The following is a 112187-nucleotide window of genomic DNA, read 5'->3' as shown; positions in this document are numbered from 1 at the left end:
TTGCGTGGTTTCGAATCCACGGTTGTATATGACAAGGAGTAGGGTCGCCTGTCCAACCTCGTGGGTTTTCTCTGGGTCCTCCGGTTTCCTCCCACTGCTAAAGACCCCTACGCGCAAGCGAATTGTTGAAATAAAATTGAACCATGTGTTAGTCTCGAAATGACCTAGTTTGTGTTGAGTGGACGTTATAAACCCCATCCTTCTCTCTCTGAATTGTTTGAGAGGAGAATAAAGGGTTCTAGGAGTCTTCCACTCTGTTTTATTCACCGAACCATATCTGTGAATTCTCGTTTAAAGGCTCAATACCACTCTTGTTGTAACTGAATAATATGTCCCAATCTTTATTCTGGTCAACAAATTGTAGGCTACTATTTTACAATATTTCAATTAATTGATGATACAAATGTCATCTTAACACACCTTATTTAAAAATTTTGAAAAATTCAACATAATGGTTTGAAACATCTAACGTAAACCTTTTCAAATGAAACTTCAATTTAAAAATATTTTCGAACCCTCTGGACAAGTAAAATTGGATGTAATGGGTAATTTACACAACAGGTAGGACACTTGAACATCTAATACTTAGAATAATGCTATTATTTATTTTCTGGAGCTTTCAAGCCAGCAAGAGTGTTATTGTCCCTTTAAAGTCTCTGCTCGTCCTTGGGTCTATTTTCAATCCCTTATAAAATATACCGTGGCCGTGTTGAATCCCTAGAAGGAGTACATCTGTCCACAAATGGTTCCAATCGGGATCCACCGCAGATCATATCTAATATGATGTGCACGTAAATTTAAGAAGTTTCGACGATACGTAACCATAGAAGGTAGTTTGTTGACCAGACGTTAAACCCTATTAACATAAATTAACCGTTCAAATTAAACAAAATCAAACTGAGGCCATCTTTCTAACAGACGCAGATCTGTAATGTGCGCAACTGAAATTGTTGAAATCGGGGAAATTATTAAAGTTACTGAAATATTTTATTTAACAATAGGATTATTATTGTTGTATAATACGGTCATATTTACACAAACAAATAAACAAATAAAAACAATGGTGATGAGGCGGTGTATTTTTGGTATGTCAATACTGTTGTTTACAGATGCGGTAGGTGTAATGTCTATACAACACAACTGGGCCATTTGTTTAGAAAAATAGGGTTTTATTATTCAACCGTTTAGCACTTCTTTCATTTCAACATCCCTAGTTCAAAGAATCTGTTAGGCAGACTGACTAAAACATCTGTATTTTATAAAGTGGTGATTGGGACCCACAAAAATAAAACAGATGTTTTTTTGTAAAGCAGTGATCAGGGTGTCAGAATATTTTAATATGAGTTTAATAAAGGCCTAGCTGGAGATAATGTGAGTTTAATAAAGGCCTAGCTGGAGATAATGTGAGTTTAATAAAGGCCTAGACTGGTGAGAATGATAACAAATCTGTTACCAAAACACTTGACAATATCTACCTATATAATTAACCACGTGCAAATATCTATATATATAATTAAACTCTACAAAATCTATAATTATTTCACCTGTAATTAGTTTAGACAGGTAAACAAACCCTCTATTATAATCATCTTAACCTGATAATCACGACTACATCCATCTATAATTATAACACGATCAACCAGTATGATATTACAGAATCTATATAAATATGAGATAAGAGAGGATACCTATTAGAGGTTTACAACCAGAGAGTTTTATTGTTAAAGTCGACATTCAGACTCTTCATATACTTCAGTGATGGTTAAATGATGCGAGTAATGTTCTTCCCTCCTATACATACAACAACAACCTGTTTTATTACAAGACATATTGTCCACGTTTTGTTAAATTTCATATAAAATAAGTTAAATGACCAGTGTTCAGGCAGTAAAACACCTGTAATTATTATTTACCTGAGGTATCTAGACAGGTTAATTGATGTGTGACGTAATACAATGAATCAAGGAACCAGATGTTAACATGTAAAACTGACCAATACCATCTTTTTCTTGGTCAATTCTCATCAAGTTTTAGTTTTATTCTGATCAGGTCTGTGTGGAATGAGGGAGAGAGAGAGAGAGAGAGAGAGATGGGGTTTAACGTCCACTCGACACAAACTAGGGCATTTCGGGACTAACACATGTTTCAATTTTATTTCAATTATTCGCTTGCGCGTATGGGTTTTTAGCAGTGGGAGGAAACCGGAGGACCCTAGGTTGGACATGTGACCCTACTCCTCGTCACGTACAACCGTGGAGTCGAAACCACGCCAGTTGATTCAATGACAGACCTTATGATGCAGCACGCACGTGTTAACCATTCGGCCATCCAGCCCTCCGTTTGAAATGAGGTATTTTTGACATTTGTTACTGGATGAAATGACTAAATTAAAATAAAACTGAACTGTGAATACATATTATGATGTTCAGGTTATTATTAATAAAATATTCAACAATCTGATTAAAAAGATGACACCTGCACAATATTGCACCCATGGGTCACATTATTAAATTCTACAGAAAAGAATTACAATTTTATACACAGTCGGAGCCACGGTGGCTATGTGAGTAAGACGCCGGCTCGCTAGCCTGAAAGTCGCGGGTTCCATCCCAGTGTTGGCCGTGAAAGTTCATCGAAAGTTCACCCTTGTCAGTGGTCTGCTGTTCAGTCGTTCCGATGGGACGACAAACCGAGGTCCTGTGTACATATTGGCGTGCACGTAAAGGATCCATTGACAGTTGGAATTCGATATAAGAGTAGGCCGTAGCGCCGTTGTCAGGACAAAATTTCCCTCATAGCACAGCGTATTGAATATGTCCGTCTTCATTAGCCCGGTCGGAACAGAATAGTAGGACGTTAAACCCCATTTTATTTCATTTATACACAGTCTGGACACCATTAAATAAACTCTGTAATCAAGTCATTTAGGGGTAAAAAATTTGATCGATCGTCTACATAATATGACTTATCATATCTCTGGTGAGACCTATGTTCAGATCAGTCTACATATGATCATATCACCAGTGAGCCCTGTGTTCTAATATGTCTGGGAACGAACGGAACATAAAAATATTTGACGTGATTTTTCGTGCAATCTGGGGCCATAATCCCCGAAGTTAAGGTCCGATACATGTCAATGTCTTTTGGAGATAAACCTATATTTCAAGTTTCGTCAAAAAAGGATAAAAATTGTGACCTGTAGAGTGTACATAAACAAATTTTGGACGGAATCGAGACGGACCGGGACGACGACAATTTACGTTCACATGAAAATGAATAAAAAATGTAAACCGTTTCATAAAATTTCATTTGTTTTTATTTAAATAAAACAAATATAAAATACAAACAATTTTAGTGATAAATAATGAATTATATTTACATACTTAGTTTGAATTCAAATCAATTAATTATAAAACAAAATTATTTCTTTACCGTGGTATTCCCACTTTATAACTGATATTTTAGAAGAAAGAAAACCAAGTCGGTACTAAAACCGAAGCCGGTACCGAAACTCAAGTCGGTACTAAAACCCAAGTCGGTACTAAATAATATATATTCACTGAAAGGAAATATAATTTATTTTTTAGTGATGAGTTAAAAATCGAAAATCCTGTTTAAAATGAACATTTTTCGTATAGGATTTATCACACTTTCACTTCCAAGTCTGTTTACTAAGCTCCTAGTATAATATTACAATATGACCCGTCCTATTATTGTCCTATATTAGACATCCCATGGTGTATTATTGTCCCATATTACACATCCCATGGCGATATTATAACGTTGATTTGAATAGAAATACAATAAGAATGTCGATAATTAAGTTGAATACACGTACACCACTTTTATATCTTATCTGGAAACATGTCCACTCAACGGTCTTCTATAATCCTTGAGTGGCATTTAGTGATTGAGCAGATTAAAAAACACAACACAATTTATATGGAATACAATCACTCTTTTATACACATATAGCACAACACAATTTATATGGAATACAATCACTGGTTTATACACATATAGCACGACGATTGTACTTGATAACGATAAGAGAATACTTGTTGAAACGTCCGTGGTATGTGTCTATAAACCAGTGATTATATTCCATATAAATTGTGTTGTATTTCAATAATATTTAATACTAACATGTATTACAATTATATATACATATTATCACAGTAAAATTATTTATTATTCCAGTATTCACATTATTATTACGTCATATTCTAATTATAGCCCGGACATAATGAAGCTATATATATTAAAAGACCACCTGAACCTAATGTTGGGACCAGCTCAAATTCGCCTACTCCCACGTTAGCCTTAACGGGTAAGCTGGCTAAATTTTTACCTTTTGGACGCCCCGACTTAAAATTACTAGATTATCTGCTTTCTGGAAAGCGTGTTTCGTTTCCTTCTGGTAAACAATTATAACATCATTGGTCAGACAGAATAGTTGGCTGGTAATCTGTGTAGAACCTATATTCTCCTCAGGAATTTTAAACTAGCTCACCTTTAACCATCAGAACAGCGTGCATACTATTCAACAGACGTTTCTATATATAACAGGCATTGTGCCGAGGCCAACGCGATACAATAATATTAGGCATTGCACCGAGGTCGACGCGATATTAATAGATAACAGGCATTGTACCGAGGTCGACGAGTGGATGGTTTGAATTCTTCACACCAAGCACTTACTATGTTGTATAACAGAGTCATCGCGTGTTCTGCTAGGTCATTTCCGCATCTACGACTGGTTGACGGTACCACAATAGACAGTGGATGCTATCCATCTACTGGTATCAGGTCGACGATACTGGAGAAACTAAGAACAAGCTCTCGGTGTGAGATACGTATATATCGCGATCAGATACATATACTTCCAATTCACACATACACATCTTGTGGATTGTGACCAAGGTGTGTCACGTGATAGCTGTCGTCGGGAAATATAGATAAATCATCCACAAATTGATCATTGTCCACGGTGTAACTACCCGATGTTGTCGTGGAATGTCCATCGTCCACGGTGTCTATACTGTACATGTCTATATCGTGGTTATACACGTCACTATTTCTATAATTTATTCTATGATGACGTAATTCCGTCCTTCCACCATATCGTGTATTTATATTGTCATTATATTGATGAAAACCGTCGCCACTCTGTGTAAATATTAAATTATTTTGTTTATTAAAACTTTGAGTCGTTTGTTTATTATTTCGATTATCATATTTATATTTTGAATTGTCTAAATATTGATAATTTTCTGACACATGTTTTAAACAAGGGTCTCGATTGTCATATTTCTCACTATTTGGTGTTAAATTTTCTTTATTTAAACCCGATGGTCTATTTCCGCTAGCCTTGATTTTTAAACTATCCGTGGCATTCACGTTATGTCTGGTATGATGGTGACTAGGCGGTGTCCCGGTTTTAACAGATCTCATCTGTTCGAGTCTAAAATAAGCTGGCGGTTGAATGGAACCTTTAAATGTCATCATCTGTTTTCTCGGACTGTTTGGAACACTTGTGGCACCATCGTCTGGAAAAAAACATTAATAAGGTAACTATTAATAAGGGAGTAAGGAACTGACTCACTAATAACCCCTAACCCCGGTGTTGGTCTTGAGAGTTTCCCCCATTCCATTTCCTGTTATTTTCATTTATTTATAATAACTTTAGATTAATCTCATATTGCTATCTGGAACACCTGTTGTTGTAACGACACGTTCCAGTGATCAAGTCATACATTTGCCATCTTGTATGCATGGACTTTGAGTTTGATCCCGGTTTAAAATTGATGATAGTATCAGGCCCCCCTGTGAAAAAATTTTCGACCATAAATATACATTGTCCGTCAATATTACAGCACCCCTGTGAACACTTATCGCCCCCCCCCACCCCCTCGTTGTTCTGAGCTAGTTAATTGGTACTATATTATGTACACATAACTTGGACCCCTTAAGATCAATCGTAGTATAATATACATATAACTTGGACCCTTTAAATCGATGGTATTAAACGCGGAACCATTCCAGTGTCCATGGCACCGCCCACAACCTATTGTACAAAATCCATATCTACCTTGACCTTCACCTTCACTGGCACCACGTCCACTGTCACACCCATTTGTCTCCCCTGATACACTACTCAACACATCACTCATCTCGGTTTCCTGAACAAAATACAAAAAAATAAAATAAAATAAAATAAATTATCACATGGGATTGGATAATACATCTTATTTCATGAATTCCTCAAGAAATGGCCATGGGACTGGATAATGCATGTTTAAATATAACCCACAGAATTCTAATATCATAAATACCACAAGGAATGGCCAATTTGGTATTCATCATTTTAAATCACGATACATTAACCCACATGATTAAGACAATCATCCTATTAGCTGATGAACCAGAAAGATTTTCCCCTGTAAAAATTACAGACTTAAACCAAGAAATTCGTTTTTATTGATTCAATTAACTGAACCCTGAAACGGTGTTTAGCAGACTATAAAATAACACTTTACAAACAAAGGAATAAAATTCTCAAAGTTTCTGGAAATAATTAATTATACTCGGGATTAAAAGGCGGTTAGTGAATCTATTATAATTATTAGCCGAAATTAAACTGTATATACCAGCATCTTATGTATTCCTTAATCTTTCTGTATCAACTAATTCAATTTAATTAAAACTTGGTGATCAAACGATCGTAGTGTGAATAAGACGGGTTTCTATTCATTTAATAAAACGAACCGACAGTAGATCTAAATTAAACCAATTATTTTTATATAAAAAGGTAAACTCTCTGATTAAACGATGAGTTGATGAAGTAGAAAGCGTACCCCAACAATAACCTTGAACATAACACCACGACAAACAAAAGATTGGTTCGAAACCTTGAAGATAATACACTCGTAGGACAAAAGATTAGAATGGATAAATTAAAAGTACAAACGATGAAAGCATCCCGTAGGTAACAAAACCATTTAGAATAGGCCATTGTCAATAATACGTATTAAATACATGATATAAACAGCAAGAATTGAATCGTATTAGATGCATGAAGTAAAGAACACAGGAATTGAAACGCATGACGTAGTAAACAACACAAGAATTGAATCGTATTACACGCATGACGTAAACAACATAAGAATTGAATAACAAGAAATTTAAATGACCAACCTTTGAAAAGCTACAGTCACCGCCATCCACTTGATATTTCTCTGCTAGTTTCATTTTAAAGACGATTAGCTCGTCATTAGAGGGTGGGGGAGCCTTTAAAGATTCTCTCTTGAGGTGTAAAGTTGTCTCGTCACTGTCGTAAACATGTACACCCTCCTTGTACATCGTATCACCAAGATTCTTCATATCGTATTGAGAATGTTGTTGTAAATGTTTTTGTTTATCAGTGCGTTTTAATAATAAAACAACTGTAAGAACTAATATAGCAACTACTAGAGTTATACTAACTATTATTATAACTATCAACATATTGTGTTCAGTGTGATTTATATAAGCTAAAGAAGTAGAATTTCCTTCTACTATAACCATGGTAAAATTAACAATAACAGATTTCGACTGTAAACCTCGATCAGACACCTTCACTGATACACTAACATTACCACAATCTTCTAAACTTAATTGTTTATTTAAAAATATAACTCCAGAATTCTCGTCGATTATAAAATATTCGGGTTTTTCTGAATATTTTAGTTCATAAATTAATCTAGAATTATCTCCTTCGTCCTCATCCACGGCTTCTACATGGAGAAGTTCGGTTCCCGGAACAGTCTGGTAAAAGACGTTGATGGAATCGACAGAAGAATTTGGGAAGCTAATAAAAGGTTTATTGTCGTTTTCATCCAAGATATAGACATTAATTTGAACATCACCAGATTGTTGTGGAACTCCCAGATCGTAAGCTGTAATGATAAAACTATAAACGGCTTGTTTTTCTCTGTCCAGAGTTTGTTGAGTTGATAAATAACCGGCTTTTGATAAAATAAAAGGTGAAGTAGAATTAGTTTTAATCCTGTAATTAAGGCGGCCATTATTTCCGCTATCTACATCATGAGCTAGTAATTTACCCACAAAAGCCCCAGGGGCTGAATTCTCTTTGACGTTAAATATATAAACAGGTTCATTGAAGTAAGGTGAATTGTCATTTTCATCAGTTATTGTTAAATATACGTTTACAATAGCAGAAAGAGGCGGGATTCCCTCGTCTACTGCTATTATAGATATATTCACGTGCTTCTCAGCCTCGTAATCAAAGGAACCTAACACAATGACGTCACCTGTTGTTTCATTCACTTCAATTGTTGGCGTCATCTCAGAAACATGACCAAGTTTGTACATCACGTGTCCATTTTCTCCGACATCTTTATCCGTCGCCCGAACTTGCAATAATTTTAATCCATTTTCATTATTTTCTGATATGTTGATAGAATATTCAGATTGTTCCAAAACTGGTGGATTGTCATTGACGTCATACAGCAGAACTGTTAAACTGACTTTTGATTGTAATGGCGGCTGTCCGCCATCTTGACACACCAAAGTTAGTTGATAATCAGATTTAACTTCGCGATCTAAAACCTGATTCAGTATTATTTTGTATTGATCAGGTTTGATTTGTCGGACACTAAATTCAGTAGAATTTGGCACTTGGCACGAAACGTCTCCATTTATTCCAGAATCCACATCTTCTGTGACGAAATGTGCGACTAAGGAGCCGACACTGGTCGCTTCACTGAGATCAACGGTATGATTAGTTGATACTAGATTCAGTCGAATGACAGGTGGAGTGTTAACATTATCTAATACTGTAACATGGACGATACATTGCGATATTTTAGATTCAATCCCTCCATCCTTTGCTTCCACGATAACACTTTTGGTTTGACCTTGAAGTGGCGTCAATGATGCAATAGGATAAACATCGCCATTTCTTGAGTTTACAGAGAAATAATTCACCACATTAAAGTCAGTTTGTCTGGAACTAAATCTATAAGTAATTTGTCCATTTTGATGAAAGTCTCGGTCTGTAGCAGAAACTGTAACTATGGTAACATTTACAGGAGCTGTTTCATTAATGCTGACGTTATAGACGGTGTTTAGAAAACGAGGCTTGTTGTCATTGACGTCCGTTACGTTAATATAAAGTTTCATTTCGCCTGATCGTCTCGGTTGGCCGCCATCTTGTGACATAACTGTTAATTCGTATCGAGAAACAGTTTCTCTATCTAAAGGTGATTGTAAAACAATGCTTACTTCCATACTACCGTCCAGTTTTCTTTGTGTTTGTATACTAAATACATCACTAGCTGGCACCAGTGAATAAGATTGAACGGAGTTATTCGCCCCTGTATCTAAATCTGTGGCGCCATCTATTAAAAATGACGTGCCTGGCGGCGATGATTCTAAGAACGATAACTCAGACGATGATCGGAGAAATATCGGAGAATTGTCATTAATGTCCACTATCCGGACAGATACTGTTAACGTTTGGAAAAAAGATGATCCGGCCAACAAAGACTGTATTCCTACATTCAGTGTTAATATACACAAAACTTGAAACCGACAAACCGTTTCTCTGTTTATCCTTTCCCTTGAAGAAAGAATCCCTGTTGAATTGTCTAAATGGAACTTGGTACTTCCGGTGGATGAAAATAACCGGAAACTGAGTAACGGAAGTTCCCCAGATGATATGACAGATGAAACGTTAGAGTCGGTAGATAGATCAGCGATACGAACTGGCGGTTCCTTCTCCTCCTGTACATCATAATACAGTTCTTCAACGATCTGTCCTGCCACATTGGTTATCGACATCATGGCACCGGCTGCTATAATTAGTAAAGACACACAAGCCATTGTTGAAATTATATGAATACAGTTATTCGATCAGAGTCTGTCAAGGTTTGACGAACTAGATTCTGACGGTTCTCAACTTCTCATGACGTCGATCTTTATGACGTCTCTATCAAATGAAACACGTGGTATAATATAACTCCTATGAATACTAACACCGTGGGATATTAACTCTAACTATAAATCCTCGGGTTTATCATGAATACAAGCACCAGGGGATATTAACCAACTATAAAAACTAGATTTTATCACGAGTTGAAATCTGATGCAGTATTTTACTTTCTAAATGTAACTTGAATCAGTTACCTGATCACACCTGTACTTGATGTCCACAGGTAAAATTTACCTTAATAAATATCCTATTCTATTTTATTGTTCACCGATCGTCTTTCATTAAACCTACCACAGTTGCCACAAATGAATCCACTTTCAAATCTACATTTATAATCGTTTGTCGCTTCACTTTCTTGTATTAAACTGTAATTTTAATTTAGGAGAACTTGTCGTGTAATATTGATAAACACTTGATGGAAGAATTTAATCTAATTTAAATACCACAACCCAATAAAACGCTGCAGAACATCCAACATAATATAATACAGTTTCCTCCTTGTTAAATATCACATTATTTGTCCAATAAAAACTAATTATTGTTTTTGAAAATATTCTCAGATATCACGATATTTATAAACTGTAACATTTGTCGAGCTGACTGTTCAATATAATCTAATTTAATATCTTGTTACTCGAAGATCAATTGTTTGTTGATATATTATTATCGTACAGTAAGTAGACTTCAAGTTACAGTTAGTACAGGGTATCACGTGTTATTTAATGTTTTGTTGGCTGACTGTTTTTAAAGTTCACTTGATTATGTTGAAAAGGTTGCAGTGGTGTTCGTGTTTTAGATTTAAACTTCAGTAATTAAAACAAATACACATGTAGACAGTCGAGATAGATATACAATGTATTATCTTATTTTACATCTAGTTATAAAACTCCACTGACTGTCAAACTGTCCAGTATATTCTTGTTTATCCTTAAAGATTCTGTTATTAAGGAACAACACAACAGTGTCCTCTGTATCTGGTTTTAATAAATCCAGCTACATCGTTTCTACACGTAACTCTGTATCTTCTTAAACACCATCATAAGATACCCCAACATCTGTATAAACAGGTATTCAATAACTTACGTATAATTCACATGCAACGTTTCAGTACGTGTATTTAAATCACAGCTGTGTTTCTCTAATTAAGTTTTTCGTTACTTGGATGTTATGACCTGGCTCTTAAATTGTTTTTCCTCCAGTAAAACGGTTAATGGTGAATCTTTCTTATACTCGGTTTAATCTGTCGCTGTAACTATTTCACGGTTACTGGTCTGTTTAACGACGGATTATACAGCCAATCTGACACATTGTTACAAATATATCTGTTAAGACACGCCCACAGTCACTCATCTCCACCAATCATCGAACAGGATACTTGATCTCTGTACCGCGTGAAGTATTAAGGTTCATCATGACAATCGGATATCTGTACGTTTGGGTTAATCCTAAAATTCAAACAAACTCGCTCAGTTAAGCCGCTTGTAATACTTGTAAAGAGAAATATTTTTCAAGATTACTTCATGGTGTTCAATAGAGTTTTTATAAAATATACAAGGTGTATTTTCTGGTGATTTAGTTGAGTTAGAGAGATTGTATTTATTACGAGTTCTCTAGCTGATCCTAGTTTAATATCAAATTACAAGGGATATATTGGTACGTCCTCTGTAAATTATTCTTGCTGGCTCTAACTTATAGAAGCTTATTGTTACAATCTGTTTATATTATACAAGACATGTATAAAAGTATTGCCAACATCTGAAATAGTTCCAGGTGACTAATATCGTTTAGCATAGGAATAACGCGTACCGATTTGCATATAGCTATTTAGTGGGGCTTTGATTATATTAGAAACTTTAAAAAATATTGTTCGGCCCTTGCATTTGTTACATGGTTCGTGAAAAGTTTTCAATATGAATTTTATTATTACCAACACTTTGTAAAATAGGAAAAATAACAAAATAACAAATTTCATTTGTGTATAATTCTGTGATATTTATTTATACATCTGAAGGCGATAATGAAAGAAAGTTCATAGAATCAGAAGTTAATTCTGAATTTGATTTTGAAAACTGGTTGAGATTTGATTTTATTTTATTTTAGGTGTCGCTAAAATAATGAAAATCCTCAGAACGGGTAGTTGTTTAAGTGAGAATATAGTACATTAATAAAGTTGTTAAGATTTAGTTTTAATTTATGCGAACAGATAGTTGTTTAAGTGAGAATATAACACATTAATAAAGTTAATATTGTACAACATTAATTCTATAAATTATGTACTCTCATGTTCATCTAACGACAAGGAGAACTATATGACATTTATCAATGATAACACGTGAGCGCGAGACCTAGCAAGCACGAGACAGGATTAAAGGGCAAACAAATAGGTGAAGTTTGTCTTCAAATTCTTCCTACAAAATTTAGTCAATCAGTTGAACAAGGATTATAACACGAAACGAAAACAAACTCACAGATATGTGAATTAGAAGGAAGAGGGTTGATGCTGGATTTGTCTGCTGTATAAATACAAGTCAACAGTTTGTCAATATGAACTGTTAAACATAGCGTACAGGTTGATCTAAAATAACTTCTACTGACTCATAGGTTGGGATGAACCGTTATATAATCATAGTAAAAACTTCAGTAACCCTGAGGGAAAACTTCCTAAAATTAATTTAATAATTTTCTTTCAAAATGTCTCCGTTAAAATCTAATACAGACTTGAAGGAAATTATAACGTCTTTGTTAATAAATTCATTTAATATTTTAGCATTTAGGCTTATTGTCATTCATTTAATATTTTAATTACATTTATTGATAAATATTTTTTTTTATTTGTTATTTGAGATTATTTCTTACAGTCCATACCTTTATGATTATTTACTGCCTAAGAGTACAACTAACTATATAAACTCTACCATGGAGAAGTGGTATCAGATGTTCTGAACACATTCTACTTCGCGAGTGATATTAAAGATATTAACGTAAACTATACCAGGTTGTGGAGAGACTCGTGTTGTTTTATAGTAAACTATACCAGGTTGTGGAGAGACTCATGTTGTTCTATATTATCATGTGGACGAGAATGAACATTTCTCATCTTTATTATTCCAATTGATACAGAAAAGTAGTGCATTAGCCCCATATTAACAGATTCCTAAAGATATTTGCCATTTCCGATTTATGCGCTTATTTCTAGATTGTGTATTTCTAGATTGTGTATTTCTTGATTGTGTATTTCGTTTTAATCTGATATTGATAGATTCATGAAGTTTTATTGATCATTTCCATATTTTATGCTAATTTCTAGATTGGGTATTTTTTTAAAAAAAAGAAAACATATATCTGTGCCGCCATGATAGTTTGGTTAATAATATTTCCATTGTTGTAATTCCCCCTACCTATGAAATTTAAAAATTAGACAATATAGAATTATCGGACGTTTTTTTTATTTGATTATTTACGAATGTCATTTCATGACTGTTACAACGTGGTGTTGGAATTAAGATGATGATGTAATAATTCCTTTCAGTTGACGCTGTAACCATGAAACATATTTGAGCACAGCATGATAAGAAGGACTACATGGTGTTTACTTTCTACCCATATGTAGCAAGCTGGACGACGAAGACTACATGCTATTTAATTTTCTCTCCATAATGTAACAAGCTGGGCCTACTATTAATCAAACCTTGTGGGGAGATAGAACAACATTTCCTGGGGTGAAAATGGCCTTTTAGCTAAATCAAAATAAACACAGTTCTAACGATTGTTAGTTTGTGTTGACTAAACTATAAATAAATAAATAAATAAACTCGGTTATTAACGTAACCAGAGAGTCTAGTATCAATGATGAAGGTGGATTTTCATACAATAATAAAAAGATATAAATTTGAGTTATGTTCATTAAAATCTGAATACTAATTTGGTTTTAATTTGCTTTTTCGACAATTTATAACTCGTCCATGAACGGGATTCGGCAAGGCGCACTACTCAAAACTATGCTATTTGACATCGTCATCAATGAATGTGAAATAAAGCAAGATTTTCTGTTTACAAAATTCCGCAAGGCGCATTACTGAGACCTGTGTATTTTTATATATTCATCAATGAATTTAATATAAAGAAAGGTTGCTGGTGTGTAAAATCTCAACCGATTCTATATGTTTAATTCCGTCATTTCGGAATGAACACGATAACGGCCGTGGTAGATCTGTACCCAATACAAACTGGTTAAAAGGATGGAAGTTGTATATTTCCCTATAATTTCACAAATATTTAAAAATAAATTCCCAGGGTAAATCGTACAGATAACTAAAGCGGATTGAAAATGTCATAGTATTTAACGCCAATTTTCGTACAATAGATTATGGGTGGCACTCCTGGGAAAATCAACCCAACGAAAACAAATTCTATCATTAAAATCAACTCTCTAAAGAACCTGTACATGGTTAAAGAAAACGTGTTATAAACCCTTGGATAATTCAAACATTTCTTGTGTTCTAAAACCAGAATCTAACGAGTTAGATATCTGAAGTTGTTTTTAGACCCGAGGGTAGCTTACAAGTTTATAGCGTGACTGTTTGTAGGGATTTTACACGTTCTTTTGGTAGTAAAACAATTTGAAGTAGTTGATGGCGTGAATGTTACAACAAACTTGTGAAGGTTTTTATCCCCCTTGCTAGGTTATAAATACAATCTGTAACTCAACACTCGGTGTGTTAAAAGACAGTGGTTTAATGCTGTGGGGAAGAGTCAAGTGATTTGTAAATGTGTTAGGTGAAAAGTGTGACCTTCGATAAGACAGAGAGATGTTCAATTATATTCCCTTGAGATATTGGTCTTATGTTGGTTGTAAACAGAAGGAAATCCTCGCACCTTGAAAACAAAAACAATCAAACTAAAACCCCTTGAGAAATTCTGCATTTGTAAGATTTCTTTATTTGCTTCGAGATGGTCAAAAAGTCAAAACCCCCGTTCTTTGTTTTGGAAAATTGTTTTATAAAAGCCCTGAATGGAGAGTAAAAGTTCAGAGGAAATTACCGCGAATCATAGATTTTATCAGTGAAATTAGACGATTCTCTTGAATTAACACTGTAGTCTAGTGTTAACAATTACCAATTAAACAGTTTACCATTTAGTGTTTCCTATACACGACATCTTATCGTTAATCAGAGATGAAAGTTTGGAGGCAGGGGATTAAAGTAAATTATTTCACATTGTCGTACGGTGGAGAAGAGAACTAATTAAAAAGTTTACCATTTTGTGTTTCATATACACGATTTCTTCTCGTTAATCAGGGAGGAAAGGGGATAAAAGGGGGTATCAAAGTGAAAAGTCTATAGTTATTTGTGTTTTATCGTTTATCAGATCAAGGCGAGTTTAAAGTACAATTTCTCATTATATATAGTACGCTGGAGGGAAGAACTAATTAAAAGGTCTACAGTTTCAATGTGTTACTTCTGATATAGTGCGGTTGAGGACAGACCTAATCAAATAGTCTACAGACTTTCCGTGTTAATTCTGATATTTGAGGACAGAAGGGGACAAAGTGATGCTATGAGTAAGAATAATTAGTTTTAACAGAGTTAGGTTATTAATTAGCCAGTCTGTTGTATTATAATATCTCAGGTACAGAAATTGGTAGAGGGAAACATAACGCGCACGTGTAATTAAAGAAAACACAAGAAAGATATAGATCTAAATAATACGAATTTACAGAGAGAAAACATGAAAACTTCTGTTAAATTTCCAACCTTGTAATTAGCCGTCTAACTCGGTAAGAACAGATTGATATATTACATACACCAGTTGAAGCAACCCAAATACAGGTACAGAAGGTGATAAACGGCGCACCTGTAATTAAAGATAACAGGAGAAAGATATACAATATAGATCTAAAAAAACATCTAAGGTTGTGTTAAATTTGTAGAATTAATTGAGATATACACCCAGTTAGAGCAACCCAGAATTTGTAGGCTTGTAATTACAGGTTTAACTTGATATATGTACACGCCAGTTGGAAAACCCCAGATGCGGCTATCATTTTTTTCAAAGATTAAATAATGTTTGTTCTGTCAATATATTGGTGTTAAATTTTGATATGATATTGTTCACTTGGATTAGTAATAATTGTTTATATAGTTGTCTAGGATTTGGATATGAAGGTTTTTAATTTATGTAGTGTTAATGTGTTGCTTGGGTTCTCTTATTCCAATAGTAATACACTCCCTCGACCTAAAAGTTATTTTAAATAAATGTTGAATTCAACAGTGAAACCCTCCCTCGACCCATAAGTTACTTTAAATGATTGTGTTCAATTTATTATAACCAGGGAGGCTAGTCACGTTGCTGACAACGGATTTTACAGATCAAAATATTCTAAATATAATCTATGTTCATTAAAGCTCATCCACTGAATAGTAGGTTAGTTTCTTAATGCTATTGGTATCATACCAAGAGTCTGCTTTATAAATGTTTCATGAACGGTTTTCGGCAAGGTGCCCTGTTGCCAACTATGGTATTTGTTATATTCACCAATATATTTGAAATAAAGCAACAAAAAAAAACTCAACCCAAATCATACAATTTAATGAAATGGATTTTGTTATATCAACAGTTATACTCTTGGTTTGAATGTCGCCGAAATCACTTTGTAGTCGTAACATCAAGTGCGATTAGAACCGCATCTTTTAAAGTCTAATAACCATCTTCATCCGATGACAAATTATAAAATATTTGAAGAACTCTTTTATATGTTTAATAAAACAATTATAGTCGTCAGTCCACCTTCTATATTATAATCTAGGTAGTTATCGATGTGTCGCCACCTGGTGTGTATTTATAAATAAGGGTTATATTATAATATAACTACTGGTTATTATAGTTAAATAGAGATTACAGGTATACAGGTACCTGTCCTAATTAACATAGATTACAGGTGTATATAACTCTACAGGTACTCGTCCTAATTAACATAGATTAGGGGTAAACTACAAGTATTACTCATCATTAATATATATTTATACCAATTGTATTTTACATTCCAATATGACTAAATCGTCAGTGGCTGATCTTGATGGGGGTCCTTACTTACCTACCCCCCCCCCTCCAAATCTTCAGTGGCCGATCTTGGTGGGTGTCCTCGCCCGCCCCCTCCAAATCTTCGGTGGCCGATCTTGGTGGGTGTCCCCCCCCCCCCCTAAATCTTCAGTGGCTGATCTTGGTGGGGGGAGTCCCCCCCCCCCTCGCCTCCCACTCCCCCAAATAACAGAATAAAAAAATCACGCAGTATTCTGTTTAAGTAAAACGTGTAAATTATGTTGCTTGCGGTCAGAATGAAGACGTAACAAATCATCTCTGAGAGCCATGTTTTTTTAATATTATTATGTAGAAGGAAACCGCCTTACCCACCCCCTCATGGAATATTCTATGCCCACTACAGTAAATCTATGACAAGAGATAATGATAAGGTTAAGGTGTCTAGAATTAAATAACGGATCAATTGTAGAGATTTGTTTGATCATGGTAATAACTTCAACTATTGACATATAATCCACCGCCGTTTAACTACAATCAGTTATAGATATAGTGGGGATTAATGTTATGTACCGCCGTTCGAATACAATCAGTCCTAGATATAGAGAGGATTACTGATACAGACAGTAGAGGTTAATATTTTATACCACCGTTCATCTACAAGCTGTGGTAAATTTAGTTGGTATTAATGATTTGATGTCTTGTTTTTTGATCGGTATAATGATCAATAACTCCCAACATTATTTGGTCATCTTTTCAACTCCAAAAACCTATTTTTATTTAATAACAATAGAATTATGGACCCTATTCTACATGAATGGTTAGAGTAAACCAGACTGAAACAAATCCAGGAGAACCATGTGGACCAACACCGGGGTCGACCCCGAGACACCCTGGACACTGGGATCTAACCCGAGACACCCTGGACACTGGGATCTAACCCGAGACACCCTGGACACCGGGATCTAACCCGAGACACCCTGGACACCGGGATCTAACCCGAGACACCCTGGACACCGGGATCTAACCCGAGACACCCTGGACACCGGGATCTAACCCTAGACACCGGGATCTAACCCGAGACATCCTGGACACCGGGATCTAACCCGAGACACTCTGGACACCGGGATCTAACCCGAGACACCCTGGACACCGGGATCTAACCCGAGACATCCTGAACACCGGGATCTAACCCGAGACACCCTGAACACCGGGATCTAACCCGAGACACCCTGAACACCGGGATCTAACCCGAGACACCCTGGACACCGGGATCTAACCCGAGACACCCTGGACACCGGGATCTAACCCGAGACACCCTGAACACCGGGATCTAACCCGAGACACCCTGGACACCGGGATCTAACCCGAGACACCCTGAACACCGGGATCTAACCCGAGACACCCTGGACACCGGGATCTAACCCGAGACACCGGGAACTAACCCGAGACGCCTTGGACACCGGGATCGAACCCGGATGGCCTGGTTAGTGAGTCAACCCCTTAATCACGGACCCATCGTTAATCGACGAATTCCAGATGACAAAGAGAGATAGAGAGAGAAATGGGGTTTAATGTCCACTCGACACAATCTTTGTCATTTCGGGACTAACATATGGTTCAATTTAATTCAATTATTCGCTTGCGTGTAGGGGTGTTTAGCTGTGGGAGGATACCTGAGGATCCAGATTCAGAGAAAACCCACGAGGTTGGACAGGCGATCATACTCCTTGTCACGTACAAGGGGGAAATCGAAACCACGCCAGACCTTATGATTCGCCCCCCCCCCCCCACAAAAAAAACAATAAAAGATTAACTGTAGATCTGTAGATTAACATTTAAACAATAAATACAATTAATCCATAAACAAATACATCACCTTAATAATAATACATCGTAGATTACAACAATATGATTACTAATTGAGCTACAAAATACACAAGTTATCGACAGCTTTAAATCCAGGTTTATATTAAACCCTATAGATATATCACCTTTACGATCGAAGATTGGAACAATATGGTTACACATGGGTTAAAACAGACAGCCATTGCAAACATACCGATATATTTAAACCCTGATTAAAATTACAGATTTTAAACCCTGTGTAGAAGATGAATTTATTCTTATAGTAATCCGGATTAAGCGATCAAAAACCTTGTTTTAATCTGTAGAGAACATATTGACATGTTAAGGGTTAAATATAGGAAGCTCGCACCTGTTAAAATGGACGATAAAACAATATGTCTTTAACTAGAGATATAAACATCAACATATTGTAAACAGTCAAATTATTATTAATCGGGTTACAAGTTTAACACATATACCACTGCTAAAATAAAAATCCTTGTATTTATTAAAACAAATTTCACACCTCTTTTGATCCCATCCTAACGACCAAATAACCAAGTTTCTTATGAACCCTGCCGCAGATAACCAGGGCAAACAGAAACCAGGAATGGTTGCCGCAACTAACAATGGCAAACAGAATCTACGGATGGTTCTTAACTCCGGGAGAGTTCAATACCCTGATGTTATGTTAAATATTAAGATCAGATAAATCACCAAGAATATTAATGAGAGTATCAATCTTAACCAGAATCGTTACTTCTTCTTGTCACACAATGACCAAAGTCTGGAAGAGACAAACAACCTTATTGCGCCTGATTTTCTCTATATTTTATATACCCGTTTCCTATAAATACATTGTTGGAAAATAGGAAACCAAAACCGAACAAATGGTTTAAAAAATCTGAAATAAAAAAAACGTTTTATCAATGTGATATAATTGAACTGAAAGACTGTTTTAATTCGTTAAAAGTCATCAAAGAATTATGTTTTATTTAGCCAAGCAACAGATCAGATATAATTAACTATGTAACGATCCGTGGGTCATTATTAAAACATCTACCCAACAACTGATCTGTCCTGTCATGTTAACTGATGTTTGTGTTGATTTTTAATTACATCTCCATGTTTTAATAATTCAGTCCAAACAAACACGGAGATCAGCACCAGGGCCATCAAACTTGTTTAACGGTGAGGATGTTTTCAGTGACGCGTTTTATTACTTTTTGATAACGATTTATTTGTGTGGGGGTAGAATATACATTGCACCGTTACTTACGGTTTCAGAGTTATACTATTTGCGATGCAGGACTCTATGCCAACCACTAGAATCACATTACTTCATATAAACTGGATATATTCAAAATTGAATTTCGTTTAACCCAAACTTCATATAAACGGGAAATATTCGATATACAATATTGGTTCGTACAGTTTACAATCCCTGTATAGTCGTTCAGATGGGGCAAAAACCCGAGCACGTAAAGGGACCACTGGTAGTTGGAATTCGATATAAGAGTAGGCCGTAGTGCCGCAGTTCGGGAAAAATTTCCCTCATAGTACACTGTATGGCGTATGACCGTCTTCATTAGCCCAGTTTGGTGCAGAACAGTAGGACGTTTTTATTTTACAATTATTGATAAATAAACTATTTTCACCTCAAAGTCAATAATTATTTCGGTGGATACAAGAAAAAAAACTATTAGGTTCTCAGGGTTCGATTTTAGTTTCATATCATATATTTTAAATCGCATATTACAGTCCTGGCACCGCTATTGATTCGCATATTTTGCTGACAGGACATGCATGGTATACCACTACGGTCTGCAGCCACATCTAATTATAAGACTATTTCAAAATATTGAATATATCGGCGGTGGTGGTGTTTATGGACAGGTTGAATATATCGGTGGATGTGTTGTTTATTATATGGGTAGTTTCAATATATCGGGCAAAACTGTCGAATATGAAGAATTACAAAACTGCAACCAGCATCGCCCACCACAAAACCTCACATGGCTGGAATCTACGTACATATATACGACCAGTGAGAATCGTCAGCATCGGATTTTAAAATACTGGAAATAAATAATTTATAAATATATTGTTACAAGAAAACCAGACACCACCTTGAAGGTCAGCAAATTAACGCCATTGTTTTGTCTGTGGTCTAAACGTTCAGATTTTATATGTTTAATTTGACAGATGGGTGAATGGATCTTCCATCGATAATATAAACCAAACAAGAATTTATGAAATGCCAAGAGAGGAATCTAATTGAACATAATTTCTCTTCTTTTCTGTATCGGAATTTTATAGATAAATTTAACAGATGGCTTTGTAAGAGTGTCACAATATTTTCAACTATTAAATCTAACGTTTGTTCACAATGGCGTCTGCTGGATCAGTTTGCTTTCTGTTTCATTTAACAGTATCATTTCACGCTCATCCCTTTCATTAACCAACAATAGAATTAAATCTTAATAAATAAAACCAGCCTCACATCAACTCGATTGTTAAATCTTCTAGCATAAAAAAAATACATCAACGATATCTTTTCACGCTAGCAAATTTCGTTTCTTTTGAAACCATTCGTTAAATTTGATGTCCCCGTTTCAGCTGACCTTGAGCTAACGCCGTGACCCCTGCTTCGTGCATCTTTTGAGCGATATGACCTTCGACCCCAGTATCATCTAAATAATGGATTCAACAAACCGAAACGTAAGCGGTGTTTAGAAATTTAAGATCTACCACATTATTCGCTCGAGTGCTATTATCAGAAAGCTACAATGAGGGGTTTTAAAGATTTCATTTTTTAACACAATGATGAAAAGAAGAGTGGGTCCCTCAACATCGAGTCATTTATAGAAAGGCATTGTTCTTCGTCAAAGCGGAAAAGTTGATATTTTATGACAATTCCGAGTTTCATAAGATCACCCATGTTGTAAATTTACTACAGATATTAAAGTTAAGTGTCACTTGTTGAAATCATGGTTCTATCTGAATGATCTACAATCTATAATTACATTAACTGTTGTTAAATATCTAGTAAAGTACTTTTAGTACGCATACTTAAATTATGTTTCTGTGTCGCAGACCAAAAAACACCGATCGTTAAAAACCCTAGCTCTCTTGAGACAGTGAAAGGACTTTATAGAATTTTATTCCTGAATAGGTCAATGAATGAACGAATTAAAAAGACGGTACCAGGTAATAGACGATCGAATGAATTAAACGGAAAGTACAAGACAATGGATGAATAAATTAATCGTACGTTTTACCTTCCATTTAACCAGAGAGAGAGAGATAGAGAGAGAAATGGGGTTTAACGTCCACTCGACACAAACTAGGTCATTTCGGGACAAACACATGGTTCAATTTTATTTCAATAATTCGCTTGCGCGTGGGGTCTTTAGCAGTGGGAGGAAACCGGAGGACCCGGAGAAAACCCACGATATTGGACAGGCGACCCTACTCCTTGTCACGTACAACCGGGGAATCGAAACCACGCCAGTTGACTCAATGACAGACCGTATGATACAGCGCGCGCACGTGCTAACCATTCGGCCATCACCCCCCCCCCCCCCCCATCCATTTAACCAATTGTCGAATAATATCCACACATGTTAGTAGTGACAATGGCAGCTTCTCATTATAAACACTGAATATTCATATATATACCCTCATTATAAACACTGAATATTCATATAGATACCCTTATTATAAACACTGAATATTCATATATATACCCTCATATATACCCTCATTATAAACACTGAATATTCATATATATACCCTTATTATAAACACTGAATATTCATATAGATATATACACCCATTATAAACACTAAATATTCATATAGATACCCTTATTATAAACACTGAATATTCATATATATACCCTTATTATAAACACTGAATATTCATAGATATACCCTTATTATAAACACTGAATATTCATATAGATACCCTCATTATGGAAGCGTTCCTACTGCAGTGTTACGATGTCCGATAATCAAAACCGTGGCACAGCAGTGTATAAGAGCGTAGATTTACCTAGCGACACGTCACAAATAATATGAACAGAGATAAGACAATTACTACAAACGGGTATTTCGCTATTTATTTGAATAATTTTGTTTGTTTGGCAATAATGACTTTTTAATTTCAAGGTCTTATTTACGTCCTCTGCATGTCAATAGCAAGGTTTTAAGAAATTGTTGATATGGTGTATGGAATATGCACTCAATAACTATATGTAAATGTGACCGGAGATTGTCTCTCAAAGTTTAAATGCGACAATGAGAAACGGATATAATTATAACCAAGCAAAGTCTTCATCTTTCACACATAAACTACAGTCGACCTCTTACCACGTGATGTGACTAACAAGGGTTGAATTAAAACCACCACTTAAACTAAACTGAAACGAATATAAATCAGACGATAAAGACTATTTAATTTCTTGTTGGTTGGAGATCGAATTTATTTGTTCTTTGAGTTTAATCTGTTGGTCAGCTGATTACAGAGCTCAGTAATGCGACTAATTGATGTTTAAACATGAACCGGAGAAATTCGAGAGTTTTGTCAACAAAATGGATACTTATCAAAGGAAAGGATTAATTCAAGATGGCCGAATCCCAAATACATCATCAGGGCCCTTATTCACGAAAACTTAAACTAAGATATAATCGACATTTTAAGAAATACTGCAATTCGATTGGCTGACCAATATGCAAATTGTATATATGCAAATTGATTTTACTGGTCAGCCAATCGAATTGCAGTATTTCTTAAAATTTCGATTGTATCTTAGTTTAAGTTTTCGTGAATAAGGGCCCGGATGTATTTTTTTCTATTCGTAGTTTAACTAAAGATAAAAAGTAGTTTTACAAATTGTTTCTTACACTATAATAAATAGCACAATAACAAATAAATGAAACTGTCCACAAAATAAAATGAAATGAAATGTGGTTTAACGTCCTACTCCGACTGGGCTAATGAAGACGGGCATGCGCCATACAGTATGCTATAACATCTTTGTCAGTCAGGGGGTTGGATGGCTGAATGGTTAGCGTGCGCGCGCTGTATCATAAAGTCTGTCATTGAGTCGACTGGCGTGGTTTCGAATCCCCGGTTGTACGTGACAAGGAGTAGGGTCGCCTGTCCAACCTCGTGGGTTTTCTCCGGGTTCCTCCCACTGCTAAAGACCCCTATGCGCAAGCGAATTATTAAAATAAAATTAAACCATATTATGTTAGTCCCGAAATGACCTAGTTTGTGTCGAGTGGACGTTAAACCCCATCTATCTCTCTCTTCACAATACTTTGGTCGCTATTGGGTGAATGGGGGTTGTTGGACCATTTTTGGCCCAATTTTAATATTTCATATTTTTTCAATTTTTTATCAGATCATATCTATAACATCTTTCCTTGACGGAAACTTGTTGCAATACTATGGGCGCTACTGACAAACATCACTCTTGTCAATTCTTGTCGGTGATTAGCAGGGTCTATGTGAATATTAATGTAGTTGATATAAACTATGATCAGGTTAGAAACGGGTGTTTTTCACATCACCATTAATTACAATTCTACGTTCTCCTTGATATGATAAAGTAAAGTTATAATTATTACCGTATAATATGACAAAATGTCTAATGATAAAGGTATGATTGTAAACGTATGATATTAGATATCAATATTATACTATGTAATAATTACATTAGACATTTTGTCATTTTATATTGTTTATATTATACTGTAATTATTATAATTCCACTTTCTCCTAAACATTTTGTGGTTCTCAACCTTTTTTGCCAACGGCACATCTTCTAGCACATGAAAACATATTTGAGTTTTGCAAAACAAAAACATAGGTCAGACGGCATACAACCGTAGACAGAGACTATCCATAGCCACATAGAATGACTCAAACTAAATAAAGAAAACACAGCTAGAACTTATCAGTAAACACCAGTGAACACTCAATTGGGATCAATTGGTTTTCCGCATAATCTTTGGGTGTCGTTCACAATTTCGCGGCACACCCAGGAAGATTTCGCGGCACACTGGTTGAGAATCACTGTTATATATATTATTTACATATATTATACTGTCATAATTCTAATTCTCCTGTATCAATTCATCAATTGATAACCTGGTTTTATTTTCCACTTGTTCGTAGAAATTCCTGTAATGGTTATAATAAAACAAACCAATGAAAGAACTGCTAACATTTCTTAACATGGCTGGATCAATATTGACCTACAATAAATACACGAACATTGTTTTTATTTGTTTGTTGGTTTGTTTGTGTAAATATAACCGTATTATACAACAATAATAATCATATTGTTAAATAAAATATTTCAGTAACTTTAATAATTTCCCCCGATTTAAACAATGTTCATGATAATAATATTATTTTATGTTGATTGAAATATTGATTCAGCAACTGGTGATTGTATTTAGTTTCAGAATCTCAAATAATTTAACTAGATTTAAAGACCTAGATGTAAAGAGTTATCATGACTGAGTATTTAATAATCCTTTCAAGAAAATATTGACTTAAAGATGGATTCCAGCGTACAAACTGGGTAATTTAATGGTATATATGGACCAAAAACATATTCAAACTAATTAATTTGTCATAATTATGCTTCAAATCCTTCTCAAACATTGTAATTGCGAAGGAATGCCCTGCTATTAATATTCGATCAAACCAGGTCATGTTTACGTCACGTCTTGGGTGTCAGAGGAGAATTCATTGCATACATAAGACGATGTTGTCTTTAATCGCTTACTATTTATTACAAATATCGAATCCTAATTAAATTCTCGGATTATCCACTACCCGCGTCATTATAATACCCATAGGAATCGTAACCACTCAATGACTCAGTAATAAACCTTATGATGCAACGCGCACGTGTTAGCCATTCGGCCCCCCGCCCCCTTGAGACTTTATGGATATGAATTACTTCTGTGAGGTTCTATAATTGGATAATGAGGGTTTTTGGAATGTGGAATTGAAAATAATAAGTAAAAAACCTCTGGTACCACGTGAAACATAAATCTAACAATGAGCTTGTACCCGAGGGGTAATAGATGGAAATCTCCGGTGATTACAAATCCAAGTGGATGCCGTTCGCTTCCGATTAGACATTTTATGAATTTTATTTAGGTAATAGATACACAGCACTAGTGCTTCGGATCATGTTTTGTTGTGACCAAGGGTCATGGGTGATGGTACTTTAGGTGGATGACGCTGTCTATTGTATTGTTAATTATTCTGTGTTCAGGGTAATTTGTAACGATCTAGATTATGATGAATAGTTATATTTTATATTTCCATATAAGATAGGTTGCCAGGCAACGAAACATACGGCCACAGCAGCTATGTCGTCCAGGTAGTCAACAATAGGCTTCTTCGTCTCATGAACCTGAACACTGTGTATAAATTTAAAGTCAATCGGATATTAACTTTAGCCTCTTTGCACCTCCTCAAGATTTTTCATAGTGATCAAGGGCCATAACTCTGGCAATAATTATCAGAAACCGTTGAAAATCAATAGGATTCGTCGTCTGATCACGACCTTAAACACTGTGTATAAATTTCAAGTCAATCCGATATTAAATTTAGCCTCTAGAATGTCCTCAAGCAATTGTGAACGCCGGACAGACCGACGGACCGAGGGGGGGGGGGCGACGACAAATAACGACCACATTTCATTGTGGGCGTATAAAAATTACTGTTAGCTATGTTCTTCCTGTGTAGACTATGACGAATGGTTATAGTTGATATTTCCATATCAAAGTACAAATATTAATTGGCTATGTTCATCATTCAAACTCTTTATAGATCCATTTCAAAGTCTTGTACAGACCATAATTCATGATGTGAAACTGAATCCTTTCTAAGGCAAAGTCCAGGAGTAGTGTCCTTCTTTCTATCCAGATAATTAAACTTGTAGCAACAAAACAATTACAATTACAGAGATAAGATTTAATAGCTACATCACCAAGTATAAATACAAAACATATAACCAGTGGCTGCCAGGCAGGATACGCCCACATTTTGCAAGAGGTGGATAGAGAACAAGCTGAAAACAAACGTGATTTTTTGTACAATCAGGGGCAATAATCTAGAAAGTTATGGTCTGAAATGCGCAAATATCAAAAAGGACTGGGATCTTTGGGATATAAAAATAAGTTTTAAGTTTCATCAAAATTGGATAAAAATTGTGACCTCTAGCGGGTCCACAACCTTCGTATTACAATCACATATGCGATTATCAAAAGGAACCAAGATCTTATAGTGTGTAACGGTTATATATTTACACGTTTTTTTTAAACCGGATAAAAATTGTTATCTCTACAGGGACCACAAGCTAAAAACGTGATTTTTTGTACAATCAAGGGCAATAATTCAGGAAGTTTACCATCTTTGGGTTTTATCCTTATATTTCAAGTTTCATCAAAATCGGATCAAAACTGTGACCTCTAGAGGCTCCACAACCTTGATGAACCAGATGCTTACACTATTTGCGTACGAGGGGCGACCATTTTGTCTGGCAGATTTGGCCCAATTTTCATGAAATTCGAACTCAACAGACATTACGGTGTAACGGTTATATATTCGAACTGTTTTTTAAATCGGATAATAATTGTGACCTCTAGAGGGACTACAAGCTAAAAATGTGATTTTTCGTACAATCAGGGATCATAATTAAGGAGATTACAATCCAATATGCGCGAATATCGAAAGGAACCAAGATCCTTGGCTTATAAACATGTTTTTCAAGTTTCATCAAAATCGGGAGAAAATTGTGACCTCTAAAGTGTCCACAAGCTAAATACGTGATCAGGAGCGGTTATGGTCCGATACATGCCAATATCGAAAGGAATCAAGATCTTTGGGAGATAGACCTATATTTCAAGTTTTGTCAAAATCGGATAAAAATTGTGACCTGTACAGTGTCCACAAACAAATTGTGAACGGACAGACAGACAGGGGCAACGGCATAATGCGTCCACATGAAAATGTGGGCGTATAAAAACAAAATGTAATAATATCCCTAACTAATACAGATATAAAATTGCACAATCACATGGATCAGTTTTTCATATTTGACACAAGAATTACATAGATCAATTTCTTTTCTTGTGTTAATTATGGAAAATGATTGGGAGTTAATATTAAACATAATAACATGACACACTAAACAATCCCTACATATTTAAAACATAGGTTGCAAAGCAACGAAACATACACCCAAGGGCGTGGATTTGTCATAACTTTTTTTTTTTGGGGGGGGGGGGGGGCGGGACGGACGAACCCCGGAACCTTTCATTCCCAAACCAAAATAATAATTTCGAACAGTTTACTTTACCAGTGTTATTTTGATGAAAGCTGTAGCTAGGGGTAATAATGATGACGATATTGAAAAACTGACTACCTACAATTAAGGAGGAAGATATCGTGAAGATCAGTAACTGTGCCGAGACCCAAGGCAGTGGTTAGATAACCTACAGAATGGGACATTAATCTGGATATAAACCTGAAAATCTGTCCTGGCGATCAAAATCATTGGGCGGGGGTGGGGGCAGAGACCTATTCGTCCCCCCTTCCGATTCTAAATCCACGCCCACGCAGCAAAGTCGTCAGGGCAGTCAACAAGGGTTGCATATTTTTTTCTTTTGTCAGTAAGGTGGACATTTACAACACCTGAAAATCTGATTAGAAGTATTAACCCATTAAGTAATTAACAGAAATCTTTAGAATTTGTTTCGATTGTTTGCCTCATGACCTTCAACAATTTATATTGACTTTAGCCTCTCTAGTGTCCACAAGATTTTTCAAAGTGATCAAGGGCCTAAACTCTGTCAGTAATTATTGGAAATCTTTGAAAATGAATAGGAGTCTACGTCTCATGACATATCACTGTTTAAAGTTAATCAGCTATTTACTTTAGCCCCAACCAAGCGCTTCTACAAGATTTTTCAAAGAGGTCAAGGGCTATACTCAATTGGCCTGTTCGTCTCATGACCTTAAACAGTATGTAGGCTATAAATTAAAAGTTGATCGTATATTAACTTTAGCCTTGAGAGTGTGGATGCCGGATCGACGGACGACAATATAAGTGGGCGTATATAAAGTAAATCTAACAATATACAGTAGAACATGTATATTTCACACGGCTATATTAAAAAGCTAATACATTACAAGTATTTATACATCAATATTAAAACATAAGATACAGAAGATTATATGGTATAAATATAAATAATAGGAAATACATCTCCATATCATCAAGTGACGCTGTCTAGATGGTAGATATAGTTTTAACGTCATGTCTAGTTGTAGATATACAATTTTAACATCACGTAATTTTAAGACTAACATATGCAATATTTTTGTTTGTGTTGAGCGGAATTTAAACTTCATTTTTCTTATCTCATTTTTGTCTTTTGTTATTAAATGGCACCTTGCTATCCAAACAAATGGATATAACAGCTAACCAATATTAACGTTTTACTCAATTGTGTTTCAGAAATAAATTATGCATGTTATGGTGGTGATAAACTATGCATGCTAGTGATGGTGATATATTATACATATGCATGCTACCATGGTGATAAATTGTGCATGCTACCATGGTGATAATTTATGCATGCTATGATGGTAATGCATTTTATGATGGTGATATATTATGCATGTTATGGTGAACACATACCAAAGAGACATACTTTAAAAATACAATGATTATGAATAACATAGTAATAATGAGCACACAATATTATCAACAATTATATATATATATATATATATATATATATATATATATATACATATATATAGAGAGACAATTTCCTTAAATATAGACTAGGGTTTATTTGACTATTTGTCTTTCTAGTTTAGGAAATTTCTCGACAAAAGGTAATCGGTGCCATGTCACCTGTGAGGTATTAGTTTCTTGTTGTGCAATATAGATGTTTTCTGTGCAATTTAAGAGGTACATAGTTTATAATACTGCATCATTATATTCTGATGGATATGTTATACAACATAATTATAAACCTAATTTAACAGATTAATTTCTAAGATAAATATGATAATTACTTGAAGTTCATTAAACTCTCCCAAATATTCAAAATGCTTCTACATTAAAAATAATCTCTTTGAATTTGATAGCAATACCTCAAATTTCCTTGAATCTTGAATGTCGTTTTCAGTGCCCTGAAACTTGTATATCTTATTTCCCTGTATCTTGTGAAAGTGTATTGATATTAAACACAATTACAAGTAGTACTCACAAGCACAATGGTGAGAAGGTAGAATCCAGGTGAAGAACGATCTAAGTCACTTTTTCCACGAACCCCAGTTAATTGCGCCATCTGGCAGCAAATTGTATAAGCTTTTTGTGGAACAATCTATTTCAGGTAAAAACAATCAGAGTCACATCGAACCAAGGCCCTTCTGAAATGGCTTCCCAGACAAATACAAGTCCATCGTACCCTTTATTTAACCTTAATTTGTCTGAAAAGTTGAAGTCAGTTGTACTGGTAATTATGGTTTGTGTTAAATATCATTTTGAAGTTGTTGTTAAACCCACTTGTTGTTCTGTTCGCATCAAGCATTCTCGTCTAAAAGTCTGTTTTGCGTTTTATGCGAAAAGACAAAAATATGACTTAGATCGTTCTTCCCCTGGACTCAATTAGCTTGTTAAGATTGACATAGTTGAAAAACATCACATGATTTTAAAAAATTATCATAAAGAAAACACAAGTTTACAGATTTAAAAGAATACAAAAGGAATGGCTGGAACACAGTTTCAGTGTGTGTAGATATTGTAGAGATACACTGTGTATTGTGTATTGAATAAGGTTTAGGGTGTAATGATTAATATCATAATTGTGAATTACTTTATTTACGAATTAAATATATTACAGTGTGTACTCATTTAAATTGTACTCTATAGAATTGGTACAAATTAAAAACCTAACCAATACAATGTGTACTCATTTAAATTGTACTCTATAGAATTGGTACAAATTAAAAACCTAAACAATACAATGTGTACTCATTTAAATTGTTCTCTATAGAACTGGTACACTTTAAAACCTAACCAATACAATGTGTACTCATTTAAATTGTACTCTATAGAACTGGTACACTTTTAAACCTAACCAATTCAATGTGTACTCATTTAAATTGTACTTTATAGAACTGGTACACTTTAAAACCTAACCAATACAATGGGTACTGACATAGCACAAATAGAGATAGATACCATCAATATATCTAAGTAAAAGCTAGAACTACAAGCAACTAGAACTACAAGCAACAGAGATTTATAACAATACAATTAGGACACAAATTTGATGACTTCATTAATAATAGCAATAAAAAAAAGTTACAGATTTTAAATCTGTTATTTTAAGAAATAAGAAAACAAATAATAGAAATCGTTAATAACAGAAGATGAATAAAATAATAGTTCTCGAGGAGAAAAACATATCAATAAATCAAGCCTTAAAATATATCCTATATATTTATAAATCGTATCATATATATTAATAAAACTCACAGATCCAACATATAATTTATGAGAAGGCCAATAAAACTCACAGATGTAACATATAATTTATAAGAAGGTCAATAAAACTATTATTATTTAAACTGAACATAAAAAAGATCTGAAAATGATTAATCAAAACATTAGAGAATAATATAATTAGATTTCTTGGCCTAGATAGATAGGAATCACTGATATTTCAAATTATCTCAGAGAATCCAACATGATAGTATGAAATCTACATAAACTATAGTAAACGTCCAAGTTGCCATGATAGTATGAAATCTACACACTCTATAGTAAACTTCAAGTTGCCATGACTACAGTGTGGATTAAACAGTTTCAATATAAAAAAACAAAAAAACTTATTTATGTATATATACATGAATAAATAAAAAATATGTCAGGTAAAAGATAGGTTGCCAGGTAACGAAACATACACCCATAGCCGTAACGTCGTCCAGGCTTTCAACAAGGGTTATCGCATATATTTTATTTTGTTAGTAATGAAAAGATTTACAACACATGAAAATCTGATTACCAGTAACAACCCTTTATTAGGTAATTACCAGAAATCATTAGAATTGGTTTCCATTGTTCATCTCATCACCTTAAACACTGTGTATAAATTTATATTAAATTTAACCTCTAGAGCGTCCACAAGATATTTCAAAGTGATCAAGGGCCATAAATCTGGCAACAATTATCGAAAAGCAATAGGATTCTTCGTCTCATGACCATAAACACTGTGAATAAATTTATATTAAATTTAACCTCTAGAGCGTCCACAAGATATTTCAAAGTGATCAAGGGCCATAACTCTGGCAACAATTATCGAAAAGCAATAGAGTGTCTACAGGATTTTTCAAAGTGAAACTTTGGCAGTAATTATGGACCCTGGACGAATGGGGATGACGACAATATATGACCGAATTTCAAGATGGCCATATAAAAATCATTTTATATACACCAAATCATAATCTATCTGTATGCCCTCTATAGACATATTCAGATATTAATAATATATGGCACAATAATATGAAAACTGAGCGTTTGATTGACTGATTTAATAAAACAATAAACATCAATTTCTTTTGATCAAATTTTGTTTTGGGCATGATTGTAAATCTGACTTTTTGTCTCATTAAAAAAAAAATGATTAAACAAATATCAAGATAAATATTATTTTTAGATCATATTAAATATGATTATTACGAGTCATCAATCAATCAATCAATCAATCTATATCCAAAATATAATAGTATGAATTTAACAACTATATTATTATTAATTGTTTTATCACTGTCTGGGGCATCTTCAGGACATAACATAACAATAAAATAAAACCAAGTACGAACAATCCAAACCATAAGACAGAATTCAAAGTCCTAAAAAACGTTTTGGCAAAATAGTGTATTCGAGCTAAATAGTGTAATCAGCAAATGGACTGCTCCCCGTGTACAAAATACACGACAAACAGTGGTAGACAGTCAATAAACAGTTAATAATGATATAGTTGTTAAATTCATACTATTGTTTTTTGGATATATAATACGAGCTGAAATCTTTACTTTTATTCTATATATATATATACATATGTATATATAAGTAGGTAAAGTACAATTAAATTATTTCATTTGACTGATATAATAAAACAATACACTCTTCCATATATAATTTATTCATAATGTTGTTCAATATTTTCAATGACTGAATACTGAGGAAGAATAAGAGCTCGCAAAAATCATCACCGGGTACATTGATTGGTATTACAATATATTGAAACTTGCGCCAGGAAGAGGGTATTATAATAATTTGTTAATATATTAGAACTTGAAGCAAGATAAGGCAAGATGAATTAGTGTAAATTATGCATAATGATTAAATAACAAGTAAAAGTTATTATAAAACCCTAACAAATACTTCTTTTAAAGAGAAATTAGAACTTAAAATAAGAAAATTAATTTTATATAAATTATGATGTAAACCAAAGGTGAAAAAGGCACAAATTAACAAATTTCACCATAAAGATTATTGAATAAATCATTAAATAATAATTACAATTGTTGAATTATGTTTCACTTTATAGGCTTACTTATAAAATATATTTTTATCGATGAAAGATGTTAGGTGCCAGGATTTAATAAAGTAATTATTTATCAAAATGACATAAACAAATAAAGGATTATGCTGTGGTCATAGTAATTTCATTTTTTGTTCTTCTGATAAATATCCACGTGAAACTCGTCCAAAATGAATTGTTTAAAATTTCGAATTGAAAGCTTTTGAGAAGAGCAACCAAATATTCTTTGCTTGTAAATTATTTTTTTTTCCTGAAGCAACATTTTAACCGGTTTGTCTGAAGGACAAAAAATAAAAAATTGGTGCATACATATAGACAGTTGAAAGACGAATCTATTAACATGTAGTTTAGTTGATAAAGACATGACACGTACAGCAACCATGATGTTATGATGGTATCTAATGAACTGTTCAATCCACCGTGTGATATCATTCAAGTCTGTACTGTATTGTATTGTACTGTAAATATAAGAATTAATTCTGCTATAGATCTGTAGTCTTGTTTTATAATAATTTAAAATTCCAGTAAAAAGAAAATGTTGAATTAAAATTCAAAGTTTAAATGAAATGAAATGGGGTTTAACCATGTTTAATGTTCAACTGTTCTGTTCAAAGTTTAAAATAATATGTCTGATATTCATCCAACCAAACAGAAAGGATTAATTTGGGCAAAAGTGTTTTCTTCTAAATTCAGAAAAAATTTGGTATTAAAACAACTTAATTTTTGAAATTTATTTCAAGTTTTCTTTTATCTGGAAGATGCGAGCTCAATTATAATTAAATTATGATAATTTGTCTAAATGTGAATTATTCTGCTATGTCTTTAATTTCTACATATGATGGAAGCTACATGTATGTGCTTCATCTTTCAGTCATTTCAGATTCTAGAACCAGCGGCTGCCAGGCAGGATACGCCCACATTTTCGAGAGATGGATAGAGAACAAGCTAAAAAGAAAGTGATTTTTCCTACAATCAAGGGCCATAATTCAGGAAATTACAATTCGATATGCGCAAATATCGAAAGGAACCAAGATCTTTGGGTTATAAACTTATATTTCAAGTTTCAACAAAATCGGATAAAAATTGTGACCTCTATAGGGTCCACAACCTTGATATACCATATTTTTATGCAATTTGAGAACGATTGGCAGCCATTTTGTCTGTCAGTTTTGGGCCGATTTTTACGAAATTCGAACTCAGTCATCCTCAGGGTGTAACCGTGATATAATAATACGTTTTTTAAAATCGGATAAAAATCATGACCTCTATAGGGTCCACAAGCGAAAATGCGATTTTACGTACAATGAGGGGCCCTAATTCAGTAAGTTAGGGTCCGATATCGAAAGGAACCAAGATCTTTGGTTCAAAGATCAAGATCTTGTGGGTCCACAACCTTGATATACCATTTTGTCTGTCAGTTTTGGGCCGATTTTCACGAAATTCGAATTCAACCGTCTTAGGGTTTAACGGTGATATAATAAAACGTTTTTTTTTTAAATCGGATAAAAATTATGACCTCTACAAAGTCCACAAGCTAAAAACGCGATTTTTCGTACAATACGGGGCCATAATTCATGAAGTTACGGTCCGATATGCGCGAATATCGAAAGGAACAGAGATCTTTGTGTTATAAACTTACATTTCAAGTTTCAACAAAATCGGATAAATAAAAATTGTGACCTCTATAGGGTCCACAACCTTGATATACCATATTTTTTACGCTATTTGAGAACGAAGGGCGGCCATTTTGTCAGTCAGTTTTGGGCCGATTTTCACGAAATTCAAACTCAGCCGTCCTTACGGAGTAACGGTGATATATTAACACGTTTTTTTTAAATCGGATAAAAATTATGACCTCTATAGGGTTCACAAGCTAAAAACGCGATTTTTCGTACAATCAGGGGCCATAATCCATGAAGTTATGGTCCGATACATGCCAATATCGAAAGGAAGCAAGATCTTGGGGAGATAAACCTATATTTCAATTTTCGTTGAAATCGGATAAGAATTGTGACCTGTAGAGTGTTCACAAGCAATTGTGGACGGACAGGGGCGACAACAATATACGTAAACATGAAAATGTGGGCGTATAATAAAACTAATACTTACATTGACAAGCGGCTCTCATAACTAGAATTGTTATTATAAATACAGCGAGCATACAGCCGATATTGATACCAACTATTCCACCAACTGATATACCATTATCTAAAATTACAAGAAATATGGTTTAATATTTATTCTACACAACTAGGTTATTTAGAGATCATTTTGGGACTAACACATAAGGTAAATATATATTATACCATTCAACCTAACTACCCACCATTGATAAAACAAAAACCATTCACCACCCTCCATTGATAAAACATATACCATTCGACCTAACTACCCACCATTGATAAAACATATACCATTCACCACCCTCCATTGATAAAACATATACCATTCACCACCCTCCATTGATAAAACATATACCATTCACCACCCTCCATTGATAAAACATATACCATTCACCACGCTCCATTGATAAAACATATACCATTCACCACCCTCCATTGATAAAACATATACCATTCACCACCCTCAATTGATAAAACATATACTATTCACCACCCTCCATTGATAAAACATTCTGATCAGTCTCTGAATCTGGGTGACAGTAATTTACATTATAATATTATTGAGACCTGATACATTATAATATTTTATACTTTAGCTATCTTGACGATCTGACCTGATATACAGACTAAAATTCAAACAAATCTTGAATAACCAGGGCCTTTATTCACGAAAACTTAAACTAAGATACAATCGAAATTTTAAGAAATACTGCAATTCGATTGGCTGACCAGTAAAATCAATTTGCATATATCTAATTTGCATATTGGTCAGCCAATCGAATTGCAGTATTTCTTAAAATTTCGATTGATTCTTAGTTTAAGTTTTCGTGAATAAGGGCCCTGGCCACGACTTCACAAAGCATTCTAAGCTAAGAATTGATACAGATAAAACAACAAAAGCTTTGTAAAGGTGTTACTTACTACATGCTGCCCACGATCCAGCACCAAGAATTCCAGATGCAACAGCAAAAATAACAAAGATTACAATCATTGACGGGGCACTCAGATCTGTGAAATGTGAGAATAAAAATCATTACCATGGAAATTGTTGAAATACTCTGATATATAAATTTCAAGCAGTCTAGGTGATTACTTTTGTTGTAAAAGCATTCACAAGATTGTGCCAAGAGCAATAACTCGAGCAGTGATTTTATAGAGAGAGAGAGAGAGAGAAATGGGGTTTAACATCCACTCGACACAAACTAGGTCATTTCGGGACTAACATATGGTTTTTATTTTTATTTCAATAATTCGCTTGCGCATAGGGGTCTTTAGCAGTGGGAGGAAACTGGAGGACCCGGAGAAAACCCACGAGGTTGGACAGGCGACCCTACTCCTTGTCACGTACAACCGGGGATTTGAAACCACGCCAGTCGACTCAATGACAGACTTTAGGATACAGCGCGTGCACGCTAACCATTCAGCCCCCCCCCCCCCCAGTGATTTTATAATAAATCTATTTGTCTTTATATAAACAAGATAAAAGTATAGATGAAGTCTGTCAAGAATTAATGGATGATGAATCAGGAGACGACCATATTTGACAATATTTTAATCTGGTTGTATAAGGAGAATTATCAGAAATTGTAATTGACGGAAATTGCAGAAATTCAATAGGGTTCTTCATCTCACTAATGTTAACGTAAATAAATTTGAAAAAGTTTGGATAATAAATGTAGTCTGTAGAGTGTTCATAAGAAAATACACTTAAACAACATATCGAGAAGATTATTTTAAGATCACCTAAATTTGACCAGCGTCTACACACTACAACTTGAGTATATATAGTTATCTTGTTTTAGCAGAAGTTTCTGTATTTAAAGATTAGTTTCAAACCATTGTTGGAAAAACTGATCAAATCCGTTTACTAAATGCTGATGTTCCGTAGTAATTAAAATATGATCATACCTGTGTTAATAACAAAGATTATCACCAAGAAAACAACAACACCAGCAACGAAATCACTGATAAATGCCACACCAGCTTCCAAACGGCAGTCTCGATCAGGTGAAGGTCCTAGTAAAAAAAAATAGATACAAGAATTATATAAGAATGTGTGAACATCTCAATACCCAAAATAAATAAATAACACACAGACATTGTCTATATTACAGTATATATCTGAATATTAATAGGTTTCATTCGCTCATGACCTCAATGCCTCAATGCAGCTGCCAGGCAGGATACGCCCACATTTTGCAAGAGATGGATAGAGAACATGCTAAAAACAAACGTGATTTTTTGTACGATCAGGGGCAATAATTATGGTCTGCAATGCGCAAATATCAAAAGGGACTGAGATCTTTGGGATATAAAGATATGTTTTAAGTTTCATTAAAATCAGATAAAAATTGTGACCTCTAGAGGGTCCACAACCTTCGTAGCATACTTTTACACAATTTGCGTACAAAGTGCAGCAATTTTGTCGGGTAGTTTCATTTAGATTTTCCCGAAATTCGAATTCAACATTCATTATGGTGGAATGGTTATATATTTAAACAGTTTTTAAAATCCGAAAAAAAAATTGTGACCTCTAGAGAAGATGCATGCTAAAAATGCGATTTTTCAAACAATCAGGAGCCATAATTCAGGAAGTTACAATTCGATATGGACGATTATTGACCGGAACCGAGATCTTTGGCTTATAAACTTGCATTTCAAGTTTCATCAAAATCTGATCAAAATTGTGGCCTCTAGAGGGTCCACAACTTTGATATACCAGATGTTTACACTATTCGCGTACGAGGGGCGGCCATTTTGTCTGGCAATTTTGGTCCAATTTTCATGAAATTCAACCTCAGACAAAATTAATGTGTAACGGTGATATATTCACGTTTTTTTTTAAATCGGATAATAATTGTGACCTCTACAGGAGCCACAAGCTAAAAACGTGGTTTTTCGTACAATCAGGGGCCATAATTCAGGAAGCTACGATTCGATATGCACGAAAATACAAAGGAACCAAGATATTTGGGTTATAAACATGCATTTCAAATTTCACCAAAATTAGATGAAAATTGTGACCTCCAGAGATCCACAACCCTGATACACAATATTTTGACACTATTTTCGAACGAGGGGCGGCCATTTTGTCCGTCAGTTTCATTCCGATTTTTACAACAATTCAAACTCAACCACTCTTAGGGTGTAACGGTGATATATTCAAACAGTTTTGTAAATCGGATAAAAATTGTGACCTCTATAGGGTCCACAAGCTAAAAACGTGATTTTTTGTACAATCAGGGGCCAAAATTCAGGAAGTTATGGTCTGATATGCGCGAATATCGAAAGGAACCGAGACCTGTGGGTTATAAACATGCATTTCAAGTTTAAACCAAATCGGATAAAAATTGTGACCTCTACAGTGTTCACAAGCTAAAAACATGATTTTTCGTACAATCAAGGGCCATAATCCATGAAGTTACAGTCCAATACATGCCAATATCGAAAGGAACCGAGATCTTAGGGTGATAAACCTATATTTCAAGTTTCATTGAAATCGGATAAAAATTGTGACCCTGTAGTGTGTTCACAAACAATTTTGGACGGACAGAAGGACGGACAAAGGCGACGACAATATACGTCCACATGAAAATGTGAGCGTATAAAAAGGTAGCTTATATGGTTTTCACAAGATTTTGGCTAAGAGGCGATTAGTCCGGATCAGAAAGTTGTAGAAAGTTAATTCTCTCATCACCCCAATGCTTACAAGCCTTACAACGAAATATGAAAAATTGGTAGGTAACTCCGGAATGTAAAGTTGTAAAACACTGAATATTGATAGGATTTCGTGAAATGAAATGAAATGAAATGTTGTTTAATGGCACGTCAGCTCCAACCGGGCTATATTGCTCCAAACATATTAGGCTGATCAAAGTAACATTATGATGTCCTAAGTAAGGAAAAGAAAGTTTACCAAAATCGGAGTCTAAATAAGGACGGGGCGTGGCCAAATCCAAGATGGCGGCTGTCGATCAAAAATTGCAAATATCTCTAAAACTATTGGATTTAGACACCATAAATGTATTGCGGACAGAAAGAAAGTTGGTATCAGCGAGTCCAAAAATTGCAACGTTATGTTTCTAGGACGTCGCATTTCTTCTAAAATTAGTCCATTTACACATCTTAACAGCAGAAATGAATGCTGATGCAGAAAAGAGTGCATGCCCATTATGTTGGGTTGATAAAGAAGAACAATGTGTTACAATTACGGAGATCTGGAGAGGTGGAGGGGGCTAAAAGTATAACTACTGCTGCATTGCTGATAGGTGATACTATCAGAGTAGCTGCAGGAACACGGATTCATTTCAATTGTTGAAGAAATGAAATAAAATGAGGTTATACATCCAATTCTTCTGCTCTGATTTGGCTCCCAAAGTGTGCTATGAGGGAAAATTTGCCCTGCAAAGGCGCAACAGCCTACTCATATATCGAATTTCATACGCCAAGAGGTCTTTTACTGGACAAGTAGTGCATCAAAAGGTGAATGGGTAGGGCTGATCAATTTTGACATTTGGCCCAAAAATCATCAGAAAGATTTATATTTTGACACCAGTTTCGTAGATATACCCGAGATGTGTTACAAAACCAACTTTCACGGTAATGTGAACAGCACCCCCTTGTGGTGTCCACAAAAGCATTACTTTATAGTGACGTTTTGTGGGTCCAGATCATATGTGGACAGATATGAACTGAATACCAGAGGGTCCAAAAAGGTGAAAATCGGTCGACCCTATCCATGCAACATTCAATGCACTTCCACAGTACAAGCACAAAATGTGTGTCAAACATTGAGTCGCGGGGCTCCTCAATGTCACTTTTTTTTTTTATCTATTTGGCCACTACATCGTCGCTCTCATTCGGCTTCATCCTTAAAATTGATTATATCGTCTTTATACTAGTTATGTTAGGCCACATTTTGAAGAAATTCTAATATTTGTCCCCATACATTTTCTAGTTATTTATCTCAGACGTCGGTTTGAAAGTTGGTTTTTATAAGAATATGACTCGCCGAATCCAAAGAGCTTGGGCATCGCCCCGCCCCAAAAAGTGACGGCAAATTCCGGTAGGAAGCCAAATTCAAAATGGGACCGATTTTTGAGAGAAAAGCATAAAGTCACATGTATAGTTTTTCGTGGTCTCCTAATTCAGGTATTAACATAAAATATGTTCCACCCAAAGGTATTCCAATATGACCACTATATTCGCATTGGCGGTCACGATTGGCGGGACATTTCGAAATGAAATGGGGTTTAACATCCTACAGTTCTGCCCCAACTGGGATAATGAAGACGGAGGGACATTTCAATGTTAATTGTAGTAATGTGATGGTGTAATGCGTTAAACTGGGGGTTTTCGAGGTCGCCGAATTAATATCTGAACTGCTAAATGTAATATTGTCTTCCATAGTCTACTGAACATAATAGATATTTTGTCAAATTTGAGTACCATATTGGTGTTTTGTTCGGTCATAGTACATTTTGGGGTTCAGATGTTAATTTGCCTACCCCGAATACCTACTATTTGACGTATTATGCCACCACATTGCTAACATCGAAATTTCCCGTCAATTGTGGCCATATTTTGAATAAAGTCGTCATATTGGAATACTAATTTGTATTGGCATCATCCGGATTCTGAATCGGCACATATTAAAGATATTTAATCCATCAAATGACATTAGTTGGACGTTATTTCATGGCCGCGACAGCCACATCCAGGCCCTGGGACAAGCAACTCGACAAAATGTTTTGAAAGACACCTAGTCTCTAGCGTCACTTGGCGTATATCTGGGGTAACTGGAGGTCACTTTGCTGAAGCACATTGGTTGGAAAAAGGTCCGCAATTACCAAAAATATCGAAAAACTTCCAGATTTGTAGTGCCTAATAAAACGAAGACAAAAGTAAAAGTTTCGCTTTCAGTTTTGTCTTTAATGTAAATTGTGCTTTATAGAGTTTATCTTGGTGTTTCTAGCTTCTGCACACCTAACTTGCGGCAACCTTGGCAATTCATCAAAACCCGACATAAATTCATGATTAAACGGGGACACCAAATTACCCACGAACCTAAACTAGTTTTGGGAGCCCTGAAACTACTATACTCTTGTTCAACCCATCCCTAAAAAGGGAGGGGAAAGATGGGATGTTAAAACGTGTTGCAAATTTCTGCGGTACTTGATTACTTTAAAGATCTGTAGAAATACGCTATATAAAATAATAATTCGTATATTATTTTACAGCTACAATAACGAAAGAAAAGTATGTTTCCGTTTTATTCAAAAAGCAATAAATTGTCATTGCATGCAGAAAGATATGGTGTTAAATAGTGTATGCTTTAAATTATTATATAAATTAACACTTGGTATATTGATCAAGTATTTTACAGCGACAAGCACCTTTCCGTTTAATAGAAAATTCCAACAAACAATTTATTGTTAGTTTGAGGGGAAAGTGGAACAGGTGGTAGATAATATCTAAATGTTGTTTAAATGCATATTTTCATAAACTTATTATACAGATAGATATTTATATGGAAGGTCCACATGGATATAAAATAATATTTTGTGTGAAATAGGCGTCTTGAACACAATACAACATAGGCGGCTTGTGAAATTTTGCAGTCTAGTAGTTTATTCATCCCTTGATTCTGAGAAATAAAAAAACATTTTGCCACCAAAGCTGGTTTGAATACTGTTTGATGCAAAGTGAACGTACCCTTTACTGCGGGCCCAGTTTGCAATATTTTAGTCTGTTTACGGTAATAACATGTCTTAAAAAGCTTCTATTATAAAGGTAACAATTATTATCGTGATACATATAAATATATATATAGGTTTTATTCACGCTAGGTATATGTTTGCTAATTTCATTTTGAATCCCGGTGAGAGATTCCGCTTGGTGTATTTCTTCACAGTCAGAGAGAAGATCCTCCATCTTGTGGTACATGTAACTATGTATTGTGACATCACATCTTGCGGTAACTATGCTTGACATCATTAATTAGTATGCACAGATAGTTCTTTATATTGTAACAGGACGGGGTGTTATCGATTTGCACTCGAGCGGTGGGAGTGACCGACTCTTATGCAAACCGGAAGTCCAGCTTCGTATGCAGGATGTCAGGTTTCTCGCGTGAACTGAAGAAAAAGAGAACACATTTATAAAGTTTCAAAGTTTTTATTTCGGAAAATACAAAAATTGAAAGACCGAAACGCGCGTTCGTAACTGTTGGTCTTCTTCTCCAATGGTGAACCAGCTGAAATAAGAGAACTCTGCCAAGTTCATCGACTATGTCTCTTTACCAAACAAGAAACTGAGCGTCCCGTCTACACAAAGTTCTATATCTTCCGAATGAAAACGACCGAATGAATGAAACTTAGGAAAGATATTGACAACAATTGACGCCTGCCACAGTCTGAACTAATAATATTCATCCAGAGGGACGTCACAAATCTTACATCACCCAAACGGAAGCCTCAAATAATTAAACCATCGTAACTTTACAATAAATTATAAATATCATAACTTTTGCCTGCCTCAGCCTGAACTTATAATATTCATCCAGAGGAAAGCAAACAAATCTTATATCACCCCAACGGAACCCTTAAATTAACTAAAACTCGAACTCATAGAATAAGCATAAAAATCACGGCTTGATTCCTGCCTCAGTCCGAACTTACAGCATTCGCACAGAGGAAAGGAAACAAATATTATATCACCCCAAGCGGAACCCATAAATTAACTAAAACTCATAACCTAACGATTACCCTACAGTTGGAAACGTCCGTCCTAGCCCGTACTCGTCCTAAGCGGCGTAATTAGTTACTCCTGTAGGATTTGTACGTTACAAAAAGACAAAACTCCGCTCCAGAAAACCTACTTGCCCCGAGCAGAATAATTCATTATTCCTGCGGGACTTGCAAGTCACCAGAGACAAAGTCTCACCCTGGAATGTTTACCTCGAGCGGAGCAAATGATTACTCCTGCGAGATTCGCATCCCCCGACCGTTCCACTAAGACTGACTTTAAGTGGCCTTATATACCCTATCTATACGCTCTGCATGGCAGAATGCACGTGCATAAACCTTGACCCGACTTGTAATCCTAATTCAGAACCCGCTCTCCATTGGCTGGTTGCTATCACCGGCATCCAATCAGAAGCGCCGAACTACACGTCCCAAGCCATTCAACAAAATGGCGGGTTTCTCTAGAATTTCGCGTGGTACGAGCGGTAATTCAAGTTTAATGTAATATAGAGCCGATAATATAAGCCATTTCTATATATGGGGCAAGAATAAAGTGAGTCAAAGTTTATCTGAACGCTTATCACCTACGAAACCCCCACAATATAAAACGACAGAACTTCTTTTTTGAGTGTTATTAAAGTATTCTTATTGTTGTATCATTGTAAATATGCTAATTTTCTTATATTTTTTAAAACTTGTTCCACGTTTTCGCTTAAAAATGTGGTATGTGTTTTCCTGAAAATTAATAAAAAAAAATACCCAAAATATGTTCTTCAAATCAGTTCAAATAAACAGCTTCATTCTGGCCTTAATTTCATAGAAATTGACGGAAAACTAGAGCGGGTAGGATAAAATTGATATAATGTCGGTGGCCATATTTGATGACGTCAAAATACTTACTTCGGCACCCACTAAACATTTCTTCAAAAAAATTCTCCCTACTCAAACTTTCCTACAGTACCATAGTCAGATGCTGGATTAGATACCCTGACGTTGACGATAGCATCAAACGGAACGAGAACGGGTCAGGGCTCCACGGCACCAAGGCCTGGACAGGTGACTTATAGTTTTAAATTTACCAATTTTTCCAAAAAAGGTGAACTGACAGAATCCGATTCTAATCTTACCAATGGAACTAGATACCCACATTCAGCAAAGATACCTGTTTCTTCTGCTTTACGATCAACACTACAAGATGCATAGTGTGTAGAACTGGTGTCAGAGCTTTTAATAACAGGCTTCTGCGTTAGAATATCCATCAAGCAAGTAGAAAAGCTTAATTGTGGTTACTATTCATGGAAACTCGTGAGAAATATACGGGTTGTCAGTAGTCGCTTAAATGGTCAGTAATAATCATAAAGTGAGTATTAAGTCAATTGATTAGTATTCCTTACTTGTGTCGGTATACAAAAATAACGTGACTAATTAAACAAACGTGAGTTTATCCGAACATATCACTAGTCAGACGCGTGTGGGAGAAATTGGAAAAAGCATGACTAATTAAGAAACCGTCAGTATTTAGGCTACCGCTCACTACCTGAGTGAAACCGCCAGTTAACTTTGATATGCTTCAGTAAGTGGAACCGTCGCCAGTAGAGCGTGAAATCGTTAACTATATAAATTTCTGGTGAGTATTGGTACTATAAGTGATTATAAGTATCCTGAATAAATTAATTATTATCTATTAATATTCTTGAATCGGAGCAAATTTTTTAAACAATAATGGATGGCAGTGAACAAACGGACTATTGTTGACGATTTCGATTACCGCCGTAGTTTGCAAAAGACACTGAAGATGGTTAGATAGATTGATCGAGAGAGAAATATTAAGCAAAAATTAACAAATATATCACTATAAACCCCAGAATGCCTCGTTCGACATTTTTGCCCAAGCGTGGCAAAAACGTATTTTTTTTTTATATTGCCCTGTTTTTGGAATGAGGTATTTTGTCCAGAATGAGGTGGGGTTCAGCCAAATCAAAGTCTCGACGAGCGTATCAAGGACAGCATAATATTATTTGGTGAAACTTTCAAGCGATTGTGTAGAGACAAAAACACAAGGCAAAGTCGACTAGAAATGACATTCGTCGCATAAAAAGAGTTTATTACATTCTTTGTTGCAGTTTCATATGTTCATACAATATTTCCAACAAAGAGATGTGAGAAATGAAAAACAGCCAAGTTCAAAGCGGAGCGAAATCAATAATTGTATTTTAGGTCTTTGAAAATTATTAATTACAAATATGCTGTTCCAGTTTTTATATAATAAACGATATTATATTTAATATATCTCATGAAATTTTATGTAATTGTCACTCAGTTGTATGTATAAAAATTGCAAAAGTAGTATCTAAACGGCCAATTAAATTCCATCGAAACATGAAATAGACTCAATTTATGTTTATATAATGACATGTAAAGTGAACAACTTTATTAAGAATGCTAATTACATTTTCATCCTTCGGTGAGCGGCCTACGTCTGGATTCTTATTTAAAGGGTCGATCTGGAATATATTTTGGAGAATAAAACTGCTTAATTTTGTTTTAAAAGCCCTTAAAATAAAATCTTCGACATTTGGGCCGAGCAGCCAATAAAACAGGAACAGCATATTTGTAATTAATAATGTTCAAAGACCTAAAATACAATTATTGAGTTCGCTCAACTTTAAACGTTGCTGTTTTTAATTTCTCACATCTCATTGTTGAAAATATTGTGTGGACATATGAAACTGCAACATCGTGTATCCAACCTTGTGAACAGCCTCGTTCTGGACAAAATACCTCGTCCCAAGAACATGGCAATTTAAAAAAAACCATTTTGGAACTCCAGACAAACAAGGCATTCTGAGGTTTATAGTGTATGGCGTGGTTGCATGTGATTTAGTGTTAGAACATAACGATATCTTTAACTTGCCTTTTCTCTAAACTATCTTTTCTGACCTCAAACGGATATAGCTTGGTCAATTTTACAGTTTAATTAATATCAGTTATCTTTTTGAATAAAGCAATCGAACTGCAATCCCCTTGACACGGACTATTCGTGAAACGGTAAGAGGCGAAGTCTGAAATAGTCGGGTTGACGTTTGAATTATATGGGTTGTTTTATTTTTTTTTTTTTTATCAGGAATCGGGTTTGTACATTTGACAGAATTTATTAGCTGAATGGTACAGAGGTGTAACTTGGTCATTTCTACATAAATTGTATCATTATATTCTAAAAAAGACATCCAGGCTTGTAAGCGAGTTGTTCGGATCTTACGAGTCATTCTCACAAAATTAACGATAAGGTATATGTGACCCCCCCCCCCCCCCCCACAGCATACTGAGTCGCAATGAGGAAATTTTGAAAATTGAGTTATTGATATTTACACATTCTCCACCTCATTACCTTCAATTTGATGTATAGTTTGTTTGAATTGGGCAAAAATTGACTGAGCTGTGTCCATTAGAAGCTACCCAACTCACAAAAGTAAGTTTTGAGAAAAAGCAAGTCAAAGATTTGGTATGTTCCAAAACAAAATCCCATAGCAACCAGGCCATTTATTTGCTGTTTTGTCGTTGAATATATCTTTCCATGGGTTTTCAGGGGTGCTGAAGACGAAAATCGTAGTAAAAATTTGATCCGACGATTTCCGCAATTTATTTGCTATTTTGTCGTTTAATGTTTTTTATTTAGGATTTCAAGGGGTTCTGACGACGAAAATCGTAGTAAATGCACTCCTTTCGTAACGAAACATCCACAACACATACGGCATAATATTCACATGATAGTGTTATACTGAAGAACAATCTATAAGTAGTAGTCTGTTGTGCACATGTATATTATAAGTTAATCTTATCAATTAATTAGCACCTTAGTGCCAGCTAGTGGTCAGGGATTAAGATTGGTGATTGGATAATCATCAAAAAAGTCGCCGCAGCTGTATGCGTGTTCATTTAACACGTGAATTAAAATAAGATTTTGCGTGTACGATAGGTATATTATTATTTTCAGGTACCGTGACGTTATCAAAATATGAGTCCCTATAGAAATATCAATTTCATAGTCAAGAAATGCTTACGTTCACTTTCGTGCATTTTGGCTTTGATGTAAATATCAACATTATTCAGAGAATACTCAATGGCAGACTCTAGAATCGTCGCATTTTGGTTCGTTGGTCGTTCGCATTTTTTCGACCCATGGTGATAAGAGAATTTTAAAAAATAATATCCAAGATGCATTCCATACTTTGCATTCCGTATGAAGAAGCGACAGTAAACGGAATTCAGCTATCAATAAAATTCTCTTCGAAAAGAAAATTGTTGGCCATTTTGTTTATTTCCATTTAAGGCCTATAAATTATTTTTTTAAAGATGATATGAGATATCAAATAATCACCATTTGGATTAATTATTCAGAGTAAATAATGAGTTGTCGACGGCTTTATCATTGACCCGTGACAGTTGATTAGTATTACTCAATGACACACTCAATAGACTATTCTGTGCTCATAATTTCGGTTTACTTGTATGAAATTCATTTTTTTTCTGTAACGTACGATCATATTGTATTTTAACATTGTATATCGTGCCTTATATGTTATTACTATTTTCATCGTTATATATATTGTTTAATAGTTATTATTTCTCAAATGTAAATAGATATTCACACGATTCTTCGGTGCTCAGAATTTATCCTTGTATGTATGTATGTATGTGTATGAAATCCATTATTTCTGTTATCTGCTATCATATTATCTGTTTCAATAAAATTAGCGAAAACAGATTGGTGTTGATGATCTTTTTTTAACCATTAGTTGTGATTCCAAATTTAATCCATACAGATATCAAAGTGCCGCCTGCCCCAAAACATGTGCCAATCCACATGTAACGGGAACAAATATAAATTGTGACGTATTCTTCATGGGGAACCCGTTGTAAGAATGGGAACAGGTACAAATAGTTTGAAGAATCAAACCTTGCCATGGAGCATTTAAATTCATATTTAAATAAGAAGGTATTTATAATAGAAACAATCTATCTAACCATCTTCAGTGTAATCGAAATCGCCGACAAATAGTCCTATTGGTCACTGCCATCCATTATTGTTTAAAAAATTTCCTCCGATTTGAAAATATTAATAAATAATAATTAATTTATTAAGGATACTTATAATCACTTATAGTAACAATACTCACCAGAAATTTATATAGTTAACGATTTCACGCTCTACTGGCGACGGTTCCACTTACTGACGCACATCAAAGATAACTGGCGGTTTCACTCAGGTAGTGAGCGGTAGCCTAAATACTGATGGTTTCTTAATTAGTCACGCTTTTTCCAATTTCTCCCGCACGCATCTGACTAGTGATATGTTCGGATAAACTCACGTTTGTTTAATTAGTCACGTTATTTTTGTATACTGACACAAGTGAGGCATACTAACCAATTGACTTAAATACTCGCCTTATGATTATTACTGACTATTTATAGGAATACTGACGTATGGTGCAAGTACTGACGGGTTTAAGCGACTACTAACAACACGTATATTTCTCACAAGTTTCCATGAATAGTAACCACAATTAATCATTTCTACTCTTTTGAAGGATATTCTAACGCAGAGGCCAGTTAGTCAATTAGTCAGTTCTACACACTATGCATATTACCGTGCAAGTAACAGTGTATTTTTTAATTACTTTATACCAACAAATGTTTTTTTAAAACAGTACCATTACGCGGCATACCTCCGGGACCCTCTAAACTCCGGGACCCTGGACAAGTGTCCCAGTTTCCCCCACCCCTCTCTTCAGTGTATAGTTCATATAGAGATATTCGTTTTTTGTAATTTTCTCCAAAAAATTTCATAGTTCTTCGGTGATATTCTTCTTTGAAATCCGGACTATTTATTGATAGTAAAATTCATAGTGCGCAGAATTCAGCGTTGTTCGCCGCGTCACATGATCGTTTTTTCCACAATCGACCAATCACGTTATTGTCTACATTCGCGTGTGTTGTTGTTAAACACAAAATGGCGTGCTTCACAAAATGGCGACAAAGGCTCAAGTAACTTGTATTGTTCACTTAGACAGTGTTAATAAGGGAGGTGCAGAACCCTTTACAAACACAAAATAAGGTGAGACAAATATCGTGAGGTAGCTATAGACTGGTTTCAATTGGATGGAAATGACCAACCCATTGCAGCATTTTTCGATACAAATGGATTTATTACGAAGGATATTATACTGAAGATACAGTTGGCAGTGATTTTGGATTTCACCCAACGTTTTATGGATGTTTTAAGAACAAAACAATTCAATGATGCGAGAAAGAAAGAGAGTGAGAAGGCAGCGTCTACGTTCAGTCAGTCCAACCGCAACTAAAACTGTCACCACATACAGACTATTATTAATGTGATTCATGTGGTCATAATATATTTTACAAAACATTATTTAACAACTGACTATTAGTATATTAATCATTCGACAAAAATAACAATTCACTCATAACATAATAGGCCTATTTTAAAAACGGTTTCACCGAACTTTCAACAAGATAAGACCACTTCTATTCCAACTAGTAGAAGTAATAAATAAATGTAATAAAGGTGCATCATAGGCTACAGATCATAAGTCCAGAAAAATTTGTGAATGAAAGAATTGAATATAACCATCCAAGTCAACCCAGAACATTGCATGCTGTGATTCAAAGGAAAGAAGGGAATACTAATTAATCAAAGTTTTTGATAATCCCTAATTAAGTCCTTCACACCCCACTGATAAAAGTAACATGAGCTGAACATTAATAATGTCCAGTCGACACAAAGTAGGTCATTTTGGGGTCGAACATATGGTTCCTTTTTATTTAAATAATTCGCTTGCGTGTAAGGGTCTGTATCAGAGGGAGGAAACTGGGGGACTCGGAGAAAACCCACAAGGTTGAACAAGTGACCCTAGTCCTTGTTACGTACAAGCGGAGAATTGAAACTACGTCACTTGACGCAATGACAGACCTTATGATTTCATGTGTACATGTTAAACCATTCGCCACCCACCCTCCATATTAAATAGATGTCTTTGTAAATTATGTATGTTATAGTTATACAGTGAATTAAGTATAAATGTCTACAGTGTATTTAAATGTATGTATTAAATAACGTATATGAAAATATTATCTATTAAGAAATATTGGTATTTATATTTATGCAATATTTATATTAACAAGCCAACAGTGAGGCTGATGTCCCCCGCCGAAATTGCAAAATAAATAGATGACACATATTAATTAATCGCACATTTATTTTTTTCACTAAGTTTCATCACTCTCTATCAGATAGAATCAAGATTATCTTGTCCCAAACCATCGACAAATGAAATCGATTAGCTCTGCTTAGCTTCAGCTCGAAATGTTAATTATTGAACTCAGTCAAGACATTCACCTAATGAACATCTACATATACATCAAGTTTAAACATTCACCTAATAGACACCTATGCCAAGTTTGAACATTCTACCTCAATTAGAAGGAGAGTTATTGTGTTCCAAAGTTTCTACCAATCAAATTGCTTATCACTCTGCTTACCCTCAGCAAAAAATGTTCATTATCGAACTTAGTTAAGGTATTCATATAATAAATCTATACACCAAGTTTCATCAATCTCACTTAATTAGAACTAAAGTTATCGTGTCCCAAAGCATCAGCCAATCAAATTGCTTATCTCTGCTTACCCTAAGCGGAAAATGCTCATCTTCGAACTCCATCAAGGCATTGACCTAATAAACACATACACCAAGTTTGAACATTCTAGCTCAATTAAAAGTTATCGTGTCCCAAAGCATCAACCAATCAAATTGCTTATCTCTGCTTACCCTAAGCGGAAAATGCTCATCTTCGAACTCCATCAAGGCATTGACCTAATCAACACATACACCAAGTTTGAACATTCTAGCTCAATTAGGAAGAGAGTTATCGTGCCCCAAAGTATCAACCAATCAAATTGCTTATCTCTGCTTACCCTAAGCGCAAAATGCTCATCTTCGAACTCCATCAAGGCATTGACCTAATAAACACATACACCAAGTTTGAACATTCTAGCTCAATTAAAAGTTATCGTGTCCCAAAGCATCAACCAATCAAATTGCTTATCTCTGCTTACCCTAAGCGGAAAATGCTCATCTTCGAACTCCATCAAGGCATTGACCTAATCAACACATACACCAAGTTTGAACATTCTAGCCCAATTAGGAAGAGAGTTATCGTGTCCCAAAGCATCAACCAATCAAATTGCTTATCTCTGCTTACCCTAAGCGGAAAATGCTCATCTTCGAACTCCATCAAGGGATTGACCTAATAAACACATACACCAAGTTTGAACATTCTAGCTCAATTAGGAAGAGAGTTATTGTGTCCCAAAAAGTGTGACGGACAGACAGACAGACAGACAGACGGACGAACCCATTTTAATAGTCCCCTGCTTTCTTCGAAAGGCGGGGGACAATAAATATCATTTGATACATAAATATCAAAATTCAAATGTTTTTTTTTGGCCATTATGACCCTAATGTTTTGGCCGTTATGTAGTTATGACCAAAATGTTTGACCGTTATGACCAAATACTTGAGCCATTTTGGTTTAGGGCCTTTATGTCCATAACCCCTACTACTAGGCCTAGTACTTAACAACTTTAAAAATTAAAAGTGTGTCTCATTCACCCCTACTCCTTAATTAATCTCACCAAAGGAATCACATGATGGTGCAGTACTTGTTACTACTTCATCAGTTTTATCAGAAATCTGTATAATTTTCAAGAAAAAATCCAAGTCTGTTTGAGCGGGGGCCACGCAAAAGAAGGACAATTTAGTCCGGTGCTAAATAAAAACAGTATTTTTATTATTTTATTTAAAGCACCAATAACACTTTTGCTGCTTTGATAAGTCCAGTGAAACAAATACTGGTAGCCTTATTCTAACTACTAAATGAGTTAGTGTCTTACTCTTAGTGGAAATCCTGTATTAAATTGTATTTTATTTATCTTAGGTGATCAAAAATATTTTTCAAATCAAAGGTAATTAGTTTTGGATTTGATCGACTACAAGTACAGTATCTGTTATAATTGTTTAAAGAAATCAGAATTTTTATTAATCAGAAGCAAAATACGGACATTGAAAATGTGTTTGGCACTTTTATCGATGATTACATGTACACTATGTTGTAGGTGAGCCCCATATTGATGGGGGGGGGGGGGGGCATCTGGTTCATTCGCAATTGCAGATAAAACCCATTTTTCTATATGAGAATGAAATTTGACAGCTTTTAATTACAGTCAAGTGTTATTTCAATTCATATATCTATTGTAAGCTTATACATGTACATTGTAGATGCAAAATTTTATTTCCTCCATATGGGCTTTTCCCTGACAATTCTGAGCTAGTTCAAATTATTTAAGCATTTATTCTTAATATTTCTGCAACTTTTTAAGTTCTCAACCTTTATTTCAAAATATGTTTTTTTCATTCTTAATCTTAGCTATACACTAGACAGGTTTAAAGTACATGTATGTTGTTATGTAAAATGAATGATTTTATTAGAATTACACTTATAGAAGCAGCGACCTTGTTGTATTCTCTGTAATCTCCCTTGATATTAAGGCATTTTTCTGGTGAAATCGACCGGTCCAATATCCTTAATCAGTGTCGAAAAAACCTGACTGACTGCCACATTTTATGTCAGTGCGTGATCAAAATACCTTTTGTGGCTCTAATACACCACTTCTCTACACCGATGGGACGTTTTTTGGGTTAATTTCATCTCTGTTCTTCCCGACCGCGAGCAATTTGCAAGGTAAATCGTGCACATGGTCTTGTTTACAAATGCTGTGACCTGGCACTTGACCCCAGAATTTTTTAACGCAACCCCGCATCTACGCTAATATGGCTCCGCACTATAAAGAAATAAGTCATCGATTTCTAGCCTATTCGAGCTTGAACTATTAAATTGGCAAATTATATTGGAGAACTTTGTTGACATATTGATTGCACGAACATTGATAGTCTGATTTGTAGACCGGTTTAGCGGGAGCGAAGGTGACAAGATTTTCACCCCGAGAATGCGGCCTAAAGGGGGCAAAACACTTTTTGCATTACAGCCAAAATTGTTTTTTTGTAACACATCTCGAGTACACCTCTGCCAAAATATGAATCTTTATGATGATTTTGGGGATTAACCTACTTCTGAGTGGCCCAAATATGAAAATTAGTCAGCTCCACCCATTCAACCTTTAATGCACTTCTCCAGTAAAAGAACCCTTTGCAGTTGTAATTCGATATAAGAATGCTTTTGCGCCACTGCCGGGCAAAATTCCCCTCATAGCATACTGATGGAGCCCAGTTGGAGCAGACAGTAGGACATATGTATCACCCCATTTTATTTCATTTCTTTTTATTGACGTAGGCTATTTTTGTCAACAATTAAAATGAATCTGTGTTCCTACGGCTACTGTAATAGTATAACCTTTCAAAAATGCAGCAATATTCATATACTTTTAGCTTCCTTCTACCACTAGGGACCGGGTATCGTTCAGATTTTACGAAAAAAGGAAAGAAACTAAGCTTATCATCTAGAATTTAATAAACGTATCTAGCTAATAGATTGCCGTCAAGAATGTGTTAAATGCCGTCAAGATTCACCAGATTCAGTTTGTGCTACCATGTAAATTAAGAAACAATGTTTACTTTTGACAACGATCGTCTGCTTTACGACCGTCCAGTTTCTCGGGATGTTTTTTAGAAATGAACACTACCATTTAGATTTGAAAGGGGTTTAGTTTTTAGACAAGGCGTTTATTTTCCCGGATGTTGTAAAGAAATGAACAGTGTTTAATTATTTAAGGCGTTTAGATTTTACGCCAAATTACCACTTTACCGAGAGCCGTCTAGTAACTTACGGGTGAGTAGTAATGCAATGCCGTATACTTTTCATGTCTTGTAATTATTTTGCCCAGTGTCATCTAGAAAACTTAAGGTGTTTGTTTTTCTGTGAAATATTTAATTTCTGTCTCCCAATTTTAGAAACTATGTTCAGATTTAGAATCTGGGTATAGTGTCTAAAATTCTCGAATGAATTGCATATTTGCTGAATATCGTCCATTCTTCGGTATTGCCGACGTCCGTTGGGAAAAGTCGATTTACAATGAATTGACAATTTTTTCGGCGTAGATAAAACTCCATTTTTTTTTAATGAGTTACAATCTTGTTACTTATAATCTTGTGTTCTGGGTTATTTACCCGCTTCCGCAATTTGATGAATCTTGATGGTATTTAACACTTTCTGCATGGCAATCTATTAACTGAATATATGTGTATTAGATTATAGATGGTAAGCTCAGTTTCTTTCCTTTTTTCATCAAATCTGAATGATACCCGGTCCCTAGTGATTCTTATCACACCCTACACCCCAGGGGGGGGGAATGGGATTTCATCCTCTCATGAACACAATGTTCAAACAAAGGATCTGTGGATTTTGGTAAATAGGGGTTAACTTGGGAACAGATGATTCAATTTGATCCAGGAAATCTCATGGTATATATCATGTCTGGTTACAAGGATATATTTTGTTTTTGGATGATTCAGTATGATAGAGGACATTTCGTGGTATACATGTATGTGTAAAATGAATACAAGAAAGGTCAACAAAGGACAGTAAACTGTATTTATATATACAGGATGATATTAATTATTCAACTACAGTATTTATCCAAATAAAAACCACTTCACATTATAGAGAGAGAGAGAAATAAACTACATGTAGAATAAACTAGTTCTTTACGGGAAATCGAAACAACATCACTTGACTTAATGACAGACGTGCAAGCGTTAAACCACTTGACTTCCCGCACTTGTCATAATCTGAATCAATTTTCTCAATTATGCTAATAAAGATTTTAAAATATTTAAGGTTCCAAGTTTTTTTAAAATCTAATTAGTTACGATGCGGCATTTGCAAAAATATCAAATTTCTTACGGCTGAATCCATGCCTAATATACCCATTATCTAAATATATGATTAGAAAAAAAAAACAAAATCTAAATACCAACGCTAGATAATGTCTCGACTTGGAATGAATCGGGTTTAAAACAGGCCTATCATTAAATATTCAAGGACAACAAAGTGATGGTGGGCTTATTACATAGCAAACACCAGTAGATTGATGACATATCTTTATTAATATGGAAAGGAATTGAACCATTTCTATCAGATATTGCAATCAAACAATATCTTTAAATAAGATCAATGTGGCCCCTATTCCCATAGGGGCTTATAGAAGATATAAGTATCTGAGTAAAGATATCAGAGTGGGGGGAAGGGGACCATTTTCTAAACAAGATCCTTTTGGGAAACAAAACCCCAATATTTATATGGTTAAGGAGGGGTCAAGGGACAAGAAATTATGGACTGTGTGGAATATGCAAGAGTTGATTTGTAGTATATGAGCCATGGTTGACACTGGTTGAGTAATATGAAATGAATTGAAACTGAAATGAAATGGGGTTTAACATCCTACTGTTCTGCTCCGAACTGGGCTAATTTTCGGCCGATTTTCACGAAATTCGACCTCAGCCATCCTTCGGGTGTAACGGTGATATAATAATACGTTTCATTAAATTGGATAAAAATTATGACCTCTATAGGGTCCACAAGCTAAAAACGCGATTTTTCGTACAATCAGGGGCCATAATTCAGGAAGTTACGTCCAATATGCGCGAATATCGAAAGGAACTGTGATCTTTGGGTTATCAACTTACATTTCAAGTTTCAACAAAATCAGATAAAAATTGTGACCTCTATAGTGTCCACAAGCTAAAAACGTGATTTTTCGTACAGGGGCCATAATCCACGAAGTTTCGATCCGATACATGCCAATATCAAAAGCAGCCAAGATCTTTTGGAGATAAACCAATATTTCAAGTTTCGTCAAAATCGGATAAGAATTGTGACCTGTAGAGTGTCCACAAACAAATTGTGGACACTCTACAGGTCACATGAAAATGTGGGCATATAAAAAATAAATATATTGTAAAATGAGAAATCAAAGTAAGAATTCACGTAAAATATTATTGTTTCACGTGAGTCTAGTTAATCAAGTTTTTTGGTTAATCCCGCATGTGTCAGATTGAACAAAAATAGCAGCACACGATAAAAAGTAGACGAAATTGTTTTCAATGGAAGGAATAACAATTAAAATGGGTGGGGCTTTGGAAGCCAATGCCAACAATTGGCTTCAGATATAAGACCTAACCAAAAGTCTACATCGTATTCACAAACTGTCACAGGTACCTGTAGCAGCACTAAAAATCTTAGAATGAAATCTAATCATTTGATATAGATTTAAGTAATATTTTGTTATTTAGATGTTTTATGTTGAGAATGAAAAACCTCGGTTTTACATCCCATCCAAACGACTAGACAGCTGTCCTTGTCAGACTCTCAATCCTGCTTCACTGACAAGGGGTAACAACGCCAGAAAATCTGGATGAACTTTCTCGGTCAATGCAGGGATCGAACCCCCGACCTCCAGGCTAGCGAGCCAGCGTCTTACCCACTTAGCCACCGTGGCCCCCCTGAGTGATATGAAGTATGATTGACGCTGGTTGACACTAGGGTATCGTCCAGACTTTCGAAAAAGGAAAGAAACTAAGCTTTTCGTCAAGAATTTAATACACGTATCCAGCTAATAGATTGCCGTCAAGAATGTGTTAAATGCCGTCAAGATTCAGCAAAAACCGCCCAGTTTGTGCTACCGTGTAGATTAAGAAACACTGTTTACTTTTGACAACGATCATCTGCTTTACGACCGTCCAGTTTCTCGGGATGTTTTTTTTAGAAATGAACACTACCAGTTAGATTTGAAAGGGGTTTAATTATTTAAGGCGTTTAGATTTTATGCCAAATTACCACTTTACCAAGAGCCGTCTAGTAACTTACGGGTGAGTAGTAATACAATGCCGTTTACTTTTCATGTCTTGTAATTAGTTTGCCCAGTGTCGTCTAGAAACTTAAGGCGTTTGTTTTAGTGTGAAATATTTAATTTCTGTCTCCCAATTTTAGAAACTATGTTCAGATTTAGAATCTGAGTATAGTGTCTAAAATTCTCGAATGAATTGCATATTTGTTGAATATCGTCCATTCTTCGGTATTGCCGACGTCCGTTGGGAAAAGTCAATTTACAATGAATTGACAATTTTCCCAGCGTAGATAAAACTCACATTTTATTTATTAGAAAATAACAAAACAATTGACATATATCTTGTTACTTATAATCTTGCTTTCTGGGTTATTTACAAATTAATGTGTGCAGTTCTCGTTTCGGCCACAAATGAAACGTCATTTTCGCCATTTATCTAGACGTCTTTGGGGGACTATTTTCGCCAACATTTATTTTTGTATCCCCACCCTTTGGGAATGTTGAAGAAATACCAAAGGAGGAGAATTGCTAACAATTGTAGGTACAGTTTCCCTACATTGAAACGGGCAAGGACCGCATACCGTATCTAGTTTATAACTAGTCTTATCACAATAAAATCGAGTATTTCTAATCAAAAAAACAAAAGCCAAACAATCAGGGTCATTATAATATCTAATATCAAAATACATTATAATATCTAATATCAAAATACATGGAAAGTTCCTCTACAAACTATATACACATATATTTTATGATCAGTAGTGGAATACCGCGTTTTATCAGTGAAATAAAAGTGTTATTCCACTGGCTAGTTGTTTTTTACCTAAAATGATTGTAAAATCATAAAATAAATAGAACATTTGTCGTTCTGTCGTGAATAACATATTTTATTTCATCTCTAAGCAAGAAAACGTTGATGAAATAAAATATGTTATTCACTCTAAAACAACAAATATCCTCTATATATTGCACATATAACACTTATCAGTTTACACACTAATATTCAGATACCTCACATCCAAGTTTAAAACCTAATCCGCGTATTGTTTACAAACACCAAATATAAAAACATTTTTACATAAAATAAAAAAACATATTTACACAAAAGTTCAAAATTTAATCAGCGATATCAGATTATATTCATTGAATGACCGTCTGCTATTGTTTTATAAATGACAAATTCCAGCCACGTCCTAGCTGTCTCTGTTTCATCCGAAACCATAGCCTATGCCGTCGCTTGGAATATACAGTCATAAATGCTTGTCATTACAATTTAGATTATATTCTTTGAATGACCGCCTGCTTATATCACAAATTCTAGCCACCTGTCTCTGTTCCGTCTGAAACCATATCGCTCACAGACGTGTAATTACGCCACCATTGCATGGAATATACAACAGTCATAAATGTCTGTCGTTAGATTCTTTGAATGATTTTAATGTTTAGACAACATTTTATTGACTTGATATGAAATCTGAATATAAATTATCAGATGGATAAATAAAAGGTATTTTACAATTACATATTGACAACTTAATCTCTCGCCAATATACAATTGGATTGATATTATTTCGGCATCATAATTAATTTTAAAACTAATTGTTGATTTAATTTCCGCACACAAAATGGAACTAAATATAAGAATTCCGTATAAGAATCAATCTAGAATACCAAAATGTGAATCGAAACACATTGTGGTCAAAACTGTGTAATAAATTATAAGATAGGTTGCCAGGCAACAAAACATACGCCCACAGCAGCTAAATCGTCCGAGCGGTCGTCAAGGGTTGTCACATATTTATTTCTTTGTAGGTAATTGGGGGCCTTTACAAGACAGTTCCATACAGATCAGATTATAAATTTTGTCGTTTGAGGGTTTACAAGGTTCTACAAACTGAAACAAGGGTCTCAACTCTGGAAGTAATCTACAGAAATTGTTGAAATTTGACAGGCTTTTTCATTTTACTAATTTAAATAATGCATATAAATTTCATACAGATCACATGATCACTTTTGTCATTCAAACGTTCACAATCGCGATAACTCTAGAAATTATTGACGGAAATTGCTGAAATTCAATAGACCTGTTTCACAAATTTAAATGATGCATATAAATTTCATACATACAGGATGATAATATCATCAATCGAGCATTTACAAGGTTTAACAAAGTGAAACAATGGCAATAACTCTAGAAGTAATTATTGTAAATTGCTGAAATTCAATAGGCTTTTTCGTTTCACTAATTTAAATAATGCATATAAATTTCACAAAGATCGAATGATAACTTTTGGCGTTGGAGCGTTCACAAGGTTCAATAAAGTGAAACAAGGGCCATAACTCTAGACGTAATAAACGGAAATTGCTGAAATTCAGTAGGCTTCTTTGTTTCACCTATCTAAATAATGCATGTAAATTTCAGAAAGATCGGATGATAACTTTTGGAATTATAACGTTCACAAGGTTCAATAAAGTGAAACAAGGGCCATAACTCTAGATGTAAAAAACGGGAATTGCTGAAATTCAATAGGCTTCTTCGTTTCAGCAATCTAAATAATGCATATAAATTTCAGAAACATCGGACGATAACTTTTGACGTGAGAGCGTTCACAAGGATCAATAAAGTGAAACAAGGGCCATAACTCTAGACGTAATAAACGGAAATTGCCGAAATTCAATAGGCTTCTTCGTTTCAGTAATCTAAATAATTCATATAAATTTCAGAATAATCGGATGATAACTTTTGGCGTTAGAGCGTTCACAAGGTTCAATAAAGTGAAACAAGGGCCATACCTCTAGAGGTAATAAACGGAAATTGCTGAAATTCAATAGGCTTCTTAGTGTCACTAATTTAAATAATGCATGTAAATTTCAGAAAGATCGGATGATAACTTTGGGAGTTAGAGCGTTCACAACAAATTGTGGACGACGGACGGGCGTATAAAAATAAATCAATGGAACCTGTTGTAAGGTGGACACTGCATGCTTTCTTTTAACGTTGGGTTATCTGAGGTTCCAGGTAGTCTGAACAACTGAAGATAACAAGTGTCGAAAAAGTGACTACGTGCAGTTTATTCTTTGATCTGTTATATCACAGGGTAATTCTGTTATGGTGAAACCAACCTACAGGAAAGGGACTATATTACAAGTTGAAAGCTTTGCATCGAGGATCGCTCAATTGTAGGCGATGTAATTTTAGTGAAATTGGCGCCGAGAATTGGCATGTTCGGAAAATAAGCTAAAGCGTATGTAAAGGAAGACGTTGGACACTATTCATGATAAAATATTTACAAAATGGGAATTATATGAACTGGGGAAGAAAAGTGACCAGGGACTATAGAGGTGAGTCGTTTAGTGGCTGTGTAGTGACGTTATGTATTAATGAAATTGTTATTGAATAAAGTGATTTATTTTGTTGTTTGTTATTTATAAATGCGACTGCTCTAGATTGGCGAGTCTGCCACTTGGCGTAAAGAAAATTATACTTATATCAAACACTCATATTATACTGACTATGAATATTTCTGCGTCCCTAACATTACAAAATGTCGTGTGGACGACTTATGCTACATCCCGAAATGGACGAGTCAACCAATGCAGCGTGGATGACTTAAAGCGGAAATTTCAAATTTTCAAGTTATATTTTTAAAATGTATTAAAATAAAGCCTTAATATAGATGGTATCCATAAACAGTCCTACCTTGTTAAAGAATAATCCTATTAATCCTATAATTCGCTATTGCCAGCTGAGAAATTGGCAAAAATATCATTTTTAACTTCAAATTCCAACGTTGAAAAATGGCTGCCCCATGTTGTCAATAGCAAAACAGGGGAGGTAATTGTGTTGTTATTTCCTGTGTCATAGATTTTTAAGGGTGGGAAATAATGCCCATGATTGTATAATAGTGAGTTGATAACCTATTGAGCAAAAGACATAGAAATAATTATGTTTTGACTTTCTTAGAAAATTTGAAATTCTCGCTTTAACCAGATTTTTCGTGTGGACAACTTGACTAGCATATATCTGACAATTGAAAAAACCAGCGGCTGCCAGGCAGGATACGCCCACATTTTCGAGAGATGGATAGAGAACAAGCTAAAAAGAAAGCGATTTTTCGTACAATCAGGGGCCATAATTCAGGAAGTTACGGCCATTTTGTCTGTCAATTTTGGGCCGATTTTCATGAAATTCGAACTCATTCGTCCTTAGGGTGTAACGGTGATATAATAATACGGTTTGACCTCTATAGGGTCCACAAGCTAAAAACGTGATTTTTCGTACAATCAGGGGCCATAATAATAAAAACTTTATTTAATGAGGCAACGTATTTAGTTTGCAAAAAAACTAATCTTCCATAGGTCCCTCCTAAACTACAAAGACATATATACATGTAATATCAGGATAAATTTAAAATCATTAGAAATGCAATAGCATTTTAAAGTGGGAAGTTTGATAAGTCACTCCCAAACTACAAAACATATACATTATACAAGTAGAATATAGGAAGAACACTATAATTACACACAAAATAAAATAGAATGCAGTTGCAAGTTAAAAATAATGTCATCAGTTGAATATTATGGTTCCTTCAGTGTGCAAAATAAATGAGTTTTCAGTTTAATCTTAAAATTTTCAACATTTTTACACATCTTTATATCAAAAGGCAGATTGTTCCATAAAAGACATGCAGAATAATGAAAAGTACGTTTCATGGATTCCGTTTTGCATTTTTGAAGAAAAAGAGATTTACTGGTCTGTGAACGGAGCAAGATATCCGTTTTGGAAACAAGAGATTTTTCAATAAAATAGAAATTTAGATAAAGTGGAGTGTTAAATGTAATAATTTTGAATGATAAGACAATTTTATTGTAAAGAATCCTCTGTGTAAGGGTAAGCCAACCGAGTTTAGTAAATAAAGAGGTGGACGGAGTTTCAATCGGTGCATCAAGAATAGCTCTTGCTGCCCTCTTTTGTAATTTTAAAAGAATGTCTAATCTACTTTTGGTAGCATTTCCCCAAATAATAGAGCAATAATCAAATATTGGTAGTATGTAACTGTTATAAAACAAAATTCTTGTCTCGTAAGGTAAATGATCTTTTATCTTATTTAGGAGAAATATTTTTGATGCAAGTTTTTTTAGACATATCTGCTATCTGTGCTTCCCAATTAAGGTCTTGGTCAATTTGAATTCCAAGTAATTTTGCGGTAGTAACCGTCTCAATTTTCTCACCATGGAGTGATAAAGTTAGGTTTTTCTGATTTCTTTTGTGTTTTGATGAAATCAGCATTGATTTTGTTTTGGAAGGATTGATTACCATCCCATTGTTTTCACACCATTTAGCAACCAAATAGAGATCATTTTGGAGATTATTGGCGATGGATAAAATATCTTTGTGTGAACAATGCAGGGTACTGTCATCAGCAAACAAATCTATCTGACTTGATTCAATATTGAGTGGGAGATCATTTATAAAAATTAGGAATAGGAGAGGACCCAGGATCGAACCTTGTGGAACCCCGCATTTGACTGTAGTAATTGAGGAGGTAATTGATCCTAAACATACTTTTTGCTTCCGTGAGTCAAGATATGATTCAATCAAAATTTGTGAATTATTATCAAATCGATAAAGATGTAGTTTTTCAATAATAAGCTTATGATCAATGAGATCAAATGCTTTGCTAAAATCAAGATACACTATACCACTCATCGCACCATTATCGATAGCATCAAGCCAATTATCTGTCATTCGGATCAGTGCAGTAGCACATGAATGATTTGATCTAAATCCAGTAACAGTCCGATATGCCCGAATTTCGAAAGGAACCGAGATCTTTGGGTTATCAACTTACATTTCAAGTTTCAACAAAATCAGATAAAATTTGTGACCTCTATAGTGTCCACAAGCTAAAAACGTGATTTTTCGTACAAACAGGGGCCATAATCTATGAAGTTTCTATCTGATACATGCCAATATCGAAAGGAACCGAGATCTTTTGGAGATAAACCTATATTTCAAGTTTCGTCAAAATCGGATAAGAATTGTGACCTGTAGAGTGTCCACAAACAAATTGTGGACGAACGGACGGACGTCCAGGGTCAACGACAATATACGTCCACATGAAAATGTGGGCAAATAAAAAGTATTGACTGTCAATATGAGAAAAAGTCAGTGCATTACCATGTTTTTATTAAGTATAGAATGAATAAAAACAAGGGAATGTACGGACAATTGTCAATTCATTGTAAATCGACTTTTCCCAACGGACGTCAGCAATACCGAAGATTGACGATATTCAACAAATATGCAATTCATTCGAGAATCTTAGACACTATACCCAGATTCTAAATCTGAACATAGTTTCTAAAATTGTGAGACAGAAATTAAATATTTCATACAAAAATAAACGCCCTAAGTTTTCTAAATGACACTGGGCAAACTAATTACAAGACATGAAAAGTAAACGGCATTGCATTACTACTCACCCGTAAGTTACTAGACGGCTCTCGGTAAAGTGGTAATTTGGCGTAAAATCTAAACGCCTTAAATAATTAAACACTCTGTTCATTTCTCGACAACGTCCGGGAAAATAAACGCCTTGTCTAAAAACTAAAACCCTTTCAAATCTAAATGGTAGTGTTCATTTCTAAAAAACATCCCGAGAAACTGGATGGTCGTAAAGCAGACGGTCGTTGTCAAAAGTAAACGGTGTTTCTTAAACTGGGCGGTTTTTGGGGAATTCTGACGGCATTTAACACATTCTTGACGGCAATCTATTAGCTGGATACGTGTATCAAATTCTTGACGATAAGCTTAGTTTCTTTCCTTTTTTCGTAAAGTCTGGACGATACCCGGTCCCTAGTGTGAGACAGTGGCTAACTTCATTTGATTTTCCGGCATCGTTCCTCATTATCAGTGGTGTAGGACAGAGGGCCTGGCAAGGGACAATCTTTAGTCGTTGGAAAAGATGAAAAGCCGAGATCCTGTGTATACATTGGCATGCACGTAAAAGAACCCTCGACATAAAATACAAGAGTAGGCTGAAGCGCCACTGTTCCGGCAAACCTTTCTCATAGCACAATGTATGGCATATGGCAGTCTTTATTAGCCCAGTTGGGGGCAGAACAGTAGGATGTTAAACCCCATTTCATGGGACCCATGACCTGTATAGATATATGTTGGGGCTGATATGATATGTGTATATCTAGTTTATTATAATATATATGGTATTATTATAGGTCAATATGATAAATATGGTAGTGGTTATAGATCATGTTTAACCTTCCTCGTTGATTTTACAATCTCTACTTCACACAGATATTCTAGAACAGACATTAAATATCCTTTATTCATTCTTCCTTATTGATACAAACACAACGGATATACCCATACATAGATCTATCTATAAAATCAACTGGTTTTCAAGTTTGCTTTCTGGAAGTGTTCAATAAGTCTGAAAACAGGGACCTAAATTAATTATTATCCCTCTACAAATAACTTGAAAATCTGTCAGCCAATTCAGTTGTACCCAGCAGTTGCCATGCATGATACACCCACATTTTGCACAAGATGGACCAGAACAAGCTAAGAAAAAACCAAAAAAAACCAACAATTTGATTCTTTGTACAATAATAAGTGGCCATAATCCATGAAATTACAGTCTGATATGCGTGAATATTGACAGTTACCGAGATCTTTGAGACATAAACATATATTTTAAGTTTTATAAAAATCGAACCAAAATTGTGACATCTAGAGGGTCCACAACAGTGATGGGATTTTACCCGTATATTCCGGACTTGTCCGAATCGTTTTTCGAAATGCCCAAAATTGTCCGACCGGGAATATAGTGTACTGAGTGTATAACTACTGTGCAACCCGATTATCGTTGATAATAGGCTGGATTGATAAGGTAATTAAGTGATCGACTATTTATCGTGTTATATCGTCTTACACACCTACCTTGATTAACTACTATTCTGCCTTGATTGGCTGAACTAATTCTTTATCGGACAATTCATCAAATCAATCCTGAACAGCAATCATTGCTTCTCCTTTGTCGGACGATATATCAATCCAATAAGAGTGATTAGAAACTTAATCTGATTAACCCGTGATTTCTCCATTGACCATTGTCTCACGTTTTAATCTCCTTTGTGTCGGACAATAACACAAAGAAATTAGTCATATATGTCACATATCCTGATAGTATATAACACCTCAAATCAACATACATTGTATCCGATAACTTGTCTGTGATATATTTTTGGTGGAAGCGAAGTTAATTAAAGATATTTCACACACATGGCGCTTATAGAGTTCAGTAATTAAAATGAAAGTACAAATCTCGCGAGACACGTGAAATTAAGAGATGTATACGTGCTGAATCCAATACGCCTGATGTTCGAGAAAAGATTCTATTTTGATGGCATATTGTCGGATTTATGATCATATTTTGAAGGGGGTTTATGTCTTTAAATAAATAAATAAACCCGCTAAGAAATGTTGACGAATATTTCGATTGGAATGACGTAAGTAGTTAATGGTTTTAGACGATAGCGCATGCTACAGTCGAATGCAATTATTTAGAAGTTGGTTACACTCGCTCATTAGGGCGTCGTTAACTACGGTTTACGGCCAAATAAATTTCGGGATGTCATTTTTTTACCTTCCGTATATAAATCGAAACTGAGTATCAGACGAATGTCGGACTTTGCTGAAAAATGTACCGACGTATGACCCGAAAAATACGGTAATTTTGGGGGAGTTTGAAACAGATTGGCATTTTGTAGGAATATTACTGGGGTTTTTTTTACATATGAATTTGAATATATTTTGTTGACACATGATTCTTAATTGTGTTTTGAAAACTTCTGCTTAAATTACGGTAAGAGTTATGCCCCTTTATTTTCGGGAAAAAATGTCTGATATGAAATTTTTTGAAATCCCATCACTGGTCCACAACCTTGGTAATACATACTTTTACACTATGTGTACAAGGAGCTGCCATTTTGTCGGGCAGTTTTGTTCCAATTTTCAAGAAAATCATCGTAACAGTGATATATTTAACGAATATTTTTAAATCAGATAATAATTGTGACCTCCAGAGGATCCACAAGTTAAAAACGTTATTGTTCGTACAATCAGGGACCATAATCCATGAAGCTACATGTATGGTTTGATATTGGCCAATATCGAAAGTAACCAAGATTTTATGAATATAAACCCCTATTTCAAGTTTCGTCAAAATTGTCACCTATAGAGTGTCAGTGTCTATGAACAAAATGTGGACGAAAAGACGGACACACAGGTCGACAGGGGCGACGACATTTTGTATCCACATAGATTACAACGATATACGACCGCATTTCAATATGGGCAGATAAAACGGAAATTTTGACTTGAAACTATTATTCTTGTATGAGGTTAATATAATTTAAAGATTGTTTGAAATGAATTTTATAGAAGGTTTGTCTTGTAGGGCCATGTAGAAGGCCATAATTCTCAGATAATCCGGTGTCAATTAAAGATAGGTTGCCAGGCAACGAAACATACGCCCACAGCAGCTAAATCATCCGGGCAGTCAACAAGACTGGTCGCATATTATTACTTTTTTCGGTAATGAAACATTTATAATACACTAAAATCTGATTAAGAATAACACCTCATTAAGTAATTATCCGAAAATATTCATGACCTTAAACACTGTGTATACATTTAAAGTCAACCAGATATTAACTTTAGACCCTAGAGCGTCCACAAGCAATTGTGGACGCCAGACGGACAGACGGGGGCGACGACAATATTCAATTTCAATGTGGGCGTATAAAAAGGGCCACATAACCTGTTTTTTTAAAACAGTGTATTCACTTTGTCAAGTAGTGATCCTTTGATAAAATAGAAACCTTTTTTTTTGACAGCTTGTCTAAGAACCAGTTTTCATCCGTATTAGTGGTGTTTTATAAACGTGTCAGTATAGAATTAATTTAATACGGCCTTAGCTAGGCTTAGGTTAACATGATGAACTACCACCAAAGTTATATAGCTGTGGTTCCCGCGGCTTCGTCAAACATTTTTTCAAGGATATTCGAGGATAAATATACCTCAAATTCAAGGATTTTCAAGGACATTTGTTAGCCTAAAGTTACAATTTTTCATCTTAAAAATAACCAAAACATTACCAACTATCGTTATAATCTCATATTTAAAAGGAATTGAAGACATTTGAAACAAAATTAAGGATCTCAACTGAAATTCAAGGATATTTTCCTATTTCCGCGAAAATCAAGGATATTCAAGACCTTGAAAATGAAATTTTAAATTTAAGGATATTCAAGGATTTTCAAGGATCGCGGGAACCTTGTAGTACCATATCTAGTTTACTTTTATATTTAATATGGCCATTTAAAGAAAGTACTGTTTAAAGAAATTACTGATGGCCGTTCCAAGAAATTACTGATATTACGGATTCAGATATATTTGCTACTGTCCCTTGTTTGTTAAGTTTAAGAAGGTTAACTAAAAGTGAACAAAAGGAAAGTAAAACAGGAAAATGAGTAAATTACCTTCAGTTGTTGTAATTGGTATAATGGTTGTAGTTTCTGTAATTAGCATATATATATATTTATCTCAGATAACAATTACATACATGTGATTGGCCACAAGTAAAATGTCAGGAGATTTTTGTAAAAATGTCAGGAGAATTAAGGTCAAAAGAGGGAGACTTTAATCACGCGTTAAAATTACCCACCCACCATGAATAAAAGACAAATTAATTTACATATTTTATATATTTTAATATCATTTTAATATGCATGTAGCCTAGGCCAACATTGATAAATTTAAAAACTTTTGATAAGCAGTTTTGGTTATTTGATGTGCAGTTACATATTTTAAATGTAACACTAACAGTTTACTTTGCCTTGATAGCCCATTTACATTCCGGTAGCTATGGTTATTAAATTTTGGTGGTTATTGTCATTTTGAAAAACATTATTCATATTTTGTGCATAACTTGCAAGTTACTGATCACACACGGTATGAATTGTATTGTTGATGATATTTTCAACACCATTCATGTACGATCCTTTACGTGTGCTAAACAAATTCCAACTGCAGACGACATAATGTTCATGTCACATGGTCTGAATGGTAATTGGCTGATTGGGACCATGGCTGATTGGGACCTGGCTGACTGGGACCAGATTTGTGGCTGACTGGGACCAGATTCTTGGCTGACTGGGACCAGATTTTTGGCTGATTGGGACTACGACAAGGCTCATTCGGACCATTACTTAAATGACGCGAGTATTTAAAATATGTTTGCATATTTTTGATAATAAGACAACTATGACAATAAATAGTGTAATTAGTCACAAATAATAGTGTAATTAGTGAATGACGGCTTCAATACAAATGAGCTAAATCACAGAGAAGATGCTTCACATTCTTGGCTGATTGGGACCAGATTCTTGGCTGATTCGGACCATGATCAGACCAATGACGAGAGTGTTTTAAATATGTCTGCATGACAATAAATACTACCCAGTATTACCAAATTGTAACCCAATGTCAAATAGCCTCATATCAGTATAATTACTGCAACGAATGCGATATTTTGTAATGAGTGAAGTTGAAAAAATGACAGACAATTGTTCTTTGTATAATATTTTAATTAGTAAATATCATTTTATTTCATATAACGAGACATTTGGTGGCGATTCAATTCCTTTACAAACCAATATTTCCGTTATGCTACTGTATTGCTAGTATTAGTTTTCAAATTTGTATGACTTATTGAAATTAGCATAAATTGGTTTAAACAGTATTTCTGCGTATAATTACACACAATATATAGGCTATAATGGATTCCGTAACAAGCCCGAAGTTTATAAAATAAAATAAAAATGGTCTGTTTAAATTGCATAAAACGTTTGATAATTGACATAAGATTAATGAGATAATCTCTGTTAATATAGTAACTGTGACATAAAAAAAATGGAATATAAACATAAATAACGTAGGCCTACATAAAAGCATATAATTATAGTCACGTTATAGCCTAGATAAAACTCCTTTAAACTTAATTCAATATCAAAACCTCAATTTCTAGTATTTTTTATCGTGTGGTCCTAATCAGCCTAGTGGTGGTCCCAATCAGCCTGGAATGTGGTCCCAATCAGCTTTGACTTTTGGCCCAATCAGCCATGGTCCCAATCAGCCATGGTCCCAATCAGCTTGGTTCCGTCTGAATTACCTTGCTGTCCACATTGGTAACATAACCGTAATGAGTTTAAAATCACACATTACAAATTAAAAATGTATGTAAAAAAAAAGCCCTATTAATTCATCCTGTTCTGAACATTCACATTACTATTTAATTATGTTTTATTGTGCAGAAATTGCCGTGAAATTGCCGTGAAAACTTTCAGTTTTGCAAAGCGGTAGCTTCCGGGTCTCGTAGCTTCCGACTACATTTAACATCGAAAATCATGAATATTACGACCAGGACTTTATTAATTTTGTATAAAAACAATAATTATCGTGTTATTTAAATGGTATTGTTCCAAATACGAAAACATCGGAAATGTATTCAGGCCATGTTACTAATTATAGTACCGTTAACAACATTCAACACAACATTTAAAAAAAAAAGTCTGTCTTGTTTTATTTCGATGCTATTTGATTACAATTTTGATTCCCAAAAAATAAAATTACAAGAATTGAAAAAGCGGGAGTATTTGTCTCCCGATCGGGAGCTCGGGAGATCAGGGGTGAAATCGGGAGACTCCCGCGAATTGCGGGAGGTATCACATGTATGCAATTAAATAATATTAAACTAGAACATCTGTTATCACTTCCTGTTTAAATGTGAAGCAAATGTTCTTGTATATAAAGCCAAGGGTAACAATATTTGCTGTACGTGTACCTGCCCTCTGAACCCGATCCCGACATGAACCCGATCGAATACCTTTGGGATGAACATGGACGACGGGTTCGAACTCAAGTCGTGCCACCACCAACTGTTGCAGAGTTAGCACAGGCACTCCAAAATCATTGGCAGACAACCCCACAGTGTGTAGTGAGACATCTGTGCCAGTCCATGCCAATTCGACTTCAGGCATGTTTAAGAGCCCAGTGTGGACATACCCGATATTGACTTCAGCTGATCCCTGCTTTGTTTATTGGTTTCTGATGTTTCGGTTTTGTACATTTGTAGTGAATTCTTTCATGAAATTATCCACAGATGTTTGTTAGCTCGATTTTGTCAATTGTTATATACATTTGTTAAAAGTTGTTGCAGTAAATAAACTTTGAATTTGGCATTGCGTTTTTTATGGCTTTGAGTGTATCATATTCCAATTTATTGGTGCTATATATTTCATTTTAACAAACCTATTTTAAAAAATAGGAAAAAATTCAGGTAGGCCAGTGATGTTCTCACAGATTTCACTATCAATGAGTTTGGAAAAAAAATTCTATAAGGCAACACAAATAAAATAAGTTGTTTCTCGGGCACCGCTAGCACGCAAAATTGGTTGCGCGTGCGGCCTATTTATTAGTCTTGATGAAAAATAAAAAATATGTAACGCCCGCCCGAACATCGATAAGCAAGTCATAAAAAAAATATGCCGCATGTATCTACATGCCCCATTCGTTAATATCCATTCAAATGTATTAAACTGATTCAGATGTAAACGCTCATTTACGGGTCTTTTTTATTGATATCGAAAGAACCTCCATTTTTTTATCACGTGATTTTAATTACCTCCCCTTGTGAACTAGAATTTGATTCGTGTTAAACACCTAAAGTCATTGACAACAATGCAATGTATTTCAATCATTCGATCTTAATCGGCTCATTATTGCCGGCTTCAGTCGGTCCATGTATGAAAAAATCCTACTTATAAAACAATGAATCGTAGAACAGGTTAATTATTATAACTTGTGGCTACGAATACGATACGATGATAGTCACCATACCTTAGTCAGAATCTGGGTCATTAGCACATTTACGGTAGTTTTGATAATCCGGAAAATAATAATTGGATTACACATTTGATGGTTTTACTGACGAGTTGTTAGTTAAATTTAAATAGTCATTCGATATAAACCCCAGATAGAACACCGAATATCCTGAGAAACACACCAAATATCCTGAGAAACAGTCATTTCACGAATCCCGATGACACGTGACATGCATTGGTTGGAATTAGGTCAATCATTATAAACCAGCGATACTAGATTTAGATCGAAGTGTCGTTTACCGTGATGATTATTTTTGATACACATGCTGACAGAGGCTTACTCTTTAAAATATTGTTGTTATTATGGACGGCTATTAATAGTCGTACAGAATTTTATTTTAAAACAATTTCAATTATGGTTGTCACCATTACCATTAGTAAGCTACATTACGTGAATTAAATACGGAAAATTATTTTCCTTTCAGTCAGTGTTCAGTGTTTGAGTAGACTTGATTTTTGGGTTTATGTTCTAAGTATGTATAATATATAACTGAAAGCAAAACCGTACACAAGTAATGACTTTCTCATTAAAAAAAAAAAATACAAGGCCGCCCTCCCGCCCCAACAATTTTCAACAATAGGCAAATTTTATTTTGCACCATCCTCTAGCCAGAAATGAGATAAAAAAAAAAAAATAAACCGCCCTCCCCCCCTAGTTTTAGCTGTCAGTTGCCCGAGAAACAAGACATTTATTTTGTGTAGCCTAAACGGGGGAAAAAAGGGGAATCCCACTGTAGCACATGCAGAGGTATTACATCATGGAAAGCTATTTTTAGAACAGGAAATAAATCAAATCTAGAGCTTAATTACCTCCCTTGATAGAAAATTATTTAAAAAGGTTTATGTAAAGGCTTTCAACTGTGACTTGGATTTAAAAATATTTTTGAAAAATTAAATAGGATTTATAAGATAATTTACAGGTCAGTAACACTAAAATAAGGCTATATTTGTTTTACCGGAGCTATCAAACAGCAAGAGTGCGTTCGTCACTTTAACTTGCTTTTTCTCAAAACTTGCTTTCCTGACTTGGGCAGCTTCAAACGGACACAACTCAGTCAATCTTAGCTCGATTCAACCCAACCATACATCATTTTGCAGGTAATGAGTTGGAGAATGTGAAAATAACAATAACTAGATTGTCAAAATTTCCTTATTGCGACTCATTTTGCCAGCAGAGGTCACATAATATGTTAAATAATGTTTGGTAAGAAACTGTGATGGATGTGTTTACATAGTTTCCTTCTATATTATTCCACATGAAACAACCATTTGGCATAGGTCAAAATAATATTGCAGTGCTAAATTATGGAAATATTAAACTTTGCTAACCCGGATGTCTAGACTGAAATGTATGTGCTAACATTGAATTTGGTAATTACAAAATTGTACAAACCTTGTTTTAAACTGCATGTTGAAGAAGGGGGTATTGATGTTCTATCTGGGAACGTAATCCTGTCCAAACATAACCACAATACTTTTAAATCTTCCTCTGATACAGAGATAATTGTAAATGATGGCTTTCTTGGGGGTTGTTTCTCAGTGCTAACATTATACCGAGATCTTAAATCAGGTGGTGCTACACATGTACTAACAGTTTTGGCCAATGAAGTAGAACATTGAACTATATTCTCGTTATAAGTTGCATTATAACGATACCAGAATATATTGTTTTCTATACTACCAGAAATACTACAACTTAGGACTTGTGGCTGTCCTACAACTCCTTCAGATTCACCACAAGATATTGCTGTCTGTGCAACACCTAAATAAAGAAAAGAATATCTACATGGGTAATTCCATTAATGTGTGATATATATACCTCAATCACTGATAAAACAAGCCAACAGTGAGGCTGATGTCCCCCGCCGAAATAGGAAAATAATTAGAGGACACATATAAATTTATCACAAATTATCTTTTACAAAGTATTGAACAATCAAACAGTATATCTTTACTTATAGTCTAACAATCAAAGTAGGAGAGTTATTGTTTTCCAAAGTCTCGACCAATCAAATTGCGTATCGCTCTGCTTACCCTGAGCAGAAAATGCTCATTATCAAACTTAGTCAAGGTATTACTGTAATGAAACTATACACCAAGTTTCATCAATCTCACTTAATTAGAACTAAAGTTATCGTGTCCCAAAGCATCAACCAATCAAATTGCTTATCTCTGCTTACCCTAAGCGGAAAATGCTCATCTTCGAACTCCATCAAGGCATTGACCTAATCAACACATACACCAAGTTTGAACATTCTAGCTCAATTAGGAAGAGAGTTATCGTGCCCCAAAGTATCAACCAATCAAATTGCTGCTTACCCTGAGAAGAAAATGCTCATTATCAAACTTAGTCAAGGTATTACTGTAATGAAACTATACACCAAGTTTCATCAATCTCACTTAATTAGAACTAAAGTTATCGTGTCCCAAAGCATCAACCAATCAAATTGCTTATCTCTGCTTACCCTAAGCGGAAAATGCTCATCTTCGAACTCCATCAAGGCATTGACCTAATCAACACATACACCAAGTTTGAACATTCTAGCTCAATTAGGAAGAGAGTTATCGTGCCCCAAAGTATCAACCAATCAAATTGCTTATCTCTGCTTACCCTAAGCGGAAAATGCTCATCTTCGAACTCCATCAAGGCATTGACCTAATAAACACATACACCAAGTTTGAACATTCTAGCTCAATTAAAAGTTATCGTGTCCCAAAGCATCAACCAATCAAATTGCTTATCTCTGCTTACCCTAAGCGGAAAATGCTCATCTTCGAACTCCATCAAGGTATTGACCTAATCAACACATACACCAAGTTTGAACATTCTAGCCCAATTAGGAAGAGAGTTATCGTGTCCCAAAGCATCAACCAATCAAATTGCTTATCTCTGCTTACCCTAAGCGGAAAATGCTCATCTTCGAACTCCATCAAGGCATTGACCTAATAAACACATACACCAAGTTTGAACATTCTAGCTCAATTAGGAAGAGAGTTATTGTGTCCCAAAAAGTGTGACGGACAGACAGACGGACAGACAGACGGACAGACAGACAGACGGACGAACCCATTTTAATAGTCCCCTGCTTTCTTCGAAAGGCGGGGGACAATGAAACCAAATATAGGAGTGATGTCAATCGTGGGACAGACCTTATGATACAGCACGCACAAGCTAACCATTAGGCCATCCACCCGCCACCGTTCGAGGGACAGTTGGTGATTTCTCATTGTCATGTTCCAAAGAAAAGATATGAATGTTTTACTTGACACAAAAGGGTCCAAATCTTAAGGAGATAAACCAATAATTCAAGTTTCATCGAAATCGATAACAAGCAATTGCCATGCAAGATACACCCACCTTTTTCAAGAGATTGGACAGAAAACAAGTTTTTAAAAGTTTTTAAAATCAGATACCCAGTGGCTGCCAGGCAGGATACACCCACATTTTCGAGAGATGGATACAGAACAAGCTAAAAAGAAAGTGATTTTTCCTACAATCAAGGGCCATAATTAAGGAAATTACTATTCGATATGCGCAAATATCGAAAGGAACCAAGATCTTTGGGTTATAAACTTACATTTCAAGTTTCAAGAAAAAATCGGATAAAAATTGTGACCTCTATAGGGTCCACAACCTTAATATACCATATTCTTTCGCTATTTGAGAATGAGGGGCGGCCATTTTGTCTGTCAGTTTTGGGACGATTTTCACGAAAATTCGAATGCAGCTGTCCTTAGGGTGTAACGGTGATATACTAAAACTTTTTTTTTAAATCGGATAAAAATTATGACCTCTAAAGGGTCCACAAGCTAAAAACGCCATTTTTCGTACAATCAGGGGCCATAATTCAGGAAGTTACGGTCCGATATGCGCGAATATCGAAAGGAACTGAGATCTTTGGGTTATAAACTTACATTCCAGGTTTCAACAAAATCGGATAAAAATTGTGACCTCTATAGGGTCCACAACTTTGATATACCATATTTTTACGCAATTTGAGAACGAACGGCAGCCATTTTGTCTGTCAATTTTGATCCGACTTTCACGAAATTCGAACTCAGTCGTCCTTGGGGTGTAACGGTGATACAATAATACGTTTTTTTTTAAATCGGATAAAAATTGTGACCCCTACAATGTTCATAAGCTAAAAACGTGATTTTTCGTACAATCAGGGGCCATAATTCATGAAGTTACAGTCCAATATATGTCAATATCGAAAGGAACCGAGATCTTAGGGTGATAAACCTATATTTTTAAGTTTCATTGGAAATCGGATAAAAATTGGGACCTGTAGACTGTTCACAAACAATTGTGGATGGACGGACAGGCGGACGGGGGCGCGGACAATATACATCCACATGAAAATGTGGGCGTATAAAAACTGTGACCTGTAGAGTGTCCAAAAACAAATCGTTGACAGACAAGGACGAAGACAATATACGTACACATGAAGATGTGGGCGTTTAAAAAAGGTTTCCTTTGATGTCTGATAATGGTCTATTTTTGTCTATGATGTCACTTCCTGATAACATTTTTAAAGTTTTAGTTATTCATTAGGTTTTTGAACTAAATACATAAATACATGTACCTTTCAAACAGTATAGAGTTCAATTCTGTAGAATATCTACTTTTTTAAACATGATTTTTCGTACAATCTGGGCTATAACTCACGAAGTTACATGTAGGGTCTAATATGCATCGATATTAAAAGCAACCAAGATTTTTCACGCTAAAAATGCAATCAGGGCCACTATCCAGGAAGTTACTTCCAATACTCGCTATTATTGACAGGAATTGAGATCGTTAGGATATAAACATGCATTTCAAGTTTCATCAAAATCAGATCAAAATTGTCACCTCTAGAGGGTTCACAACCTTGATATACTATATTTTTACACTATACATGTACTTTTATGCTAGGAGTGGCCATTTTGTTGGGCAGTTTTGGTCCGATTTTCACGAAATACGAACTCAACCATCACAATGGTGTAACAAGGATATATTCAAAAGTTTTTTTAAATCGGATAACAATTGTGACCTCTTGAGGGATTACAAGCTAAACACCTGATTTTTTGTACAATAGGGTGGCAGAATCCAGGAACTTATAGTCCGATATGCGCGAATATCGAAAGGATTCAAGATTTTGGGTTATACAAGTTTCATCAAAATCAGATAAAGATAGGTTGCCAGGTAACGAAACATACGCCAACAGCAGCTACATCGTCCGGGCAGTCAAAATGAGTTGTCGCATATTTTTACTTTTTTCGGTAATGAAACATTTATAATGAAATGAAATGAAATGGGGTTTAACGTCCTACTGTTCTGCTCCTAAACTTGGCTAATGAAGACGGGCATACGCCATACAGTGTGCTGTGAGGGAAATTTTGCCCGGGCAGTGGCGCTACGGCCTACTCTTATATCGAATTCCAACAGCCAAGGGATCTTTTACGTGCACGCCAATATGTACACGGACCTCGGTTTTTCATCTCATCCGAACGACTAGACAGCTGTCCTTGTCAGGCCCTCCGTCTTGCATCACTGACAAGGGGAAACCATGCCGGGAAATTTGGATGAACTTTCTCGGCCAATGCAGGGATCAAACACCCGACCTCCAGGCTATCGAGCCAGCGTCTTACCCACTTAGCCACGTGATCCCACATTTATAATACACTAAAATAATTAAGTAACAGAAAATCATTAGAATTTGTTTGGTTTTTATAAAGTTCTGCCCCATGCTAACGTTTAGTACACGAATGACGATACATTTAATATCATGGATTTAGATGTTCAAGTTATCAAAATTCATGGAAAATCAATATACTTGTTCGTCTCAAGACCTTAAACTCTGTGTATCAAGTTGAAGTCAATCGGATGATAACTTTAGCCTCTAGAGCGTCACAAGATCTTTCAAAGTGATCAAGGGAAATAACTTTGGCAGTAATTATCGGAAATCGTTGAAAATCAATAGGATTTTTCGTCTCATGACCTCAAACACAGCGTATAAATATAAAGTCAATTGGATATTTACTTTAGCCTCTAGAGCATCCACAAGATATTTTGAAGTGATCAAGGGCCATAACTCTGGCAGTAATTATTGGAAATCGCTGAAAATCAATAGGATTCTTCGTCTCATGATCTTAAACACTGTGTATAAATTGAATGTCAATCAGATATTAACTTTGGCCTCTAGAGTGTCCACAAGATTTTTTAAAGTGATCAAGGGCCATAACTCTGGCAGTAATTATCGGAAATCGCTGAAAATCAATAGGTTTTTTCATCTGATGACCTTAAACACTGTGTATAAATTTAAAGTCAATCAGATATTAACTTTAGTCTCTAGAGCGGCCAGACGGACGGGGGGGGGGGAGGACAATATACAACCACCAATGTGGGCGTATAAAAACTGTGGCATCTAGAGTGTCCACAAGCTGCAAGTGCGTTTTTTTGTACAATCAGGGGTCATCATCCATGAAGTTACTTTTCGATTCTTTCAAAATCTTTGGGATTTTAACCCATCTGTCAAGGTTCATTAAAATCGGATAAAAATTGTTGTAGAGTGTCCACAAACAAAACATTTAGACTTTGTCAGACCCTCTGTCCATGAAACTCTGTACTAAATTTCCATCAAATATCTTAAAGTTTAATAAAAGAAAATTCTGGGAAAATTAAATGATAGACAGCCATGGACGCATTGGAAATTTGATTTATTAACATCCTGATTCTTACCATGGACAGAGACTACAAACATACATATTGCTGATATTAGACAATAAACATCCTGCCTTACTACACAAACCATACTGATACTGTTTGTTGAGGTTATACCAATCTACAAATAGAAATATTAACACACATTTCTAACAAGCAAATAATATAGACTATTGAAACAAAAACAAGCTTGCTTAAAGATACATTATGGGAGATTAGTTAAAGAGCTGGTAGTTCTCACTATAATAGTTAAAGATAGGTTGCCAGGCAACGAAACATACGCCCACAGCAGCTAAATCATCCGAGTGGTCGACAAGGGTTGTCGCATATTTATTCCTTTGTAGGTAATAACTCTAGAAATTATTGAAGGAAATTTCATACAGATCCGCAGATAACTTTTGATGTTAGAGTGTTCACAAGGTTCAATAAAGTGAAACAAGGGCCATAACTCTAGTCGTAATGAACAGAAATTATTGAAATTAAATAGGCTTCTTCGTTTCACTAATTTAAATCATGCATATAAATTTCACAAAGATTGGGTGATAAATTTTGGCGTTAGAGCGTTCACAAGATTCAACAAAGTGAAACAAGGGCCATACATGTAACTCTAGACGTAATAAACAGAAACTGTTGAAATTCGATAGGCTTCTTCGTTTCACTAATTTAAATCATGCAAATAAATTTCACAAAGATTGGGTGATAACTTTTGGCATTAGAGCGTTCACAAGGTTCAAAAAAGTGAAACAAGGGCCATAACTCTAGACGTAATAAACAGCAATAGTCCAGGCATTTTAACTCAATTTCGCACTATTTCGGGCAGTTGCTGCAATAGAAATGCCGACCACGTTTTATGGTCGGTCTAGACGTATATTATCACCAAAAAAAAGTCCCAGTCCGAAATCCATGCCCAAATGGGTCAAATTGGCAAAAATCCAAAATGGCCGCCGGTTTTGATTGGAAAATGCCAGTTTTTATCCACTTACCATAATATGATTAAGTTTAGTATCATAAAATATCCTTTCGAGGTAGCTGGATCCATTCCCATCCACATTTTGGTCATTAGTTATACCGCGGAGTCAATATTAGGAAATAATTTCAGATGGCGGCCAGTTTTGGCGGGAAAATTCGAATTTTACAAAATTACCTCATTTGGTGTCAAAATATATGTTTTGAAGGCAGCTGATCTCATTTTCGACACATTTTTTTCATCTTGATAATTAACTGGTTCCCCTGGGTCAAAATAATGGGAAATCCCATTGGAGATTTGGGGATTACGAGTGGTCGAGTCCGCCTCAGATCTAATACGATGGCATTCATCAAGCATCAACTAAATTTCATTTAGACGCTCTGGTCGACCACTGCTCACTACGGAAACAGCGTAGCAGGCATGACGAAAGGGGACACTCTCAGCCCACTGTGGGCGCAGTATCGTGGGCGAAAATTGAAGCACGTGGTGAATTTATTTCAGAAAATGATACAAATGTTGAGACACAGATGGATACAATATCGCCTGTTTGTCAGATATGCAGTGAACTGCCCATCGTCATTCCCAAAATGACGGAAAGATAACGAGTATTGGAGGCCGACAATGATGAGGCGATTAAGATTCCTGGCTTACGTTCAAGAATGAGCGGAGATACTGATTTCAATGGCAGAGAATTTAGGACAGAATAAAGCTTGGTGTAAAGTCATGACTAAGTTCAACAATAAGCCAAAGGCGTGCTTGGGCCTCCGAGGGTAGGCAGACCAAAGTTAGGGCACTTTAGGGGGGGGGGGTAGGATCGGGGAAAATTTGAGTTCTATGGCACATGGTAGAAGCGATTTGACATATATGCCATGACATACCATACATTGACACTTGGTTAAGGGATTTTGAAAAAGACACAAAGATCCGAACATGAACATAGTTAGCTGCAGTAAACAACTAAACGACCTGTGAGTAAAGAAAAACAAGCATCAAAAGGGACTGGTATTCCTTACAAAGGGTACCTGCCAAGTTTCATTCGATTCTGTTCTCTAATGAGGGTAGGGGTAGGGAGGTAGAATTGAAAGTAGACTGACAACCTCAAGAACGAGACGACGATCAAAATACACTTTAAGCCAGGCCAAGGAAATTACAGGTGACAGCAGAAAAGGGGGGCACAATATTCGATGGCACATTTTCAGAAGAGAAGGCACATAGCCACCCCCGCTGCCTCCCATATACCTTGTAAGGGAATCTCATCGTATTCGAGCGTTATCAACCATTTCGAGTTTCTTTTGTTTTGCATTTATGAGGGCAGGGTAGGCAGTTGACTACCTGGCCAGCATGCCTCTGCTATTAAATTTTTTGCTTAGGTTACACAGAGTGAAGAACAATTTCTGTGCTAGATGTTTTATAAATAAGTTAGATGTGCAAGTAATTAATGAGTGTCATCTATTTAGGGACACCAGCCTCAATGCTGATTTATTAAATACAACTAGATTAATGTCAAGTCGTCATTTGTCCTGTCTTGGCTTGTCCAAAAAATAGGCATTGCGAGTTCTACTGTTTACTGTTGTAACAGCGGTCACCGCTGTTGTAATGGACCGTCTACTAGTCTTTCCTACAGACCATGTAAAAGACAACAGTCTGCAAAAATGAATTTTGGCACCGCAGACCCTCTAGTCCTTGATACAGACTCCTCCACTTCATTAACCTTAAAACATTGACCAATAACTATGGGTTATTCATTATTCAATGCTTCACTGTCTATCTGACAAACAGGCGATACTGTATCCATCTGTGTCTCAACATCTGAATCATTGTGCCACGTGCTTCAAAAGGCACGACCAGCTTCTGCAGTGACCTGACAGTGGCCCCAGTCAACATAGCCCTATGCCGCTACCGCAGTGAACTAGGTGACACTCCAAATGAAATTTAGTTTATACTGGATGAAAGTCATTGTATTAGGTCTAAGGTAGGAGTATCATTAATCTCCAATCCTTATATGGAAAACTAAATCCCAAATTGGAATTTCTCCTATATTGACACAGGGAATCACTAATCACTAAAATATGTACAAAAATAGATTCAGCTACCTCGAAAACATATATTTTGACACCAAACTTGATCCTTAAGTAAAATTCGAATTTTCCCGCCAAAACTGACCACCATCTTGAATAAACCCTATTATTGACTCAGCGGTAACACTTATAACAAAAATGTGTATGGTAATGGATTCAGTTACCCCGAAAACGTATATTTTGATACCAAACTCGATCATATTGTGATAAGTGGGTGGACATTGGAATTTACAAGCCAAAAGCGGTGACCATTTTGGATTTTGGCCAATTTGACCCATTTGGGCACGGATTTCGGACTGGGACTTTTTTTTGGTCATAATATACGTCTAAACCAACCATAAACCGTGGTTGGCATTTCTATTGCAGCAACTGCCCACACTTTTGCTATATTGCTTGGACTACAATTGCTGAAATTCAATAGGCTTCTTTGTTTCACTAATTTAGATAATGCATATAAATTTCAGAAAGATCGAATGTTAACTTTTGGCATTAGAGCGTTCACAAGGTTCACTAAAGTGAAGCAAGGGCCATAACTCTAGACGTAATAAACGGAAATTATTGATATTAAATAGGCTTCTTCATCTCACTAATGTAAACAACATATATATATCAATTTTAAAACAAATGGACGATAACTTTTGGCGTTAGAGCGTTCACAAGAAATTGTGGACGATGGACGGACCGACAGATGGACGGACGGACGGGGCAGGGAATATGATAAGTGGTATCGCATCGCAGTTTGCTAAACAAAAACAACGCAAGTGCGAATCAAATTTAAGGGAATCTGCGAATCGAGTTTCTTGTCCTAAATTTAGCGTGGAAAAATGTTGAACAAACGTGATTTACCGTTCCCGTGATTTACCGTTCCCCTGCGTACGGACATTTTAATCCCTTTGATGTCGGTTGACGAAATTAAAAGTAGTCAAAGATTAGTCAATAAACTAATTGTAACCCAACATTTTAACAAACATTCAGTTCATGATCTAACGAAGTAATAAGTACAGACCTTATATTTGATAATCCAGTAAATATACAAGCTCGATAATTATTCACAAAACAGTAATTTTTATCTGTAACCATTTCCCTGTGTAAGAATTGACCATGTGTTCCCATCAGGCAACCTATTTGCCATCACACAATATTTTAATCATTTTCCATTCACTGAACAACAAAATATTCCGTAATCATACGAAAAATGTATCCACCCAAATCGCGCACTGTTTTTAGCTATACGCATCAGTTTAATTTTAATTCGTTGAACAAAATACTTTGCGACTAAAATGGCCTTGGTTCATTTTGGCGGGAAAAAGGGTCAATGCGTGCATTGCATACGGATGTCGATGCTACAATGGAATTTTAAAATACCGTTTTGTAATGAAGACAGTCAATGTTTCGACAGTTATTTTGCTCTCATTTTCTGCCGTTTAAATGAAGACACGTAATTCTGGAGGAATATTACTGGCGTAAATGTGAAGCAGGTAGCCTACGATCGTACGGGTCAGTACGCTTTCACTCTATCGTATTACGAAAACACCTACTTTTCTAGGAATATTGCAGACGTAAATTGAATACTCTATGGGAATTGAGGTGTGCCAATTTCTTTTTTTCCTTTTGTATTCAGAACACTATATTATGCTAAATAGGCTAACATAAAGCTATTCGTAATTTAAGCCTATTAAAGGGGAAGAAAGCTTCCTATACACACATAAACATTAATTGTAGTGTAGTCCATACGGGAGCAGGTCGTTTCATCCCCTGACCAGTTCACCCCGGGCTGTTTCATCCCGTCATATCGGGTCGTTTCATCCCACAAATCAATAAACAGGTTTTACGTATTTTTAATATTTTATTCATACATTTATAACATGTCATGGCACTTTTAGTAATACTATTTGTATCATTTCATACATAAATCATCATACATAAATCAATTACTTTGATTTCATTAAATTATCTATTTATGGCTTTCATAAATAAATGTATTTACGGCTTTTATAAATAAATGTATTTGTTAAATTACTTTGATTTCATTAAATTATTTCATGAATAAATGTATTTGTTAAATTATTTTATAAAGAAATGTATTTGTTAAATTATTTTATAAAGAAATGTATTTGTTAAATTATTTTATAAAGAAATGTATTTGTTAAATTATTTTATAAAGAAATGTATTTGTTAAATTAAATTATTTCATAAATAAATGTATTCGTTAAACTATTTCATTAAATTATCTATTATCATTTGTACATAAATTTCAGTAAATTAACTATTTATGGCCATATAAAATTAACACCTTCTTCAAGCATTGTCTACTGCATGTCTATCAATTCTCCCTCTTCCTTTAAAATTGGTACTAAAATATAACCAGCGGCTGCCAGGCAGGATACGCCCACATTTTCGAGAGATGGATAGAGAACAAGCTAACAAGAAAGTGATTTTTCCTACAATCAAGGGCCATAATTCAGGAAATTACAATTTGATATATCGAAAGGAACTGAGATCATTGTGTTATAAACTTACATTTCAAGTTTCAACAAAATCGGATAAAAATTGTGACCTCTATTGGGTCCACAACCTTGATATACCATATTTTTACGCTATTTGAGAACGAAGGCAGCCATTTTGTCTGTCAATTTAGGGCCGATTTTCACGAAATTTGAACTCAGTCGTTCTTAGGGTGTAACGGTGATATAATAATAAGTTTTTTTAAATCGGATAAAAATTATGACCTCTATATGGTCCACAAGCTAAAAACTCGATTTTTCATACAATCAGGGGCCATAATTCAGGAAGTTACGGTCCGATATGCGTGAATATCAAAAGGATACGAGATCTTTGGGTTATAAACTTACATTTCAAGTTTCACCAAAATCGGATAAAAATTGTGACCTCTATAGGGTCCACAACCTTGATATACCATATTTTTACACTATTTGAGAACGAACAGCGGCCATTTTGTCTGCCAATTTTGGGCCGATTTTCACGAAATTCAAACTCAGTCGTCCTTAGGGTGTAACAGTGATATAATAATACGTTTTTTTTAAATCGGATAAAAATTATGACCTCTTTAGCTAAAAACGCGATTTTTCGTACAATCAGGGGCCATAATTCAGAAAGTTACGGTCCAATATGCGCAAATATCGACAGGAACCGAGATCTTTAGGTTATAAACTTACATTTCAAGTTTCAACAAAATCGGATAAAAATTGTGACCTCTATTGGGTCCACAACCTTGATATACCATATGTTTTACGCTATTTGAGAACGAAGGGCGGCCATTTTGTCTGTCAGTTTTGGGCTGAATTTCACAAAATTTGAACTCAGCCGTCCTTAGGGTGTAACGGTGATATAATAATACGATTTTTTAAATCGGATAAAAATTATGACCTCTATAGGGTCCGCAAGCTAAAAACGTGATTTTTCGTACAATCAGGGGCCATAATTCAGGAAGTTACGGTCCGATATGCGCGAAGATCGAAAGGAACCGAGATCTTTGGGTTATAAACTTCCATTTCAAGTTTAAAAAAAATTGGATAAAAATTGTGACCTCTATAGGGTCCACAACCTTGATATACCTTATTTTTACGCTATTTGAAAACGAACGGTGGCCATTTTGTCTGTCAATTTTGGGCCGATTTTCATGAAATTCGAACTCAACCTTCCTTAGGGTGTAACGGTGATATAATAATACGTTTTTTTAAATCGGATAAAAATTATGACCTCTATAGGGTCCACAAGCTAAAAAACGTGATTTTTCGTACAATCAGGGGCCATAATTCAGTAAGTTACAGTCCGATATGCGCAAAATCGAAAGGAACCGAGATCTTTGGGTTATAAACTTACATTTCAATTTTCAACAAAATCGGATAAAAATTGTGACCTCTATAGGGTCCACAACCTTGATATACCATATTTTTACGCTATTTCAGTATTTGAGAACGAACGGCGGCCATTTTGCTGTCAATTTTGGGCCGATTTCCACGAAATTCGAACTCAACCTTCCTTAGGGTGTAACGGTGATATAATAATACGTTTTTTTAAATCGGATAAAAATTATGACCTCTATAGGGTCCACAAGCTAAAAACGCGATTTTTCGTACAATCAGGGGCCATAATTCAGGAAGTTACGGTCCGATATGCGGGAATATCGAAAGGGACTGAGATCTTTGGGTTATAAACTTACATTTCAAGTTTTAAAAAAATCGGATAAAAATTGTGACCTCTATAGGGTCCACAAGCTAAAAAACGTGATTTTTCGTACAATCAGGGGCCATAATCCATGAAGTTTTGATCCGATACATGCCAATATCGAAAGCAGCCGAGATCTTTTGGGGATAAACCTATATTTCAAGTTTCGTCAAAATTGGATAAGAATTGTGACCTGTAGAGAGTCCACAAACAATTGTGGACGGACGGACGGACGGATGGACAGGGGCGACGGCATAATATGTCCACATGAAAATGTGGGCGTATAAAAACTGGTACTAAAATATAAAAACTGAGACCCGCTCCCATACACCTTGAATTAAGACGCCTGTGCCATCCTGAAATACATTAATCTCATATTAAAGAATGCCAACATGTAATAAGAATATTTAATTAAACTACTAATTACTATTGAGTGACAATTGTTGTTTTGTGATCAGTAGCTAGTTAAATATATTCAATTTACTATCGATAAATTAAAAAAATATATCCGATTTACACGCGAAATGTAGTTCAATCTTACTTTTCCTAGCAGCAAGATAATCCTTGTTGGAAATGCCTAAAAAAAATTAAATATATTCGATTTACTATCAATAAATTAAAATTCGATTTACTATCAATAAATTAAAAAAATATATTCGATTTACTATCGATAAATTAAAAAAATATATTTGATTTACTATCAATAAATTAAAAAAAAAATAATATATATTCGATTTACTATCAAATTAAATACATGTATATTCGATTTACTATCAATAATATTTAAAGTCAAGTCACCTGTATTGCATGTTCGATGCTGCCAACGATCGCAAATAAATGTCACATGTCACAGCATGTTGACGAGTCTAACTACGGTAGAGCAACGAATACAAAGATCAGCCATGGTGTAAATCCAAAAGATGAATGATAACCTTTCGTTCGTTCGTTCGTTCTTGGTGTTTAACGTCTGCTTCCACATAAGTGATATCGCAGACAAGACATAGGAGAGCCGAACCTGATTCCTGTTTTTTAGAATATGATTTTGCAATCTTTCCATTTGGCCTTAGGCCATGGATTTGGTTTAGTGGGAAGTTCTTCCCTTTATTTAATATAATCTTTCACTTTCGGATCATATTATATTTATAGTTAGATAACGCTTTAGATCAAAGTAATTAATTTTAATTGTTCATTTGTCTGGCTTCTTACATAAATGTGTAAATACAACTCAACTCTCGCGTCATGTTTTTATTACTAATCCATACAATTAATTGCGTGTTTATTTAATAATAAACAATAAAGTACATGTTTATTTAACAACAAGTAAGTGTTTAACAGTTTATTCGACAATAAGTGAGAGAGAGAGAGAGAAATGGGGTTTAACGTCCACTCGACACAAACTAGGTCATTTCGGGACTAACATATGGTTTAATTTATTTACATAATTCGCTTGCGTGTAGGGGTCTTTAGCAGTGCGAGGAAACCGGAGGACCCGGAGAAAACCCACGAGGTTGGACAGGCGACCCTACTCCTTGCCACGTACAACCAGGGATTCGAAACCACGTCAGTCGACTCAATGACAGACTTTATGATACAGCGCGCGCTCGACAATAAGTACAACTCAGTTAATTAACTGCTATTATAATAACAAGGGGGATGAAACAGCCCGGGGTGAAACAGATAAGATAGAAAATTAGGTTGGGATGAAACAGCCCTGGGTGAACCGGTTATGGGATGAACTGACCCGCACCCGTCCATACTGGTAGAAATTATGGCCTACAAAAATCGTTCAATACAATACCGTGAAAATTTACTTGTTTGCTATTCAATCAAGAGGAACTGCTAAACAATTTTCAGATTGATTAGCACTTTTTTTGTAAACATCAAATCATTGCTAATCAATTTATTTTTCTTATCATATACCCTGGGACGGGGGCGAAGCAATATACGCCCACATCGATATGTAGATATACGCCTATATGTCGATAATGTAAAGGAAATTTGCTAGAAATTTCAGTCAAATTGATCCACTCCGAACCGAGTTTTTAGCGAGTGAATTTTCGGCCTAGCCGCAATCATCATTACTAAAGTCGGTACGATAAAAAACATCGTCTAGATTATCCATTTCCTGATTTAATTATGAATAGAAGTCGAACAGTAAATCGAAACCTAATCCAATAAACATCGCAGGCTACCAATGACATCGAGAGTTGCCCAGGTTAGGAGCAGAACAGTAGGACGTTAAACTCCATTTCATTTGATTATGTTCTGGAAAAGTTAATTAATGTCAAATTAATAATTTCTTATAGATAACATTTCAGATCTAAAGAAATACCTACAATAAGCAGATTTAGCTCTAGCGTGATCTTTGTTTACAGTCTTTTCATGTTAATAAATACATCTAATTAATAGTTTATATAACAGATGTAAAGAAAGACCTGCAATAGGCAGATTTATTTCTTTTTCATAATGTTTGTTTATGGTTTCAGAGTGAACAGTGCAGTATACGCCGACATTTTGAAAGGATGGACAGAGAACAAGATAAAAAAAGCGATTTTTCGAACAATCTGGGTCTATAAACCAGCATGTATGTTACGATATGACATGGACAACATCAAATAATAATAATAATAATAAAAACTTTATTTATTGAATGACACTGTGTTCGTGGTCTTTGGGAAATATAAACATATATATATTTAAAGCGGAAATTGCAAATTTTTAAGTTATATTTTTAAAATTTTTTAAAATAAAGCCTGAAAATAGATGGTATCCATAAACAGTCCTACCTATTGCCAGCTGAGAAATTGGCAAAAATATCATTTTCCTCTTCATTTTCAAACGTTTGAATATCGCTACTCCATGGTGGAGAATAGAAAACAAGGGAGGTAATTGGGAGGTAATTGTGTTATTATTTCCTGTGTAAATGAATCTTAAGTGTGAGAATGACACCTATGATCGTATAATTGTGAGTTGACAACCTATTGAGCAAAAGACAGAAATAATTACGTTTTGACTTTCTTAGAAAATTTGCAATTTCCGCTAGTTTCCTCACAATCGGATAATTATTGTCCCCTCTTGAGGGCCCACAAGCTAAAAATCAGGGGCTAAAATCCAAGAAGTTATGGTCCAATATGCGAAAATATCGAAAGCAATCAAGACCTTTGGGATATAAATATATTAAGTTTCATCGAAAGCGAATACAAAAATTGTGACCTCTAAAGGGTCTACAAGCTAAAAAAGCGACTTTTCATACAATAAAGGGCCATAATCCAGAAGTTACAGTTCGATATGCGCGACCAAATATCAAAAGGAACTAAGATCTTTGGCTTATAAACAGCTTTCAAATTTCTTCAAAATCGAATTACCAGCGGCTGCCAGGCAGGATACACCCACATTTTGCAAGAGATGGATAGAGAACAAACTAAACAAAAAGCGATTTTTCGAACAATCAAGGGCCATAATTCAGGAAGTTACAATCCGATATGCGCGAATACCAACATGAACCAAGATCTTTGGGTTATAAAGATATATTTCAAGTTTCATCAAAATCAGTTCAAAATTGTAATGTCTAGATGGTCCACAACCTTGATAATTTGATATGCCGATATATTTACACTATTTGCGTACGAGGGGTGGCCATTTTGTCCGGCAGTTTTAGACCGATTTTCCCGATTTTGAAACTCAACCATCATTAGGGTGTAACGGTGATATATTAACACATTTTTTTTAAATCGGATAATAATTGTGACCTCTAGTGGGACCACAAGCTAAAAACACGATTTTTCGTACGTACATTTAAGGGCCATAATTCAGGAAGTTATGATCATATATGCACAAATATTGAAAGGAACTAAGATCTGTGGGTTATCAACATGCATTTCAAGTTTCATCAAAATCGAATCAAAATTGTGACCTCTAGAGGGTCCACAACCTTGATATACCAGATGTTTACACTACATTGTATTTGCATACAAGGGCTGCCATTTTGTCGGACACTTTTAGTCAGATTTTCACGAAATTCAAACTCAACCAAGATTACGGTGTAACGGTGATATATTTAAACGTTTTTGTAAATCAGATAATAATTGTGACCTCCATAGGGTCCACAAGCTAAAATAATGTGATTTTTCGTACAATGTGCGTGAATATCGAAAGCAACCAAGATCTTTGAGTTATAAACATGCATTTCAAGTTTCATCAAAATCGGATCAAAATTGTGACCTCTAGATGTTTACACTATCTGCATATGGGGGGGGGGGGCATTTTGTCTCGCAGTTTTGGTCTGATTTTCATGAAATTCAAACTCAACCAACAATATGGTGTAACGGTGATATATTCGAACATGACCTCTTGAGGGACCACAAGCTAAAAACACGATTTTTCGTACAATCAGGGGCCATAATCCATGAAGTTACATTCCGATACATGCCAATATCAAAAGGAACCAAGATCTTAGGGAGATAAACCTATATTTCAAGTTTCGTTGAAATTGGATAAAAATTGTGACCTGTAGAGTGTCCTGTAGAGTGACGGATTGACTTACGGACAGGGGCGACGACAATATACATGTACGTCCACATAAAAATGTGGGCGTATAAAATTTGTGATCTCTAGAGTGTGGCATGCCATTTGGCAAACCTCTACAGATTCTACGCATCTAATCTCGGCTGTATGACGAACTCCGCCATATTGGAACTATTTTAAAGGTCCCGGATGAAAAATGGCTGCGCCCATGGAGATTTCTGTGGAGAGTGTATTATATCAACAAACGTCGAGTTTGGAATTGGGTTTGGGGAATTACATGTACCAGGGAATTATATCAAACCAGCAGCCTTGAGACAATATCTCTGCTCGTTTAGTTATATACACTCAACAGGCGCCATTTTGGGACTTTTTTGTAAAAGCGGCACGTTTTCCTGTTAAAGTAAAACGGTAGCCGCATCACAAATGTAAGGTACATATCAATTACTATCATACAGCCGAGGTTAGATGTAGGGTACCGGAATCTGCCGAGGTTTGCCGAGTGTGTGGCATGTGTATGAGGAGTGGCCATTTTGTCAGACAATTTCCGTCTGATTTTCACAAAATTCAAACTCAACCATCATTAGAAATGAAATGGGGTTTAACGTCCTACTGTTCTGCTCCTAAACTGGGCTAATGAAGACGGGCATACACCATACAGTGTGCTATGAGGGAAATTTTGCCCGGGCAGCGGTGCTACGGCCTACTCTTATATCAAATTCCAACTGCCAAGGGATCTTTTACGTGCACACTAATATGTACACAGGACCTCGGTTTTTCGTCCAATCCGAATGACTAGACAGCTGTCCTTGTCAGGCCCTCCGTTCTGCATCAGTGACAAGGGGGGAAACCACGCCAGAAAATCTGGATGAATTTTCTCCGCCAATGCAGGGATCGAACACCCTACCTCCAGGCTAGCGAGCCAGTGTCTTATCCACTTAGCCACGTGATCCCCCCAAACCAACCATCATTAGGGTGTAACGGTAAAATGTTGTGGATATTCAGAAACAAAACTGTTTTTATTAGAGGTAACCAGTGTATGTTAATAACAGGCCAATTGTCTATACATGAACATGAACAGTTCAAATGGGCGGCTCATCTGATGGCCCTATTTCACTCATAAAGAGATACACAGTCAAAAATGAAAATGGACATTTTTGAGTTTTGTCTTAATAATGAGTAATTGCTCTATCAATCCTCAGACATTCAGCAATTTGTCCTGGTATGCTCCTAATCAACCGTCCAACCACGATTTGGGGCAATCTGACCCACTCTTCTTGCAATGCCACGGCCAATTCTTATGGATAGATAAACCAGCAAGCGGCAGTTTTAATCAACCCTTCCTTGAAGAGGTCAAATTTGACAATGAACCCCTCCATGTATATGGCGCTATTGTGTATCGCATGTGCAGCTCAGAGGTTCTGTTAGGGCGATAAGTTCTTCATCTGTGAACATACATGTACTCTCAAAGCATATCAAGTGTCCATGACTATTTATCATATCACAACCTGCATATAGGTCAGGGCTCAAAATTCACGAGAGCCATCGGGGCCATTGCTGTCGTAAGCCTAGCAATGGCCTTCGATAGCTTTTACATCGAGGGCCAAAAATTGCTGTCGTAAATTGCGGAAAAAAATCGATAAAAATACTAGAGCAATTGGCCGTAGAATTACCCTAAATGGCAGTCGATGGCACCTATATCGGAAGCCAAAATAAATGAGAAAGTTCACGTATGATATGCATTTTCCCGTAAAACTTGGCTGATCTAAAAACCTCCCACGATTAATTTTTTTCTTATGCACTGCTGTTCGTAGTTTACCCCCTCCACAGATGCCTGTAACACGTAACAGTCTTATTATACAAGACTACGATAAGCAGAAGTTAGTCAAGTCTTTTGTGATAAACAAGGCTACGGGTTCAAGACAGTGCTTGATAATCAGAGCTAGTAATAGAAAGTGAAATTGAGGACAGTGATGGAGATAATTTTGATGATATGATTCTCTCTTCTCAGTCTGAATAATGATGACTTTTGTTATTATAGACTATTTTATTGACAGGCATCTGCAAACAGTCGTGCTTTAAAAAAAAAAAATAATTGTAGGAGGTTAAACGTATAATGTAATACAGTAATTTAGAAGTTTGAGACAAAAAATATCAAGACTTAGATAGGCTTTTAATTTCAGCGTTTGCCAAGGATTAAATATATTTATAAACATATATTTCAGTTTGTCATGATTAACCTGTCCACGTTTTACTAAATGAATATGAAAAATGAAAGACTATTTATTTTTAAAATGTCCACCAAATATGGCCCTCGATAATTTCTAAATTGAAAAAATGGCCTTGGTGTTGAACAAAATGGCCTTGGAGAGGCTTCACTGTCTGAGGCCATTTTTTGAAAAATGGCCTTAGATATAGGTTAGCGAAATTTTGAGCCCTGTAGATATTTGCATTTTAATATCCCCTACTTTTTTTGAAGAGTATATATGAATGTTTTTAAAATTCAATAAAAATTGTGACCTCTATAGGGTCCACAAGCTAAAAACGTGATTTTTCGTACAATCAGAGGACAAAATCCATGAAGCTACGATCTGATATATAACGTGAATATAGAAAGGAACCAAGATCTTTGAGAGATAAACCTATATTTCAAGTTTTGTGAAATCGGAAAAAATTGTGACCTTTAGTGTAGAGTGTCCACAAACAAACTGTGGGCGGGGCAGAAATAAAATGAATGGGATTTAACGTTCTACTGTTCTGCTCCTACTGGGCTAATGAAGACAGGCATACAGCATTCAGTGGACTACAATGGAAATTTTGCCCGGGCAGCGGCACTATGGCCTACTCTATATATATCGAATCCCAAAACTGCCAATTACGTGCACGCCAATGTATACATGCGTCCTCGGTTTTTTGTCCCATCCAAACGACTAGACAGCTGTCCTTGTCAGGCCTTCCGTTCTGCACCACTGACAAGGGGAAACCATGTCGGAAAATACAGATGAACTTTCTCGGCTGTGGGCGGGACGGACAAGGACGACGACAATTTATTCATCATTTAACCGTTTTGAAATTCTAAGTTTTGAGAGAATTTGTGTGCCAAAAAATGCAAAGAAATTTTGGTTAAAAATATAATTGGTTGGTAAATGCTACCGCCAGTGGTTGAAAAAAATGAAATGAAGTGGGCTAATGAAGATGTAGTCCAGCTCTGAACGTAGGTCTCTTTACAGTCGACACTACGTCCAGGGAAGCTAGCTTTGAATCAATGTCGAAGTAATCGACCGCCCCAGTCAATTTTACTGGGCAACTTTTTACCGCTAAACGGTCGCGTGGCAGTCCCTGTGAATACCTGAACAATGTAAAGGAACATCTTACTGAGAAAATAAGACCTCGCTTACCTCGCTAGATCCAGTATGAGCGACACAACAGGCTGTTAAAAAATACTTCTCCACCTATCAAGTTGCCTTTTCGCTGCCATGACACTCTTAATAAAGGTCAACGTCCATATTTAGGAATGTCGGCCAAAAACACAACGAAACGAAATTTGGATAAAAATTAGAATCTTTGAAAAAAATTAGAATCTTCAGTCATTTACTGCTTTTCCCACCTTTTAATATTACAACAGCAATAAATGACTGAAGATTCTAATTTTTTTCAAATTTCGTTTCGTCGTGTTTTGGGGCTGAAATAATCGTACCACGATCGCCTTACTGGTTCTATGCAAACGGAACGTGGTACGCAACTTCGGTACAAAAATACGTGGTATAATTGAATCCGAGATTGGGATAACCTACCACGCCCGCCTTACTTCTATGCAACGGACACATGGTATGCTCGCCTTATTGGTATAATAGAATTCAGAGCTGAGATACCACGCTCGCCTTACTATATGGTTTTATACAAACGGAACGTGGTACGTGACTTCGGTACAAAAAAACGTGGTATAAAAAAATACGAGACTGAGATAATCGTACCACGCTCGCCTTACTGGTTCTATACAAACTGAACGTGGTAAGCGACTTCGGTACAAAATACGTGATATACTAAAATTCAATACTGATCCAGATAACCGTACCACGCCCGCCTTACTGTTTCTATAAACTGAAACGTGGTATACTCGCCTTACTGCTCCAATACAAATGAAACGTGTTACGTGGCTTTGGTACCACATGCTTTTAATTATAGAGATTTTACATTATTTGAGGAAGATTTTGCAAATTGTGTTGATTATTTAATCCATTTTGATGTTTTTATAGGCCAAATTTACACTTTATGTTAAAATAAATTACAATACAGATAGCCGATTGGTCGGTTAATAATCATACGGTTAATAATACTTGTACTGTGTAAAGGTTATTGTACTATACCCTACTTAAACAGACCCTAAGTGGTATATTGGGCTATTGGCTGGATATGAAACAAAACGTGGCAGATAAAAACGTGGTATAATAAAATATGAGGATGATACGAAAGTGCAATGAGTGGATAAGTAAAAAAAAGTGGTACAATAGAATCCGAAGCTGAGATAAGAGTACCACGCTCGCCCTACAAATGTACTGCTTCTTTACAAACGTGGTACGCGACTTTGGCTTATTTTGCAGACTATGGTGATTATTTAACGCATTTTGATGTTTTTATAGGCCACGCACTGTACCCCATTTAAAAAGGGGTAAACGTGGTATAAAACAATATTAGGATTACAACAATCGGACGTTAAAAAACAATATTAGGATAACAACAATCGGACGTTAAATAAAGCTATTTCACAAACACACAACAAACTCGCGGGTTGAAAGGTTAAGCTACTTCGGAAGAGTGCCATTAGGAAAAAGGCGGCATTCAACAACCATTTTCCTACCGAATATTAAGTCCCCTTTCAGTCGAAATTCATGTCAAAGTGTCATGGCCATAATTATGGCAGGGTATTGGGTTCAAAATGCAATCTAGAGTAAAAAGCAGAAAGTCAACAGTAAAAAGTTGAAAATCTAAAGTAAACGGGAAAATTCTTATCTAAAAGGGTATTTTTATGGCGAAAACCTATAAATTTATGTACTTAGTCTGTAGAAACATCAAGCTTTTCAACTTTTAATCGTCATAATTCTACTTTCATGGACAAAATTTCTCCTTTCTACTATCAACTTTTGATTTTCGACTTTCCGCTTTCTACTGTCAACTTTTGACTCTCGACATTCCACTTCAGATTTTCTAACAGGATTTTCTAGTACATGTAGAAAGGAGAAATTTTGTCCATGAAAGTAGAATTATGACGATTAAAAGTTGAAAAGCTTGATGTTTCTACAGACTTAGTACATAAATTTATAGGTTTTCACCATAAAAATACCCTTTTAGATAAGAATTTTCTACTTTTTACTGTTGACTTTCTGCTTTTTACTCTAGATTGCATTTTGAACCCGATACCCCGCCATACATAATAGGATCAAAACGTTTTACGGGTTTTTTATACCACGTTTTTACCTGTTACGTTACCAAAGCCACGTACCACGTTTCCATTGTATACAAACAGTAAGGCGAGCATGGTAGGGTTATCTCAGCCCCGGATTGTATTATACCACTTTTTTTTAAAACTATCAACTCATGGTACTCTCGTATCATCCACATATTTTTATACCCCGTTTTTACCTGCCACGTTTTGTTTCATATCTACCCAATCTACCATGAGTTGATAATTAAAAAAAAAGTTTTATAATACAATCAGGGGCTGAGATAATCGTAGGACGCTCGCCTTACTGGTTCTATACAAACGGAATGTGGTACGTTTCAGTTGTATAGAAGCAGTAAGGCGGGTGTGGTACGGTTATCTCGATCAATATCGAATTCTATATTATGGTTTTTGTACCAATGTCGCGTACCACGTTCCGTTTATATAGAACCAGTAAGGCGAGCATGGTACGATTATCTCACCCCCGGATTCTATTGTACCACCTTTTTTCAACTATTTACTCATGGTACTCTCGTATTATCCATATATTTTTATTCCACGTTTTTACATGCCACGTTTTTACCTGCCACGTTTTGTTTCATATCTACCCAATATACCACGTAGGGTCTTTTTAAATGGGTACAGTGTGTGGCCTGTAAAGTACTATGAGATGGTGGTTTAAAAAAGTGGTATAATACAATCCGGGGCTGAGATAACCATACCACGCTCACCTTACTGCTTGTATACAACGGAAACGTGGTACGCGGCTTTGGTAACGTAACAGGTAAAAACGTGGTATAAAAAAATATGAGGATGATGCGAAAGTACAACGTGGAATAAGAGATAACCGCGAGTATACCACGTTTCAGTTGTATGGAAGCAGTAAGTCGGGCGTGGTATGGTTATCTCGATCAGTATCGAAGTCTATATATTAACGTGGTAGGCTACAATAGTATCCGAGGCTGAGATAACGATACCACGCCCGCCTTACTACTTCTATGCGAACGAAACGTGGTACGCGACTTTGGCTTATTTTGCAAATTATGTTGATTATTTAATCCATTTTGATGTCTTTCAGTCTTTACAGGCCGCACACTGTACCACATTTTAAAAGGTCCTACGTGGTACATTTATATTGGGTAGATATGAAACAAAACGTGACAGGTGAAAAGGGGGTATGATAAAATATGTGGATAATACGAGAGTACCATGAGTTAATAGTTGAAAAAAGGTGGTACAATAGAATCCGAGGGTGAGATAATCGTACCACGCTCGACTTACTGGTCCTATATAAAGGGAACGTGGTACGCGACATCGGTACAAAAAACATAATATATAGAATTTGATACCAAGTTTTTACCTGCCACACTTTGTTTCATATCTAGCCAATAGCCCAATATACCATTTAAGGTCTTTTAAAGTAGGGTATAGTACAATAACTTTTACACAGTACAAGTATTATTAACCGTATGATTATTAACCGACCAATCGGCTATCTGTATTGTAATGTATTTAAACATAAAGTGTAAATTTGGCCTATAAAACATCAAAATGGATTAAATAATCAACACAATTTGCAAAATCTTCTTCAAATAATGTAAAATCCATAAAACTAAAAAAACGTGTGGTACTAAAGCCGCGTACCACGTTTCATTTGTATTGGAGCAGTAAGGCGAGCATACCACGTTTCAGTTGTATAGAAGCAGTAAGGCAGGCGTGGTAGGGTTATCGCAATCTCGGATTCTATTATTATACCACTATTTTTTTAACTTTCAACTCATGGTACTCTCGTATCATTAACATATTTTATTATACCCCTGTTTTTACCTGCCACGTTTCGTTTCATATTTACCCAATATACTACGTGGGGTCTTTTAAAATGGGCTGCAGTATATGGCCTATAAAAACATCAAAATGGATTAAATAATCAACATAATTTTCAAAATAAACCAAAGTCGCGTACCACGTTTCGTTTGTATAGAAGCAATAACGCGAGCGTGATACGGTTATCTCAGCCTCGGATTTTATTATACCACGTTTTATTTACTTATCAACTCATTACAATTTCGTATCATCCTCGCACCATGTTTTTATATACCACGTTTTGTTTCATATCTAAGTGGTTGAGACGCTGGCTCGCTAGCTTGGAGGTTGCTTGTTCGATCCTAGATAACAAACCTCATCTCTCAACCCTCTGTGTTTCAAAAAATAAAAACAAGCACATCAGCATATCTCAACGTTTTTAGCTACGTTCTCGTAGCTAGTTCGATCCCTGCATTGACCGAGAAAGTTCATCGGGATTTTCCGACGTGGTTTCCCGTGTCAGTGGTGTGGGAGGGAGGGCCTGATAAGGACAGCTGTCTAGTCCTTCGGATGGGACGAAAACCGAGGTCCCGTGTATACATTGGAGTGCACGTAAAAGATCCCTTAGCAGTTGGAATTCGATATAAGAGTAGGCCATAGTGCCGCTGCCTGGGCAACATTTCCCTCACAGAACACTGCATGACGTATGACAGTCATCATTAGCCAAGTCGTCGGAGCAGAACAGTAGGACCCCATTTCATTTCATTTCCAATATACCACGTAAGGTCTTTTTAAGCAGGGTATAGTATAATAACCTTTACACAGTATTATTAACCTATGATCATTAACCAACCGATCGGTTATCTGTATTATAATTAATTTTAACATAAAGTGTAAATATGGCTTATAAAAACATCAAAATGGGATAAATAATCAACACAATTTGCAAATTTTGCTACAAATAATGTAAAGTGCCTATAAATAAAAAAGATCGGTACCACGTTCCGTTTGTATCTATAGCACAAGTAAGCGTGGTACGGCTATCGCAGCACTGGATACTATTACATCATATTTTTTTTTAAAATATCAACTTATGGTTCTTTCTTATCGTCCCCATATTTTATTATACCACGTTAATTTTTACCTGCCACGCTTTGTTTCATATCTACGCCTATCTAATATTCCAATGTAACAGGTAGGGTCTTTTTTTAAATTGGGTATAATAACGCTTACACCATATTATTAACCGTATATGCATCAACCGACCGATCGGCTATCTGTATTATAATTTATTTTAAGATAAAGTATAAATATAGCCTATAAAAACATCAAAATCGATTAAATGATCAACATATTTTGAAAAATTAGCTATAAATAAGGTAAAATCCCTATAATTAAATCGTAAGTGGTACCGAAGCAGCGTACCACGTTTTGTTTCTATAGAAGCAGTAAGGCTAGCGTGGTATTTTGAAGCGTGGTATTTAGCCGCTGCCCTACGAGAACGTAGCTAAAAACGTTGAGATATTTACTGATGTGTACGGAGGGTTGAGAGTAAAAATGGTACCACTACTGAGTACTGTACTGATGTCTTCCGCCTTACTCCAGCCACACAGTTTAACGTTACAAGTATAGTAACTAGGTTGAGAGATGAGGTTTGTTTTGTTATCTATTGTCAAATGCTGTCCTGGGCCACGGACAAGGGGGACCTGACAATCCCCGGGGAACTTTCTAGGCCAACACCGACCGGGGGCGAACCGGCGACTTCCGTACTCTAGTGAGTCACTGAGTCAGCGTGGCTCCGGGTAACTCCCGCCAGCGGATAATTACTGTCTGATTCATCGTAAATTTTAAACGGATTTCTTCGATTATGAACAAACTACTTAACTTTGGTTATTATAAACTTACCTGTGTGTTTGTAATGAACTCCCGTTCGATAAAATCCATTGCACAACTAATTATCACAACGATGAGAACAATTTCTCTCTTGAAAAATTTGAAAATTTACTTGTAATTTCGACAGAGTCGATGTCAACAATGTCTTCGTGACGTATTGGTCGAATCCAATATACCTGTTGCGGGGGTTGGTTAACATTGAAAGATAGTTTGACAGCGCGATCATTTTGATCGTATATGGGTTTGGGCGACGAAAAATATCAATTGAAGGCAATTACATAGGAGATTTATATGGAAACCATTGATCGCCAGTCTATCAAATTTTCTTCACAATTAAAATATCACTGATTGCACGGATACTCGTAAAAATAAAGTCATGAATAAACTATAAATATCCTATCTTCTTTATGTTATAAATAATTTAACAAGGATCATGAAGCTTACCTCCGAATTCTCTGAGTGTATTTTTAATTTTATACGCATTCTTTCGATCGAATAATAACCGCTTCAGTAACATCTTTAAGCGTGTTGCGGCAGCCCTCAGCGTGTCTATTGCCGTATTGGGTGCCCGGGTGGGTATATAATGCTACTAAGCCCGTATGACCCCGTAAGAAGCGGAAAATTAATTCTCGATTCGACATTTTTGACCGAAGTGTGATAAAGCCCGTAAAACGAATGTATAGTTGTGTTTGTGCGGCATGCGTGTTCAAAAGTAAATAATCCCATCTGAGTCGCTAATCAAATAATTAGAACAAAATATTTCAAAAAGTAAAGCTATAAAATTTGCAGAGATTTTACTAGAATGTAAAAGACGGCAACTAAATACAGGAATGCGGGTAGTTATGTGTGCGAACGCTCAAACTCAATGCCAATTGTCGTAGGTGTCCAGACCACTCGGACCAAAGACTGCTCGGACTAAGACCAGTCGGACCAAAACAAGACCAGTCGGACCAATTAAATTATATTATAAGGCTAGACAATATGCTATTTATTTATTATTAGATCACAATACAAAGAAGCAAATAATTCTTATAAGGAATTCTTATATTTAGAGTTGTTTGGTTCAATTTTGTGTACGGAAAATAAATCAACGATTAGTTTTAAAATTAATTAATAATGGTGCCAAAAAAAAATATCAATCTAATTTTTCTTTACTCTTGCAATGAGACTCGGTATGTCCAGACTTTTGACAGTTTCTACATATACGGGTATACTGTTCTTGTCTGATAGCCTAATTTTACTTTTTCCACATTCGCGGTATCCCCAGTGGTTTCATTCCGTTCTACCCCACTAACCCCTGGGTTACTATATATGGGGGGGGGGGGTGGAGACACGTTTTCAAGTTATCCGCCCTTGATGCGTTAATATAAACAGCACATAATAATACGAAGACCGGACGTTTATATGCCCCTTTTTAAACGTGACTACAAGTGTGGTTCTCGATATTTTGCGATTTGGAATACAATTATCAATTTATTCAAACAACACGTTATTATTAGTTCGAGTAGTCATATTAAAACACACACAATTATCAATTTATTCAAATAACACTTTATTATTGGTTCGAGTAGTCATATTAAAATAAACACAATTATCAATTTATTAAAATAACACTTTATTATTGGTTCGAGTAATTATATTAAAACAAACCCAATTATCAATTTATTAAAACAACATTTTATTATTGGTCCGAGTCGTCTTTCTGTTGGGTCCGAATAGTCTTTTTGTATGGTCCGAGTAGTCTATTTGTTTGGGCTGAGTGGTCTATCACTTGGTCCGACTGGTCTTGAACCGAGTGATCTTTGGTCCGAGTGGTCATGGATTCTTGTCGTAATTGTACTTGAATTTCCTATGCTGTCACCCCTAATACGAAATGATATCTTCCGCAGAGTGACGTAACCATCTTCCATATTGGTATTTTTCTCTGGGAAAAGTTTGTGATATTTCAATTTTTCAAGAGAGAACTTGTTTTCATCGTTGTGATAATTAGTTGTGCAATGGATTTTATCGAACGGGAGTTCATTACAAACACACAGGTAAGTTTATAATAACCAACGTTAAGTAGTTTGTTCATAATCGAAGAAATCCGTTTAAAATTTACGATGAATCAGACAGTAAACAACGTTAACATTCACATTCAGTTCGCCAGTTCGGTCAATCAAAACAACGGCAACGCATACCAATTTCAAAGATTAAGACTATGATGTTAAAACAATTGTAAACCAGTGTAATGAATGGGCGAAAATAGAATTTAGTTCCTACCTACCGTTGTTAGTCACAGCTCGTTATACAAACCGGGAATTTTACACATCTATTATTAGAATATGGGTCCGGTAGTCGACACTCGGCAAACATCGGTTAAGCTGGCAGACAATAAACTACCATACAATAATAGTAAGTGCAGGAGGACAGCACTACACGTAAAACAAAAATCTACAAGATAAACCTGCGGACAAGACAGAAAATAGACATTGCGCCAAATACACAAATATCAAATTAAGTGAATGGATCCGGGGGCCAGCCGTAAGCGTCCACTGCATTGTACAGTGCTCTTAGCATACAAAAAAAGATTCGCTGGATGACCATGACTTCAGTGAAATCACCTGCTCGGAATGGGCTTGTAACAAGAGCTAATCCACAGAACTTTATTTAGTTCTATTGCTAATCCTTCAACAAATAAAATGAATTGAAAGTAGTCCATTTTTAGTAACTAGGTTATTGTCTGATAGCGACCCATTTCTTTGCTCAACATAGAAAGAGTTTTATCTGTCTCTAGTCTATGTAATCATGAATGTGCCAGAAAATAACATACTTTCAATTTATTTTATATTCGAAGGCTCGGATTACGTGATACCGAGTATAGTCTCTATCATCTAGAAAAATATTCTACGAACATTGCGTTGTCAACATTTGAGATCTGATATTGTTTGCTGAATCCATGAACAAGTTAGTCATTCATTAACAATTAATTGTAAGCACAGGGGGACTGCATCACACACAAACAAATATACAAGACAAATATACAGACAAGTCGACACAATATACAGGCATCACAAACAACAAACGTATTGATCCGGGGGCTAGCCTTAACCGCCTACTGGCAGTACAGGCCCGGCCTATCTAGTAATACAGACCCGTCAACTTCAGCCCAGTCGGAGCAGAATACAGTAGGACGTTAAACCCCATTTCATTTCAAATGTAGGCATATTACAATTGAAGGAAAATACCTTTAAAGGAGTTAAAACGCTAACATTTGGGACCTAGAAATTGACAAAAGTGGGTCGCAACGCATATAATACTGTAATATCAATGTATATAAACTGATTTACATTCAATGGTTTCCGTTTTTACTCCAATTTCAAATCAGTTATGTTCGGCAAAATAAGCCAGCAGTCTCAATCGAGTGCAAATTTATAGCGTCTGGTTATTCCAGTCTACATACGCCATTCGATTTGGTGCAATGTGTCTAGCCTCGTCCCTCGAGTCTCTTTTTACAACTGGGGCTGAAGCGCATTATGGTACACGATTCGTGTACCAATGATAATATGTTTATTTTGTCTTAAATATTGGATATCAAAAGCCCATCTTATTCCGGTAAGATCACAACATCAATGTTGATTTAATTTGACAAATAAATCGTGTTTTCAATGTTGAAGATTTTGGATGATATTGAGTTAGAGACTTAGCTACTTTAAGAGCAGGTCTGTCCATTTACGTGAAATTGAATAGAAAGCCAAGTAAAATTAAATGGTGTTTATAGTACCGCGGTAATCAAAAATAGGGGTCAAAACATTATAGGCGTGCTAAAGAATTCATGTGTATTAATTACAAAGTTAAAGATACATTAGTTAAGAGTTTAATAAAGAGTTGACCATTCTTGCTGTAATAATTCAAAAATAAATGATAAAAAAAATAAAATATTGAAAATGTGAGTCAAATTACTTTATTCTGGACGGAGTTGTCACGGTTGTAAGTTTAGACTAGAAATAGGCATCAGCTGTTTCAGCGCCGTCTCCGAGAATTGCCAATCGTTTGATTGACAGACGATAACTCCACCCACATATTCTCCATTATCAAGGAACATTCTCAATTACTACGGTACCCTCGCTTGGCAGGCCTTTCATCGGCAGTCTCCGGAAGTGACTAACGTAAACGTTAGCTTGGTCAGCCATTTATTGATTTAATTTTAAATGGACGACTGTTTAAATCTAAGCTGTATCCAAGCCATCCGAGGGTCATGTAAATAAAGATCTAATTAATTATTTCTATACTAGCAGGATACCCGGCTTCGCTCGGGAGTCATAACTCCGAAATCGGACGTGGTAGACTAACGCCACCTGGCCTATGTTACTCCCCGGTCCGAGCTACCCCAAATTTCAGACTCGGGGCAGACTAGTGAAGCCGCCAACCCCGAACAGACCGGCTTCGCTCGGGGGTCATAACTCCGAAACCGGAAGTGTTAGACCAACGCCACCCGGCCTATGTTACTCCCCGGTCCGAGCTACCCCAATACCCCAAATTTCAGACTCGGGGCAAACCTAGTGTAGCCGCCAACCCCGAACAGACAGACTTCGCTCGGGGGTCATAACTCCGAAACCGGAAGTGGTAGACTAACGCCACCTGGCCTATGTTACTCCCCGGTCCGAGCTACCCCTATACCCCAAATTTCAGACTCGGGGCAGACTAGTGAAGCCGCCAACCCCGAACAGACCGGCTTCGCTCGGGTGTCATAACTCCGAAACCGGAAGTGTTAGACCAACGCCACCCGGCCTATGTTACTCCCCGGTCCGAGCTACCCCAATACCCCAAATTTCAGACTCGGGGCAAACCTAGTGTAGCCGCCAACCCCGAACAGACAGACTTCGCTCGGGGGTCATAACTCCGAAACCGGAAGTGGTAGACTAACGCCACCTGGCCTATGTTACTCCCCGGTCCGAGCTACCCCTATACCCCAAATTTCAGACTCGGGGCAGACCTAGAGTAGCCGCCAACCCCGAACAGACCGGCTTCGCTCGGGGGTCATAACTCCAAAATCGGAAGTGGTAGACTAACGCCACCTGGCCTATGTTACTCCCCGGTCCGAGCTACCCCTATACCCCAAATTTCAGACTCGGGGCAGATGTAGCAGCCAACCCCGAACAGACAGACTTCGCTCGGGGGTCATAACTCCGAAACCGGAAGTGGTAGACTAACGCCACCTGGCCTATAATACTCCCCGGTCCGAGCTACCCCTATACTGCAAATTTCAGACTCGGGGCAGACCTAGTGTAGCCGCCAACCCCGAACAGACCGGCTTCGCTCGGGGGTCATAACTCCGAAACCGGAATGGGTAGACTAACGCCGCCTGGCTTATGTTACTCCCCGGTCCGAGCTACCCCTATACCCCAAATTTCAGACTATATATAGATAGATAATATCTGAAGCCTAAAGAAGGACTTGTAATAGACAGATTTAGCTCTTGCATAATGTATGTTTAAATATATGCAAGAATATTTTAAATACTCTCGCCATTCAAATAATGAACCAAGAATCTAGTTCAAATTAGCCAAGAATCAGGTCAGAATCAGCCGGGGTCCGAAAAAAACAATTACCTGTGGTCTATTCCCAGTAATTATACACGAGTTATCTCTCTTCACAAAGGCTATATTGCGAGCGTAAAAAATCAGATTTTGTCACGCAGTCCCTTAAACGATAAATAAAACAATTGGTACAATGAATGAATGTTAAAATGACGAGTAGTAATTTTAAAATTTGATATGAGTTGACACATTGGTCTATTTATACGCAGCATGACTTCCTTTATGATCGAAGATATAGTATTGTTCCGTCCGGCTAATTAGTAATTCACTTCCCATTTGAAACTTGATCATAGATATGACAATAATATAGCTTCACTTTCTGTTGATTCTTTGTGAAGTAAGGTCGTTAATACCAGAGATTCAGACTGTTATTAGTGATTTTCATCAATATAATTAACTGGAAGTTGATGAATAGGTACATGATTGTTTAATTCAGTGTATTAGAGGATGATGGACCGTGTATAGCCAGTCAATGTGGATGTTTTAAAACAATTATTATTATTCTGATTTGGACTATTGAAGAAATTTAATATTGAAGTTATCAAAGATGAAGAGGACACAGGTAAAGAAATAAGAATAATTCATTTTAAAAATATTTTGAAAGCGACACTCATGTTTCGTTGTCTCTACTTCCAGTTTGTGCTTTTGAGCAAGATGCTGCCCAGGGGCGGATTGGGGCTAGGAACCGGCCCGGGCTTCCGTGTCGGAGCGGCCCTTTTTACTTACCGCATATCTGATTATAATCTCTGTCAAATAATATATCTCATAAATGATTAAACATACATTGTGAAAGAGGTAAATCTGCCTATTTCAGGTCTTTCTTTAGGCCTGAAATGTTATCTAAATTATTAATTACACATTAATTAACCTATCAGGTCCCTTAAACATACATTATGCAAGAGCTAAATCTGCCTATTTCAGGTCTTTCTTTAGGCCTGAAATGTTATCTAAATTATTAATTACACATTAATTAACCTATCCAGCCCATAATAAACTCTACATGGCGGCGCTAGCCTGCGATCTTTAGTGGATTGTAAGCCGATTTACTGCGTAACTTTCCTTCTCGATTAAACGATTAAATGGATAATCGAGACTATGATGTTTATCGTACTGACTTTAGTAATGATGACCGAGGCTTATGGGAATTTCAGTCGCTTAGTTCTCGGTTCATAGTGGATCAATTTGATTGAAATTTTCAGCAAATTGCCTTTACGTTATCTAGTTTTTAACTATTATAGTGAAAACTGCCAACTCGTTACCGAATCTCCCATAATGTATCTTTAATTTAGGCCAAAACCCCGACCTGCAAGTAATTTACAACCATCAACCTGTGAAATTATCATATCGTCATTTTATTAATTAACGTATTATCATTGGATCGTCAAGAGTGAAGAGAATTTAACTGGTTAAAAAATGGGACTAGTAGTTGAGAAAATTTTGACCATTTGATTAACCAGTTAAGAATATTGAATAAGTAGGAATATTTTCATTGAAAAATGTCCCATTTTTGTTGCCGGGAGCGCTAGTTGATTCCTCCTGTGATGGAAGGCCACGAGACACATTGGTACAGAGTGACGAAAGTGAAATTCATGAAAGCTGCTTTTCGAATTTTGGATTTTTTGTTCCAGGTAAATTATTTTACCTTGACTTCGAACTTGAACATTTGACACACTACATATTGATTAATGAACATAGCATTAGTTCGGATAATGAATATTCGAGTATAAGGCTACACAAATTTAAATATGAGAATTGCGTTACCCTGGACATTTTTGTCAGACCAGCTATCATCAAATTTTGCCGAGGCCTTAAAATTGAATTTTTTGGGAGTTACGAACCATCGGCAGACGTTTCTGGCGTATGTAGCTTCATAATTAGTAAATTTGCGGGCGACAGTGTCGGGTGAATCCAATGAAATTTTCGGATGAAATTCGGAATTCCCATTGCAGGATTCAGAATTCCGGCCCATACCCAGAACACCCGGCCCAGAAAGTCTGTTATTCCAGACTCCAGTTATTGGGTTGCTTGCCCGTTAGAGCCACCGGCCACATACAACATGATCATCATCGCTCCATGGCCGATCCAATACCCCCCCCCCCCATATAATGTTCAGCAGAAAAAGGGTTTTCAGACGAATTGGACAAAATTATTTTTTTCATTTTTTGTCCGACGGGTCCTTCGGGCGATCGCCCGATGGCCCAATCCGCCCCTGATGCTGCCACACGCTGCTCCATCTGCATCTGTGCTTGAAAGCGGTCTACCCAACGAAAATTTGGGAAAAAGTTCGAGCCGGTTTAAGAGACGAGAATTAACATTAAATAAAGTGAATGAGAGAGAGTGAAATGGGGTTTAACGTCCACTCGACACAAACTAGGTCATTTCGGGACTAACATATGGTTCAATTTTATTTCAATAATTCGCTTGCGCGTAAGGGTCTTTAGCAGTGGGAGGAAACCGGAGGATCCGGAGAAAACCCACAAGGTTGGACAGGCGACCCTACTCCTTGTCACGTACAACTGGGGAATCGAAACCACGCCAGTTGACCCAATGACAGTATTTATGATACAGCGCGCACGTGCTAACCATTCAGCCATCCAACCCCCCTAAAGTCAATGAGGAAATAATTGGTGATCTGTAGTCTCGGTCACCCAGAACCTCATAGTCTTCAATATTCGTAGAATATTTTTGTGGATGATAGAGACTAGGTGATCCGTGGCCATACGCACCCAGAAACATTCTGTCACGCCATTTGTGTGCCAGTTTAATTGAATTTTAAAATTTTAATTTTGTTTTAAATATTGGACATGAGAAACCCATCTTTGCACGGTAAGATAATATTGTGTCAAATACTTGCCTCCTTTAATGAAATGAAATAAAATGGGGTTTAGCGTCCTACTGCTCTGCGCCGAACTGGGCTAATGAAGACGAGCATACGCCATACAGTGTGCTATGAGGGGCATTTTGCCCGGACAGCGGCACTACGGCCTACACTTATATCGAATTCCAACTGCCAATGGAACCTGGGGTTTTCGTCGCATCCGAACGACTAGATATCTGTACTTGTCAGGCCCTCCGTCCTTTAATGTCTTGCTCATCTGCATCAACACGCTGCCGTGATAAAGATGAACATACGACATGCAGTTTGTGAGAACAAATTAGCCCAGACAGCGTCTTTGCCTTCTCCGAGATCCCAGAGGCGTGCTGGGCAGGTAGACAGGGTTGGAAACTACCCACATGATCCCAGAGGCGTGCTGGGTAGGTAGACAGGGTAAGAAACGGCCCCCATGAATGCAAAAAACTGGAAGAAACTGGAAATCGTTGATAACGCTCAAATTCGATGCGATTTCCTGCAAAGGTATACGCGAGCGTGTGTGGTTATGTGCCCTCTCTGCCGAAAAAGTGCCCTCGAATTTTGAAAGCATTACCCCAAATACTCATGGATATGTCCCCGTCAACAATATGATCATATTCCCATTGATATAATGACAACATCGGGCCCCCTTTTCCCGCTGCCCTTGTTCTAAACAAATCAAGCGACACTAACAACCAATCGCGCTCAATGTACGTACATGACACATGGATAAATCCTCGCTGCTGGTTGGCTCACAGCCTTATGGCGCTGCTAGTTGGCTCACAGCCTAGTGGAGTTGAGTCTGTTATCCTTAGTGTTACTCCTTTCTCATTAGCGAACAGAATCGAATTAAATTTGACAGGTACCGTTTGTAAGAAATACCAGTCCCCTTTGATGCTTGTTTTTTTTTTTTTTTTTTTTGTTGTTGTTGATTTAGTTCTCGGTTGTTGCCGTGTTTTTTTTTTGTTAATAAGTTCTTTTGTTGTTGCCGTGTTTTTTTTAGTTGATTAGTTATTGGCACTCGGCAAACCTCGGCAGATTCCGGTACCCTGCATCTAACCTCGGCTGTATGAAAGTAATTGATATGTACCTACGCCCATACATTTGCGATGCGGCTACCGGTTTACTTTAACAGGAAAACGTGGCGTCTTTTGTCGAGTGTATATAACTAAACGAGCAGAGATATTGTCTCAAGGCTGCTGGTTTGATATAATTCCCTGGTAATTCCCCAAACCCAATGCCAAACTTGACGTTTGTTGATATAATACACTCTCCACAGAAATCTCCATGAGCGCAGCCATTTTTCATCCGGGACCTTTAAAATAGTTCCAATATGGCGGAATTCGTCATACAGCCGAGATTAGATGCGTAGAATCTGTCGAGATTTGCCGAATGTAGTTATGGTTGTTGCCGTGGGTTTTTTTTTTTGTTGATTAGTACTTTGTTGTTGCTATGTTTTTTTACTCCCATGTCGAGTGTAAATGTACATGTATGGTAGGCATGGCTCAGATATACGTCAAATCGATTCTGGTATGTCCCACAGAACAAAAACTTTCCCTGTGCTGCCTCCTCTAAAATGCCCCTGGTTTGCCTATGTTCCTATGTTTGATCTCGGTGGTGGCCAATAAAGTTCCTCATGATTTTCTGACGTGTTGACATTTTCGCCATGACAAAAGTGAATACAGTGGTCAAACACATGATAACCCTTTCGATATAGGTGGTGGATTCTACTTGGACAGTGGTTCTGCCTTTTGTATGCACCAGACCTTCCATTGTAGAGTTATACCCCCTGCTTTTTATGCAAATGTGAAATAGGTACCGTATTAAATATGTACAGCTTCCAGACACTAAAATTTTAGTCTAATTTAGATGAAAATTTACGATGTTCCGGATCAAAAGATGTTGCATAATACAGTCTGGGGGGTTAAATGACATTGAATTTTTTGGGAAATATGTGAAGCAACGGGACAATGAGAGGATGAGAACTATTGTTTTCCTTGTTCTCTGTCCATCTCTTGAGAAAATGTGGATGTATCTTGTTTGTGAAATATCGTGGTTCTTCTAATCACTGTTCTGGAGAGTCGGTTATATAGTCTTGTAATGTGAATAAACTTATATTAAACATACATTATTCAAGAGCTAAATTTGACCATTGCAGCAATAAAACTATTCTTTCCTCCATCAAATAGATATGTTTGGTGTTGGCAGAGTTGTTATTGTTTTGGTAAGACAGATTTTAGAGCAAAAGTACATAGTGGTTGAGTTATTTTATCTAATTAGTAAAATAATATGTACCTAATTAGACATAATAATCGTAAAGTAATATTATGTACCTGATCAGACATAATAATATTTTCAGTAAGCTGGTAGTTAAAGAAACGTCAGTAAGTCGAGCGTGTAGTAAGTAATTGATAGTTGAAATATAGCTAGCCGGTTCTGGACGGTGTACTTGACACCGAGCGGAATCTCTCACCCGTATTCCAGCACCCGGATTCGAGATCTAGTTAGCAGACATAATTCTCAGCGTACTTCAGCATACCGATTCGAGATCAAGTTGGCAGACATATATTCTCTCACCGTATTCCAGCACGCGGATTCGAGATCAAATTAGCAGACATAATATTCTCTCACCGTATTCCAGCACCCGCATTCGAGATCAAGTTAGCAGACATATTCTCCCGCCGTATTCCATTTCCAGCACTCGGATTCGAGATTATTATTATTATTATTATTGTTCGATTTATCAAGTAAGCGCACGTATTCATAGCGCCAAGAAAAACCTAGATATAATTATCACGAAAATAATTGTTACCTTTATATTAGAAAATAATTGTTACCTTTATATTAGAAAATAATTGTTACCTTTATATTAGAAAATAAAATTTAATTTTAAAACATATTAATGCAAAATATTATGTAATAGATCCCCCGATCCCACTCCACACCCCCAAAATGTACTATTACCGTAAACATACTAAAATATCGCATACTAGGCTAACTGAGCATGCAAAAAAGGGGTACGTCCATTTTGCATCAAAAAGTACCCCAACCAGCTTTGGTGGGAAAATGTTTTTTGTTTCACGGAATCAAGAGATGAATAAACTACTAGAATACAAAATTTCAGAAGGCTCCTATGCTGGCGTTTCGAGATATTACCGTAAACATACTAAACATATGGGGGAATCGGGTTGAGGTAGGCTGACTGCGCACGTAATAACTTCTAAACTAGCTTTGGTGGCTTCAATATCTTTATTTCACCAACTAGACAGGTGCGTAAGGCAGGAACATGCCAAATTTCATTAACTTTCTATGTTGGCGTTTCGAGTTATACCACCGCAAAGTTCCTAGCACCCGGATTCGAGGTGGAGTTTGTGGGTTCAATAAACAACGAGCACGCCCACGTTGCGTCAAAAAACGACCCAAACCATCTTTGGTGGGTAAATGTTTTTTATTTCACCGAATCAAGGGATGAATAAACTACTAGAATACAAAATTTCAGAAGGTTCCTATGGTGGCGTTTCGAGATATATTACAGTAAACATACTAAACATATTGGAGAATGGGGTTGGGGTAGGCTGACTGCGCACTCAATAACTTCTAAACTAGTTTTGGTGGCTTCAATATCTTTATTTCACTAAATCGACAGATGAATAAGGTATGCACATGCCGAATTTCATTAACTTTCTATGTTGGCGTATCGAGTTATACCACCGCAAAGTTCCTAGCACCCGGATTCGAGGCGGAGTTTGTGGGTTCAATAAACAACGGGTACACCCACACTGCTTCAAAAAACGACCCAAACCAGCTTTGGTGGGAAAATGTTTTTTATTTCACGGAATCAAGGGATTAATAAACTATTAGAATACAAAATTTCAGAAGGTTCCTATGCTGGCGTTTCGAGATATATTACCGTAAACATAATAAACATATTGGAGAATCGGGTTAGGGTAGGCTAACTGCGCACGCAATAACTTCTAAACTAGCTTTGGTGGCTTCAATATTTTTATTTCACCAACTGGACAGTTGCATTGGCCATGAACATGCCAAATTTCATTAATTTTCTATGTTGGCGTATCGAGTTATAGCACCGCAAAGTTCCTAGCACCCGGATTCGAGGCAGAGTTTGTGGGTTCAATAAACAACGGGTACACCCACACTGCTTCAAAAAACGACCCAAACCAGCTTTGGTGGGAAAATGTTTTTTATTTCACGAAATCTAGGGATGAATAAACATTAGAATAAAACAATTTCAGAAGGCTCCTATGTTGGCGTTTCGAGATACATTTGTATATTACCGTAAACATACTAAACATATGGGGGAATCGGCTTGGGGTAGGCTGACTGCGCACGTGGTAACTTCTAAACTAGCTTTGGTGGCTTCAATATCTTTATTTCACCAACTGGACAGGTGCATAAGGCATGAACATGGCAAATTTCATTAACTTTCTATGTTGGCGTATCGAATTATACCACCGCAAATTTCCTAGCACCCGGATTCGAGGTGGAGTTTGTGTGTTCAATAAACAACGGGTACGCCCACGCTGCATCAAAAAACCGACCCAAACCAGATTTGATGGGAAAATGTTTTTTGTTTCACGGATTCAAGAGATGAATAAACTACTAGAATACAAACTTTCAGAAGGCTCCTATGTTGGCGTTTCGATATATATTACCGTAAACATACTATACATATTGGAGGATCGGGTAAGGTAGGCTCATCGCGCACGCAATAACTTCTAAACTAGCTTTGGTGGATTCAATATCTTTATTACACTAAATCGAC

At 36.0% G+C, this 112187-nt stretch overlaps 1 protein-coding gene and 1 long non-coding RNA gene across 4 annotated transcripts; both read right to left on the bottom strand.

Moving 5' to 3' along the window:
- Positions 1 to 4146: 4146 nt before the first annotated feature.
- On the bottom strand, positions 4147 to 11262 carry LOC126829703 (protocadherin gamma-A4). Its single transcript, XM_050559790.2, has 3 exons — positions 7198 to 11262; positions 6092 to 6182; positions 4147 to 5549 (listed from the first exon to the last, which is right to left on the bottom strand). Exons 1-3 carry the CDS (start codon positions 9883 to 9885, stop codon positions 4891 to 4893), a joined length of 3438 nt encoding a protein of 1145 aa, XP_050415747.2. The 5' UTR covers positions 9886 to 11262; the 3' UTR covers positions 4147 to 4890.
- Positions 11263 to 26869: 15607 nt separating this feature from the next.
- Positions 26870 to 98837, bottom strand: LOC126829996 (uncharacterized). 3 transcript variants are annotated; one of them, XR_008789083.1, is made up of 8 exons: positions 93237 to 93393; positions 78103 to 78205; positions 72769 to 73137; positions 67914 to 67949; positions 37572 to 37679; positions 36585 to 36671; positions 35650 to 35748; positions 26870 to 33998 (listed from the first exon to the last, which is right to left on the bottom strand). It is a non-coding gene; the product is annotated as an uncharacterized LOC126829996 (long non-coding RNA). The 3 variants fall into 3 exon arrangements; XR_008789082.1 differs by lacking the exons at positions 67914 to 67949; positions 93237 to 93393 and adding an exon at positions 98611 to 98837; XR_008789081.1 differs by lacking the exon at positions 67914 to 67949 and having other exon boundaries at positions 93237 to 93392.
- Between the last annotated feature and the right edge of the window lie 13350 nt (positions 98838 to 112187).

Source organism: Patella vulgata, chromosome 8 (assembly GCF_932274485.2).
Source record: "Patella vulgata chromosome 8, xgPatVulg1.2, whole genome shotgun sequence".
Classification (NCBI taxonomy): Eukaryota; Metazoa; Mollusca; class Gastropoda; family Patellidae; genus Patella; species Patella vulgata.
This window is presented reverse-complemented; position numbering and strand designations above follow the sequence as displayed.

Coding starts and splice junctions, on each gene's coding strand:
- LOC126829703 (XM_050559790.2), bottom strand. CDS start 9,885: ATGGCTTGTGTGTCTTTACTAATTATAGCAGCCGGTGCCATGATGTCG. Junction 6,183..7,197: donor GTGACTGTAGCTTTTCAAAG/GTTGGTCATTTA, acceptor TATTTTGTTCAG/GAAACCGAGATGAGTGATGT. Junction 5,550..6,091: donor CAGTGAAGGTGAAGGTCAAG/GTAGATATGGAT, acceptor GTTTTTTTCCAG/ACGATGGTGCCACAAGTGTT.